At 36.4% G+C, this 144,179-nt stretch overlaps 1 protein-coding gene across 2 annotated transcripts; it reads right to left on the bottom strand.

The window, feature by feature from the left end:
- Positions 1 to 81,012: 81,012 nt before the first annotated feature.
- On the bottom strand, positions 81,013 to 129,020 carry TMEM26 (transmembrane protein 26). 2 transcript variants are annotated; one of them, XM_004765677.3, is made up of 7 exons: positions 128,886 to 129,020; positions 127,083 to 127,899; positions 110,940 to 111,018; positions 104,045 to 104,158; positions 101,911 to 102,131; positions 87,954 to 88,030; positions 81,013 to 85,065 (listed from the first exon to the last, which is right to left on the bottom strand). In XM_004765677.3, the coding sequence occupies exons 2-7, from the start codon at positions 127,271 to 127,273 to the stop codon at positions 84,641 to 84,643; spliced, it is 1,107 nt and encodes a 368-aa protein (XP_004765734.1). In that variant the 5' UTR covers positions 127,274 to 127,899; positions 128,886 to 129,020; the 3' UTR covers positions 81,013 to 84,640. The 2 variants fall into 2 exon arrangements, with proteins under 2 accessions (XP_004765734.1, XP_012918528.1); XM_013063074.2 differs by lacking the exon at positions 128,886 to 129,020 and having other exon boundaries at positions 127,083 to 127,912.
- Positions 129,021 to 144,179: the final 15,159 nt, after the last annotated feature.

Genomic DNA, 144,179 nt, shown 5'->3' with positions numbered 1-144,179 from the left:
GAGAGTCGCTTTCTGGTCTGGCTACAGCAATGTTTTTATTATGAGTTTGACATCTGACCTTACTGTCCTCCTTAACCAAAGATGTTCAGCTTTTTATTGTATTAATTTCAAATTTATATGTGCATAAAGAAGTAACCTACTTTCTCAGGAACATGTTCCATTATATATTATAAATAACACACTGAATCCGTTATTTTCAAGCATATTTTTGTTCCCTCACTTCAGTTCATTTTGAGTATCAAACCAAAGATGATCCCTTGGAACAACACAGAACTTTTTATTTTTCTTTTAATAAAACCACTCTTCTTTTTTATCACACTTTCATTAAACATTTTATGAATGTACTAAAAAATACTGAAGCCAACATTAAAATGCTCTATCCTCACAGCAGAATTATGCGGTTTTTGTTCTTTTCACTGTGCGAGGCATGGAACATTCTAGCCAGGCTGTGACATGTGGGTCCCTGGAGGTTTAAGTGTGGACTTCAGTGAGACCAAACAAGAATATGAAAATAAAAGAAAAACTGATTGAAATATTACGGCTTCTTCTGTGAAATCGTCTTTAAACTTTATTCGTTTGTTTAATTCATCTCGCTAATATTTATCAAGGGCTTGCCATATGCCAGACACTTACAGATGTGAGAGAAGAGTGAGTAAATGTCACAAATCCCTGCCCACAAAGTTTACATCATGGAGGGAAATGTAAGTGAAATACACAATTTATTTGCAGGTCATTGTTGGTATAGAAAGTATGCAGAAAAGGGATCAGAGAGTATTGGGTGGTGTTGGGGATTGCTTTTTCGAATACAAGGAGTAATAGAAATAATGACGATGGATAACATTGTCCACTCATCTCAGGTAGAAATCTTTCAGCCTGTGTTTATTTAATGCAATATTTGCAGCAAGTGTTTTAGAGATTCTCTCAACAGTTTAAGATAATGTCCTTCTCTTCACAAGGCACTAAGATTGTCTTAAGTGGGTATTGATCTTATCAGTCACTCTGCATTTGATTAATCATGATTTTTCTCTTATTCTGTGAACATAGTGAATTACATTAAGTGGTCAAGGTGAACTAACTTTATATTCGTAGAATAATTCCACCTTAGTTTTGATTTAATGGTTAATAATTTTAAGACTCACATTTAATTGTTAAGGGAAAGTGATTTTCTTTTCTTATAATGCCCTTGTCAGGTTTTTGTGTCAAAGTTATGACAACCTCATAAAATGAGTTGCTAAGTTTACATTTTCTACTGTTTTGGAAGGGTTTATGTGAGATTTGTGTTATTTCTGCTTTAAATGGTTGGAAAAATTCAACAGGGTAATCTGAATGTAGTGTTCTCTCGCAAGTTTTCTAATTACAGAACAAAATTCTTTGGCAGATAGAGAACTATTCATATTTCTTATCGCTTCCTGGTCAGATCTGGTGATTTTTTTTTTCAAGGAATATGTGCATTTTATCTAAATTTTCAAATTTATTGGAATAATGTTGTTTATAACTCTTCTTAACTTTTTAAAGCCTATAGGATTTGAAGTTATAAGCCTCCTATTATTTCTGTGCTGGTAATTTGTGACTTCTCTCTACTATTGATTCTCAGTTTAAGGAATAATTCTAAAAATTTATTTTTGTCTTTTTACATTACATTTTATTTTTATTTATTTTATTTTTATTTTTTATTTATTTTTATTTTTATTTATTTATTTATTTATTTATTTTTTAAAAATTTACATTACATTTTATGTTTGTTCTCTATTGTGTTATTTCTTCCCTGTACTATTTGCTTTTTTAAACTTATTTGGCCTTAATTTGTTCTTCTTTTTGCAAGTTCTGAGATGAATAATCAGAGACCTATCAGCTTCTTTTCTTTCCTAATATTTGTTCTTAAGACTATCATTTTTCCTCAAAGCAGCCATGGCTGCATCCCCCAAGTTCTGACACACGTAGCTTCATATCATTTGGTTCAAAATAGTTTAAATTTCATTGTGATTTGCTGTTTGATCTGTGTGTTTTTACAAGTGTATTGGTTGCTTCAAGTATTTGTGAATTTTTCAACTTGTCTTTTGGATATTAATTTTAGCTTTATTCCACTCTAGTCAGGGAATGTATTCTGTGTGACATCAATCTTTAGAAATTTGCTAAAATTTTCTTTGTGGCCCAGTGTCTTGTTAATTTTGGTAAATGTTCTGTTTTCTTTTGAAAAATGTAGTCTTTGAATACAGAGTTCTACAGAGGTCAAGCATATTAATCACATGGTTCATATCTATTATATTCTTATTGTGGGTTTTTTTGTTTGTTCGTTTTAGTCCATTTACTGTATTAGGGAAAGTTGTGTTAAAACTTTCATCTGTAATTGTTGATTTTTCTCTGACTTTATTTCTGTCAACTTTTTCTATATATATTTTGGGGATATTTTATTAGTTGCATATACTTTGCTTTATTCAATTTTCTATTAATAGAACATTTTATAATTATGAAACAAATCCCGATTTTATCTCTAGTGATACTTCCACTCTGTCTTCCAATATTGACATAGATATCCCAGCTTTGTTTTGATTCATTTTGCATTGTGTATTTCCCCATTATTTTATTTCCTTACATTTAATTCCTTATATTTAAGGAATTTCCTTATATTTAAGGAATTAAATGTAAGGAAATTACATCCCTTTAAGCAGTCTGGATTTTTTTTTTTAAATACTATTTGGTAATTTAAAATATTACAGTGTTCAGTATACTTACATTTTGTGCTATTATGATGTTTGGATTTAAATTTGTTCTTTAATTTTCCATCTACTTGTCCTTCCTTTTTCTTTCCTTTCTTGGCTTCTTTTGAAGCAGCAACTATTATTATTTTTTCTTACAGATTTTTATTTATTTATTTGACAGATAAAGATCACAAGTAGGCAGAGAGGAAGGTGGGGGGTGGGGAGGCAGGCCACCAAGCAGGGAGCCAGATCCCGCCCCCCCCCACCCAATCCCAGGACCCTGAGATCATGACCTGAGCCAAAGGCAGAGACTTTAACCCACTGAGCCACCCAGGCGTCCCACAACTATTATTTTTATTATAACTTTATTATCATTTTTTATTATTCTTTCAGTGACTACTCTGTAAATATCTTTCACTGTAAATATCTTTAACATATTAAATTTCACTTTAACTTATTTTTGCTACTACCGAAGACATGTAAGGGTCTTAGAACACTTTAATACACTTTTTTCTTCTTTCTTTTGTGTTTTTGCTGTCACGTATTTTAATCCTATGTGTGCTTGTGTATTCTAGTTCTACAAGACATCATTGATATTCTTGTGTATGGTCAATATTCATCCAGACTTTTCCTGTATGTTTATCTTTTTTCCTTGTTCTTCATTTCTTCCAGCATTTCAGTGCTTCCATCAGTGATCATTTCACTTTGGACTAAAGAAGGGCTTTCTTTTATTTCCTTCTATGTGGGGGATGAAATCTCTTTTTTGGTCTGAGAGCATCTCATTTTTCTTTTCTCTTTTAAGGATTACCATCAGACAAACAAATTGTTGGCATTTTTCCCCATTTTTTCTTTTTCCCTTGCAATTTGAAAGTATCATCCCACTATCTTCAGGCTTCATATGTTTCTGTTGAGACTTTGGCTACTATCTTACTCCTGTCTCTTTTTTTATGGAAAGCTCCGGAAATACCTTGATATGGTTGTTTCTTTGTTGGTAGTGTTTGTGGAACTTCCTCAACCTTGGACTTGGTGTATTTTCATCTGTTTGGAAGGTTCTCAGCCCTTATCTTTTTGAGTATTACTTTTACTCTATTCTCTTTTTTTCTCCTAGGGTTCCAGTTATATGTGAACTCTATCTTTTACCATGTCTTGTATGTCCTCGACACTTTTAAAAATGTGGTTTTCACCATTTCTCTCCCTGTGATCCAGCTTGAATATTTTATTCTGACATAAATTTTAGTTTAGTAATATTTTCTTTAGTTTTATCTAATCTACTCTTGAAGCTATTAAGATGTGATGTAATTTCAATTATATCTTTCAATTCTGTAGGTCCCATTTGATTCCTTTTTATAGTTTTCATTTCTCTTTTGAAATCTTATCTTTTAATTTTTTGAATTATATTAATCACATATATTTTAATATCCAAGTCTGATGATACTATTGGATCTTGTGTAGATCTGTGTCTGTTTTCTGCTTTTTATCTTGGATTTGAGACATTATTCTTATCTCTTAGATATTGGCTACTTTTTTTTTTTTACTGAATCCTATATACAGTGTATGAAATTTATAAAGTTTTAACTTCCTCCAAAAAGTATTTACTTTTTCTACTGGAAGGCAGTTAGTGTTGGGCAGATTGTCTTAATTGAATCTTGGATAGAGTCAATTAGAAGTGGGCTTTATTCTATGTGAGGGATGGTAAATTTCTGAAGTATAGTCATTTGTAGTCCCAATTGAAAGTGTAGGTTATTTACTGAGGTTATTTACCGAGGCCTCTTCTTGATAGACCCTGAACTCCAATTTCTTACCCCAAGCCCCACTAAGACTGCCAAGAAGCTTTGTACAGCCTCTTGAAAACTGACAAATACTGCACGGGCAAAGGGCCTGAATGTTAAGTTTACCTAGGAACTTCACTTTACTCTGAGATCTTATCTCTTAAGGCCTTTGCTAATTTGGTAAGCTTTTGACACCTTAAAACAAAGGTTTAAGACATTTTTTGCATTTTATAATTGTCCTTGGCAGGGGTGTTGACCTGCAATAGGCTTGCCTACCATTACTGGTAGAAATCTCTTAGCATAGCATTTTGTTTTTCTCTGATGTGCAATATTTTCTACTTCCTTCTCTGTTTAATTCTTTTTAGTCATCTTGACTTTATCTTCTTTACTTCAAATCTATTTTTTTGAGATTCTGTCTTAGGGTGTTTTTATTCCTTTAGTCTTACTCTTCTAGTGAGTTCTTTTGCACAAATAAGTCTCAAATCTGTTTCTGTAAGGTATGCTTTTTGTTTGATCACTCTACATGTTTACCTACTTTTCTCTTTAAAACAGTGTATTGATTAAGAGTAGGGACATTGGAGTCATATGAGTTGGAGTCAAATCTTGACTTCATAAATTACTATGTGTCTGTTTGGTCCAGGTATTTAGTGTCCTTAAATCTCAGCTTCTCCATAGAAATATGGAAATGATATGAATATTATGAAGATTAAAAAAAGCCATATACATATATATATTTGCTTGATGTATATAAAAATGCCTGGCATAAGCCTGACACAAGGTAAGCACTTAAAAATTTTAGCTATTATTATTCTAAATGCCCACTGAAAGGACATGCAGAGGTGGGTATTAGCTATTCAAAAATACAATACCTATCTTTAGTATAATACCTCCTATTCCTACTGGAGATATTTCCATTAGCATGTCTCAATAATTCTTAAGCTAAGTATGTCAAAACTGAAATCTGTGCTGTCTTGACACAGAATCAATCATTCCTGATTTTACCAGTGACACCTCTATATATTCAGCTCTCCAAAATACCAAACAGAAAAATTTTACACTTCCCCCAACACTCTGTTGTGTCTATCACCTTCTCTAGTCAATTATTTTTCTTTAATGTTTCTGCTTCTTCCTTTTCTTTCTTCCTCCTATACTTTTATTCTACTACTGGGCCTCTCTCACTCGGTGCCTAGATAACCTTACCTAGGTATTCTTAATCATGCGAGCTTTTTGCCCACTCACCTGTTATATCCTGTACCTGAGTATGAGAATTATGCTGTAACACAATTCTGTCACTTAATCCCCTGCTTAGCTTTACAAAATTTCTCTCCAATACCAATGATATCAAATTCCAACTCCTTAGGCTGGCATGTAAAATACTTTAGAGGTCTACCCAGTCGGTCTTTTCATTCCCATATCACCGAGATTAGTTCCCATAAATGAAAAAGAAAAGTCCAAAGATGGTAACTAAAAACCAATCCGAACAACCCAGCACCTAAATCTTGGTCTTTAATTCCCTAATCAATGTTCTACAATAGAAGGAATCACTGTTCTTCAATAGAAGGAATCATATCTTCCTGAAGAAGCATTTGATTCCAGGGCTAGGGCAAGAAATATAAAAGATGAACCTAGGATATAGCATGTTATGCCAGAAAGCAAGGAAATGGTTTAAATAAATGAACCTTGTCAAAAGAATACAAGATTCAACCTGAGGGAGCTCCCCCAGTGGTCAAATGTGGAATAATTCAAGCCACAACATTAATATAATAATACTGGATTTAACACATGGAATAAACCAGTATCTATAATCCATGCTTATATACATAAATAAATCAGTAAAGGAGAAGAGAAAGCTCTTCCTCACAATAGTATTCCAATCAACAAATGTAGAAGAAAAGAGAGAAATAGAGAACCATCATTAGGGGAACACAGTACTAATAATGTCAGACAAAATCCACCAATGGATACTAAAATTAGGGGGCAATTATTTGAGGAAAAATAAGATTTACATAGTCTCAAGGAATCTCTCCTACCCCCAAATACTTATCAACTACAAAGGAAAAGATAGTAATTTTATAGTGGCAAACCCAGCAGACACCAGTAAAAAGATACACTGATTATCTTGAACCTCGAGATACGGTGCACTGAGGACAGAAACATTGTTTTTGGGATATTCTAACCAAAAATGTATAACCTCATTCCAGTTATGGCAAAATACCAAACAAATGAAAATCGGGAGATAGTCTACAAAAATAACAGATCAGTAGTTTTCAAAAGTGTCAAAACCATGAAAAACCAGGAAAGACCAGAGAATTGTGATGGACAAGAAGACCCTAAGGAGGAAGCTGCTTTAGCTGGCAGCTAAGTGGAATATGGGATCCTAGATAGGGTCCTGGAGCAGAAAAAAAGAACACTAATGGAAAAACTGAAATTTTAAATAAGATCTAAATCCTCTTTAGTAATATTGTGCCAGTGTTAATTCCTTGTTCTTGAACATTGTTGTGTAAGATGTTAACAACAAAGGGAAGGAGGTTGAAGCATACAAAAGAACTCTTCTTACCGTTTTTGCAACTTGTCTATAAGTTTAGAATTAGTTCAAAGGTTAAGAAAAAAAAAAAAAAAGCTGATCCACAGCTGTCTTCCACATAATGCCTCCCTTCGTGCCTGTGCTGTTCCTTAGGAGTATGTTCATCTCCCTTTGTCCATCTCTCCACAGCCAACATCCACCTTTGTGCAGTTTCTTTAAACACAGTACACATAATGGTTAGTACATCAACTTTGGTGTCAGACCGACTTGGACTTAAATCCTGAACCAGTTAGCTGGGGGATGTTAGGTATATTTTCTTGGTTTTCTAGTCCTAGGTTTCCTCATCTTTGTTTTTTAAATGGGAGCAAAATCAATGCTTTGTTAAAAGGTAGTTGTGAAAATCAAATGAGATACTGCTTGGGCAGTGCTTAAGCATAAAGGCTTGCACACAGTCATATTCAAGAGCAGTTATGACTTTCAGAGCACACGTACTTTCCTTAGAGCTGATCTCTGATTAATCTGCAAATCCTCTCTTACTCTGTGTTCCCTAAGTATACACCAATTTAATTCATACCATTTAAATTTGTATTTGATATTTAATAAACTGCTCTTGCTTAGATAATCTTCTCAATTAAATTATAAAATGGTTTGATGCAGAATCTTCTACTTCTTTTTATCGTCTCAACTGTCTCATTCAGTATTCTGCACATGAAACAAGATGAATGTTCACTGACTGATGATTATAAGTTGGCAACACTGTATTCTTTTAGCCTCCTAATGAACTAGAAAACCAAGCTTTCATACTGATAATATTTAATATTTAATAAACTGAAAATACTGCAGCTTTGCATGTTGGCAAGAATATTCAAATATTGCACTAATTAGTTGAATTTTCCATGGTGTTGCAGTCACACTGTGGGGAAATGTCTAAGAAGTAAGGATAGGGGCACTTGGGTGGCTCAGTTGGTTAAGCATCTCAGATCATGATTTTGGCTCAGGTCATAATCTCAGGGTCATGGGATTGAGCCCCGTGTTGGGCTCCCTCCCTGGGGGAGAAGTCTACTTGAAATTCTCATTCTCTCTCTGCCCACTGATCTCTCTCTCTCTCTCTCTTTCACTGTATCCTTCAAATAGATGAATAAATCTTTAAAAAGGAAGAACATAAAACATCATAAGAAGGGAGGAGGTGGGGGATATGGGTGACTGGGGGGATGGGTATTAAGGAGGACACATGTTATGATAAGCACTTGGTGTTATACGCAACTGATGAATCATTGACCACTACATCAAAAACTAATGATGCACTCTATGTTGGCTAACTGAACATAATAATTTAAAAAATGTATTTGTGCAAGAATGAAAAATGTATCAACAGAACTGAACAGGAAAAAAAAAAAAAGAATATGCTATCATTTCAGTTTGGAATGCTGGTGACACAAAAGTTCTCCACAAGAATTCATTGTGATGTCTTCAGTCTTAGCAACTTCAATTCTTCTCTGTCCACTTATGAGTGAATAGTTGTGATAACAAACCAAAAAATGCATAAGTGATTTTTTTAATCAGGTACTGATGAAAAAACTTCTACTCCTAGAAGGATGTCAAATTTCATTGTTTGGTTTGTGAGAGGCAGGTCTTCTAGCTGGAGATGCACGTTGTATATGCTTGAATTTGACAATGATTGCTCTTAGAATGCTAGGGAATTCAGAAGATGGCTCAGCTGGCTAAGATCCAGACTGCTTGGCCAACAGGATGGGCTTTTGCTTTAGGCTGCATGGATTTCCATCTTCATTCCATGACTCACTAGCTAGCTTTTTAAAAACTTTGGGGTGTGTGTGGTCTTTTCTTTAACCTCTGCTTCAGTTTATCTCCAAAGAGGAAGATAATAGTAACTAGTTTATCAGGTCATTGCCAACATTAAATAAAATACTGTATATGAACTATAGAGTATCATCTGCATCATAATTCCACAGCAAATGTGAGGTTTTCCTATTGTAGATAAGTCCCTCTCTCCTTCAGGGCTTAGAACCTCAGGGGGTGAGAGGAATGTCAAAAATCAGCCTGGTTATTTTCATAGAGAAAGAAACTGAAGCATGGTTTAAAGTAGCAAAGCTATTGTTGATTGCAAATGGCTGGCTCAGGAGATGATAGGTAAAATGTTTATAAAAATGCCTCCACTGGAGTTAACAGGCAAGCACCAGTTCTTACTAAAGGGAAATCCCCCACCCCAAAAAGCAGTCCTTACTAAAATTCACTCAGCCTTTATTCCTTCCCCTTTGACTGGTTTCATGACTATGTTTGAATGGTAAAGTGTTTTAAGAAAAGCCTTAGGTGTTCATTGAATTATTACTGGTTAATATACATTTCAGGCCAGAAAGATTGTAAAATGTGGAAATAATTCAAATGCCCATTGACAGAAGAATAGATAAATAAAGTGTGGTGTATTACAATGTAAGTGTCAAAAAATTGAAGTATAACTACATACAACCAAATGGATTGATTTTAGCAATGATTTTAGACAAAAACAGTAAGTCCCAGGATATTATATTACATAAAGCTTTGTTATGGTTAAAATGACTAAAATAAGAGTATAATTTTTTAGACATGATAAAATGATATAAATGGAAAGCAAGCTTATGACGGACACAAACTCTAGGATATGGTTATTTTCGGGGGTGGGGGGACTAGAGAAGGGATGAGGTAAGACCCGTGAAGTATATGTAAGTATACCAGTGTTCTAGTTTCCATGAGGGGAAGGTTTTTTGTAGTTTAATATATTACCTACACAAAGAAAAGAAGGCCTTGTACAAATCAGTTCAGGACTGTGTCCCGAACAAAATGTTTTAAGCACAATAGTGTGCGTGTGTATCTAAGGATGCATACATATGTGTATATATAATATAAACTTATAGTATATATATAATATACATATATGCAAATGCATATACACACTTATACAGAGAGGGAAATTCATAATTCATTATGCATTGTGTCTCAGTGTATTGGGAAGTTTAGATGAACTTATCACATGTTGTGTTGTCCTCATAAGACTCTTAAAAACTTCCTTATTCACAGGAGATAACACCCAATAAAACAGCTATGTTTAAGGCAAATTTTGCTTCTATTTCTAGCAAAGAAGGAAGCCTAGTGAATGAGATCCATTGGTGTACATGATGCCGCCCACTGGCATCCAGGGATTCAGAAATCTAGGTTCTTCACTCCTGGCTATATATTGATGTTGAAGTACCTTATGGCTTGTCAGACAGCATGTCTTCCCTGGAGGAGGCCAATGCACTCATATTACCCAACCTCCCATTTTATAGATAAGCTCACTGAGGTCGAATATTCTGCCTAAGCTCATGAACTTAGGCAGAATATTGGAGCAACTCTCTCTGCTTTTTTATTCCTAAGTACGTCTTTATTTTTTCCTCTTAGTTATATCTTCTCTTTTTCTCCAAAATGGTAGATAAATGGGTAGGACATGCCTAGAATTGGTGAAGAATGTCTAGAAAGAAAAGGGGAATATATTATGGAAACAACGACACCACCACCAACGATCAGCACCTTTTGACTCCTTATCATGTGCCAGGCACAGTCTGGCTTTGTGTGCTTGGCACGTATGATGTCATTTTAATTCTCAGGACAAGGATTAAAGAGCTAATGCAAGTGATTACCTCACGGGGACAGAAATCTCATCTTGCTTCCTTCTTTGTTCACTACACTGTATACATGGCAAGTAGCAGAGTTTAGTGTTTGTGAAGAAGCCATCTAGCATGTGTGGGGGGGAGAAAGATTCCTGGGATGGAATGATAGCAAAAGTTGTTGGCTACAAGGTATTTCTGTTGATTTAATTTCTAGGTGTGAATGTTTACTTGGTCTGATTTTTGGCAGGCCTCCGAGGCCCTCGGGTTCACATTTGGTGCTCTGCTCTGGTTCTCGGTCTCCTCTAAAATGATAGAAAATTTGTCAAACATTTCACCAATCCATCTGTCCCAGCAGAAGCAGGTTTGAAGGATTATGATTCTCTTTCTCATGGTGCAGCACCTCCAAAGCTCCATTATTTGTGCTGCGGACTCAAATATTAGGAATGAATGGAAGGGGCCTTTATGGAACTTAATTGTTATTGCTTTCTAAAGCATATTACTTTCAATAACAAATGGCCATGTGACTGTCCTTGCTGGATGTATAGCCAGGCTATCCCAAGTGGAGTTTATTAGAAAGCTTATGTCATTATTCTAACCTCATTTCATAGGACATAGTATATTTGGATCTTTGTTCCTTTTGTGCTGCCAACCCTTGCCTAGAAGCATACCAAGGGATATAAGAGAGGAAACCTGTAGGCCTGAGGGCTTTTGCCTGACCCTGCAGCATATGCAGGGCTAAGTGACATGAGATGTGAACGAACATTCGAAGACCCTAGAACAAGTCACACGACATCATTCTATGCCCAACGTCCAGTCCCACTGCACACTTTTACAAATAAAGTCAGATTAAAATGTATGAAAAGTGTGAAAAGATCAAAAGGTCCAAAAGCAGAGGGTATATTCATAGAGATGGGCTGATTCTCTTGCTGGGAGGTGGTTTAATGAGTCCCACTGATCAGCTATATGACTTTGGGCAAATTAATTTCCTTGAGCCTTCACTTCCTCAGTAGGGATAATGCTGTACTTTCTTTAGGATTATTTTAAGGATTACATGAAATTTTGTGTGTAAATTACTTAGCACAGTATATGGTATATACTGCACAGTCAATAATTGTTTGACATAATTATTACTATAAAAGATAAGAATGACACATTCCTTACAAGACTTTTGTGAGGTATAAATGAGAATGTGTGTTATGGGCCTGGCATAATGCCCAGCTTATTGCAAGGCCTAAGGATAGTTAGCTTTTCTTCCTTAGTGCTTGTTATTAAAATAATATGGGGATCCTCAAAGAATGGGACCTGAGGCTCTGATTTACCATTTTTGGGATTTTATTATTTGTAAAACCATCTACAATTTACAGACTGTTTTCCAACCTCTAACTCATTGGGTTTTCCTAAGAAGCTTGTTGCTTCCTCTTTTGAAAATAGGCTTCATCATTCCCCAGTTTTGCATAAGAAGAGATTATAGCTCACATCGTTGAAGTGACATGTACAAGTTATGCAGCAGGAGAGGAAGGATCTGAATTCAGGTGTGTAGGACCCCTTGGCCAGCATTCTTTCCATATTACCTCTCTAAATATCATAGCTCATACTGAACTAACTAGATTGAATTACAAATTTCTGCCCAGCCATTACCTTAAATAATTCATTCAAGCTGTCTTCATGGTCGTATTGATGCAATGGGGTCCGTTAGCTGGATCCCTCAGCAGTGCCAGAATTGAAAAGAAACTAGGAACAAAAAATCCAGGAAAGTGAATTTTTTGGGGGGGAAGGGGGGGAAGATTGCAGTTTGTTTAAAGCAAAAGAACTTTCTAGAGATGCAGCAGCAGCAAATCTATCAGCTCCTTGCAGTGTCATCAATCACAGAAGCACAGGGAAAAAAGCAAGCTGGACCCAGTACCCATCCTTGTAAATTATTTTTCAGGAAATCCTGCAGGCTTGGTTTTTTACCAGGAAACAATTACAGTTTAATATAGAGGACCACAGAATTCACATGGAACCGATTTCTATTTCTTTTTGTTCTGCTTACACAAAGGAAATGCAATTTTTCAAAAACAGCAGAGAAATACACAAGTGCTGGACTAATATAGTGGCGCCTGTCGCTTACAACTGAGGGATTGTGTCATTTCTCATTGCCAGTCCTGACAGCGCCTCAAATAAAGAGGTGTCTTAGCAAATTATGTTCTTGATATCACTTACTGAAATGTGATGGCTCCATTTTAAATAATAAAGTGACAATGCAAAGACCCGAAGCTAGATATGAAGAAAGTTTGCCATAGCTTAACTGATGGTTCATTATATTGCTCCTGCCATTATCTTAATCTCATATTTTTATCATGTGTCTATAAATGTGCAAAATTAAAAAGCCAGAGGTAATTTTGTGTTTTATCTGACTCCAGAAGAAGAGATTGTTAAATTACCATTGCTTTGATATTAAATAGCTTGAACCTGTACAGTGACCTTTGAATACGTAAATGGAGTACTTTTTGCAAAAAAAAATTCAGTTTGCTAATTATTAAAATGATAAATGAGGAAAAAAATGGAAGAAAACTGAAATTTACTTTGAAGCAAGCCTCATTGAAGGTTTATGTGATAAGGATAAAGAAAATGTTTTATATTTATGTGCAGGTTCAGAAGAATGATTGTCTAGAGCTGTTCAAATCTGTGACTTTGCAGCTGTAATCAAAACCAGCAGGAGAGTTTCTGACTTATATCCCTGGCAGAGAACTCGTGGAATACATAATACATACCCAGAAGAGTTAAGAGAATTTCAATAGTTTCTTAGGTAACAATTTTCATTCTCTGCTCTTAAGATGTTTGAAAAATGAAAGGCTGTAACCCCAAATCAAACAATAATTAAACATTGGACTCCATTTTTAAATTAGCTTTTTCACACCAACGTGTTCATGAATCTAATGTTCCCAGAAATGAGAGATGAACACAACTCCTAAGAATGATGACATCAGTGGGCACGTTTTCCCCAACAATCAAGCACTTTAACCTTGAACTTGGCATCTCTGATGTATCATTGTCAGGACTGGCCTCAGCAGAGAGAGTGTCCCAAGTATGTTGGTCTTGGACCAGCACCCATGGGACTTGGATGTGGCATCCAAGTTTTCAGTCTTGGGGATTTGGCTTAGGTCTCCAGGCCAGCTGTGATTCTTCCATATCATAATTGTGGAGCCCATTTCCTTTGCAGATGGACAGCTATGTTCACATAATTCTCCAGAAGGCAGCTCTCTTTAGAAGTTCACAGCGAATGGAGAAGGGGGCACGTTTCCCGACTTCCCAACCCTGATCACCTGAACTTGGTGATTGATGCTGAATACCCTCCATTGCTTTAGCTTCAGTGTATCATAATGATACAAAATGTGGGCTCTAGAGCCACTTAATAGCCGGGTGCTCTTGAATAAGTTACTTCTCTCTGCCTCACTTTTCTCATCTGTAATAAAGTTTTCTTGCCACTACCTACCACGAAGTATTGTGTAGCAAGAACTCAAGTAGTAGAATCATCCTGATCATTGAGAAGGCAATTCCTGACTCTTAGGTCCTTCTCAGAAAAATGGAGGTGAATGCAGCCTATACTGTGAAAGTAAAGTTTCTTCACAATGAAATGCAGTGAGAAACAATGAAATGCAGCGAGAAAATGATAAAAATCCATAATGTTCATTCAGTACTATTAAATTCCAGACATTCTGCAAAGTGTTTAAATATCTCACAGTAATGCCAGGTGTTATATTGTTTTTAATCCCATTTTACAGATACAGAGAGTTAGTCAATGGGAGAGGTTGATTGTCTGTTACCCAATCTTAGGCTCTTAATGACTCTGCTAGAGTGCCTCCCTAGGAGGTAAGTATTGGGAGTTCCAGTGACTTGGGACCTAAACCTACTCATGCCATTAATTAGTTTTATAGCTTTGTGACTTGGGATAAATTATTTCATTTTTTGGAACTTTATTTTCTCTTTTGATAGAACTGCCTGATCTCTATGTCTTTTTTTTTTTTTTTTTTTCCAGTTCTGACAACATACGATTCCAGGAGAGAACATCTTTGGGAGGGGGATAAGGGGTGAGGGAGAAGGAGAAGAGAAAAGAGAGATAGAGAGGAAGAGATGAGAGAGTTTGGTGTGTAATTGAACACAATGTTGTCTTTGCAGTCCATAATGAAGTCAAAAGACTTTCAGATATTTCAGTACATTCATTCTTGTACAATGTGTCTATATATCATCACTGTCATTTTATAAATGAGGAAATTGCAATATAGAAAGTTTGTGACTTGCCAAGGTCACATAGCTAAGTCATAGAATCTAGTAATTTTACTGCCAATATGATACAGTGTTCTCTGGCTTAGGCTGAAAAGTCAATATATAAAACACTTCTGAAAACTTCTATTGCTTAGTAATGCAAATAGTGATGTACTTCATGTTATGCAGTCAAAGAGTTATTTGAAAGATACAAATCGAATGTCTTTAAATCAGATCCTACTTGTCACTGGCAACTCTTTAATTTCAGTTTGATCTTCAAAGGGTGGTATCTCCTTTAGATTTTTCTCCTGCTTTATTTCTCTACTTTGTTTCCAACCTTCATCCAGTTGTTCAAAGCACAATGGAAGTTCATATTTAAATGGACCCTGCGGTGAATCCACTAAAAATTCTGTGACTATACATTCATAATGAAATTCATTCATTCTGCTCTAGCTCTGTATGTCAAAGTTTCTATATTTATCAGTGGGGGACAATGGTCTTCTCCTTGTCAAGGTTTTAAATTTTTAATAAGATACCTCGTGACAAACTTTGGACAAGAGTAAGTACAGAGGAATCATCATCTCATTTGTAAATATGAATTTTTGCTCATTAAAGTTTCTTAAAGGAGACAATTTTGTAAACTCATGAATATTCTTTTAATATCATACAGGCTGGATTTTGAAAACTGGTTTTGACGATTCCAGAGATTTTGACAGCAAACAAATTCCACCCTATAGGAAAATGTAGAGCTATCCTTAGAAAAGAATGATACAATCAAATCTGTTAGCAGTAATACAATGAAAAAGACTCTGGTTTCTATTTTTATCAGAAGCCTGGATCTATTAATATTTATGCACTTTCATGTGAATGTGCATATGTAAAGTTCCTCTTTTTAAAAAATCTCAATTGTAAAATAGAATCAGAGAACTTGTTTTTTCTTCCTTCCTTTCTTTATTCCTCACTTTTAATTTTTCTATTACAAGGGAATTATCCTTTGAGGAGTTTCATGATGGCAGACAAATTTGTTTCTCAAATGGAGCATTGGTTTCTGCAGTTGTGCTGGAGGGCTGGAGGGATCAGAATGCCCATTTGCTTCACAGATTCCCATAAAATTCAACTACTCCCAGTCATACATCTCTCTGATTACTGCTTAGCTATATACATTTTGACAAAGAGAAAAACAGTCTCGAATTGTTAATACCAAAGGCTTTAAGAATTTTGTTTTGACTGCAGCATGTGGATATACTTATAAAGGCTGAACTCCTTTACATATTTTATACTCAGATTATAATTTCACTTGCTAAGTCATTAAGCATATTTTTAGAGGGGAGATTATTCTTATTAAAAAGAAAAATCCTTCATGTATATATATGGGAATATATATGTATATATTTCCTATAAATGCATATATATATATATATATATATATTCCTATATACACGTTATGTATGTATTTCTTACACACATGCATGAGCATGCATATGTATTATAAGGATCTACAATGTTACGTGAAAGATTTTTTTTTTCCAAAATGACTCTGTTAAAACAATCACTTCTCACAAATCTCAGACAGCCGCCGTGTGCTGGGTTTCTAACCTCTGGAGAGCACAGCTTTGTGGTTTACTCATGATAACCAGAGATGGTGGAAAAGTTAACTACTTGGCAGTGGATCACATTTCTGTAATAATCCAATGCACATTGTACATTGATTCATTTCAGATTTGGCACAAAATTAAGCAGCAAATATAGATGTTTCTTTAGTCTTCTGACACCAGGTTTGACCATGAACTTCATTCCGATGGTACTTTTTCCTTCTTTGCAGCTAATTTCAGTGGAGAGTCAGGAGCCCATTTGCAAAATTTTCAACCTCAAAATATACAGGTTTGGAATCTTGATTGAAATTCAGATATTTGGCATTTAAGTTCATTTGCCTTTGGCAAAAAAAAAAAAATCTTGTTTTCAAAAAGAAACAAGTCATAGGAGAACTTTATTAAAAAAGGCTCAACCAGCTGTTTAAAGGACTATTTTGATGATGTCAGTGCAAGTGAATAAAAAACACATGGATTTAAATTCCCTTAAATTATACAAGCCTTTAAAAATTAAAGGAACTATGTTGGGCAAATGTGTTTTAGGTTTATTAACTTAGAAATCATTCTTCCATGGTTTCTAAACAGTCTTGTATTGGGGGAACAGTATAATTATTTGTTAAACCTAAAGATAAGTGAGAACATGGAACACAGTTCAGTAAGAACCAAGAGGCTTATGTTTGTGAGCCCAAGTGGGAGTGGGTCCCGAATAGCCAGTGAGAAATCAACATTTCCCACCCCACCCAAATAATACAGCAGTAACAGAGGGAGAACATGCGGTACACTTTCAATTTGAAACTAAGATTCTCTGTGATGTTTTATTTTCTGCTTAAATGTTTAATTTCCTATTGTGTAGACAGAGCCCTGGCAATTGAAGAGCTGTTGGATTGATACCAATTGTTGAAAGAGATCTGCCAACCTAAAGGTTTCTTCATGTGTTCTGAAAATCATAGGCTCATTCTAAAACTGAAGGCTTTTTCAGCTTCCATAAATTGGGCAGGAAGACAGACAATAAACAACTCTACTTTTCAATTCTTAAGGCAACGTGACACGTCTTTGCAGAAAAAGATGTGGCGAAGTTTTGACAAATGAATACATTCATATGCAGACTCTGTAGTAAAAGCAGTTGGAAAGCACAGATATGCCCCCGGTCATTTCTTGTTCTTAATTTGGGGAAAAATCAGAGTTTATGTCTTCACCTGCTAGTTCCTTAGTCTGCTCTAAGCCATTTCCATCATGACATCGTGGTATGATTTGGGGACTTTGAGATGAAATAAGACAGAAATAATCAAATCACAGCTGCCCCAGTGATACCCTGACACACTTTTTGGACAACTATAAAGCACTACATTCTGCCTCCTTTGTCTTGGGAGATAGAGCAGTCTAATCTGGGCAAGACTAACTCAGAGTCTCTTTAGAAGGCTGGATATTTACAAGTCTGATGGTGGGGGAGATAGCTATTATTATTGGTATTGTTCATAAGTACTACATCTCAAGTTCACTGGTGTAGGTAAGTACTTAACATAGAAGTGTGTGGTAGATGCTTATGAAATAATAGTTATTATTTGAACATATTATTTAATTTATAATTTGCAACTCTCCTGTGTGATAACTATTTTAATCACCATATTGCAGATGAGAAACACAGATTCAGAGAAGAAACATGACTTGCTTGAGACCCTGGAAACTGCTAAAATGTGACACAGCAAGAATAAAAGTCATGATGTCTGTCTAATTCCAAAGTCCATGCTCTTCTAATTAAAAATACCCATCAGAGTGACTAAAATTAAAAAGATGGACAGGTGTGCCTGGGTGGCTTATTTACTAAGTGTCTGACTCTTTATTTCAGCTCAGATCATGATCTCAGAGCTATGAGATTAAGCCTTCCTGTCAAGCTCCGTGCTGGGCATGGAGCTTGCTTAAGATTCTCTCTCTCCCTCTCCCTCTGCTATTCCTGCCTCTCCTTCTCTAATTAAATTAAATTAAATTAAATTAAAAACTAAACTAAAATAAAGATGTACAGTACAAGATTATGTAGCAACTGGGCTTTGCACACCCTGCTGGTGGGAGTGTATAATCACATTGGAGAATTATTCAGATTTTAGTTAAAGCTGGGTATCCTTATGTCTTATGTTCTCACAATTCTACTGCTAGATATAACAACAGAAATGTGCTTATAAATTTACCAAGTGACATGTGCAAGGATGTTCATAGTAGCATTATTTAGAATTGCCAAAAACTGGAAACAACCAAAATGTCCATTAATAATAGAATGAATATAAAAATTGTTTTATATTCATCCACTGAAGTGCCTGCCACACAAGCATAAAAATGAACTATAATCAAGCACAAGGATTAATCTCATAAACAGAGAGCGGTATGTCAGAATCCAGATTTAAAGAAGTATGTTCTACAAAAGTCCATTCATAAAAAAATTCAAAAATAAGAAAAAGTCATCTATCCTATAATTGGAGGGATAATGGTTACCCTTGGGGAACAGATAATGATTGGAATGGATTGTGCTTCCAGTATAACTAGAAATGTTTTGTTTTTTGATATGAGGTTAATGATATGGGTAGGATCACTTTGTAAAATTTATTGAGCTGTGCTTATGATTTCTACACTTTGCTATACAAAGTTTACTTACAAAATTTACTTTTCAGTACAAAGTTTACTCTCACAAATTTAAAACACGACATCTTCAGGAAGAGGAAAATGAAGCCAGTCTACCATAGAGGAGAGACATCCTGCCACTGGATGCTAGGGCTCTGCTGATTTCCCTGCAGCCAGTTCCAAGCTGTGAAAGCATGAGCATGAGCTCAGTCTTGGGATCACATCTGGGCAGAGATGTCTTAGACAACTGGTGTGTCACCCAGACAAGAGTCTTCCTCCAACTGATGTGCATCACCCATGGAGGAATGCAACTCCAGTCATCTACATGTGAAAACATTTTCCAAATACTGAGTCCACAAAAGTTCTGGTCAGTTCACTAAGTTTCAGTCCATTCAGTAGACATGGATGAGTCTTATAAAACGTACCTAACCACCCAGCCTGTTTTGGTAGTCAAGGAAACATGGGCATCTAGTCGTGGCAATTTGAATTGAGTGTTTGCTTTCAAACTTCTTCAATCACCAATCTTTTCAATCACCAAGCCTAAGAAAAACTTTTCCACCAAGAAGAGGCAGCCTTCAGTGCATTTTGTTTCTAGAATTGCCTGATTTCTTTTGAGCAGTGTTGAGCATGTGGCCATAACCTAATTTGCATGGTTTATGCGCACACCCAAGTTTAATTTGGAATCACAAGACCCTAGGGTCCCTGATGCTGAATAACCTGGGACTTCCATCTGTAGCACAGCATATGTTAGTCTGATGTAGTAAAACTGGGCAAGAAATACAAATCTAATTATAAATGTACGATCAGAATGTTAGGTAAATTATACTTTCTGCGGGTAAGTTATTACCTTAGGACACCGTGGACTTTGGCATGTTTGGCCATCTTCCAATACTGCCCTCTGCCTGTAAATATCCACGGTGGGGTATTTCCAACTGGAGGTTAATTTAAGGAATTTTGGATCCCTTGACAAATATGTTGTTGCATCTGTAAAGAATATTTTATCTAGGGGTGCCTGGGTGACTCACTTGGTTAAGTGTCCAACTCTTGATTTTGGTTCAGGTCATGATGTCAGGGTCATGAGATTGAGCCCTTATCAGGATGCACACTTGGCATGGAGCCTACTTAAGATTCTCTCTCTCCCTCTCCCTCTTCTCCCCTCCCCATAAAGAATATTTATTTTACCTAAATCCTATGAAACATATACAGACAGAAGAATGAAGGCAAAGTTTAAGCACATTTAATATTCAATTATATCTTATGATTATGAAGTGCCTTAGGTCAGGGTTTTTCAAGCTCTATGTTAAAATTCAAAAAAAGTTTCTGAAATCAATTTAGGGGGTCAAGTCTAGCGCTTTCAAAAATGAAAACAGAAGAGATTAGAATATTTTAGTATGAATTGTATATGATCATTGTCAGTCTTGCTTACAGCAACATTTTTGATTGTTTCATTTTGTGTGCATGTTTGTATGCATGTATGTCAGGATGTATCATGTGTTTCTTACTGGGTGGTAGTTATTAAAAGTTTGGAAAAAACTGCTCGAAGGTGCATCATAAACAGATATAATATTATAATGACCCAAATCATATCATTGCAGTCATTTTATAGCTTCTTCATTTAGTATAACCAATTCCATGCCTGGCAAGGGCTAGGTGCTGAAATTAAAGCAGTGAATAAGGCACACCCCTTCATGGAACTTGCATTTAGAGAGGAGGCGAATTAATTAATTATGGCATTATAATGGTCACGGTGACACTAGAAAACAAACTCAGGGGTAACAAGACTGAATACCAGAAGCATCTGAGAGAGGTTTGGGGGTAGTGCCAGGAAATCATCCTGGGAAAAAAGTGATCTTTGAGCTCAGATCTAAAAGATGAGTCAGAATGAAATAAGCTCAGCCTCAGAAACTTTAAATATTTTAACATAGCCTTTGATTTTCCTAAATTCCCCATTGGTACCTTAAGGTATTTCATGCTTCACTTGGATTCCAGAAGAGCCCCCTCTTGACTCTGATAGCATTCTCTCTTATTGATATATTCTCAAAACCACCTTTTCATGATCCTTCATTCTACATCCAGATCGACGGATTCCTGCTTTCCACTGTTCTTGGGTAGACTTCAGTCTGTGAAATCATCATCTGTGGCACTTTTCAATGAGTTATCTGGAAGGGGTAGGCGTTCTGAGTCTGTGGATGTGTGTTGACCAGCTTTGCTCCCAGCTTGCTGCCTCTCTGAGAGTCCTCCTCCTTTTCAGGGAAGAGAGGGGCCATGTAATATTTGCTTTGCCTCACAGGAAACTGTCCTCTGCCCATTCATGTGGTCCTTTTTCCAATTTGGATAATTGAATGAGAAGTCCCACGTTACAGATTTATTCTTGGGTTGAATTCTGCATTTGTTTGGGGGAAATCCTATGAGGCCACAGCTCGGGAAGGTGCTGGGTAGACGGCAAGCTGTCAATCTGGCACAAGTCACAAAAATACCTTCTGAAGAAGGTGAGATCTTACTAGACAGCTAACTTTTCTTTTTCTTTTTTAAAAGATTTTATTTATTTATCTGACAGACAGAGATCACAAGTAGGCCGAGAGGCAGACAGAGAGAGAAGGGGAAGCCGACTCCCCGCCGAGCAGAGAGCCCAATGCGGGGCTCGTTCCCAAGACCCTGAGATCATGACCTGAGCCGAAGGCAGAGGCTTAACCCACTGAGCCACTCAGGCGCCCCGTCAGCTAACTTTTCTTCCTGAGGAAGACTTGTATGGAAGTATGATGGTAAGGACTGGGTCAGAACTGAAGCATTTTGCATAACAGAGAGCTGACATTCCCTGGGAGAGATCCAGAAAGCTGTGTGCTGCTGCCTGGAAGAAAGATAAGAGAGGGAAACTGTTGGTTCTTTTCTCTTAGGTTTTGGTTCTTGCGAGTTTTCTTTGCTCCTGAGCTCAGCTTTGTATGTAAAATGATGTTTGTGTCTGATTCATTATTTCCGAGTGTTGGAGCAGGTGTTTCCCCCCACCCTGTGATATCTACTTTGACCTAATGCCAGCAACAGAAGTCCTTGGTATGTTTAAATTGTGAACAACAACCACTCACTCTACTGTATATCCAAATTATATTTAGTAACAATATATTCTCCTTCCATCGTCATCCTTTGCAACAAAGGAGAGGTTGTAATTTCTAGGATAAGTGTTAGAGTTGTAAATCTCAGCAGCACAAGTCATATTGCTTCTTTTCTAGAATATGTACAAAATCTGTTATTAAGGGGACCAGGAGATATCACACTAGTGAAATTGATTAGTCATCTAAAACAGTGATCTCCCCTTTTGACCAGAGATTACAAAAAGACTCTAAACTACAGTGCTATAGTTCTCTACTCCAGAGGAATTAGGAAATGAAAATGAAGACAATTCTGCTAAGAAAATAAACTTTCTATTTTGCTTCCTCTCACATATCATGGAGATAATCAAAATTGTTAAGAAACTTTCATTCGCTAAGTTTTCAACAAATTTCAGGCAGAAAGAACTCTGGAGAAAGTTTAAAAAGGGATTTTAAAATTGTTTACTATGGCGAATGTAGCACCTCTATTCCACTGCCCTCCCCCCAAACACTTTAATGAAGGCTACATTGTTCTGATACTTCTGCATGAGTGAATTCCTCATGAGAAACTGAAAAATGTGTTGAATTTTGTGTCTCCATGGGTGCAAGGTGAAAACTGAGACATAGCAGTCAGAAGTTGAAAGAAAAGCTCTTTTGTTTACTACCAAAGCAAGAGAATGTGGTATTTTCTTTTATAGCAACTTAAGGGTTAGCTTGCCTTTTTGTTATACTGACAAGAAGTAGGGATATAAACAGTATAAGTTAGCTAGTGTGTGTCAGGGGGTTAGGAAACATTTTTTGTTAAGTGCCAAACAGTAGAATATTTTAGGCTTTGGGGGTTAAACAGCCCATGTTGAAACTACCCAACTGTCATTGTAGCACAAAAAAACCTTAAACAATGAAAATCAATGAGTGTGGTTTGTTCTAATAAAGCTTTATTTACAAAAACGCAATGTGGGCCAGATTTGGCTTTCAGGCTGTTGGTTTGCGAATCACTGATCTGTATAAAAAGGCAAAAACCTTCACAGAGAAAAGGCTGAAATCTAATCATGCCCATATCAATCTTATGCTTTCCCAATAACTATTTCTTTGCAAAGCAATTAATGTAATTTTCTTCCAGTGGTTTGTAAATACTTTGGGGCAGTATATATTTTCTTTAATCTCTTCAGCAAATAAAAACTTCAGAGTGATTTTCAAAACCATTGTGCTTTTTTCCCCTGACAGTTGTGCTGATGTTACTGTTTTAAAAATAATCAATATTTTTCCCCAGAAGAAAAACTGTACATCTGATTGCCATGTGTTATTAAAAAGGAAATAAAATGCCTTATAACTAGAAACTAAGACTCTGAAACAAATCTTATCAGGACATGGCCTGTGATTTAGAAGGTTAAGGTGGCATTCGCTAAACCCTAGCCCAGAGAATCCAAACATATGCCAAAGACTTCTATGTTTGTAGAATATTTAAAAATTCATACTCATTTTCCAGTTAGTATAGTCCTCACTTTATAGCTACAAAGGACAATTTTTTTAAAAAGCCAGTTCAAAGACTTATGGAGCTGAAGGAGGCCTTGGAGACCATTGGTTAACTCAGGAGCCAATGCTTTCATTACACATCCCACCGTGCCCACACCTGCTTGCACACTTCTGCTAATGGGAGTCTCTGCCCCAGAGTAGCACTTTTTTCCCCCCCTCTGGTTGGCCCTTGTCAGTCAAGATGTTATTGTTAAATATAGGCAACGTTTATCTCACTCTAGATTATTCTTTTCTGCCCATTGACTCTAATTATTTCCCCCCAGGAATAATCCTTCATATATTTGAAGATAGCTACTTGTCTTTCATGATTATTTATTTTCCAAGGCCACATGCCACCAATTCTTTCCAACTCCCCATCTAGGGTAGTTGAGGAGTCTCAAACTTAGATATTGACAGGGGTTGGACATCAAATGTAAACAAGTTGAGAGCATGTTGGATGGGACTGTGGTGAACCAGAGAGGGAAAACCCCAGGGAAGAGGCAGAGGCTACCTGGCATCCACCAGTTGTGTGAAATTCTGGGCCAGGGTTATCGGGGAGATTTTAAAAGAATCCAAGGTTCAAGATTTCTATTTGAAATCTCCCAATTTTTAAATGTTGGCAACTAATGTTTTAAAAAATGTTTAAACACTCTGTAAGCCAAACAAAACACATCTGTGCTTTGTGAAATGCTAGTTTAAAACCTTAAGTTTAGAGTCATTTTACCATCCTGGTTGCCACATTTTGTACACATTTTTATTTAGTTAGTTGTAACTTGAGGAATGTTAACCATTGAAAAAAGGGAGAGGATTCCTTAATTGAAAGGTAAACAGAGAAACAGTAACTTCAACACAGATGAGCATCAGAGATGAACTTTACTGCATAATCAAAACTTAGGTCATATGTAACATAAGGTTAGGTTTTAACTTTTAACCATTGTGAACTCTAAAAGTAGAGACATGTGTTAACAGTTGATGTGATAGGTCGACAAGAAAACATATTGCTCTTGTCTAGAAGAGGTCTCCTAAAAATGGGAATAAAACACTGAAGGAATATAATATAAAACCATTACCAGACCATATGTTTGTGATATAAAATGAGGCATTTTCTTGCCAGGATATCACATAACCATGGCACTCTGCCATCAGCCTCATTCTCCCCACCATGAAAGAGAGAGAGAGAGAGAAGAGAGATTCTAAAGACATTGTTGGAATAAATTGGGCTATAGTCCTATTATAAGTATTGAATTTATAAAATATTTTCCTGGAGTTCAGTGCCACTAACCAAAGTAAATAATTATATCATTGGGCTGAAAGGATATTGTTTTGTCATTGATAAGTCTGCCCTTTTCATGACATGTTGGCTTGCTGATTTTAGAAAGACTTATCTGGAATGTATTTCTGTTCCTGTGCTTTTTGCCCTCTGTTGTATGTTCTGATTTTCAAGCCAGTTTGCCCTTTCCCCCTTATTTCCTCAAGAATCTGTTAAGAACTTAATTGAAAGGATGGAATGAACACTAAGCTCCAGCTGGACAGCCCCTGGTGTTAAGGTCAATCTACCATCACCTTATCTAATTGGTGACCTCTTCCTCACGGAAAGGGTGGTCTTAGATGATTCTGCAAGTCAGTTGCCGTCATAAAAGTTTCTTTGTCCAAAGCTGGCAGCTCAGAGAGAGGGAGAAAAAGCAGAGCAGCTTTGTGGACTATTGTATATGCTATGAATCCATTAATTTTAAAATTGCCTCTCTTTCACTGTTCAAACAAACATAAAAAACAAGTTACTGGCAACAGAGTTCTGAATACTTTAGGACACATTATTAAGTTAAAAGTTTAGACATTTCTTCTAGATGCATATTAAGAACATAACTCAAATAGAATACTGAAGTTATATTGTAAAGACAAACTGATTTTAGAAGTTTGAGTATTTTGTTATTCCTGGAACTAGTATTTGTGACTATTAAAAAAAAAATGCTAAGGAAAACTTTCCCCTCAACTAATAGAGATTAAGAGATTACACCTTCATAGACTTAAATTACTTACTTCTCTAGCCAGACAGTAATTAAAGCAATGCCATATATAGTTACAATATACAGTTCACTGATTGGTTGAAACCTAGAAATAATAACACTGACTCTAATACTTAAAAGGAAAAATACTCATCCTGTTTATGTTAACAGTCCTGCAGAAATTAAATCAGTCAAGAAAAATAAATAACATCTAGACAACTTAAAAGCCAGACAGTTCTCTCTATTTTCACTTCACTACTATAATAACTCTAGTTTCCCCACAGAATTTGTCTTTTCAAAGGTATTTCTCAAATGCACATTATAGGATACAGTCCTTGAATATTTAGTTTTTGCTTTCCAGTGTACGTATTTAAATTAATCAACTATGAGCTGTAACAAGCTATTTCCTACAAAATTTAATACCTAAAATAATTGTATTAATTGCACTGTATAACTTCTATCTCCCTGAATGCCACCTTCTAATTTTGTTAATCTCAGACTCTGAATATTCCTCTTTTGCTGCTTGTGAAACAGTTACTCTCCTGAATGAAAGTGTTCTGAAAATCTTGTGAAGTATAGGCCATTTTAATGTACAGTTTACATCGATTAATAGAAACTTGCCCACATGCTCTTTGTATTTTGGGTGCATATTATTCTAAAGTGCCTGAGATAAAATAAGCTATGTCATTTGCTGTTTCGTGTGCTATTGCCAAGACATGACTTGTAAGCACTAGCAGAATTTCTGATCCAAATGACAATATCATTGAGAAAGACTTCCAAGTCCATGTCTCTAAAGCTTTATAGATTAAAAATCACATATATAAATACATATACAAAGGTATATGCATATATAAGTATATATAACATGCAATTAATGAAAAACTTTTGCTCTGTGAAGGACCTTGTTAGGAGAATGAAAAGACAAGATACAGACTGGGCAAAAATATATGTAAATCACGTGTCTGATAAAGGACCTGTGTCTTGAATGGATAAAGAGCTCTCGAACACAGCAGTAAAAGAAAACAAACAGACCCCTCTCAAACAATCCAATGACAAAATGGGTAAAAGATATGAAAAGATATTTTACCAAACAAGATAGACAGATGGCATAGCCACTAAGCATATGAAAAGATGTTCAGCATCACTACATATTAGGGAAATGCAAGTAAATCCATAGTGAATATCATTGTTTATCTATTATAACAGCTAAAATGAAGAATTGTGAGAATACCAAATGCTGCTGAAGAGGCTGAGAAACTGGATTTCTCATACATTGTTGATGGGAATGTAAGGTCCTATAACCACTTCGGGGAATACTTGGGCATATTCTTGAAAAACAACAACAACAACAACAACTAAATACACGCTTACCACACAAGCCAGCCGTTGCTCTTTGGGCATTTATACCCACATAAAATTTTATTTGTAACTGCTCAAAACAGGAAACAAAATGTTCTTCAATAGGCGGATGGTTAAACAGACTGTGGTATATCCACAACCTGGAATATGACTCAGCAATAAGAAGGAAAGAATTGTTGGGACACGCAAGAACGGGGACGGATCTCAGGACACTATGCTTCCTGAACAAAGCCAGTTCCCCAAATGTCTTATACCACATGATTCTGTTTATACAACAACTTTCAGAATCACACAATCATAGAGATGGATAGCAGATTAGAGGCTGCTGTGGATTAGGGATGAAAGGAGAATGGGTGGTGAGTATGACTATAAAGGGATAGCATGAGGGAACTTTGCAGGGATGGAATCGCTCTGTGTCTTGATTGTTACGATGATTACATGAATGTACAGATGTGATAAGATGATATAGAATTTACACACATTTGTGTCAGTTAACACCTGGTTTTGATATTTTCTGTAAATATAGTTATGTAAAATTTATCCACTGGAGGAAATAGGGTAAAGCATACCTGGGATCTTTCAGTACCTTTGTAACTTCGTGTAAACCTAAAATTATTTTGATGTAAAAATTATCTTTAAAAGCCTCCAAAGGTTATGAAGAATCCATAGACTATGTATTAATTTTTCTTAACAAGGTGAAAAACATTGTTTCAATGAGTTTGCACCCTGAGTTACATGTTAGGAGTCTGGGTTTTGGTGTCAAATGGGCTTCAATCTCACTCAGCCTTTTCATTTACTACCCATAGGTCATGGAAAATTACTTATTGTCTCAAATTCTCAACTTCCTTTCCTGTTAAAAGATAATCAAGGGAATTATAATATGTATCATAGCATTTTTGAAATGATTAGAATGAGATAACATATGTATTGTTCTTAGCACAGTGTCTTACATCTAAATATACACCAATAGATGAGAGTTGAAATTGTTTTCTTTCTTTCAGTCCTTCATAGAGCTCTGCACTAATTCTTAATTTTAAATTGACATATATTTATGACTCGACTCTACAGCTCTATGGGAAACTTCATGAGCTCAAAGGACTTAGTTATACTTTCGATGCCATTACCACCTAGTAAATTACGGTGTAAAGTTAAGCTATTAATACATACTGATCAGGGAGGGGGTTTGGGAGAAGGGGGGTGGGATTATGGACATTGGGGAGGGTATGTGCTTTGGTGAGTGCTGTGAAGTGTGTAAACCTGGTGATTCACAGACCTGTACCCCTGGGGATAAAAAATATATGTTTATAAAAAATAAAAAATAAAAAAAAAATACATACTGATCAAATGTATAATCTGCATTGTACTATCCAGTGGGTACTTTTCAATTTTTCCTGAACTAATTTCTCAGCAGCATTTGATACAGTTGACCACTTCCCCATATTGAATCCTGCTGTGAACTGCACTGTGTCCCCACCCCCACCCCACCCCGCCCTGTTTCTATGTTGAAGCCCTAACTCCAGTGTGGTGGTATTTGGAAATGGGACCTTTGTAAGGTAATTAGCTTTAGATGAGGTCATGAAGATTGGGCCCTCATGATGGGTTTAGTGCCTTTATAGGAAGAGGTATCAGAGAGCTCTCTCTTCTTCTCTCTGTATCATGAGAGGATAATGGGAGGAGGCAGCTATCTGCAAGCCAGGAAGAGAGTTCTCTGCATGAGAAACTGGTCATGCTGCACCTTGATCTTGCACTTCCCAGTATCCAGAAATGTGAAAAGTAAATTTTTGTCATTTAAGCCACCTAGTCTATGGTTTTTGTAAAGGCCGTCAAGCAGACTAACACAAATCTCTTTTGTTGTCTCTTAGGACCTTGTTTTATCTTTGGTTTCTCTTTTATTTCACTGGCTAATTCTACTTAGTCTCCTTCATTTCTCCACCAGCCATTAAGTATTAGAACTCCTCTGTCCTCTCTTCTAAGATATTTTTCTTTTAACTCTGAGCTTCTTTCTTAAATGATCTGATCAGTTGCCAAAGTTCCAGTTATTATCTCTAGCATAGTAATGTGCACATTCATATTTCCAATTCACACTTTCTTTCTGAGCTCCAGACTCATCTGTCTAAATTTCCACTGGGACATCTTACCGTCATCAATATGTCTACAACTGAACTTTTCTGGCAGGAAAGAGAAGTTTTAATAAAGGATCTCTTTGGAAAATTGTGGACAATGTTTAGAAAGAGCAACAAAGGTTGATACATTATTGTAGGCCTAGTAACAGCAGGAAACTATTAGCACTCCCAGATCCATAGGACAAGGGGAGGAAGTGGTTACAAGAACCCAGAAGGTGTGTGAGTGTGTGTGTGTGTGTGTGTGTGTGTGTGTGAGAGAGAGAGAGAGAGAGAGAGAGAGAGAGAGACGGGGTGGGGGAGATATGGAGGGAGAGAGAACACACAAGAACTGCATGGAGAAAGGTGTCTGAGAGACAGTAGGACAAAGCCAACCCAAGAAAACCCCACAGGAAGAGATTTTTTTCTTGGCATGATTCCCTGCATGATTTGCCTGTGCCCCCTCTTAAACCTCATTACAGATGCTCTCCTCCTCAGTTGGCATAACCCAGTTATGCCAGTACAGTTTTCTATCATGCCATGCCCCTTTTTGCAATAGGGTTCTTATACTCCCAGCTCCTGGCTGGAACACTGCACCCAACACCCTCTTTCAATGGGTGTATTAGTTTTTTATTACTGTGTAACAAATTACAACAAAGTCAGCATCAAATAACACACATTTATTATCTCACAGTTCCAGTGGGTCAAGACTCCAGGCATGGTAAAGTTAGAGCCTCTCCTCAGGTCTTACCTCTCCTCAAGGTATCAGATGAGCTACACTGTCTCTCATAGAATAGGGAAGAATCGCACAGAGGCACAGTTTAGTTCCTGACAGAATCTGTTCTTTGCTGATTTCAGCTTCTGGTGGGTGTCAGCACTGCTTGACTGGTATCTCGACACTCTAGTCTCTACCTCCATGGTCACATGTTGCCTCTTCCTCTTTTCTGTGTCTTCTCCTCTTCTTTTGCATATCGGTCTCAAATCTGCATTTTTCTCATAAGGACATTTGTTCTTGAATTTAGGGTTTACATAATAATCCAGAATAATCTTATCTCCAGATTCATATGGAAAGATCTTTTTTCTAAATGAGGGAGGCAACATTCACAGGTTCTGGGGACTAGCAGGACATATCTTTTGGGACCCACCATCCAACCTACTACGGGTCAACTGCTTGGATGCAGGACGCCATGGGTCCTCCATTTCATGCTCCACAGCATCTTGCCCTTTAGCAGAATCACACTGTGGTGACCTGTTCAAGGTCTATTATTGGTCCATTAGAGCACACCTTCCCACAGGTAGGAAACCTGTTTTGTTCATAGCTATGTTCCTGGCACCCAATATGGATTAAACACATGAAAAGTAGTTTGTTTGTTTGTTTTTTCTCAAACTAACTGGATCATTGCTTTTTCTCCCACTTTGCTGGGTAGAAATAGCCTAAGTCATTGGTAATGAAAGTTCTTCCCACTAATTGTGAACTTGTCATCTCTCAAGCTGTCTCATTAAAAGAGCATTCATATTCTGAATTTAAATGAAGATATTTCTCTTCTAGTGCATTGCTTTACTTAGGAACCTCCGACTAATCTCATTGTGTAAGAGAAAGTTTGACATACAGGTGGTGCAACTCAACTTCTTTACTATATAGTCCATGGCATATAAATGTGGCCCAAGACACCATATCTACTGTAACAGCTCAGTTCTGCTAGGCAGATAAGATTCCTTTTTACAGTAAGAATATTTAATCCTTTCAAGTCTGAACTCTGGCTTCCTACATGCTGTGCCTTCTACACTGCTGAATGCCGAAGTGGTACTCAGTGAAAACAAATAACAGCCACAATGATGATTGTAATGCATACCGTAATATTGTTACTAGAAATATAATTATGTGAACAGACAATTTACAGAAGAGAAGGGACCTCAGAGCCCTTGTGTTGTCAATCTGGCCTCTCTCTTAATCAGGGATAATAATAATAAAAATATACCCCCCCCATCTGCAGTCAGCTTGTCAACATAGCAATATTTATAGGATGCTGTATATAACAATGGCATCTCCACGCAGATGGATTAAGATCGAGGAGCAGCTGCAGATGGCTGTTCATTAACTGAAAGAAGAAAATGAATCTGAACAAAGGCACTTATGGAACCCCTAATTTATTAGTGCTGTAATAGGGAAGAGGAGCTCTCTGGAATGGTAACTGAGTAAGACTGGTTACAAAGATAATTGTGAAAACAAGATACAGATTCAGTACAACATACGGGGACATTTTATTGCCTGTAAGTTCTGTAGAATTACAAGGTCAACACATATCAGATTCAACATCTAATCCTTCATATTTATTAATTACATTCAACAAAGCACTTGCCATCAATCTACAGACTGAAGCTCGATTAATATTCTGTCACAAAAACCTGCTCAATTTGTCCAGAGAGAAGGTAAGGTTTCTTTTATTTCTCTGTTGTACTTAATATAGCATGTGCGTGCACCCCTCACCCATGCATGAACACACACACACACACACACACACACACACACACAGAAACAGGCAAACACATTCCCCAGAATAATCTGACTGTGGTCCTCAGATTGACTTCCAAACATTCCAAGATTAAATTAGGTAAGGTATGTTAAATGTCCAACAAAATGTCAGACACAAAGAAAGTGATCCCCAGATGTTTTCTTTCCTTTGATGTCACAGCTGCTACATGACCAAACGAATTGTTGTCTATATGACATCTCTGGTTTATACTTTTCCAAAGAAGTCCATAAGTATCTAAGAATTTCACATTAGCCAGGATTCATGTCAATGATTTCCAAAGTGGAAGATGCTCCATAAAAACAAAACAAACAAAAATATTTATTAGTGGATAAGTGAATAAACACATTATGCTGTTTCCATACAATGCAATAAAAGGAACAGAGTACTGATTTAAGGAACAGTCTACTGGTATAACATGCAGTAACACCAAAGAATCTTAAAATCAGGCCGAGTGAAGGAAGACAGACAAAAAGAGAACATACTGTGATTCTGCATATGAAATTGTAGAAAGGACAAGTCTTGTCTATTTTGAAAACAGAGCAGTAGTTGTCTCAGGCTGGAGGTGGGGAACTTCTCTGGGGAGAGAGTGATGGAATGCTTGCTTCTCTACCTTGACTATGGTGGTGGCTGTATGTGTCAAAACCCATTGAACAGTTCATTTAAATTGAGTGTACTTACAGCATATAAATTGTAACTCAGTATATTGGTTTTAAAACCTTCTTTGGAGGGGGCAAACCAAGATGGCTGTGTTGAAAAATCCTTAACTCGCCTTTTCCTACAGACAAACAGAATCTATAGATAGGAAAATTTCCTCTGAGAACTACCTAAACAGCACCTCCATTAGGAAAAAAGGACCACATAAAGATGGGTAGGAGAGGAAGAGATAAGGTCTTGCCAAAAGCCCCTCCCCCCATGCAGTGACCCACAGTTGAGAGGGATCTCACAAATCTGGAGCTTCCCCCTTGGGAGTGAGGGATTCAAGCTCTATAGCAAGCATCCCAATACTCGGGAGCTGTACCAGAAGGACAAGCTGCCAAAATGTCTGGCTTTGAAAAATAGTGAAACTTAGGTCTAGAAAACCTAAAAGACTGTAGGGAAGTGAAATACTATTCTTATAAGGCTCACATGCAAACTCTCTAGGTCCCAATAGCATTTTGGAAAGTGCCTAGACTATTTGTGAAGGAGATCCAACTGTTAAATTTTAAAGCCCAAGGTGGAAAGTGTCTTCTAGGACTCTCTCCCAGAGCGAGACTCTGGTGGGAGCCATTTTTGTACTCTTGTTCTACCTCACTAGCATAGGCAGGTGTACACACTCTTCAGTGGCCCTGCCAAAGCCAACAGGCATACCTTGCCACTGTGTTCTTCATCTGCCTCACTAAAGCCAGCGGGCATGCATAATTCCTATACTCTCTGGCTACCTTGTTAAGGCTTGTGGGCACACACAGGGGGCTGTCTTTCAGCACCTGGCTCTGGTGGCCATGGGGACTCACATTCCTGAGTCCCACAGGAGTCAGTTCTTGGCATTCTGACACCCCCAGGGGCAATGTTCCTGCAGTCTTCCTGTGAAAAGGACTTATTTAGTTGTCTTGGAGCTTCGGCCTGAGGGACAGACTTCAAGTTTACCACTCATCTATGGTAATGCTTTCGGAATACATAGGCCAGGAGACACCATCCTTACACTCTTTCCTGGTCTTGCTTTTGCCAGTACCTTCTAGAAAGGAGCTTATGCACTCATCTGGAGCTTCAAGTTTTGCAGTTATTTTCCAGGGGGACACCTCCAGATCACCTGGTTTGGAGGGCATCAAGGTTTACAACTACAGTCCCACAGAACCATATATATTTGCAGATTTTAAAACCTGCTGCCTGAGGCTTATCACCCTGAAACTAGGGGCTGACTGAAATCCCTCCCTTTGGAACATTGTTAAATCTTGGCACACCCTTAACAACTGGGACTTATCAAGAATAAATCAGGCTGTTCAGATAATCACAAAGGTTCAAGACAACTAAATGCTAGGAAAGGGTTGAATGACAGGGGGTCTGGGAGGTACAGAAAATGGATGAAACTTGAAATTACAAAATAAATAAGCCCTATGGATGTAATAAATGACACATTAATAATTATAGGCAGTAAAATTCTGGTATATGCTTGAAAGCTGCCAAGGGAGTAAATCTTAAAATTCTTATCACAGGAAAAAAAAAGTGTTTTCTATGGTGATGGATGGTAACTAGACTTATTGTAGTGATCATTTTGTAATATATAAAATACTGAAGTGCTATACTGTACACCTGAAACTAATATAATGTCACATATCAATTATACCTCGATAAATAAATAAATAAATACTCCTTTGCTCAAATATATTTGAGAAATAATTCATCCTATCTTCTCCTCTCAGAAATTCATCATTAATCAATTCAAGATTCTTAATCCATGAGAGGCAATTGAATCATTACAAACTCAGAGAAGAAATCCTATCATGTAGAACACTGATTAATTAACTGTTGATTTCCACATTCCCTGAAACTATGTTACTTCTAATCCCTCACAGCTTAAAAATTAAATCCTATCAACATCCTTGGATTATCACTTGAGTAGCTGTGTGATCATGGGTGAGTCACTTAAATTCTCTGTACTGAAACTTCCTCACCTGAAAAATGGGACATCAGTCCCTATCTCATAGGTGTAGTGAGGTTGATGAGCTAAGGTCTGTCATACACATAATAATAGTGCCTGGGGCAATGTGTTCGTTACTCTTGGAACTCATTTTGGAAAATGAAGAGCCTTCTTCCAATCATTCACTTAAGCAGAGAAATTCAAAGTGAATATTATTGTCTTTACATCCCTGGAAAAAGAGACGGTAGTGAGTGACTCTTAATGAAGAAGCTGCTCAAATGATCTGTACACGAAGCAATGCACAATGAGGCTCTAGAGAGGAAATTAAACTTCTATTGATGCCCCAGCCCTGAGGTTTACTGACTCTGCAACCTGGGAAGTCATTTGATGTCTTTAGACCTCAGCTTACCTTCATCTTAATAGAAAGTGGCTGATAGAGGCGAAAGCAGAGTAATGATTGCTGGGGCTGACAGGGTGGGGAGTGCAACTGTTCAGTGGGTACCTGGCCTGTTTGGGGGAGGTGATGATAGTGATCAGTATCAGATAGTGATATTGGTTGTACAACAATGTGAATGTACTAAATCCTGAATTCTACAATTTAAAATAAAATAGTAAATTTTGTTTTATCAGCTTTTTATCTCAATAAAAAAATGTATGGTTGTATTAGATGATATTCAAGATCCCTCATAGTTTGTTCATTCATTCATTTAGTCAATAAATTTCTATTAAGCCTTCACTATATAAGAGGTGATGTGTTCTATTCTGATGACACAATAATGAACAAAAAGACATGGTCTCTAACCTTACGAAAACTGTATCTTTAGAGGTTTTCTTCCTAATCATGACCCCAGTTTTGGATATTATGTTTTGTTCTTTTTATGTCAGTGGACAGTTTGAGAAGCTAGAAAGCTTGCTAAGGGTTTGATGCCATGACATGAGTTATTTGATATTATAGACAGAAAGACAAAAGAGAAGGGACTCCCATATTACTCAATGCCAAACGCTAACCACTGTGGACTTGGCTGGGCTTATCTCATTTAGTCTTTACAAGATTCATGTAAAGTAGGTGTTATCATGCATGTTGTACAGATAAACTAAGCCTTAAAGGGGTTAAGTGAATCTTGCTTGGATTGTAGATTTTATAAGTAGTATAGCAAGGGGTTGAAATGCATAACCCCATGGATTTCATATAATACTACATTTGCTTTCATAATATAATTTTTTTTAAAGATTTTATTTATTAATTTGACAGAGAGAGATCACAAGTAGACGGAGAGGCAGCCAGAGAGAGAGAGAGGGAAGCAGGCTCTCCGCTGAGCAGAGAGCCCGATGCGGGACTCGATCCCAGGACTCTGAGATCATGACCTGAGCCGAAGGCAGCGGCTTAACCCACTGAGCCACCCAGGCGCCCCTCATAATATAATTTTATAAACCTAGTATTATTTATATAAAATGTAAAGTACACGTGTCATTAAGATGTACAATGTTTCCTGTGAAGTTTGGTCTCACTTGACAAATGCCAGCAAACAGAGTTAATAAGGTGAAGAAAACTAGTTAGAGGCTAAAGAGCCAGTGATGCCTAGAGAAAGAGCCTTTGCGCTATTTACATGTTCACGATGATTGCTAATACAATCATCTTGATTGTTAAACAATGATTCAGGATCATTGTTCAGGGTGGGTTTTGTTTTTATTTGCTTCTAAGGAAGAGCAGTTGTTGTGCTACTCTTAAAAGGCTCTACTGATATAAAAGTCTCATGCTCATTGTACTCTTTAAACAGATACTGGGCATATTATAAGAAAAAAATGACCCTAAGAAGGCAATTCCCTGCAATCATTTACAGTTTGCATGCACACATCAAGTAACTACTGAATGCAACTGGCAAGAAAATTGAACACAGATTGGATTGTAAAAGATATTGAAGAAAAACAAACACAGACCATTTACTTCGGTTAGTAATTCATTGACAAAAAAACTATTGCCACATTTAAGTTGTATTATCAGCGGGGGTGTTGGGTGTGTTGAAATAGTTGCTTTAATTAGCATCTCAATTGATAGAAAAACTGGACTAATCCTTCCCAATACAATCAGCTGTTTAGTAGCCGCAAAGGAAATTTTGCAGGCAAAGCATCGACTGTTACTATTTTTACAATTCTTACTTCTTTCTTTTATTTTATTTTGAATTGTTTTGCTTCAGTTGCCATTATAATGTAAAAGAATAGTGGGAATAAAAAGCACATTGTTTCTGACTTTAAGAAGTGCTTCTTATGTTTTAGTGCCACATAAGATATTTCTTTAGGTTTATTGAAAGAAACCCAAGTTTGCTAAGGAATTTTCTTGAATGAGTGTTAACTTTTATCTAATAACTTTATCTAATACTGAGATTTCTATTTTATGGTTAAAAATTGTGTGTTATATTAATATACTTTTGGAGATCAAACTATCCTCACATTCCTGTTGTAGTCCTGGCCCTCACTTATCTCTCAGTCTCACTTCTTGCCAATTGCCCTCATGATCACAACCAATAGCTTGTTCTATTTGAACCTCCTTCCGTTCTTTGAATGAGTTTACTTTCACGCATCTACATATTTCTTCTCTCTTGGTTAAATTATTGTCTACTACTTTTAGCTTAAACAGCACTTTTTGGAGAAAGTCTATCTTGATACTTTCTGCTCTACCACTCCCTACCATAGCATTACTTGTTTTTTGATAACACTTTATTAAGTTGTAGTGATCTGTTTAATTTTCTGTCTTCCTAAATATATGGGACACTGCATGGAAGAAGATACTAGGCAATTTTTTCATAAAACTACCTCTATGCCCCACAGAGGACCTGGAACAATATAAGAAATTAATAAATACTGAAAAAAGAGAGAGATAGTGATGGTTGAGGAGAGTGAGAAAATATCTTCAATTTTAAATATCTGAGGTGACTCAATGAATGAAAAAGCTTTTTTTCCCTCTTTTCATTAGCCTCAAAGTTTTCTGTACATTCATTCAAATCATGCTGTCTGTATAGCAAAGCATGAAAAGAAATTGTGTTTCTTGAGGCTATGGGCCACCATGAAGAAGCAACATTGATGGAGAATGGAGAAAAAGCAGGTCTGTGTAGAATATATATATTTTAATGTTCTCTCATGTAAAGAATTGCAAGACATTGATTCATGTTTAGGCTTTAAAAAGTATCATTAATAAACCCTACCAGCTATGATATACAAACACTTCAACTTGGGTATTCAGATGTTGAAATGCCCGTGGCTCTGTGATTGTCATAGAAGGTCCTAAGCAATAATAGGTCAAGGGGACAAAGTGATAGAAGAGAAAGGAACAGAACAACCAGTTCTAGGACAACCTTTGAGAGAATAAAAACCAAGATGTTAAAAGTAAGTAAAGGATCAAATGTAGATGAGCCTGATTCTTTGTCTTTTCTAGATTAATTGAATTCTATTTCAGTGCTGATATCATGTTCTCATTTAGATTTCCTTTTCCTTTCCATTGCATTCTCACTTCTCACTTCTTGGTTTATACTTTCATCAGTTTATATCTCTATCCTTGCCATCAATCTCTTGCTGTTCCCACCTATTCATATTTCTAGGAATACTGCTGTATCCATTTATTTCCCTGATTCATTCAGATACATTTGTTTGTCATGCCTGTAATGCCATCAGGCTTGAGGGTCTGTCCATGACATAGCAGGAAGGATATCAAATATTCTTGGTTGAGCCATTGCATTGCTTCAACTTCAGACTTCTTTCTTGCCAAGAAGAGGTGGGAGTAAGAATTTCCACATTCTTGTAGTCCAGTCTTCTTTCTGATCACATTGGGTCCACCTCCTTTCTTGAGTTTCTAAGTACCAGGCTAATCTCCATGGATTTTCTGGTTCATCTCTATTCCTCCCACTCTTGCCATCTACCTGGTTATCAATGTCCTGACCAGATGTCAAATTTCCCTACCTGTTCATCACCTTGAACATGGAACTTAAATTACCCCAGTCTTTTCATTCATCCCAGAAATTGTCTTGACCTCATTTGTTTTGCAAACACCTTAATTTCTTTCAGCAACCAGGAAGGTCTTCAGAAATCAGAAAGGTCACATACAGATAAATAAATAAACAAAAGTCAATAAGGAGACAGAATGGGACAGACTCTGTTACTATTGCATTCATGTTGATTCAGAGTTAAACTACTTGCTGCTGACTTACTTTCCTGACTGATTCTGCTTCAGACCTTGACCCACATTTGACCTCCTGGCCACCTTTTCTTTTCTCTAGCTACCACCCACAGTCTGCAGCATCCATACCCATTTGCTGTCGAAAAGACCTGCTTTTATCATTTTCTCTCCTCTCCACATAAAAATCATCCACCAAACTCATTGCTTACTGCAATGGCTCTCAAATACTGCTTCTCCCTCACTAGTGCCCAGGTATTCAACAGCAGACTACAAAGAATGGGAATCTTTGTAGCAAAAAATTAAATGAATGGATTGAATTTTCCCATTTTAATGTCTTCTATTAGTCATAGTACACAGCAAAAGCCTAAACACTCAATAGGCCAGTTAATTTGACTTTACCAAGGTTTGTAGTTTGGAATTTATATGAAATTAAAAGCAGGTTCCTAAGGACCAAAGGGTTTTTGGAGTTTTTATGGTTATACTGTGGTCTCTTGACAATTTAGGAATATGATGAAATTATGACATAACATGTCAAACAGGTATCTACTATCCATATCTGTACTACATATCTACTATATTACATACATTATATTTGATTACTCTAAGTATATTGGTACTTATGGTTATGTATATATATGTGTGTGTGTGTATATACACACACACACACACAAAGTAAAAATAAATATGTCCACACATATGCACATGCACACACTCACACACACACACACACACACACACACACATCACTAATGGTGACTCCTGCTTGTGAACATCCAAAATGTTTTCCTTTATAATGAAAGTGATAATATTCTGCATGTTTCCTTAATCCCTTCCCTTTACCTCTTCTTGCTTTTTAGTTTTTTGAAATATAAAGACTGTATGTTTCTGATTAAAATAAAAATTCTCTTTCTGTTAATAATCAGAATTAATTTCAGACAAAGCTAAGACTAGAGTTCCTTTGGAAATATGCCTAGGAGACCTCACGAGTGTCTGGTAACACTTAAACCTTCACCAAGTATCCTATTATATATTTATCATATAACATATCTGTTTATATCAAGCTTTACAATAACTCAGTCTCATGCATTAGGCAGACATATGGATTATTTAATGACATTGGCATGTCTTCTGTCTCCAGAGCAGTTTCCTGCCATGGCATCCACACACTATAAGGAAATTATAGATGCATTTTTTTGAGCAAGAAATGAATTTTGGAATGACAGCCTGGCTCTGCTCCATGATCTAAAAAGAATGAGTGATAAAGCTTTTTCAAAAACTGTGGTAAAAAAATAATTCGAAAATACTGATTTACAAAGATCCCCGAATCTGCTTTAGGTACTGGAAATTTAGTGACACTGGTAACTTATTCTGGTAATCTAGATGACACTCACTATTCTATTTGCTGCTTTTTTAAACCAGTAATCTGGGGAGACATTTATAATAACTGTTTTCCTTAATCCCCAGCTGAACTGATAAAGGTGATTTTCTGAAATTTCTGAAGGAAAAAGACATTCCAAGTAACCACTGATGGACAGACTACAGATATCTAAAAATAGAAGGACACTGGTTCCCCTACTCTCACAAAAAGAATCTGATGTCAGCAGTGTCAGGAAATGCAACCTAACCAGAGTGAAAACACCCCATGGGGTTATATAACTCACTGGAGTCATTTTCAGGTTCTGCATGTAAATTGTATAAAACTTCCAACAATATAATCCTCAGGATATGGGGATGATTGGCAGGCTGCAAAGCTTTTTCTTTAGACTCAAACAGTTCTTTGATACAAACAATATTTTTCATTTCAAAGGTAATTGTTGGTAGCCAATAGGCACTGATAGTCCCATGTGGGTAGCACAATAAGTACATTGCCTTTCAAAAAACAGTATTGCTTTTCATGTGATAGAGACCATTTGTGCAATTGAAAACCCATTCAGAAAGCACACTGATAGACAGACCCTTTAAAATTCCAAGATGTAAATGTATTGAAGTACACTATCAGACAGGCTCTCACACAAAAGCTCCTTGAAAATAATTTAATATATATATTCAACCATCACTGTATTTACTTTTTTGGCAATAATTCCTTTCCCCTTATTTTCCACTACATTTAGCAGAAAACCTCAGCTGTGTCTCAGCTGAAACAAAGACAAGCCACAGCTCCAAATTTCAGTTTTTATCATTGTCTCAATTACTGTTTCCCACTGTCCCATTTTTGTTTCTTACGAGAAATTTATAAAACCTACAGGACTCAGAGATAATAAATGATTTCATAGCCTATCCATGCCCAAAAATGTCCAGGAAAGTAGATTTTTTCAAGTTAATCTTGTAAATTGTCTCTTTTTATCTCCTAGGGTGTGTTTATCTTATACCAAATAGCAAATCGTCTTTATCTTTTCATTTTATTTGAACTAATACTTTTCAGTCAGAGAACAGGCCAGTGAAAGAGATCTTCAGGCGGTTTGATATTTGTACTTATTGACAGAGCCGGAGAAAACATGTCATAAGAGAGTGTAACAAAGTGAACTATTCGACATAAAGCCAAGAACAAAAGATTCTGCATTACTATTCATCAAGAGATTAACCATAATCCTATTAAGAAATCAAAGTACAGTTCTGAAAGATTTCCACATTCAAAATTCTGAGTGATCAGTTGTCTGAAAGAAAATCGATTCTTACATCACATCAAGAACAATCTTTTATGAATCTCTACATAACTATTGATAGCATACAATTAAGATAATAAAAGTTCAGTGACAATCTTGAGTCATTATTTAATCAATTCCTAGGAAATGAAAAATGGAAAGCTTATTTAGCTGGGTCTTGCTACCTGAGAAGAATTAGGTCACAATATAAAATTGGTATGGGAATCAAGAGACACTGTTCATCTTTTCTCTGCTTTGAGTCACTGTGGAACCTTCAACCAGTTGCTTAATCCCTCTGTTTCATTTTCATCTTGTGTGAAAATGAGAGTTTTTAAATCACAAAATCAACAGAGATGCCAGAAAGACTGAAGACATTGTTTTCCTTAAAGTACCCATAGCCATTGCGAAACACAGGTCCATGCACTAAAATTAAAAACCTATATTTCAAAATCAATGTTTTTACTTAACCATACACTAGGAAGGCTGGATACTCTCTACCACAAATGTAGAGATTTCAAATGCTATTTTTTAATGAATGTCTTTAGGATTTTTCAGTTTTTCTAGTACGGCTTGTAGCTAATCTAGGGTCTCCTGGGCTGTATTTGCTGTACCAAAATCATCATCATCAAATATCAAGATTCTTTGGCAAAACTCCAGAATGCTTGTTAATGACAACGCTGATATATGTATACCGATTTGCACTTTACAGTCTAATTTACATAATGCTCTCTTGGTTAGTAAACAATTTTGTTTTAAGGGTGATGGTACACTTACTAGGACTTGGGTTCTTTTGAAGTAGGGAGTTGGTGGTTTTTCAACCGGAGATGGGATATTTCTGGAATTTCGCCACTTAAGCCAAACTATATGATTCACCAGTGTGATCTTCGTCACTGGATATGATAACACACATTTGGCTCTAGCAGGTAGTGAACACCAGTGTCCACAGGTCAAGATATGTAAAATGAGTCAAGGGATGCTGGTGGTGTTGAGACAGCAGGGAGGGCTAAAGACCCTGTCCAGCTGGAGATTCAATTCTGATTGCTGCCATGTGTCAACTCAAGCTCTGCAAAATGAAAGAAAACATGAAATCTGTAGAAAAACATAAAATCTGTAGACATCTATGTAAAATATCCCAATTCTTAAAAATAGTAATCAAAGTGTTTTTGAGAACTCTGAGAAACACCTCTGTACTATGACATCATAATTGTGCCCTTGGAAGACTCACATTATCAAAAATGTCATTATAAAAACAGTTGTTTCAACAGGAAAGTGGAGATTAAATGTGTAAGACTTTCAGACTCTCTGTAACACGTCTTTATGATGTAGGAATTTCACAATAATGGTGATTTTTATCATTAGGTACATGTAGAGCTATAGTACCTAAACATCATGGAGTGTTGACTTCCTACATACTTTTGCTCAAGAGCAGACTCTTCTGTCACCACATTCTCACTGATACAGCACTTCTTACATTTCTGTCACTATCCTCTTCACTGTTAAGATAAACACACCGTGAAATCACTTAAACAAAGATATGGGTTATAAACACATCTGCATTGGTTGCTTCTGATTTCTGTGTTATTAAAACGCAAAATATATGTACTATACTGTTCACCAAAAAAGTGGTCTTTTTGTGGTTATCTCACTTTGAGATACCCATTCCTGCTGGAAAAAAGTACTTCTAAGCTTGCCAGTTACAGTATCTCAGGCCCTTTCAGTTTAAAATCATTTCTTTTGGTTTGGATAGTCTTGTTTCAGAAATTATTAAGGCATCTCAAAATCAATTCCAGTCTAATTTTCTTCTTTCTTCCCATTCCTCAAGTCAGCTTCTGGTTTCAAGGCTTACTTCTCTATCCTGACAGTGGAGTAGTTGGAGTCCAGGGTCCTCATACTCTTCTCTGGCTTTCTATTGACCACTTGTGGTGGTCTGATGCCCAGTAACGAAGAGCTCACTCACTGAAATTCATAGTCTGTTCCTTTGACATGTATAAAGCTTATTGAGTGTTCCACTGGGGTGTTAGCCATCACTCCCCCCGACAAGGCCCTACATTTACGCCTATTATATTACTATCATCATCATCATCATCATCATCAAACTTGTGGTAAAATGCACATATCATAAAATTTACCATTTTAACCAAAGTGTACAATCAGGTGGCTTTAAGTATATGTATAATGTTGTGCAACCATCCCCACTCTCTAGTTTGGGAAGTTTTTCATCACCCCAAATGGAAACCACAGACTCGATAACCATTGCCTCTCCCCCCAGCTTCTCACAACAACCAATGTATTTCTGGTCTCTATGAAGAAAGAATAGACCAAATTTGTCTGTTCTGAATATTTCAGATAATGGAATCATAAAGCATGTGGTCTTTAGTGTCTGGATTGTTTCACTCAGCATAATGTTCTCAAAATTCATCTATACAGTTGCATGTGCTAATACTTTATTCCTTTTTAATGGCTGAATAATATTCCGTTTTAAGGGATATATCACTTTTTGTTCATCCATTTCTCTCTTAATGGAAATTTGGGTTATTTTTACCTTTTGGTCATTGTGAATAGAGCTTCTATAAATGATTGTGCACAGATTTCTATTTGAAGACTTGCTTTTAATTCTTTTTGATCTACAGCAGAGTATGGAGTTGCTAGGTTATGTGGCAATTGTGTTTATCTTCTTCCACTCTCACTGGCCAACAGGTCCTTCATTCTCAGCCATGTCTTCACCTCATTCTTAGTTTCTACTCAGGGGACACTTTGCCTATTATTACAGAAACTCCTGGCAGGTCTGAAAGCTTGCAGCTGAGCCTCCTGGATGGGGAAAAACACTCAGAATTCTGAATCCTTCATGTGTAACATAAATGAAACTCTGAGGCTCATCCCTCACATATTCTCTTCTATGCCACTGTGCCACTCATGGGCCTTGTTGGAAGTGCTGGAAAAATGAAACATCTACTTGAAAACTTCTTCCCCCATCTCTTTTAGAATTTTAATAGGTAACTTTTTTGTCTTATTACTCTCCTCCATAAGCTGTACAACACACACACACACACACACACACACACACACACGCAAATAAACTGCCTGGGTGTTTCTATTCTTCCCGCCTGGTAGGTTGTTTCAGTTCTGAAGAGGACAGGGCATTCCCTTCTACTTGTTATCCTTTCTTTTTAATCTCCTTCTCTCCTCCTGTAACTGGAAACGCTTCTGCTTCTTGACTGGTGGGGACTTTCAGTGCATCACATCTTACTCTTTCTTGGAACTCTAATGGCAGAAGAGCTGCAGGGCAATATAATTAAGGAGGACATGAAAACATATCAATTTAGTATTGTTAATATTAAATTATCCTGTTCATGTCTAAAGCAGTATATGTAATGAAACTCACATTCCTCAATTTATTTTTTTATATTCACTTTACTTTGAGAATTCATATACTATATGAAAAAATTGTATGCCTATTTAGACATTTCTGGAAAAAAAGATCTTTGGGAAAATTTTCTCTGGGTCCACATGCCCCATACTCACGAACTCCATGTTAATTATTCTTCCCCTGGCTTCATTCTTAATGACTCCTTGATGAGCTCTCAGGACCTTTTACTACCATCCATTTGACATCTGTGAAATACTCATCCCCCAACGCTGTATTGAGCTCTGGTTTTATCCAAGTTTTGCAGCCACAAGCTTGTTCAGCAGTAACTCTCTAACTTGGCTTGGATCCGAAAATCCATGTATTACTTTGTTTGGAAGGTTGATAAAATGCCACCAAGAAAAGAGGGTGTGTGTCAAGGGTGGAGGAAGTTTTAAGAGGAAGAAACTATTAGTAACATTAAAAGCTGAAGAGAGTTCAGGTAAGACGAGGTAAGAAATGTGTCTTAGTGACTTAATGAGGAAAATTTCATCAGAGCAGCAGGTGAACAGCTGATACTTCCAAAATGTTTCTTTACCCTCCACTTCTTTGTAGCACTCATTCCAGATGTGATTCATTTTGTAAAGAGGAGTTTGGTGTCAGTTTTCCTCCATGATGATAAGCTCCACGAGTAAAGAGACACATTGAACATAATTCTGGGCCCAGAGAAAATGCTGAATACATAACTGTAGAATTAATCCAAATTCAGGACAAATGTAAAGACACAAAAATTTTTAGGTATTGAGGGTGTCAGTGAAAATTCCAGGAAGTGTGGGTTCTCGTTCCAGCCCTGTCATCAGTAAGCTTATCATTTAATTTCCCTCATTCTCAGTTCCCTCTTCTAATAAAGGGATTAGGTTTGCTGAGAATCTTTTCATGATTGGTGCCTTTTTACTAAATTAAGCCTTATTTTTCATTTGTGAAATGAAAAGTTTTAACTTTATCTTCTTTATAGCCATAGAATGTATTCATAGCTCCAGGCGACTTATTGCCTGGAAGTTAGCTTGATAGAGTGAAGATATTGAGGAGCTATCATATTTGCTTTAACTTTTTGTCTCATTATCCAGTTTAAAGGATTCTAACTTGCTTCATTTTGCTCTCAATTTTAGGTCCCCTTCAGTCTTATTTATTTCTTCTTCTGGTTTCTGTTCACTTTCCCCCCCCTTCATGGTAAGAAAAGAAACAAAAAGTGAAAACAGAGGAGGCCAAATGCTTTAGTCAGCAGTGTGATTCTTTCATGATGATCTTTTTCCAATTAGGAAAGATTTTTCCTCTAAGAACCACACTATCACTTTTTTATTTTCAAACAGCATTCATATATGTATCTTATTAAGAACTCATTTGCACTAACTGGCTCTTTGTTGAACCTCTGTATGGATTTGCCTGTGTGTGTGTTTGTGTGTGTGTGTGTGTACCTGGGTTTATGCCACAACTTCCACTTCCATAAAGGATGAACTCATTTTTTTCACTTTGACTCTACAAAAACATCAAAATTAAACACAAGCAATAACATTTAAAAAAAACAGAATCATGATCCAGATATACAATATAATTTCAGAGATAAATGGTTTCTAATATTTAAGTGTGGAGATTGATTTTATTTGATCATATCAGAGCATTGTGTACCATTATCCCCATGGTTTCTTAGCCACTAGAGGAACCCAATATCCAATAGGAACCAGATTCAAGAAGCTTAAAAGCAGGGTAAGCTTAATATGCAATCCAGTTTTCTAGTCTTCAATACAGGATATACATTAAATCAGGCTCTGAGAGGATTCAAATGGAAGATTCCAATTCCTATTAGAAAATCAGGCAATTAGGAAAAAAGTACGTTTAAGGAAAAAAGAAACCTTGAGCTATTGTTAAATTAATTATGCGAATTGAATCAAAGAAGTTTGAGTTAAAATGATTTTTACAGCTTCAGTCTTCTTTCTTTGGATGGAAGCATTAGAAGGTTGTACGTGGGAAATCTGTAGTAGAAGATAGGGAGAGATTTGCGAGGGAAGACATGCTCATTTTCTCCTTGTAGTTCCATAACTCTCAATTCTTTTAAGTTTTCCTGCAGGGGAGCATTATTTTCCATTGTAAAAGTGCCCTAAGTTCTTGCCAATAAAAAGCCCCTATATTTTATAGTCTATTGAATCAAGACTGATATATGGTAAGTAATTTACAGAGAGATGCATTGAGGCTAATCCCCAAAAGGCATGCTATCATTTCATGCAAAAGTGACTCAAGAGTAAAATGAACTCTTAGAAATGTTATCCTTTCACTGGTCAACTCCTGTCATCCTATAGCTGGGACCTAAAGTTGATGGGCTCAAAGGTGGGAGGTTACTATGGGATCTGTGTTTCTAAGTATAGGGAGTTACTTTTCTTATAAATACTAAGAGGGCATTCCAACATTTAAGCTTTTTCTTTGGGATTTTTGTCTGCATCAAAGAATTAAAGATACAACTTGTATTGAAATGAAACTGCTACCAGAGGGAATTCTTCCCCCTCAGATTTTATTCATGAAATATTAAGAATTCCTCTATTTTCCTAAAATACAGTGATGGATGCATTTTGGCAAAGTGAAAATTGAATGTAAAATGTTATGATGAATTATAAATACAGATATATTTCATTCTCTCATCTCAATACTTTGCATTAAATATGAGTGTTGTATTTCTTTCAAGTGACTGAGTTAATTTTATCTGAGAAAATAATAAAATGATCATTCATTTCAGAAAGGCCTTTTGGAAAAGTTTACACTCATTTCCTTTCTGTTTTTACATACATATATAACCTACTCTTGAAGAGCCAAGTAAATGCTTTACACATCTCATGAACTCCATCAAGTGGAAAAGAACTTAAAGCAAATATTGACATAGAGTAGTGACTTACCATATTACCTGGTGAGGAGATATTTAAATTAGCTTCTTGAAGGATGGATCAACAAAACCCAATGGTAAGTGAAGTCTGCATTGATCTTTGAGAAAGCTTGCACTCTAAAGTAGACCCTGGAAATTTTAATGAAACTGAAATGGAAAATGAGGTGGGAAGTATTTAACAAATCATTCATGGTTATGTGAAAGTTTTGTGTGTGTGTGTGTGTGTGTGTGTACGATAAAAGGTATATAGGGGAAACTGCAGAAATCAGAGTGTCTATCACTTATAACTTAATTTCAATAAATCCATGTGGTAAAGTAAAATAGTAATGAAATAAAATAATCAACAAAATAAAAGATGACACAAATGCAAACATGACACACTGCAAACATGATATCTTCATGTTTCATGTTTCAACACAAGATATTCAGAAGAGTCAGAAAGTTAGTTTCACCTTTCATAGCCACTATATGTAAATGTATAAATTTTTTCCATGTGTGTTTGAGGATTCTATAAAGAATTCATAAAGGTGCTATCCCAGTAAAAGTCACAGTTCCCTACAGAGAACAGAATAGCTTATTGTTTTTTACTCTTCAAACTGTTCTGTCATGCAAATCTCTTCATATTTACAATCACAGAAGATAAATGATTGAAAGAACATTTTCTTTAAAAAAAATCACTGGGTCAAATCATCATGTGTTCAAAAAATTTTCAACCAATCAACATTAAAAAAAATTCAAGAAGTAAATTCAACATTAAAAAAAAATTCAAGAGTAAATGGGGGCAAAAAATAACTAACACTAAAGTAAAATTAAGCTAAGATGTAGATTAGTACTAACAACCCATACTATAGGGAAAGGACCACAGATTTGGCTCTGAATTTCTTTTCTTTTCTTTTTTTAAAAGGAAGAAAGTGAGAGTGAGAGTGAGAAGATGGAGGAGGGGCAGAGGGAGAGAGAGAGATCTTAAGTAGGCTTTACCCCAGAGTGGAGCCTGACCTGTGTCTCGACCTCATGACCCTGAAATCATGCATGACCTGAGCCAAAGTCAAGAGCTGGACACTTAACTGACTGGGCCACCTAGGTTCCCCTGGTTCCGAAATTTCTAATCAATAGTATGAAAGAAAAAATAGGACAAATTAGATGATAATTCAAAAATGTCTACTATTTCCGTTAGGGAAGGGGAAGGTCAAATCTTCCCAGTACTCAGACCAAGGGAGAAGTTTCTCCCAAGACTTAAGGAGATGCAGTCTATGACATGTTGTGAATACAGTCTTCAACAGCATCTTGAGATGCTCCAATTTTAGTCTTAGAAAGCCATATGGAGATCATAATGGCATGGTTCTGGAAGTGTCTCTTGCATTGATAAACATACTATTTAGGATAACTTCACTGATTGAATTTTGTTTATATGGGACGGAATTTAAATTTATAGAAATGTATACAGTTTAATGGTACTATAACAAACACCTATGTTACAAGCCCTCAGTTTAATTGTAGCTTAATATTTTTGTTATGGATGCATTATATTCTTTTAAAATGAAATAACACATAGACTTGAACTCTCCCCCTATCCCCACCAACTCCTCCAAAACCCATTAGCACTCTCTTTCTCCAGAAGTAACCAAAACTAGGATTTTGATATTCATTATGCTCATGGATTAAGCAAATTTAATTGTTTAAATACATTGCGTAGAAGTGTATAAATGTCAAGTGTACAGCTCAGTTAATTTTTACAAAGTGAGAGGCTCACGTGGACACTTCTCCGTTTAGGACGTAGAATATTAGCTCCCCAGTTGTCTACTCCCTGCTCAGATTTGTACCTCTTAACAACCACTGTCCCTTACCCTTCTTTTCAAAACCTAACCAGTATTCTGTCTTCTACCACCATAAGTCAGTTCTGCCTGTTTTTGAGCTTAATATGTTATCAAACTGTATGACACCTTGTGTTTGGTTTCTTTTGCTCAAAATGATGTTTGTGATATTCATCCTGTTGCAAGTCACTTTAATTGCTCGTTTTTGTTGCTTTGAAGTTTTTGTATCAATATATTATATCAATGTATCAACATATTAGAATTGATTCAATCACTCCATTGCTGATACCATTTGGATTGTGTCCAGTCTCCAAATATTAATAATGCTGCTATGCACATTCTTCTCCATAGAATTCTGTTTGGTATATATCCAAAAGAGGATATTGTAGAATTAATAGATAACGTAGTTTCCAAAGTGATTTAATAAACTCTCCTAGCAACAGTGTATGAGCTTGCCATTGTTCTGCATCCTTGTCAGTATTTGGAATTATCAGTTTTTTTCATTTAGCCATTTGATGAAGATAAACTGTTATTGTGATTTTATTTGCATTTCCCTGATAACTAATAAGGTTCGACACTTTTCTGAAGTATAAGAAAAGTGGTCCATTTTTTTATTCAGTGTTTTGTCCAATATTTGATTAGGTTGTCTGTTTTTTCTTTTATTGTTTTGTAGAAATTATTCATTATGTACATGAACCTTTTGGCAAATTATGTATGTTAGAAATATATTCCTTAACTTGCCTCTTTCATTCATATAATTTTCTATTTGACAAATAGAACTTCTTAATTTTAATGTGTATAATTTATATTTTCCTTTATGGATATGGCTTCTTTATATTACTTTAAAAATATTCCCCTCCTCAAAGTCATGAAGATATTCTCTCATTTTTTTTCCAAACTCTCTATTGCTTTTCCTTTGACATTGAAATCTTCAAACTACTTAGAATTGATTTTTGTGTATGATGTGTGGTAGGGATATAACTTCATTTCCCCCCATATGGTCATCTGGTTTTTGATCAGTAACACTGATCAAAAAGGCCATATTTACCTAGTGCTTTTTAGGTGTTTATCAAAAATAATAGATGAGAAGATTTGCTTTCTTTATTCTGAACCATTTGTCTATCTTTCTGTTCATGTCACATTGTTTAATTAGCTACTGTAGCCTTATACCTTGCAATCTTGTAGCCTTGGTACCTGTGAAAGAAATTTCTTCATCTTTTTTTCTTGAACAAGAGAAAAAGATGGTGTACCTTACTCTTCATGAGTGTTTTGGTTATTCTTGGCACTTGGAATTTCTGTATACATTTTAGACTATCCCTATCAATTTCCATACCTGCACCTTCCCCTCTGCCTCCACCCCCCCCCCAAATCTGTTAAAATTTTATTTGGAACAAATTGGTGTACTGAGGACAATTTTAAGTTTTTATGACATTGCGCATTCTAATTAATGATTATGGTACACTTTTATCCATTTAGGTCTTTAATTTTTCTAAAGTTTTCTGAATTTTCTGTGCACAGATATCTTACATATTTCATTAAGTTAGTACAGATGACTTCCATTTACTCCTCACCCAGATTTACCAATTGTTAGTACTTTTCAGACACACACACAGACATATGTATTTATGTGTAGTCTGTTATCTCTCTAATCTTTCCTTCCCAGTGCATTACATCTGAAGGCACATGTTTAAGTTTTTTCCATTTTTGTAACATTTACTTTGATCATTTGATCATCATTTATTTCTATTTATCATTGATTTACATTTTTAGTTATATAAACTAAAGAGAGAGACTCTGAAATTAAGTAAATTTCCTATTCCTTTTTAAACATTCTTCCAGTGGTTAAAATACTCATTCATGAGCCCTGTGTAAATTAATGTATAGTCATTATACTATAAAAAAGAGCTTTCAATCTTCCTTTATGTAGTTTTTTACCTACTTTCAGCATGGGCTCATGGATTATTATTTTATTCAGTGGTAACACTATCATTGTTCATTTTGAGGCTGAATCTGCTTCTAGTATGGCCAGCCTCGTTGAGTTGGCTCTGTATCATTTTGACATGTCCTTTTCATTTTTGGAACTCTTCTTTATTTTTTGACATAACAAGATGTTTCAGGCTCATCTTTTATTTTTACTGCAATGACTTTGGAGTTAGCCAAATTTTTAAGAAGATCTGTTTTCTTTTAATTTGTTAAATTCACTTTTTTTCTGACATTATTATAGATTCTTTTGGATTTTAATAAACATTAATGATGAAACCTGCTAATAAATAACAGTGCTTTTATATATTTTTTACAATCCCTTTATCATTTTTTTCTCTTATGACATTGGGTAGGACTTCCCAATGCTAAATAAAAAAGTGATATTGGTCATCTTTGTCTTTTGTCTGATTTCAGAGAGAAAGCTTTCAACACCCCACTTTAAGGATGATGTTTATACTATACTCTTTGTAGATACCCTCTTAAGTTAATTCCTTTCTTCTCCTAATGGCTAAGCTTTAAAAAAAAATCCTGAATGATAATATATTAGTTTCATATTGCTGCTGTAACAAATTGTCACAGAATAGTGGCTTAACAAAAGTACAGATTGATTTCTTGCAGATCTAGATGTTAGAAGCCCCAGATGGGTCAGCAAAGTTGTATTCCTTTTCAGGGCTCTATGGGAGATTGTGTTTCCTTATGTCTTCCAGTTTCCATAGGCTTTCTTCATTCCTTGGTTCTTGGCCATTCCAAACTCTGGTTTTTGTTTTGTTTTGTTTTGGTTTTTTTTTTTTTTGGTTACATCTTCTCTGACATTGACTTTCTGCCTCCTTCTTATATAGACTCTTGTGATATCTTGGCCCAATCAGAGTAATCCAGGATAGTATGCTCATATCAGGATCCTTAGAGTAATCACATGTACAAAGTCCCTCTTACCATGTAAGGCATCATATTCATGGGTTCTAGCGATTAAGGCACATACATTTTTGGGGGGCATTTTTTCAGCCTACCACATATAATAAATGTTACCAAATAAATTTTTTGCATTGATCATAGTATGCTCTCCTTTATGCTGTACCAAATAAATTTTTTGCATTGATCATAGTATGCTCTCCTTTATGCTGTACATACAGTGACTTCATATCCAATGTTCCATGTTAAACAACCTTGCATTCCTGGCATAAGTCACATTCTTTGTGATATACTTTATGTGTTGCTAGATTTCATTTGCATTCTAGCTTAAGTAATACTGACCTGTATTTTTTCTCTTTTGACATCTTAGTTGTTGTTTTGGTGGTGGTTTTTTGTTTTTCGGGTTTTTTTTTTTTCATTTTATTTATTTATTTTAGAGAGAAAGTGGGCATGGGGGGAGGGACGGAGAGAGAGGGGAAAAATACAGGCTCCTTGCTGAGTGTAGAGTCTGATGTGGGGCTCAATCCCATGACTGAGATCATGAATTGAGCTGAAATGAAGAGTCAGATGCTTCACTGAGCACCCCCCTGAATCCCAGTTTTAGTTTGTTTGTTTTTGTTTTTGTTTTTTAGTTGCTGTGATTTGGACCTCAAATAATGAGTTGAAAAGTGCTTTTCTTTTTTCTGGTTTCATTAGAATTTCTGCTTTTGTCAATACTATTTCCTTTCTTGTGTTTTCCATAAATTTAGTTATTCTAACTTCTTTATATGGGTGTTTAGCTTATAGATGTTCACCTTTCTTTCTTTTCTGATATACATATTTAATGCTAAAAATGTCCCTCTGACATGACTTTAGTTGCAGCAAACAGGTTTTGATATACAGTCTTTTTACTGTCATTAATTCAAAATACAGAAATACATTCTACTTTTCTTTTTGATTTTTTTCTTTGACCCACAATATCTCACCTGCCACTTGTAAAAAATATATATAAATACATACATATTTTTTCCTGTGGGTGTATTTATCCAAATTGTTAGTTTGCCATTATCAACAGTGGTATTCTCTCTATCTTTGACTATTTCTATGTATGCATGGATCCATAAACAGTGCATGCTATTTCTCTGTTTGCATTAAATTTGTATTTGTATATGTAAATTTATATATATATATATATATAAATGCCATATAAACATTAACAAAAAGAAAACTCATAGGGAATTATTAATATCTGTTAAAACAGAGCTTAAGGCAAGAAGGACTGAATGGAGACAGAAAATAATTAAAGAAATAGTTAAGAAATATTTAAGAACAATGAAGTGTTTGTGAAATATTTAAGAACAAGAAATATTTAAGAACAGTGAAGTGTTTGTGAAACTAAAAATATAGTTTTAGCTGTATAAAACAAGAATGACAGAATTTAAAGTTAAATTTCACAAGCTAACAATCATATGGTATATTTTACCAAGTGGCCAACAGTAAAGTAGTAAGGATGTAGACAACTTAAAAACAAATTATGTATTTGAGAGAGTAGGAGGGAGGAACAGAGGGAGAAGGAGAGAGAGAATCCCAAGCAGACTCCCTGCTGAGTATGGAACCTATCACGGGGCTCCGTCTAAGATCTTACCTGCAGGCAAAATCAGAAGTGGATCCCTAACCCACTGAGCCACCCAGGCTCCCCAGAATATAGACATTTTGAATGAAACACTTAGAAATACAAAGTGGGGGAATGAGGAAGGGAGAAAAGAAGGGGAAAAGAGAGAGAGGGAAAGAGAATTTTACACCAAAGAAATAGAAGATACACCTTCATTTCAAATATTCAAAAAACATTTATTAAAATTGAGCTCAAAGAGACTCTTAATCTCACAAAACAAGCTGAGGGTAGGGAGAGGGTGGTTGGATGGTGGACACTGGGGAAGGTATGTACTATGGTGAGTGCTGTGAAGTGTGTAAACCTGGTGATTCACAGGACTGTACCCCTGGGGCTTATAATATATTATATGTTAATAAAAAAATTCCACACTCTATCTAATGAAAATAAAATTAAATTAATAATTTAATAATAGGGATGCCTGGGTGCCTGAGTGGTTAAATGTCTTCAGCTCAGGTCATTATCCTGGTCCTGGGACAGAGTCTCACACTGGACTCCTTGATTAGTGGGGAGCCTGCTTCTTCCTCTGCCCTTAGCTCCCCCTGTTTGTGCATTCTTATGCTCAATCTCTTTCTGAGAGATAAACAGAATCTTTTAAAAGAAATTTCAACAATAAATTGATGACTTAAGTTATAAAATTATATAATTATATATATAATATATATAAAATATACTTTAAATTATAAAATTATATATATTTATATATAAAATTACAAAAACTAGAAATTTATGAAGACATTTCTAAATTTCTAATAGAAATTTAAAAATATTTAGAATTGAAAAATAAGAGTATTAAATAATAAAAATATATAGTATCTAAGAATCTCACTAAAATAAATTTATAGTTTTAAGTTCCTTTATTAAAAACAAACAAGAATATTTGGGAATGAGTGTCACTTTCAATTCATGAAGCTAAGAAAGTCCCAAAGAACAGACTTTTAATTAGAGAGAAGAAAATTTCAAAAATAAGGTAAAAAATTAATGTAAAATGAATCAAAGAAACAAAACAGATTAACAAAACATAAGTTCTTTAATGAACCAATAAACTAGTCACATTTCAAACAGGAGTAATCAAAAAAACAAAAAACTTAAGATATTTGAAGTAAAGCAACACAATCATAGAAATTGTATTGATTTTTAAAACCATAAGAGAATATTATAACAAAATATTTGAAAACATTGATTAAATATAAATATTTCTAGAAAAATGTCATACAATCTTTTAAAAAACAACAGAAAAGTGTAGCTTTTAAATAAATTTAACTTATAGTCAAAATTATTGTCTTCATTCTTATTATCCTTTCTTCTAAGAAAACACAAAACACAAAAAAAACCCCACAAAAAACTGACAATTTTGGGGGTGCCTGGGTGGCTCAGTGGTTTAAGCCTCTGCCTTCAGCTCAGGTCATGATCTCAGGGTCCTGGGATCGAGCCCCACATCGGGCTCTCTGCTCAGCGGGGAGCCTGCTTCCCCCTCTCTCTCTGCCTGCCTTTCTGCCTACTTGTGATCTCTATCAAATAAATAAATAAAAATCTTAAAAAAAAAAAACTGGACAATTTTCAAGGTGAATTTTTCTAACCTTAAAAAACTAACAAATACAAAATGAGAAAAGAGGAAAAGTCAGTCACAACACATTTTATAAAGACAACTAATAATCTGAAAATCAAAACCAGACAAGGGAAGAAAAAGAAAGTGAAATTATAAACATAAATACAAAGTTTCTAAATAAAATACAAGAAAAAGAAATTAAATGATTTAATATACATGTCACAGTCAATTAATATCTGTCCAATAAATCATGAACAATTCAGCTTTAAAAGAATTCCTTAGAAAATGGGGAAATAATCTGAAGAGGTAATGCACTAGAGAAAACCTAAAACACAGTAATAGATATTAAACTTCAAGCACCAAGACAAAAATGAGGGACATTATTGTTATAGGCATTGAGCTGGTAAAATTTAAGAAGTCTGATGATATTAATATTGACAAAAACAGAAAAAAGCTTGGAAAGTTTAGAATTTCCATCTTGAGTGGGGGTATAAATTGCTACAACTACAAATCTTTTGTTTAGCAATTGGGTTATATCCAATACATTGACAAAGTGTATAGCTAACGATGCCTCAATTCTTCTTTAGACATATTATCTGGAAAACAGTCTTGCAGAAATGTACAAAATGGCAGATGCAATGTATAAATTGTAGCATTGTTTCAAAGAGCCCTAAAATTGGAAATAACCTAAAAGCTTTCTAAAAGAGAATGGATAAATTAATAGTTATTGCAGTTATTGTTAATATCAAACAATAATGTATAAGTAGTAAGCATGGAAATTTTTTTTCAAATTTTTAATTAATTTTTTATTTTTTATAAACATATATTTTTATCCCCAGGGGTACAGGTCTGTGAATCACCAGGTTTACACACTTCACAGCACTCACCAAAGCACATACCCTCCCCAATGTCCATAATCCCACCCCCTTCTCCCAAACCCTCTCCCCCCAGCAAGCCTCAGTTTGTTTTGTGAGATTAAGAGTCACTTATGGTTTGTCTCCCTCCCAATCCCATCTTGTTTCATTGATTCTTCTCCTACCCACTTAAGCCCCCATGTTGCATCACCACTTCCTCATATCAGGGAGATCATATGATAGTTGTCTTTCTCTGCTTGACTTATTTCGCTGAGCATGATACTCTCTAGTTCCATCCATGTTGTCGCAAATGGCAAGATTTCATTTCTTTTGATGGCTGCATAGTATTCCATTGTGTATATATACCACTTCTTCTTGATCCATTCATCTGTTGATGGACATCTAGGTTCTTTCCATAGTTTGGCTATTGTGGACATTGCTGCTATAAACATTCGGGTGCACGTGCCCCTTTGGATCACTACGTTTGTATCTTTAGGGTAAACACCCAATAGTGCAATTGCTGGGTCATAGGGCAGTTCTATTTTCAACATTTTGAGGAACCTCCATGCTGTTTTCCAGAGTGGCTGCACCAGCTTGCATTCCCACCAACAGTGTAGGAGGGTTCCCCTTTCTCCGCATCCTCGCCAGCATCTGTCATTTACTGTCTTGTTAATTTTAGCCATTCTGACTGGTGTGAGGTTATCTCTCATTGTGGTTTTGATTTGTATTTCCCTGATGACGAGTGATATGGAGCACTTTTTCATGTGTCTGTTGGCCATCTGGATGTCTTCTTTGCAGAAATATCTGTTCATGTCCTCTGCCCATTTCTTGATTGGATTATTTGTTCTTTGGGTGTTGAGTTTGCTAAGTTCTTTATAGATTCTGGACACTAGTCCTTTATCTGATATGTCGTTTGCAAATATCTTCTCCCATTCTGTCAGTTGTCTTTTGATTTTGTTAACTGTTTCCTTTGCTGTGCAAAAGCTTTTGATCTTGTTGAAATCCCAATAGTTCATTTTTTCCCTTGCTTCCCTTGCCTTTGGCGTTGTTCCTAGGAAGATGTTGCTGCGGCAGAGGTCGAAGAGGTTGCTGCCTGTGTTCTTCTCAAGGATTTTGATGGATTCCTTTCGCACATTGAGGTCCTTCATCCATTTTGAGTCTATTTTTGTGTGTGGTGTAAGGAAATGGTCCAATTTCATTTTTCTGTATGTGTCTGTCCAATTGTCCCAGCACCATTTATTGAAGAGGCTGTCTTTTTTCCATTGGACATTCTTTCCTGCTTTGTCGAAGATTAGTTGACCATAGAGTTGAGGGTCTATTTCTGGGCTCTCTATTCTGTTCCATTGATCTATGTGTCTGTTTTTGTGCCAGTACCATGCTGTCTTGATGATGACAGCTTTGTAATAGAGCCTGAAGTCCGGAATTGTGATGCCACCAACGTTGGCTTTCTTTTTCAATATCCCTTTGGCTATTCGAGGTCTTTTCTGGTTCCATATAAATTTTAGCATTATTTGTTCTATTTCTTTGAAAAAGATGGATGGTACTTTGATAGGAATTGCATTAAATGTGTAGATTTCTTTAGGTAGCATAGACATTTTCACAATATTTATTCTTCCAATCCAGGAGCATGGAACATTTTTCCATTTCTTTGTGTCTTCCTCAATTTCTTTCATGAGTACTTTATAGTTTTCTGAGTATAGATTCTGTGTCTCTTTGGTTAGGTTTATTCCTAGGTATCTTACGGTTTTGGATGCAATTGTAAATGGGATTGACTCCTTAATTTCTCTTTCTTCTGTCTTGCTGTTGGTGTAGAGAAATGCAACTGATTTCTGTGCATTGATTTTATATCCTGACACTTTTCTGAATTCCTGTATAAGTTCTAGCAGTTTTGGAGTGAAGTCTTTTGGGCTTTCCACATATAGTATCATATCATCTGCAAAGAGTGATAATTTGACTTCTTCTTTGCCAATTTGGATGCCTTTAATTTCCTTTTGTTGTCTGATTGCTGAGGCTAGGACCTCTAGTACTATGTTGAATAGCAGTGGTGATAATGGACATCCCTGCCATGTTCCTGACCTTAGCGGAAAAGCTTTCAGTTTTTCTCCATTGAGAATGATATTTGTGGTGGGTTTTTCATAGATGGCTTTGATGATATTAAGGTATGTGCCCTCTATCCCTACACTTTGAAGAGTTTTGATCAGGAAGTGATGCTGTACTTTGTCAAATGCTTTTTCAGCATCTATTGAGAGTATCATATGGTTCTTGTTCTTTCTTTTATTGATGTGTTGTATCACATTGACTGATTTGTGGATGTTGAACCAACCTTGCAGCCCTGGAATAAATCCCACAGGGTTGTGGTGACTAATTTTTTTAATGTACTGTTGAATCCTATTGGCTAGTATTTTGTTGAGTATTTTCGCATCTGTGTTCATCAAGGATATTGGTCTATAGCTCTCTTTTTGGTGGGATCCTTGTCTGGTTTTGGGATCAAGGTGATGCTGGCCTCATAAAATGAGTTTGGAAGTTTTCCTTCCATCTCTATTTTTTGGAACAGTTTTAGGAGAATAGGAATTAGTTCTTCTTTAAATGTTTGGTAGAATTCTCCCGGGAAGCCGTCTGGCCCTGGGCTTTTGTTTGTTTGGAGATTTTTAATGACTGTTTCAATCTCCGTAATGGTTATGGGTCTGTTCAGGCTTTCTATTTCTTCCTGGTTCAGTTGTGGTCGTTTATATGTTTCTAGGAATGCATCCATTTCTTCCAGATTGTCAAATTTATTGCCGTAGAGTTGCTCATAGTATGTTCTTATAATAGTTTGTATTTCTTTGGTGTTAGTTGTGATCTCTCCTCTTTCATTCATGATTTTATTTATTTGGGTCCTTTCTCTTTTCTTTTTGATAAGTCGGGCCAGGGGTTTATCAATTTTATTAATTCTTTCAAAGAACCAGCTCCTACTTTCGTTGATTTGTTCTATTGTTTTTTTGGTTTCTATTTCATTGATTTCTGCTCTGATCTTTATGATTTCTCTTCTCCTGCTGGGCTTAGGGTTTCTTTCTTGTTCTTTCTCCAGCTCCTTTAGGTGTAGGGTTAGGTTGTGTACCTGAGACCTTTCTTGTTTCTTGAGAAAGGCTTGTACTGCTATATATTTTCCTCTCAGGACTGCCTTTGTTGTGTCCCACAGATTTTGAACCGTTGTATTTTCATTATCATTTGTTTCCATGATTTTTTTCAATTCTTCTTTAATTTCCCGGTTGACCCATTCATTCTTTAGAAGGATGCTGTTTAGTCTCCATGTATTTGGGTTCTTTCCAAACTTCCTTTTGTGGTTGGGTTCTAGCTTTAGAGCATTGTGGTCTGAAAATATGTAGGGAATGATCCAAGTCTTTTGATGTAAGCATGGAAATTTAAATGAATGAACTAGAGCTATATATGTCAAGATTAATAAATCCCTTTCACTGAAAAAATAAAGTTAAAAAAAGGTTAATAAGTCCCTAAAACATAAGGCTATTTGAAAAAATTATAGAATGACACAATATTTTATATATATGATTTATAATTTATGAGTTACCTATCTTCTTATTTTTAATTTCTCAAGGTAGTTTTGTCTTAGATGGATTTTGTTTTCTAACCATAATTTAGTAAATCACAATCTTTCAGTAATTGTTAGCTTTGTTAAATGTTAAATCTCTTACATTTACTATATTTACTGTTCAATTTAGTCTTACTTCTATTATTTTATTTTGTGTTTACTGTTTACATCTTTTTCTTTTGTTCCTTTTTCTCCTGTTTTCTTTTCAAATAACAAAATTTTTAATAGTTTTATTTTCCTATACAGTCTTAGAAGCTCTAATTGTATTATTATTTTACTAGGTGTTCTGGAATTTTATATTTATTTTTATTTTATTTTATTTTATTTTTATTTATTTCTTTTCAGTGTAACAGAATTCATTGTTTATGCTGGAATTTAAAAAAAAATAACAACTTTTATTTTTAAACAAATGCTACAACTATATGATATTTTCTCCCTTCTCTCATGCATAACACAGAATGAATCATACTACAACTATGCATTACTCATTTTAATCTACCATCTCATTTTTTAGTAGAGTTATATTTTACATTTCGAAAAATATATAAAGCTGTTAGTGGATTTTGCAGTCAGTAAATGACTAAATATTGATAAATATTATCAATTTCTGAGTTTGCTTCTCCACTTGACAGTTTTTATTTTTTTCAAACAGATTATCTATAGGAGTTAACAGTCTTCATGTTTATAGGCTTGAAAATGTTTTCATTTTGCTTTTACTCTTATAGTTTAACTGGGTATAAAATTCTAGCTCACAGTTATTATCTTCAGCACCGTAAACATATAACTCCACTGTCTTCTGGGGTTTCTTATTGCTAAAGAAAAATCTCACTGTTTAAATGCCATTTTATGCAGATAATATTTTGCCTCCAGATTTTAGGATTATTATTTAAGATTAGGATCCTTAAATATTTCAGTTCTAGCTTTATGCTTATCTTGTACACTTCTCAGAACTTAACAGTTTGCTATGAACATGTTTTTCTTACGTTCTGGAAAATTAACAGTTATATCTGTTCAGATATTGTTTTTTCCCCCACTCCTTCTATTCTAATATTCTGGAGCCTCTCAAATCAGCCATCCATATTTCTCACCTGCTTTCTGCTATTCTTTAGAAGTTTGTTTTGTTCTTTGTGATACATTCTTTGTGAATTCTTGGTATAACTATCAAATTCATTAACTCTCTATTTTTCTACAGTGTTCCTTCATCGTTAGCATTGTTTCATCTCATTGGTGTTGTTTTAGTCTTTAATTTTAATGGTTATATTTTTCATTTCCAGTCTGTGGTGCAGCCTGTCTCATCTCCCCTTGGGCTTATATCATTTATGTATATTTATGTTTTATAGATTCTTGCTCTTGATATATAGGAATTATTCTTTCATTTGAGAGTGTGTCCTTGTCTTGTCTTTCCTCATTCCTATATGCTATAGTTCCAGGTATAAGTCAACATTATACCTGCTCCCCAGTTCCAATTATTGCCTGCTCCCCAGTTCCAATCCCAATGAACAGCCTTATTTTTTATGAGCAAGATCTCATGCTCTACCCTAGCCTCTATTTTCCGGTAATGATTCTCATTTTGGTACTAATATCTAGAATTCAAATATTAACTTTCTATTAGTAACTGCTACGTACAACCTCAATCTGGACTCATGGATTTAGTTTTGCTTACCAATTTGCTTCTCTATTCTTTTTCTCATCTCTATGAGGATTTATCTTGGCAAACCTCAGTATGACATTTGTAATGCCTACTATTGTATTTTATCTCTTATTACTATGATTTTGGAACTCTTCATGTGGTAAAAATGTAAGGATGCTTCCTTTTGTGTGTATTTGGACATTTGTTATTAGATTGAGTCATAACTATATACCTATTCCAAATCTGGTAGACAGTAAATTGTGTCTCCAGATAAAGTAGTGGAGAATATCTCTGAGCAACTAACCAAGAATTTTTGGTAACAATGGGGTCATTTAGAATGGAAATAAGGAAACCTTATTGCCTCTGAGATTTCTGCAAGTGGAGTAAGCCAGTCTTGAAATGATACCTGTGACCCTCAAGTTATCTGTCAAATGGGATTTGTTGTAGATATATAAAATGAAAAAATTTCAAACACCGTGGACTCAAAAATTCTGATTTAATATCCCTTATTTCTAAAATTATAGAATTCTATGGAGAAAGAATATGTTTTATAAAAATAAAACAAACTTTCCTTGATCAGATAAGCTTGGTTTTTCTGGTTAAATAAGGGGAAGCAAGTTTGTTTACTGCTAGAATTCTCAGAACTTTTTTTTTTTAAAGATTTATTTATTTATTTATTTGACAGATGGATAGAGAGAAAGCACAGGTAGGCAGAGTGGCAGGCAGAGGGAGAGGGAGATGCAGGCTCCCCACCGAGCAGGGAGCCATGTGGGACTCGAGCCCAGGGCCCCAGGATCATGACCCGATATGAAGGCAGCGGCTCAACTGACTGAGCCACCTAGGTGCCCCTTCTCAGAGCTTTTAATGTGCTAATAGTTAGGAGTCTTCTTGAGTGAGCCATCCATGCAACCTTTCAAATGTTGACCTTGACATGTAAAGTCAACAGGCAACATGCAAGTGTTAATCTAGAACCTTTCCCTCCTTTGTTTTTCAAGGATTCCTTTTTTGAGAATTGGTGCTCTATGAGACAAATGTTTAAAATTCAGTGTCTGAATTTCTCTTTTTAAGTTAGAATGTGCTTTTAAGAAGAGAACTTATAAACTACAACTGACCATCATCTTAATTTTGATGAAACTAATTGGGTCAAAACATGAACTCATAGAACAACAACACTAGTGAAAAAAATCTTCCCAGAACTTCAGCCCATTATTTAACCTCATTAGCAACCTACTCTAACCACTTACAGAATTAAAGGTAAAAGGAAACTTGAATGGGACCTACCACATATTCAGGGTCAGGATCCTTAGGCTTGGAAAGAGAAAAATCAGCCAGCTAAGGAGAACAGCTTCATGGGGCGATGCTAATGGGCCCTGAAGTGCTAGCTCCTGTTTTTATGGATGGCTACTCTAACCAGTTAATTAGGTTCGATGAAGCCAGAAACTCTATTTCTTAAAAGGGAACAGATGTCATTTGCCTATTTTTATCCAACATGATGATAAGTAACCTGGACTACAAAGAGTTTTCAAATAGCACTAGTCAGCAATCTCTATAATTATAGGATTTGGGGAATGATTTTTTAAATGGAAATGTACCACATCAAAAATTTGTGTATTAGTGAATATATATTTAGTCATAGAACCAGACACATCGTACAAAGCACTAATGAAGCGTAGTTAGTATATTTGCATATATATCTATCCTTGTAAACTGAGAGTAAGCATGGTAGTATTACTTAAATTAATATTTTTATGTCACTTGCATTTTTCTTATAAGTTTTTGTCAGGCTGATCTCCTGAGTTCTATAATGCACTTTCCTGAAATTTGAAATCATTTCTGAGAAGCCCACTGTTTGCTATGAAGTGAGCTCTAAGAACAAAGAGATGTTGCAACACAAGCTGAGACTTGAGTTCTTAATTCCTCCTTTAGAGATACTTCCCCTCTGGCAATTCCTCAGACAAGAGGAAAAAAAAAAGCAAGGTCATAATATTGGAATTTTGCAACTGTTAGAAGAGACCCCAGAGGTCATTGACTTAATATTTATGCTTTCTGATTGTAATCCCTTAAAATTATTTCAAAGATGCTTATAGCATGTATCATTATTTCTCATGACTTCTAAATACAACAAGCAGTATCCTAATTAATTAATTTTCATAATATTTATATTCCTAGATTTTGCATCATTTCTCTCCAAGCATCAGGAAATGGTGTTTAAAAATAAAACACAACCTCACAGTTGTATAAAGTCATTTATTTAGTTCTCAGTTGTTTGACATGCTCTGCCTACTCCCGCCTTCTTCAAAAAAAGAGGAATTTAAGTTGACTTAGGGAAGAATGGCTACCTAACAAGAGCCAAATTAAGTTCACACATCAAGCCCCCATGATTGGGCTCTAGTCTACTCTTCCAACTTCAACTCTTATGATTCGTGGTCTCAAAATTTATATTCATACTATCAACACTTAATCTCATGGGACAGGCTCATTGTTGTTTCTTATTGCTCCATCTAACAGGAACGATCGTCCTTCCTGCCCATGGCCTTGTCCTCCTGGTGAACTCTTATTTTTCCTCTAAGACTCCCTAAGGAAGACTTCACCAACCCTCTTGGATTGCTCCATGTCTTTTCTCTGGCTTTCATAATATCTCATGCAAAAATTCACCTTTGCAATTTCTATAATGCATTATGTGTATATGGTTCTCCATGCTTTGAGGGAATGGCTGCAGGTTGTTCTTTGTTTTACCAGTGTGTAGCACAGTTGGTGTCCAATTAGTGTTCACTGGGCTCCCGAGTGCCATGTGTGATGTTTATACGTTAAAATATTTTGAAGTTGGGTAGGTAAATCCCACAAAAATAAGGATTAAAAAACAAAGCTGCATAAAGTAATGAAGAAGGTTTGAAGGATTGACGATAGAAATTTCTGAGACTTTGGTGTGGGATAATTGCTCTCTTGCATTAATGAGGTATTGAAGTGTTCTATATAAATGAATTTATCATATATGACACAATGGATAACTTACATGCTAAGCAGGATTAGGTAGTTGGCTCTATTTTTGTGCTATTTACACCAATCTGCATGCTTTCATGATTTTCAGCTGTATTCGTCATCTCAAATATAGTTTCTTTTTGCTTGCATATATTTTCAGGGTATGCCCTGCTATGTAAATTCTCTGGCTTACACATTGGTTTGAAAAGTGGATGTACTATAAGGACAAATTAAATTCTGAATATGGTGATAGAAAAGGACCAACGACAGATTTTGCAAACTTACCATTTGCTCTGAGTTGACCTTAGAAATATGCCAGATTTCAGGCTCTCTGCTCTAAGCTCCTTCATGGAAGGGACTGAGTTTTATTAGTCTTAGCCCTATTAGGCTGTTCTCAGCATAAATGTTCAATGACTAATATGCTCATCCAACAATTCATACATCAAAGAATAATTTCTTAAATATTATTACAATGACCTCTATATTTTCTGACTCAGAAGTTCCAAGTGTTTCTAATAAACATATTTATAGATATAAAATTTTTGCTGCTGATAATATTTTGTTCAAAGATAAAAGTTATATTCACCCAAATTAATTACAGAAAACCAAGAGAGTCAATTGGGGCTTTAAAAATTCTCTCACTTCCCTTCCAAACACTTTGGTATTAAAGTATAATGCCATCTATAATCATAATTTTTAATCCACCAACTGAAAATATCAGTCTTTTAGTAGGCTCATGTGGGAAGCACCTCTGGAGGTGAAAGGGGATTGGGGGATATAAGAAGGCAGGAATATAATCCAGATCTCCAGTCTAGAAGTCTCTCTAAACTCTCACGTCCAAGTCCTTACTTCTTACTTCACCTTTCTACTTAGATGTCTAATTGTTGTTAACATTTTACCATATCCAAAATGAAACTCATCTTTTCCCCCACTTCAATGGCTTCTGATCCTGTAATCTTCCCTCAGCTCATCAGCAACAGCTCCATTGGTCTATTGGGCCAAAATCTTTACTCTTCCTTTACCCCCATCTTCTCTCAAACCCATTTCAAACCATCAGCAAGCTCTGAAGCTTCTGCCTTCAAATCCAATGAAAATCTGGCCCTTTCTTATTCCTCTATAGCCATCGTTCTTAGCTGAGCCACCCAAACCCATCTGCTGGACCACCGCAGTGGCTCCAGGAAAGTTTCCTTGCTTCACCTTTCCTTTGACTGTCTGTTCTTCATGCAGGATCTCAAGAATCCTTTCAAAATGGAAGTCAAATCATGCCAAGTCTCTCCTCAAAACACCCATTAGTTTTCCACCTCACTCAGAGTAAAGTTAGAAGTCCTTACCATAGTGTAACAGCCACTCCTGGATCCCATCTTCTACCATGTCACTCGGGTCTTCTTTCTGTTCCCCAACTGCAATACGTCCACACCTTCCCCTGGGCTTTTGCATTACTTTTCCCTCTTCTGGAATGCTGTTCTCCAGATGGCTCCCTATCTCACTCCCTAATTTGTTTCATGTCTCAGATGTTAATAAATTATTGAGGCTTTCTCTAACTAATCTACCTAAAATAACAACCCTTCACCTCCATCATTCCCTGCCACCTTTACACTACTTTTTAAAATTTCCTTTTATCACCTGTCATACAATATATTTACTTGCTTTTTAACTTTTCACTTTATATTTCCCTCCTCCAGAATATAAATTCCACGTGGCAATGCTTTATTTTATTATTTATTTATTTACTCAGTGCTCTATTCTTATGTCTAAGGTAGTGTCAGAAACAGTGGATGCCCAGTAAACATTTTTTGGTCAAAGAAATGAGCTTGTAAGTCGTTAACAACAAAGAATATTGTCATGAACTAACTTTCTGCTTCCACAAATCCATGATGATAGTGGGTCAGGAATTTTAGTTCCATGGTAGAAAAAGTCAAGACTTCAAGGAGTATTTTAGGACTCTTGTGGTCAAAGGTAACAAAACCCCACAAAAATCTTAAAAAAAAAAAAATAAATAAATAAAACTCTAGCACTAAGACATAGGGGGTCTCATAGAACCACAGGGTAGGTGTGCTGGCAAATCTTAGGTATGATCTAAATGGAGACTGTGAGATAGGAATGCTGCCAAGATGACATTCCCTCCTTCCCTATGTTAGGTTAAGAAGCATTAGGATTCAGTTTTCCTTTCCTTATTTGTTCTTCTCTTCCTTTCTACCATATTATTTTCTTCCTGCGATAGCTTTTCCTGCTTTGTTCATATGGCGGAAAGGAGCTTTTCACAGCTTACCTTTTATCAGCTCTGCTGGGGGAGAAAATCTGATGAATAAAATCCAATTAGCTATAGATAAGGAGTATGCAGACAAGACAGGCATGGCTTCCCAGAGAAGTGGGAACCATTTAAAGCTAGTCAGATACCCTTAAAACTATCTAGTAAAAAGTAGAAAAGATATTTTCCCAAAGTAAGACATCAAAGAAGGGGCAGAGGTTGGGCTTCACTGGGGTCTTTTGTTCTGTATCTTGGGCTTCTCAAATTTCCCCATATGTATGCTCTAGTCAGTTAGCGTGAAGCTTTTGATGACTGTAAGCAAGAGTAGTTACATTTAGGAAAAGGATAAAATAAAATTAAAGGGGTTATAGGAAGAAATAAATCAGCATATGAAGAGGGGGAATTTGATGTACTGAGAACCCAACCCCAACCGCCATGCAGCTAGAAAGACGGCTGCTGTAGCCAGACAGTCTGCTCATTCTGTTGACTTATATATGTGGTACTGGAGAGTTTGGGGCTAGGGAAGTATTTGCTTCATATGTGGTTCTGGAGATTGTGGTTCTGGAGATTCAGCGGAGCATCAGGGGCATTGATCTGGCATAATTCCACCACTGGTGAGCACAGGCCTGCTCTGTAAAATATTTATTTTGTCAAATTTATTTCAACTTCATTCCTTTCTGAAAAAGAAAGGGCGGTAGCTCAGTGCTGCTATTGGCTTATAAAAAATGTAATTTACTTTACTTTCTGCCCACAGTTAATTTAGCCCCATTGTGTCCTTGCCCCAAGTTCATGGAAATGTGACTTCACTAAGGAAGAATCCATGTAAAGATTGTACATTATACTTTAATGTCGGAAAGGTGGATGAGTTGACATCATATAATGGAGAGTGTATCACCCTTTTACCAAGAGATGTAATAGCAGAAACAGTCTTGACTGTGGAACTGCCATAATAACTGCTATGCTCATTTTTTATTGATGATGGATAAAAATTCTCATAATACTGAAGCACAGTAACTTGCTGGAATATAGCTTCAGGCTGCCCCTGGGGCAGACTTTATTTATGCATTCCTACTTTCACTATTTGTAATGATAATAATAATAATATTAATATTACTAATAATAAATATTAGTACTTTCTGAATTACAACAGGAAATAGAAGTTTCAGCTATTTTCCCCTCGACCTACCCTGCTGAATCTTCTTTTAAAGATGTAATGCACAAAAAACCATTATAACCCTCACCATTGTTCTAGTTGTTAATAGACCTATGCTAGCAATTTGGAACAGAAAGTGAAATCTGCCCACTGTGGGTTTTGCTGGTTTTGCAACTATTATTGTAGGCTTTTTAAAAATTATTAATTTATAAAGTGCCCTGAGCCTTACAGAATATAAGCTACTGGCTTGGCAAATAAAGTTACACAAATCGCTATTAAGTTAGTAGCACAAACCACAGTGACCCTACGATGGCTCAATATAGTAGCTTTGGGAGAAGAGGCACAATCAGAATTTTCAAAACTTATAAAAGAAAGTTCATTTCAAAATAAGTGTTTTTGTCTGAATATTTATAATAGAGGTGTCAAATGGAAATTAATAAAGATTCCAAAGAATCTGGAAAAAAAATACAATCAAGTCAGGATTGTGTATAAAATTCTTGTATACTTTGATATTTTGATGACTCTAGATTTCTTCATGAAAGAATCAAAATCTAGTCAGCAAAAAAAGCACAACGCATAATTGACAGCATGCTTTCCTGAGCTGGGCTTACCCAGACGGGAAATTCATCCCTGGATTTCTTGTTTGAATGCTGATGAGGAAAGCTGTTCAAAATACTGTGCACCAAGTAACTTTGACAGGCACAATGGGAGAAATTCCTGTCTGATCTTAACACCAGAAACAGTGTACTTCCTCTGAGTAATGGGTTTGTTTTTCTCTAATGGGCCATCAGAGCTGTGTAACTGACCAGGCTTCCTTTGACGGAGAGCCAATTTCTCTTGTGTAGCCTTCTTATAGCAATGCATAGGTCCTTCTAGGATGTGTTTTGTTATCATTTCTGAATCCATCTTATGTTCCCATAAGGTTTTATCATATATTAGATAACTATAATATATTATAGTTAGTTAGCTTTATACATCCAGTTACCTGCCTTACCTAAATCCTTGCTGGGAAAAAATGTGAGGGGTTAGTGAGGAAAGAGAAAGAGGAAAAAATTGAATTGTTAGAACTTAGACATAAATACAATCTTCTAATGACAAATTACAAAATCTAATTTTTCTATATTTGCAAAAGAGGTAACTAAATTCCTCTTAAGAGATCCATATCCCTAATGCTAAGTAGCTCTGACAGTAAATAGTTTTAATTTGTATCATGTTTATGCATGTAACCATATTAATCCATAATGAATATTACCTCAGAGTTTAATACTATGAGATCCCTGTTAGCTTTCTTAATCTCGCTTTCAATTTATTCATCTATAACATGGTGGTAACTGCACATGCCTTGAACAAATCTTAAACTTCTTGCACCTCAGTTTTCTCATCTGTCAAATGGCTATAAAATAATACCTATATTACAAGTAGGTTGTGAAGATTAAATAAGCAGGTATATCTAACACATTAGGAAAATTCTCTGCACAGTATATATGTAATTATATTCTTATTATTCCTCATATGTTTATTTTACAAAGGTTTTATGATTATCCAATATTAATTTCCCAAACTTAAGGGCTGGAAATATAGGTTTACTGAAACCAGTACTATATTGGGCCGAAAATTACCATTAAAAAAATTCATGGTTCTGCCATTGCCTCCATGGGGTTCTTTGTTCATATTGATCCTAAATACCACAAAAATTAGCTGCTATAGAGCAGTAGTTCTCAACTAGGTCATTTTGCACCCCCTCACCCCTAGAGACATTTGGTGATGCCTAGAGTTATTTTTGGTTGTCACAGCTGGGAAGGAGTATGCTAATGTCTTCTAGTGAATAGAGGCCAGAGAGGCTACTAAACATCCTATAATGCACAGGACAGGCTCTACAACTAAGAATGATATAGTCCCATTTGTACCCTGGTTGAAAAATCCTGGTATAGAGTTTCATAACCAAAAGGGGGTTAACAGAAGGAATTGTCATAGAACTTGTGGAAATAAAAATCTTTTTTACTCAGTTACTGCTGTTTTCTGTATATTTTTAAATTTTAGTCTTCACTTTTGTCAGAAGCTTAATAAAATATGGTAAAAAAAAAAAATGTGACATCATATAGTTCAAAGAGACCCAGAGACTGTCATTACCCACCTACCTTTAAATTCACAAATAATTCTATATTTTCAAAAAGTCACTTAGACCCAAACTAAGAATATCAAAGAAATCCATTAGAGTCTTCATCTAACATACATCCTAGAGAAACTTTTATGCAAATGAGTCTACAACATCATTGGTAATGGTGAAAATTAAGATACAATCTAAATACCCATGGGAAAAAAGTGGGTGGAAAAATTTAAAAGTAAATAAACTTTATTTATGTATCAATTGGATAAAGAGTGACATAATTTGAGTGAAAAAAAAGGTTGTTAAGGTAATATCATTTCTATAAAAATCTTAAAGACAAAATAATACATTAGCAGTTAAGATTGTGTTTGGCTGCATTTAAAGAAGTGTAATGACAGTGGCTTAACTAAAATGGCAGTTTATAATTTTGTCCTCTAAGAGTTCAGCTGAAGGTGATCCAGATGAAGTGGCTCCAAGGTGCCATCAGTCAAGTCCCACAAAGTGAGAGATGGGACACTTGTACAATTAACTAGGTCCGGTTCAAAAGGAGAACAGGATATGTACATGTCTAAATATGTTTAATTAGTCCATCTTTGCCAGAGGACTCAAAAAAATATTTTCAGAGGGGCTCAAACCTGAAGCCAGTGTCTTTTTTTCAAGGCTTGTTGCTCATTCTATCTCTTCTCTTCCATTCCCAAGATGACGAGATGATAGCTTCCATGTCACACATTGCATCCATGCCTCAGAGCTGAATCTGAATGTATCCTCTTAACCAAGAAAGCAATGGTTTTTCTAGAAACCTCACATTCTGACCTTCTGCGTAAAGCTTCTTGACCCAAACTAGGTCACATTCTTTCCTACCTATCCCTTCACTCCTTAGCTATACCACAGACGTGTGTGTGTGTGCCTTCCTGACCCACTTCTTCCTAGATAGGACCAGGCTTCTGATAGAATGGTAGAAGGCAATGTGACAGTGATTAAGTGGACAGTTAGAGGTATCTGCTTCAAATATTATATCATATTTAAAGACACATAGTAAAGATATAAAAATGTGGACTGGGAGATTATATCCCAAATTTATGAAAACATGTGCCTCTAGAGAGAGAGAAAGAAGAATGCAACTAAGTAGGAGTACAAAGACGATTTCTATTTGATCGTTACTTTATTTATATATTTAACATGAGAAAATTGAAAGCAAATGTGGCAAAATATTAAAATTATTTTGGGTTGGATGTTAGATGCACACATCTTATCCTCAGTTTTATGCAATTTTTCTAAATTAAGGAAAAATCTTAAAAAACTTTTGTTAACCTTCAATATACTGTGGTTAGTGGTCGATATTCTTTTGCCTTGGGAGAAGAGAGAAATGAAAGTATCTGGCCAAATAATGAGACAGGAGAGTTCTGAGATGAAATTTCCAGGGAACTACATTCCCACTGGCCACTAAGCTGGACAATTTTTGGAGGCTCCAATGCACAAACCCATATTGTATACAGCATCTCCCAGGTGCATATTCTGAAACAATTAAATGAGGATTCAAGCCGAACCATGGGGAAAGAATTTTAAGTATTCATGATTCATCTTGTTCTCACTGAAAGTCAGCATAAAAGCTTGCACGTACAGTGTTTCCAAATAGCTGACTGTCCTAACATTTTCTTTCATAAGAGATAGGTCATGCAGGATACTCATGCAAGAGGTGCTTTTATGAAGGGTACTTTATCCACCCCACCACCAAAAAAAAAAGTATAATGAATTATTTTCTAAAGCTGATGATTTTGGAGCATTCATTTTTATGAAAGTCAAAGTCACCCCCACTCAGTAATGAATTCCTTTTGGATGCAATTCAGACTTTCCAAGGTTACCAATACAAATTTTACAGAAAAAAAAAAAAATCCTACCAGTCTGACAAGAGATATCCATGAGAGGTTGAGGGACAAAAAGTTAAGGAAGCCAAAAACAGGATGAGATGACTGGGCATTTAATGAGTACTTGAAGAACTTACTTTTATGCCAAAGGAAAGAAGGGTTTTAATTTATGCAAATGAAGAAGTCAGAGGAAGAAAAGAAAGAAAGACTTACTGGTTTCCTTTTACTTTTACCTGCTGTAGAGTCCTGTCCTTGTGACCTAAAGTACTCTTGTGAAAGGGAAGATTCTGGAAGGGGAGGGAAGGGAGAAGTCTGTCAAGGAAACTACAAAGGTCTGTAAATGAACCCTATATCTTCCCTGTCACTATGCCTTTCCTTTATTATCTTACTTGTTTTAGAAAATATGGAAAGGGTTTCTGTGTGGGGAAAAGGAAACTTGAGTTTTATTTTTCCCAGCTCCATTATATATAGAAAAGGAGGCAATCAAAAGAAAACACTCAGATATAATTAATCCCAGTACCACAGAAACAACAGCAACAGTTGTCTTTGAACGAATATGCACAATACCGGTCTCTCTTTGCGAAGAGGCAGTCCTATTACTTGAATGCTCCTGAGGATGGAAGCTGCTGGGAGCAAACCAGTTTAGGGACCAAAGAAATAGAGTCATAATTTAATCCTGTTCTGATTAGGCTGACAGATGGTGTCATCTATGGATGCATGGCTTTGGACCCACTCCCTGGGACATTAGAACAATATTGCTGGTCAAAGCTAGGTTTGGAAAATTTCAGACCAACTGGAAAAGCAAATCTATTAGATTTTTAAGTTGATTTATGGGCAGGGCTGCTTACTGTTGGAATAGAATCATTTCACAAAACTTACTGGCCTGGGGATCAAAACCTTTGGCTACGAGCCCCTGTGCAGACCCCAAATCCTGACCTTTGCAAGTGTTCTAGCCATTCTGAGTGCTCATTTCCTCATTTGTTTAAGGCATTAAAAAAAAAAAAAAGAGTTTCTAGAGCAGTTGTGAGGATCGAAACAACTTATGTGAAAACATTGTATAAACTCTAAAATGATGGGTAGGTAAGATTATATTTAGGTTATTATAGATACTCAGTGTTATTAGATAACTAAACATAATTAATTTTTTGTTTTGTTGTATATTTTTGTTTGTATTTTGCTTTTTTGGTACAGGTCATTTTGTTCTAAAATTTCCCATTTGCTAGGGTATATCTAGGATGACCCTGCTCTTCTTCCAGCTTTTATTTCTTCACTTTTTTTTTTTTTATTTCTTCACTTTCAAAGAAGTAAGGAGATCTAACATCGGTTCAAGCTCAAACACTCCAAAGGTATGTGACTCAAAGCACAAATATAGAGCAGAATCTGTCTTGAGTAAAATCCTATGTGGACAACATCTGAAAGGAAGTCAACAGGATGACACTAAGTGAGGCACTTGAAACTAAAATATAGAACTTTTAATAGTTGATGTTTGCTTTGGCTTCTCCAAGAAAAGTTGGAGAAATGAGGTCTGTATTCTTTGGAAGATTCTGATTGAAAACAGGATTTTTATTAAGTTTTAGAAAAGCCATAAGGCGAGGATGAATTCTCTGATAGCCGTTCAAATATTTCCTGAACATTATCCCTTTCGAGGGATTGGAGCTTTGATGAATGTGGCTGTCACCCCCAGAGATGACATGTACTGTATAATAAATGGATCTGCGCCTGGGTGTTTAGTCTTCTATGGAAGAACACAGAATACAAAGATTTGAGGGTAAGCTTATTTTGCTTGGTGCTGATTTTACATCTGTGCAGGTAGGTGTGCAATTTTAAAACACAAATTACCAGGATGCTATAGATCTCTAGCAGTCGGGCCGTGAAGAGACACATGTGTGCAGCAGAACCAGAGATGTCTGTGAGTTCAGTCAGGTCTGACTCAATAGTCTCTAAAGTAGAAGCTATAACAGATCCAGAAATACCAGCCATTGCCCACTCATGGCTGCTGACTCTCAAGCCAAAATAAACTGGGCTGACTGAACTTTTTTGTCACATCTGATTCAGCAGCATGCAGCTTAATGGACTGCTTCCCCCAAAGAGAAAAGTGGTGGACATCTGCTCTTAAAAATGACTGACATGTTCTCCAAGCTAGCGTTTTCTCTAAGGCTTTCATGCCATGTATTGCTTCAGTAAAATTTAAAACTTTTTGAAAAGTATTTTTCAAAAACTTAAGGAGACATTATGCTTTTCGAGTGTAGGGCAGGCATGTCTTCCTTCCAAGACTCTTTTGCTGTAATTGAGATCACTAGGATGTGATCTTCCCAAGTGTTCTTCCTTTCAGGCCAGTGGATTTGTAAAAATAAATCTCTCTGCTCCCTTACATGTAACAAATGAGCATCTTCTGCCTTGGACATCTGCTAGGAATGCACTTTAGATTATCCTGAAGGTCCACATGATGCTTTTAAGTCTCCCATGGTGCTTTCACATGAATGGTGTCCCACCACTTTGAGCCTAGAAATATGGCTGGGTTCAGACAGAAGCCTCTGCAGAATGGCTGCATCCTGTGAAAAGAAGGCAGCAGATTACAGCCAAAATCATTATATGACCACGATGAGCTCTTGCAATGTTTGAGGGATCCCACGGTGGCCATCCTACAGTGATCAAGGGCCATGAAACTACAAAATATGTTTTCAGAAAACAAACAATGTTCATTCCTTTTAAACCTGTTCTCTCAGATCTGCTCTCTTTTTTGCATCCACTCTCACATATCAAAGTGCATGTTGGGAGCAAGGCCAAGGACTACAGGTTCTACACAAAACCCACAGAGAACCAAAAGGAGCCCTTCACAGGCATGAAGATAGGTGGGAGGTAGTGAAGTTTATGGAGGTTATAGTGGCATTTTTGGGGAAAGATTATGGATATAAATTTTCTCAATAGCAAGGGAAATGTCTTATTCATGTGTGTATCTCACACATAGCTGGCAGTGGCTTGTGTACAGTAGGTATTAAAAGATATTTGTTGATGCCATTGATCATTCACAGAGCAAAAAATTGCTCCACATGTGCCATTTGAGTCGCCATGGGGCCTGAAAAGATGAATAAAATAAGGTCCCAATTCCAGAGTTTACCACAGGGGCACCATTTGGTCCAGGCTTCAAATTCACAAAAGGCCTAAAATGTGGACATTTTTCATTTTTGAACATAAGATTATATATGCCTTCCTAGAGGTAAAACTGACAAGACTGAGGACTGAAATTGTTCATCATACAGATTTAAATGAAGCCACAATTTTTTGCAACTCCTTCTATGGTTTTTATTTTAAAGAGTTAATTAGCCTTTTATCTTATTTATGTAAACTTGTTTATGTATCCAAATATTGTCTATCATTTTCCTATCTGAAATAAAAGATTAACAAAAAGTTGGCTTTTATTAATGATGGCATTATTCATGGTAAACATTGTAGTTAGGAGGTTGCTGTTCCTTGTGATTTTTACCTTCTTTTTTGTTTTCTAAACATTTGAAGCATTACATGGAACACATATGACTTATATAATCAGAGAAAAGAAATAAAATTATATTCATTATGCAAAACAAAAAATATTCAGCAAATGTGTGAATGAGGAAAGTCAATCATAGATGACAACTTAGTTTGAACTAAAATGGCTGGAAGGATCATAAATAGAAAGTTCAAGAAAAGGAACTGATTTGGAAGAGGGCATGTTCCAATCGTGGAATGTTGATCTGGAAGTGGCAGAAGAGCATCTACATGGAAATGTGGAAGAGAGGCTTGGGGAAAAGCTGGCAATAGAGACTTAAGGGATCATTGATGAGAGCAAAATTGCAAAGGTAGGGTTGAGCCCAGATGGACAAGATAGAGCTTATACATTTATAGAGCACAAGAGTCAACAGACCCATGGAAGAGAAGGATCAAACAATGAGAGAATATGAGACTCAGAGGTGGGGATCGCACATCACCACAGGAGTGGAGGAAGCCACAAAGAAGAGGCATTTCACAGCACCAAAGGCAAAATGTCAAGGAGGAGGGTGGTTGGGAAAGCCTATGGTGCTTTTGTTGTTTTTTTCCTTTCTTTCTTTTTTGTCTTTCTGTTTTTTTAAAAGATTTTATTCATTTATTTGAGAGAGGGAGAGAGCGCATGGATGGGGGATGGAGAGGGGCAGAGGGAGAGGGAGAAGCAGACTCCTGGCTGAGCAAGGAGCCCAATGTGGGGCTCCATCCCAGGATCTTGGCATCATGACCTGAGCCGAAGGCAGATACTTGACTGATTGAGCCACGCAGGTGCCCTGGTTTTTTCTACATTCACCCAGAGGAGTAGGTAAATACTATGCTCTCAAAGAATAATTAACTTTAGGAAAATCTCAAGAAATTATAATAAATGAACAAAGTAGAATATATACATAAATAGTATGGTTTCGGTTTTGTAAAAGAATTAAAGATATAAATAAGCACAGAAAAAATAACGCACTCAACAGTAGTTTCTGAGCAGCTAGTTACCATGTGCTAGTCTCTGGGACACAGAGGTGAATAAGACAGATACACTTGACCTTTATATTTTCATTATAAGAAGGATAGACAGTAAATAAATTTATAAAGTAAAGATAATTTCACCTAGTGTAGGAAAAAAATAAAGATTGATGTCATGGGGATGACTGAGGAAGGCAAAAGTGATGGTCTCTTTGAGGACCTTGCATTTAAGCTGGAATCCAAATAAAAAGAAAGAGTCAGGAAAAAAAAAAGAAAGAAAGAAAGAGTCAGGGAAGGGTTGCTGGAAGCACAGCAAGAACAAAGTCCCAAAGACAGAAAAAAACTTGTTTTCTGGGAACAGATAAAATTTCAGTATGTCTGGAGCTGTGTGGTTTTATGATAGATTATAAGAGATGGCCTATGCCCCCAAACAGCTCATAGGCACAGGAGAGACAGACACATAAAGAAATCATTACATATATTATGATAAACACTGAGACAGAGGCAAGTACAAAGTGCTATGAATACACAGGAAGGAAGGAGAGTCACTCAGTTCTGGAAGCTGTGAAGTTGTGAGAAGTAAAGGAGGAAACTTCTGAGAGTCATTGGCCTGCTGCCTCTCCTATAGCCTCTAGTCTGGGACCATGATAATTGATGAATCCCCCAGTTCTACACAGAGTTGTTTCTTGGAAGGAAACCCTAGAAATCAGAGACCTGAGACTAGAGCATTCTCTACTCTCCAATAATACTTGTGTTCACTCTCCTAGAATTCCTACAGCATGAAGAACAATCTTGGCCAATGGGATTGTGTCTCCTCCCCTTATCTATCAACTCTGGATGGTGAAATGGGCCACCCAAGAGAGATGAGGGCTGAGTAGACAAAGAATCACTAATAGACTAGTAGTAATGAAGTGCATCACTGAAAAGAAAAATAGCAAAGTGTGCCAACTTTACATTGTTATGTGAAATATAATGACATATTTAGGGGAGCATGAGTACTATTTACAGCAGAAGGGGTGTGTGTGTGTGTATGTGTGTGTGTGTGTGCATGTGTGTGTGTGTGTGTGTGCACACACATGTACATGGTGATGGTAAACGAAGTTGAAAAGTCAAGTTAGGGTCAGCTTATGAAAGGTCTTCAGTGATTTTCCTGGGACTTTATACTTGATCTTGTTGGCAATGAGGCACCATCATTTTAAATAGAAGAGATACACGATCCATTGCGCATTTTGGAACAGCTCTAAATGCAGTTTGAAATATTTATGGGGGATTAACCAGGAGGTTGGAGGGTCAGTTGGGAAATGACAACAGTCACCGATGCAAGAAATGATGAGACGCTAAAAGAGGACAGTAGCTGTTGAAAAAGAGAGGACAGGTTAAAGATTTAACGAAATTATGAGCAGCATAACTGAAAGAATGAGGTGATTACTTGGGTAGGAAGGATAAGAAAGAAGAGCATAAGGTCAGGGATATCTCCAGATTTAGTGTGGGTGCCTGTGTGGCTAGTGATGCTGCTAGACATTAGATGGAACACAGGGAAGAGAGTCTATTGGTAGTGGAGTGTGTCAAATATATATTCTATATAGACTGAGTGTGAGATGCTTACAGAGCAGCTGAGGGAGATGCAAATCCAGGCATGGAGTTCAGGAAAGAGGTTGAAGTTAAATACCAAAATCCCCACAAGCTACAGAAGTTAGTTGAAACCAAGAGAGCTGATGATATAATTATAGCTTTTGACCCAGCTGTTAGCTGTCATTCAGGTCATATGGGAACCTTTGAATAATAGGGAAGAACATTCTTTGCCAGAAGGTAGAAACAATGCCCAAGATCCCAGAACCACAACCATCTGAATTCTCCAGCTATGCACTTGGCAGACACTAAACAACAGCATCCACAGAGAAAACATATTTTGTCTTGTAGATTCAAATTTCCTTGCCCAAAATTCTTAGTTTGGATACAAAGACTATACGATATCTGACATATGGTTGGTTTAGGAATTTTTGTTTTCCTCAATAATGTGATCTGATTTACATATGATCCATTTGACCACTTACACAATCAATTTTAAGTTTAGTAAATATTTGACAAAGATATGAAAAGCTTATATACACAAGTTAGATGGACTATGAATATGGACTTGGGAACAGATGCACAGATTCCTTCTGACTTCTCTTTCAGGGCTCTTTCAGCTCTCCGTCTCTCCTGGGAAAATCAGTTTGACTCTGTAATTCAATTGGGAAATTCCTCTGTGGTTTGTTTTGGTGGCTTCAAAAATGTAAGGAGGTGTGAAAGTATCAGACTGGCCATTGCAAAGTAGTCTTCGTGGTACCCATCGAGAACCAGTGAATCGTTTTGGTCAGTTTGACTTTTCTGTGGTCTTGTAAGTCTATTCATTACTTAATTACCTAAGGTTTGACGCTTCATAAGGCAAGCAGAATTTGACATGGTTTTAACGGTTGATTCACCTAAAGAGTCCAAAGATTGTTCTTAGTTATAATGACAAAGTCTATATTTTCTTTAGTGAAAATGATTGATGTGCTTTTGCTCTATTTGCAAAATGATATCAGAGTGTCTCTACATGGCAAAAGGCTCTGTAAGTTGGTGAGGTTTCTTTTTTATTAATAATTATTTTTAAAATCACTAAAGTAATGAATACTTAAGACTTTCAAACTATGAAAAGTATAAAAGCTAAAAAAAGAAACCTCAGGAAAGGTGAGAATGTCTATGATCATCAGAAACGTGGGGATCATTTTCTAGGTTTACCAGGCACTTATAAAGGTATGAATAACATTCATAAAAATAGCGACATACTAACCGCATGGTTTGATCCCTTGGTGTTACCTAACAAAATTTTAAAGTGGTTTTTCCTTATCAGCACTTACGGATCTACTTTATTCCCTTAAAAAGCTACACACTATTATGTAGTATGGATATTTCATAATTTAATAATGACCCTACGGATGGACACTGTGCTGTTGCTACAGAAAATACTGCTTTGATCAGTCTTATACACACATTCTTGTGCACATTGTCTGTAGAATACTTCCTTAGAAGTTGAGTTGCTGGGTCAGATGACAAATGTATTTTTAATTCAGACTGTTACTGCCAAATCATTTTCCAAGTTATATCCTCACTAGCATTAAGAATTCCTACTTCCCTTGAGCCCCTCTAATGCAGCATCCTAAAACATTTTTGAATCTTTGCCAAGCTGATAATTGAAAAATGGTATCTTGTGGTTTCATCTGCATTTGAAAAATGGTATTTCATTGTGGTTTGATTTGCATTTCCTTGACTATTCCTTTCACATTGAATCATGTATCTTTGGCTGATTTTTCCAAAGGATTTTTTTTTTCTTATTTGTAAGAGCTCTTTGCTCATTAAGAAAACTAATGCTTTGTTACATTTGTTGAAAGAGTAGTTACCCAGTTCATTGTTCAATTTTTGAATTCACTTATGGTATATTCGTGATTCTAAAACTTTCTAATTTTACAAGTTGAAATTTATTCATTGCCTATGGTTTCTGGTTTTGTATCTTGCTTAGAAAACATTCTCATCATCGCAGGGTTTTGTTTTTTTTTTTAATTTGAGTGTTTAATTCTTTGGTCCATCTGGAAATATTTTGGACATATAGGTTGAGATAGGTATTTAATTTGATATTTTAAAGACCTTAAGGCACTTACAATACTTTATCCCTCCCCACTCATGATTTATCATATATCAAAATCCTTATGTACTTCAGTTTATTTCTTGACCTTATTCTGTTCCATTTTCTGCCTGACAGAATTGAATTTTCTTGGTTATTGTAGATCTATAATATATTTAAATATCCTTAAAGCTCATTCTCATTTTTCTCTTTACTTTTAATGTTTCCCAGGTATTCTTTCATGCTTTAGTCATAAAATCTTTAGAATTAACATGGTTCATCTTTAAAAATAAAAATCTTGTTGCTGTCATTGTGGAGATTGTGCTAAATTTGTAGATCAATTTAGGAGAAATTAATACTTTTTAAAATACCAAGGTATCTAACCATTCCCTAATAGAAATATAACCTTCAGTTTGTTAAATTATCCACTGATGCTTTTCAAAATCATTTTGAAGTTTTCTTCACATGGATCTTGCACATTTACTAAGTCTATTCTTATATATTTTATGGTTCTAATTTATATTACAATGGAACTCTCTCCTTCAAATACCTTATGTAATCTTTGTTTATGTATAGAAAAGCATTGATTTTGGCATAATTTTAGATTATTATTTTTAATAGTTTCTTATGTTTTTATGTGCTTTTCTTGGAGTTCAAGTTTCAATCTTCTACAATTAAGTGATAAATTTGACTCCTTTCTAACTTCTATAACTCTCATTTCTCTTGTATAACTGCACTGACACCATTCCCCAGAAAGGAGAGTAATAGATATATTTATGACACCTTCAGCCATATAGAAATTTTAAACCTTTATGTAGAAAAATCTGTCCATCTTTTCTCTCAGAGCTTCTGGGTTTCACGTCTTGCTTTGGAAGATCTTTTCCATTCCCTGAATGCTAAAGACACATCCTGTATTTTCTTCTAATATTTTATAGTTTTCACTTTTATATTTAGTTCTTTAATCCATCTGGAATTTATTTCTATATATTGCGTGAGATAAAAATCTAACTTTATTTTTTCCAGATGGTTCACAAATTCCCCAACATCATTTATAAAGTTGGTCAGCCTTTCCTCACTAGTTTGAAATGCCACTTTAGTCACATTCTAAATAGATCTGTTTTTTAAAATCAAAGCTTAAAAATGAAATGAAATGAATGACAGTAGAGAACAAAGACAAGAAATGCAGACAAAAAACAGACATCAAGATAATGTTGTATACAAACTCTTTAATGTATATAATAAAATACAAAGGTCATTCGTAGTAAAATAGTATTGATATAAATAATTTGGAGAAAATACTCTCACAAAATATTCTAGAAAGGATTTAGAGGATGGACATGCGTAAAATATAAGGCTGCAGCCGTAGATTATTTGAACACTGTTTAAAGTTCCTCCCATCATATGGAATGTTATTTGAAGCCTCAGGGCTATAAATGTCCTCCAGCTGCCGAGTTTTACCCCCAAATAGGATATTTGCAAGAGTGGATCAGAATGGCCCAAAGTACAAAGAAATCAGCAAAACCAAACCAAAACAAAAAACCCAAACAAAACAAAAAATGTAACAGTCTCTTCTTATAATTCAAGATTTTTTGTGTGTGTACGTCATTAAGTCTCTGCAATATATTTCAGCATTTCACTTTCCTAGCGCCAAAGCAGAGTGAAGGTGGACAGACACTTGGTCTTCTACAATTCTTTCTCTCTCTTAACCAGAGAATAGATTAAGAATTGAAACTAAGTGCCAAAGGGAATAGATGTCAGTGCTGAAATCTGATACCTTGGAGGAAACTTAAACCATGTGCACCTATAATGCATACTTTTCCAGAGCTTTGGAAGCTTTCTATTAAATCATAAATCCACAATTAATATTACAGTAGAGAATCCCAATGCTTCTTGGTTGTGTCTTTCTGTTTTACAGGGCCTGAAGTGCTGCAACATGTTAGTGGAAGCACTACAGGTCCGACCAGTAAATTTGTGTAAGAGTCTTCATTTTGGAAGATTAGCTAGAATGTTATTGGCCAATACAAATATTTAATTTCCTATGTTAGCAGTTCCAGCTGAAATAAAAATTCACAGAATAATGAAAGATAAAGACAGTTTAAGGATCTTGCAATGGGAAGTCATCTTTGGGACTCATCTGGTCAGGGTCAAAAGAAAACCCATGCCATGGTTACGTTTCCATGCAACATCATTAAAATATGTACCCTGTGTTTCCTCATGAGTAGAATGATATGTTTTTAGGAAAGACATTTGATTGAATTTCCATCAAGGAATTAGGTAAAAACAACCACAACAATAACGACACTACCACAAACGAGCCACTCTCCTCACTGGCTGGGGATTGGTATGTTGTGGGTCTGTGAGGGATCGTAGAGAGGTATGGCTTGCGACACATCGTACAGATGATCTGAATAGTTATCTGCTTACACATACCATGGAAGCAGGTCCCGGGTTGTCAATATACGCATGGCAACTGCTGTTCTAATCACTTTATAGGAAATGCTGGACTGTTTTCAAACACTACGTTTAGCAATCTAGAATAAAAACGACAATTACTGAATACAAGGTTAACTCTTTTCATCAGGGGTCTTAGATTTAGGTTAGACTTAGGTTTTGTTTTTAAATGAACTAAATGACTATAAAAATAGTCCATGAGAGTAGAGGTACCCACGGTTAGGTTAACGAATGTTGCCCTTCACAGATTTTCCTGGAAAACCTGTGGGAGCGTGTGTCTATTCTGCCACCATTTATTGCTGAGATGGTCCTCCATGCCCTTTGCCTTCCTGGAACGCTAAGTAAAGCCAGACTCTGGACTTCCCATTTCCAAGGCCTTTGGAGGAGTGCTAATTACAAAATACTTTACTGAAACACTAGGAACTCATTCACGAAGCCAAGCCAAGTCTCAGATTTGAAAATGTTTAAAAATATCCTTGCAACAGCCGTACTACTTTATAGTTTATCTATTTTTAGATGCTCAATGTTTGTTTTGCTGGAAGAAAAAAATTAAAACATGAAAAGTATGCCATGAGCAAATCTGCAATAATAAGCAGCACATACATGTTGTAGAAGAAAACATTCAACATAAAATAGTCAACAGAAAAACAGATTCTGCCGAGGCGTTTTTATAAATAGTAGCACTTATTATTTTGCTTCCAATTGCTAAGCATTTTAAATAACATGCCCTTATTCTTTTCTTTATATAATTTCCTGATCTTAACGTTCATAAAATTATTATGAAAATTATAAATGTATTCCACTCGTCTCATGTGTAATATTATAATCATCATACTGTTAAAATTAGAAACACAAGGAAAAAAAGGATGAAATAAAAACATGCTATCAGGCACTGAAAAAGCCAAGGAGTGGAAAATATTAATTTCTCTGTATAAAAATAGAATTTGCCTTTGAAACGTTTGAATCAGATATTTTGAACAGATATCCTGTCACACAGATTTATAGATAAAATTGTCCCCAGTGGTTGTCAAACAGTCACACCCAATTTAAGGTCATACTCCGGTCTTATCTTTCATGTCCCTTTGAATTCCTCAGCATAATAACAAGGAGGAATTCTGCTTTGAACCCTAAAAGAGCAGTTTCGTAACTGCTTGCCTCGAATGTAATCATTGCTATACAGTCAGGTAAATTTTCACACTGTATCTTTAAAAGCAAAAATCATTTAAAAATGTTCTGAATGACCTCCATCTGGAAAGTACAGAGGTGTGTAAGGGGAAAGAATGTCTATTTCAACACTGGGGAGGTGAAGTCTTAATGCAGGGAAGAAAAGCGAATTTCCTGATTTCCACAATGCCGTGGCGTGGCGTACTCTGCACCCGGTCACCAGTCAAGGGCTGCTGGCTGCGTGTCCGGCTGATGCAAGCCTCTATCCCTGACACCTTACCACAGACCAAAGGCCGACTCAGGCTCCCATAGCCGCAGTTGGGAGGGGTTCCATCTACCTCTGGCTGACTCCAGAAACTATGGTAACACTTAAAGGGCCTGAAACACCTTTACTCCCTGTTTCAGTGTTTCCTTGCATCAACCCACATAATTCGACTTGGCAATACAGAAAATGGCAAAGTAGAGTTAAGAAAAATACTGATGAATACCGCAAATCATGTTTCAGAGTGGAAATTGTGACTTTGCTAGCATTACCAGTATTTCCTGCCTCACAACCGAAATGGCTTGCTGTGAATTTTGCAGTGCCCAAGCCAAAAGCAATAAAATTTCTGTAAGAGCATATGCACCATGACAGAATACCACATCAGCCCAGAAAAATGATTTTCCTGGGAAGGTCTGTGCAGCGATGGAGAGGGCTCTCAATGCTATGGAAGCTGGGCAGAGATTTTCACTGCTTCCAGCTCACAGTGAGGTAATTTTAAAAGCACTTTTCCCTTCATTTGTTCTGCATTCACTGAATGTACATTTTTTGATGTCAGGGACATTGCAGGAAAGATCAGATGAGATAGTCTGACAATGGAGCCAAAGTTCAAAGCTTCTCTATTTTCAGGTAACAGCCGTGACAGTTTGTCTGCACTAAATCTTTTGAGGGCATGTCACTGTAACCCTGTCCATAGCTTTTCAAACAGTTCAAGACAAACAAATCACTTAGTCGTTGAACAACTGTAACATCTGATACCATCGCACAGAAGTTGTAGCGATAGCCACTAATCAAAGTTCTTTCCATTCAGTTAAAAAAAGAAAATTCCTCAGCTTTGGTTTAAGATCACTTTTTATGTTGTTCTTTTGAAAATTATTATATGCCAAAGTTAAAAAAGAGGGAGAGAGTGGAGATTCTGTCCATAAGAAGGAACGTTCTAGTGGCTGCTTTCTGTCAGTAAGGAGCTATGGGGTGGACTGCGAGTCTTCAGGGGTGACTGGTAAAGTCTGCAAGGGGACCCCCAAGTCACCCTTAGAGCCGCTCTCCGGGTCTCCAGATGAGATCTCACTTGCAGTGGGTTCACACGGGCAGTGATGTTTTGCTTTCAGGCTGCCGGGCTGATGTAGCAAGGAAGTGCGGACATCCATCGCCAGCACCACCAGGCGGTAGAGCTGTAACACCACCACAAGGAAATTCTTGGCGGCAAAGAACACCAGCATCTGGTTTATGACTTTGAAGTAGGTCATCAATATGAGACGCACGATGAGGAAGGGGCCGTCTTGTATGAAGATGCTGATCCCAATGTTCCAAAGATCGGCGCTGTATTGGCAAAAGAAGAAGCTGGGGAACCCCCTCATTGCCATGGACAAGGGGCAGACCACATGCTGTACTGAGAGCACAAGACAGACCAATTAGTGCACCTCTGAAATGTGTAAGACAGAATGAAATGGGGACAAGTCATCAACGATGGGGGCTGTAGTACTTAACAGTTAGGACTGATTCTATAGTTTAATTCTGGGGGGAAAGAGTGAGCTCATCCTTAACATTGAACACCACGTTTAGCCACCCCTTAACCACTTAACATCTGTGGTCATTTTATGTTTAAAATCAATTGTCTGTTTTAATTTCAATCAAACACACAAAAGAAAGCCAGTCCTCAGCTTTCCATCCATGTCACAAATTTTAGATCACCTTCTAGTCCCCATCCTGGGGACACCACCTTTTCTGTCCCTAGGGTCTGCAGTGTCAAGAGAGAGCACAGCAGGGCATTTTAGGCCTCAAGCCAGATAGGCTGGCTGCCTCGTTTTTTTCTTAGTAAGATGGGGGCCAAGTTACTTAACCTTCCTGGGCCCCAGTTTTTTCCTTAGAAAACCAAGGTAACAATGATGTCTGTGAGGAGGGGGCCCCTATTCCTTGGCTCTTTTTATTTCCATGAGAGTAACATCCTTGGCTCCTCTCTGATTTCTCACTTCTCTCTTTCCCTTGGGATAATGAATGACTTTGCTGATGCTGAGTTTGGGATCCTTCTGTATCCTCCATTTGGGATTTACCTGTTTCCTGGTTGACTCACTTAGCCACACGTATAAATTATGTTGTGGAAATGCAAGTGTTTATAATTCAAATTCAAACCTAATTCATGTTAAACATATTTTTCTAATGGTGGGTGGACAAAAGCCCAAAATAAATGCCATTGTTATTTTATTTTGTCTAATGCCGTATGGTTTCATTTCACGGTTTACAAGAAACACTGGATATAATTACTGATTTTCCAGTTGAACAAAAGGAGGCCCAATCAACAGATGAACCTTTTTGTTTTAATTTCTAAAATGCTAATTTAATTCAAGGTCAAGGGCATAAAATAATCCTTTATAATAATGAAGCCTTCCATTTGGAATTTTCAAACAAAGAATGCCTTCGTCTACTGGAGCCTGCAAATATTATGAAGCTGCTTTGATATGGGTGAACATAATGTACTGTTTGTTGGAAAATACAATAGTGATTTAGTCAGAAGTAACATTTGGTCTTTGTTTTTCAAACAGCTGCATAACATTATCACCCCTGAAAGTTTATACAATTTCTTTCCCAAATAAAAATTTTCTTAGCAAGGCTATAAACCACAAGATATAGGAGGGTGAGGAGGAACAGTGTGAATAAAAAAAGAAAACCTAACATAAGATCAATAGTGGCCTCTCTCTCTTTTTAAAAAAAATTTATTTATCTTTTTTAGAGGGTGAGGAGAGAGGAGGAGAGAGATAGGGAGAGAGAATCTCAAGCAGAATCCCTGCTGAGGGCAAAACCTACACAGGGCTTGATCCCACAACACTGGGATCATGACCTGAGCTGAAAACAAGAGTCAGATGCTTAACTGACTGAGCCACCCAGGTGCCCCAATAGTGGCTTCTCTTAAGAAGTCAGGGTCAGGAAATGATTCCAAGGGACCTCCTAAGAGTGTTCTTCAACATCTAAAGTGATGGTACCAAATATTCTGTCAGGAAACACCACCTGATCAAGAGGTATAGATTGGGCACATTACAACAAAATGTGTGTGTGTGTGTGTGTGTGTGTGTTATTAGCATACATTTGTTTGTAATTATTAACCGGTAATTAGATTTTGGGTATTTCTAAAACTCCACCCCCATTCTTTCCATCTATTTTGATGACAGTTTTGTTTCAGAGAGTGTTTGCTAAATTCTAAAATGGCCTCCGAAAACTCTGGGCCTCTTAAAGTAAGCCAAAAGAAGATGCAGGAAGATTAAATATCTCTGTTTTAGATTAATTTTAATCCTGAGGCCATCGAGTAGGGTGCCATAAAAAAAGAAGTCAGGCTTAAGGAAAATGTAATTATTAAATCCCAGAATTTCTTCAGGGTAAAGTAGCATCCTAGAGAATTCTCAAGTCAGAATTCCAGATATCTTTCCTGGAAGTTAGGAAATGGTTCCAATTGACCTTCCTGAGATGGTAAAAAATGTTCTGCCTAATGCACTGCCTACTACAGCAGCCATATGCAATAGATGAGCACTTAAATTGTGGCTAGTGTGACCGAGGAACTGAACTTTTAATTTTATCTCATTTTAATTAATTTAAATTTAAACAGCCACATGTGGCTAGTGGATGCTATATTGGACAAGCAGCTCTAGATCATCACTAGTATGATATGCTTGGTAAACAGTTTCTTCTTACGAAGTCTTAGGAGTTGATGTATTTATTAATATGACCAATGGAATTCGAAGGGCCACTACTGAGGAAAATTTTAATTTTCCTTGTGGCCCCCAAACTGCTCTTACTCCCTGTGATATTCTAAGATATGGGTCTGACAAAAGAATGAAAATGAGGTCTTAAAATATCAAGAAGTAACATTTGTATCCCAGCAACTATGCTAAGTACTTCACAAACTCTATCTTATTTAGTTATCACAAGAAACTTCAACTCTAGTTTCTATGATTAACAGTCCCATTTCATTGGTGAAAATTGAGGCACAAAGGTCTTACATAATTTGTGGGAGATTTTACAATGCATAGGTGATGGAACCACTCTTTGAAGTGAGTGTAAACCTGTGCTTCAGTACACGCAACTCTCTCAGGATCACCAGGTCCCAGAATGGATCCACTAGCAGTTTTCTTAAGTTTCAGTCAACTTTTCTTCTAAACTGAACCAGAACTAACACTGGAATATTAAAATGATTAAAAATGATAATCTTCTCAAATGCCTACAAAGATTATAGCTTGTAATCAGGAGTTATAATTTTCTGTTTCTTTGAGCAAATATTGAGACATTTACCTGCCAGGTCGAGTGGAAACTGTAGCATGCTCCAGGTCCATATGACAAGGATGGCATAGACCAGGGCAGGACTATTCCTAGAACACAGACAAAATTTTAAATTAGTAATAAAAAATATGATCATTTTTAAAGAAATATTTTCTCTTTTTTATCATATTTGAGCATACCTTAATAAACCTCTCAAGTGTTGTCAAAATATCTTGGTGATATAAGAAACCCATGAAAAAAATCCATTCATGATAATAATGGATTAATGAAAAAGTAAAAAAAAACTCTGAGACTTAAAATCCAACTTCCACCTGTGCCAACATCTGTGTAAATTATGGCAAAGCCTCTTTGTCCCATATTTTCATCTTTAGTTTTACAAAATCATGGAAACATTATTGGAGATAGATGCTAGGGTGAATGTTAGACTTTGACTCAGAAATTCAGAGGGCTGACGTCAAGAATTTTCAAGGAGAAAATTAAAATTTTTTTTTTCTAAGATCATGATACGCGAACCTAAAGATACATCTCAAAAGGACTACATGATGCCCCCAAATTAAAAGTTCAACACATAAAAGAAAACTACCTTCAGCCGGGAAAAGAAAGTGGGAAGATAAATCCAATAATAAAAAATTTACACCAATTTCTAGGATGTAAGTCAGGGAATGTGACAGTTTCATTCACTATTGTATCCCCAGTGCCTGGAACAGCAAATAAGAGAACCTCAACAAATATTTATGGAAGAAATTATTGAATGTACGAAAGAAGGGCCGTACTTGGCAAATATACAAATACACAAACGTCATTGACCTATGAGAATGGTCTTGAAGACTGAAGTCAGAAAGAATATGTGTTATAAAAATACAAAGGATATTAAAGAAATATCAAAATTAATTTTTTTTTAGCAAAAATACAAAGGAAGGTAGCAATTTGAGGTTAGTGGTATAATAGCAGATTTTATTGCCAACTTCTCTGTCAAGAGAGATTTTCAGATTGGAGGGGGATAGAAAGGCATCAAGTTGAAACCAAATATAAATGAGGTGGTTGCAAGAGATATCTTTAAATGCTTCAAGTATTGAGGCCTGGAAAAATTGGATCTCAAAAACTATGAGAGAAATTGTAAATGACATTTCTAAGCCTCGTTATCTTGGTAGTTAGTGGCAGAGACAAGGGTGATGACAAAAAAAATAAATAAATAAAGTCTTAATTTTCAAAATGAAGCAGAAGTGTATCTTAAAGTACAAAATGCACATTTACAATTAATCCCTAGTTAGGTTATATAAGTAGTTATTTAGAAGATTTCTGAAAGCCCTTATAGAAGACAATAATTACTAGGCATTAGCACGGGTTACTTGGAACAATTACACTCAGCACTAAGATTTTCTCTCTCTGTCTCTCTCTCTCCAATAGAGTTAGGATTACCAAGCAAGTAATGATATATAAATTAATATAAGACATTTGGATTTAAATAAGACTTGTGAAAAGGCCTCCCACAGTGTTCTTATTAACAAGATTAAGAAATGTTCTGGGTATAAGCACAGTTAGGTGGATTCCTAACTGTGTAAATGACTCCCCAAAGAGAACTCTCTAAGGGTTGCTGCAGGCTCTGCCTTTGATTCGATTCCACTTCACATTTCACCAATGACTGGGTTGCCACATTGATGGAAGTCTTCTCATATGCACATATGACATCAAGGCTGGATAGAAAACAATTACCCCAGAAGACACAATCAGGATCTCAAAAGATCCTGACAAGATATAACCGGATGACCTAGAACAGGGTAGAAGAGGTAGCATTTCACAGCAGCTGCCATAAAAAAGGCTCAAGGAGTTTCCCTTACTATGATCTAATTATAAGTTCACAGTATGACACGGATTTATGACTTTCCAAAATTAAATGTGATCATAGGTCATTTCGTAAGAAGTATAAAGTCTAGAATTTTAAGTGGAGTTACCTAGGGAATGCAGTCTATAACTTTATTCCATCTTTGTAATGTCAATGTCTATACATAATAGACCTTCAATAAGTAGCTGAATTATTCAATAATTTTACCTACAGTTTCTGAACTCATACTGTTTCAGGAAGTTTCTAATGATTTAACTATGATCACACTTAATCCTCATACCAATTTCACAAAATAATTGTACTTGTCCCTATTTGACCAGTGAGGGAGGCATAGAGATGTAGAAACTCTAGTTGTCCAAAGTAATGTGGTTATTTTAAGTGTTGGAAGCAGAAGTCAGAATTGGATCGCTTGTTTCAGCATCCACACTTTTAACCATGGTACTATACTATTTCCATAAAGGAAACTAAATTTTAGCCCTGCTGTATCTATAATGTTCAGAATATATCAGAAATATTACATATTGTGCCTAATGTTTTAGGAAGTAAATTTATAAAGTTTTTGGGCTAAGGGAGAGAGGCTAGGATGGTGAGAGATCTCAGAGTCATGTCATTGGGGGATAGCTCAAGAAATTTTATATATTTAAAAGGCTATCATATGGGGGCGCCTGGGTGGCTCAGTGGGTTAAAGCCTCTGCCTTCCGCTCAGGTCATGATCTCAGGGTCCTGGGATCCAGTCGGGGCAGGCTCTCTGCTCAGCGGGGAACCTGCTTCCCTCTCTCTCTCTCTGCCTGCCTCTCATCTCTCAACCCTGTCAAATAAATGAATAAAATCTTAAAAAAAAAAAAGGCTATCATATGGAAAAGAAATTAAACTTATTTCTTCTGACTTCAGAAGACCAATTCAGATTCAAAGAACTTTAGTGGTGCCTATAAGAATGCAAATTTTATCACAATAGAGAAAAGTACTCTCTAATAATACCAACTCAAAATGGAATGAGTTGCCCTGAGGTTTAGTGAAAATTTTCAAAGAAAGTCTGGACAAAAATTTGTTGAGAAAATTCTGGAGAGGATTTTGCAACAGATGTAAAATAGATTGTTCAATAGATGGCTACTTTTGAAGTTTCTTCTAATCCCAAACTTCAATAATTCTACCAAAAACTCACATGCAATTTGTCTGCAAGGCAGCAGGAAGCAATGGTAAAGAACAAGGTCTGGTGGTAGGTTGCTGGAGTTCAAATACCAGCTCCAACCCTCACCAGAGAGGTAGGATGTGGGCCTTCAGTCCCAGATCCATATTTACTGATACATGAACATGAACAAGTAATTTCACATCTATATGCTTTAGTTTATCCATATTCCATGTGAGGATAATGATAATAATTTAATAGCTACTAGATTTTCTATGACAATTACATTAAATATATTATAAAAATGTATTAAACATATAAAGCTCTTAGAACAACACTCAAAACAGGCTAGTTATGAAGGTTAGGTTTTATTTTTTATTACCATATAACCTTGAGACCTTCTCAACTTCTCTTGCCTGCCACAGTTCAACTTATGAAATGGTGATGACAGTATCTACCTCATAGTTTATTGTAAAGACTAAATAACTTATCATAACTAAAACCCTAGAAGAGTACTTGGAGCACAGAAAGGTATACCTAGCAGTAGTAGCAAGCGGCAGCAGCAGAAGCAGCAGCAATGTTAGCAGTAGTATTTTTATTATGTGAATATATCTCTTAAATCTTTTGTTTTAATTCTATCATTTTACAAAATAAGGATAAATAATGAACACTAGCCCTTAGTAAGCCAAATTCTAACCCTACAATATAAACATATATCTTTTGCATATGCAATATCTGAGCACACACAAAATATAGGAAACTCTGAGTGTTGAGAAACATATTACTAAATTTATCAAAAATAACTTTGGAAAAAATGGCCAGAAAAATTTTAAAGCAGACAAATTTGTACTAAGTCAGATAGTATACGTTACTCAGGAAGGTTAAAAGGAAAGTAAATAAATCACTGAGCTTAAATGACGATCACGCAAAATGTGAAGGAATTTTGGAGTAAATTTATTTAACATTATTTCTATTGTGTAATTGTCTCCCCTAATTGTCTGACCCCATTTTCTCATGTGTAATGTCTTCATAAATGTCAACTGAGAAGCATGTAAGCAGACAATGGTCTCTACTTATAAAGAGACAAAAGATCTTGACAAATATAATTATATATGTGAGTATCACTTCTCTACTTGGAAAATTAGGAGGATAAAAGACTGGAATTTGGTAGATCAGTGCACCAGATTTTATGGGTGTAAAGTAAAAATAAAGTCATACATTGCTAATTTACTGTTTCTTTTTGGACTTGTAAATGTTCCTATAAAAAAGAGATAACCAGTGGATAGAATTCACCTCATTTTTACTTTAAAAAAATGTTTATTTATTTTAGAGAGAGTGTGTGTGAGTATGGGGAGAGGGGCAGAGGGAGAGAGAAATGAGTGCAGAGCCCCAACATAGGACTCAATCTCAAAGCCCTGAAATAACAACCTGAATTGAAACCAAGAGTTGGAATTTTAATTGATTGTACCACTCAGACTCTTCTAATTCACCTAGTTTTTAGGAAATCATCAACCTCTTCAGAAAAGGGAAAAAAATAAAGGGAAAAAGTAAATGAGAAAATGAAGTATTAACTGACCTTAGAAGAAAAGCAAAAAGAATTAAATGAAAAGAAAATACAGTGTAAACATAGAAAAATTCTCCTTTGTGGGGTCAAACACAGTGAGATAACAGTAATGTTATGAGAATGGACTTTTTCCTCTTTAAAAAATGATCTGTGCTCAAAAAAAGACTGCACATTAAAAATTATCTCTAGAAGTGTAAATAACCAGTTAGCTCTTCCTGGCAATGGTATTGACATTCAGAATTGTTAAAAGTGTTGGAAGATAGATGGCTGTAGCAGAATGAAAAGTTCAAAAACCTCTCTGCAACAAACATACTTGACAAATTGTCAAAAATAACCACTTTAGATCTCTAAAAAATCAACCAAAGGCAAAAAACAAATTGAATGACATTTATTTATGAGAAACTGGTAGAACTTCAGTTAAGAAGAGTGGGAGTTTGAGGCATTCTTTTCCATGGGATATTTTCACACCTCTCCAGCATGGCTATGTTAAAGAAAAATTGCATCAGATTCTGTCTGATGTTTAATTCTTTAAACAGGCAAGGAAGACTTTATTGTAGATTATTGCAAAGGAGAGAAATATTGAGTTCATCCCTACTAAAACAAAAGGCAAGAGAGGCTTTAAGCACTGGAGTGAGCTAGTGCAAAGCTACTAAAGGACATTAGAGGGGGAGATTGGTCAACAGGATTTGACCATTTTTTGTGTGTGTGTGTTTGCTAAATGGCATTGAGGTAAGTTACGGTTCTAATATCACAAAGAGACAGAGAGATAGGAGTGCTATCTTTCTTGATGATCACATTTTGAAGGATTACTCTTTCATCCATTAGAAAGATTTCTGGGGGGGCACCTGGGTGGCTCAGTGGGTTAAGCCGATGCCTTCGGCTCAGGTCATGATCTCAGGGTCCTGGGATCGAGTCCCGCATCGGGCTCTCTGCTCAGCAGGGAGCCTGTTTCCCTCTCTCTCTCTCTCTCTCTCTGCCTGTCTCTCTGCCTACTGTGATCTCTCTCTGTCAAATAAATAAATAAAAAATTAAAAAAAAAAAGAAAGATTTCTGGGTAGTAAAATAAGAAAAAGGTTGGAAGAAGACTTAATCTTGAAGGGACAGAGAAATAACTTATAATTGCAAGTTTTCTAAAGTAAATGCTATAAGGAAAGGGAAGTCAAAGGTCTATACTCAGCAATAGATCTTTTTTTTGATTTTTAAAATTGTATACCATCATTCTCATTTAATTTAAAAACTTTTAAAAATACTTCATTTTTTATTTTTTCATAAAACGTTTCTTTTTTTTTTATGTTCAGTTAGCCAACATATAGTACATCATTAGTTTTTGATGTTTTGTTCCAATGATTCTTTAGTTGCAACAGATCTTTGAAAGCTTAGTCAAACTGAGAGGAATGTTAAGGCTTTCTTGGTAGAATAGTAGTTTTACGAGGGAGGGTTTGACAGTGAAAACCAGAGGCCTCTCATGGCCATAGTGTGCGGATTTGGCTTGGAGTGGATTGTGAAATCTTATGCTTAGAGGTGTGGTCAGCAAGAGTAATAAACTTTGTTGGAAATGAATGGGAGAGACCACAGCCTTGCTACTTTATGGTTGCAATCCCATTTGGGGTGAATGGTAGACTAACTTGAATTTTAATGGAGAGATTTTGAAAATAAGAGCCTTAGATGGGCTATATAATGTCTCCACATATGCCAGACATGTGTCAAGAAGATCAATGGAAACCCAGTGGAAATTGAAAACTGAGTATATATGAAAACTTTCTGAATTTAAATGTGCTATCCAACTCATACACAGATCCATTGGCGGAGAGTATAGGTGATAAGGGCTTGAAGTGTTTGATCACAAATCCTGTCCAAATCATTGGCTAATCACAAGCTCTGTAGTCATAGCTACAATCCTAATAGGCCATGCTAAAAACAAATAAGCAAAAGAAGGATTAGGGGGGAAAAAAAAAGGCAGAGACATCAGTGGCTACAATCTAAGAGATGAGAGATTCCTTAGATTAAGTTCAGAAAATTTACTGAGACAACAAAAACAACAACACTCAGAAACCTAAAGTACAGGGGAAGTTTGAGGCTAATACATTGCTACAAAATATAATCTAAAATGTCCAGTTTCCACCAAAAATATAAAACATCAAAAAAAAAAATAGTGGCTGACCTATACACAGGGAAAAAAAAATCAATAGAAACTGACTAATGGGGTTCAGATGTTGGGCTTAATAGATGAAGGCATCAAAGCAACTATTATAAGTGTGTTCAAATGATAAAATAAAACTATGTTCCACAAACTAAAGAAGAATATGATGACAATGACTCAACAAACAGATAATCTAAATAAAGATATATGAACTGTAAAAATAAATAGAAATTCTGTAGTTGAAAATACAAGACCCAAAATGAAAAATTCATAAGTCTACTCTACAATTTGAGTCTGGACATAGATTTAAGATGGTAGAAGAAAGAATCAGTGATCTGGAAGGTAAATCAATGAAAATTATCCAAATTGAAGAAAAGAGAGTAAAACGGATGGGAGACAAAACAGAGTGTCAGAAACCTATGGAACACATTTAAGCATATTATCTGTAATAGGAGACTCATAAGGAAGGTGAGAGAATAGATCAGAAAATATGTTTGAATAGGTGATGACTGAAAATTCCTAAATTTGAGGAAAAACACAATTTACAGATTCAAGATCAATAATCAACAAACTTATAGTAAGGTTAAGGAGACAAGGAGAAATACACTGACATACATCAGTGTCAAATATCCCATGCCAACAGTATCATAAGAGAATAGAGTACCTAAATTCATATGAGACAAAGTAGACTTTCAGACATATTACTAGAGAAAGAGTGACATTTCATAATGGAAAAATAGTTACTTCCTCAGGAGGATGTTTTAAAAATTAACGTATGCACACCTAAAAACAGAGCCTCGAAATACTTGAAGCAAAAACTGACAGTATTGAAAAAGGAAATAGATAATTCAACAACTAGAGTTGAAGATTTCAATGTCCCACTCTCAAAAGTTGATAGAATAACTGCACAAAAAATCAGTAAGGATACAGAAGAATTAAATAGCCTAATAACCAACATGACACAACTGACATTTACAGAACACTTAACCAAACAACAGATAAATACACATTTTTTTCAAGTATATGTAGAACATTCTCCAGGATAAGCCATACACTAGGTCATAAGATAAGTCTCAATAGGTTTTAAAAGATTAAAATAATTTAAAGACTACAGCAGAGCTAAAATAGAAAACAACAGGAAGGAATTTGGGAAATCTCCATATGGAAATTAAATAGCTTACTTCTAAATAACCCATGTGCCAAAAGATAAATCACAATGGAAAATATTTTGAACCATATTAAACAAAAAGATAACATATCAAAGCTTATGGGACACAGATAAAGCAACAGTTAGAGGAAAATCTGTAGCTTTGAATGTCATGTTAGAAAAGCAGAAAGAGGGCACCTGGGTGGCCTAGTGGGTTAAGCCGCTGCCTTCGGCTCAGGTCATGATCTCAGGGTCCTGGGATCGAGTCCCGCATCGGGGCTCTCTGCTCAGCAGGGAGCCTGCTTCCTTCTCTCTCTCTCTCTGCCTGCCTCTCTGCCTACTTGTGATCTCTCTCTGTCAAATAAATAAATAAATAAATCTTTAAAAAAAAAAAAGAAAAGCAGAAAGATCTCAAATCAATAATCTAAGCTTCCATCTCAAGACACTTGGGGGGAAAAGAGCAAATTACATCCAAAGCAAGCAGAAGAAAGGAAAATTGAACATCAGAGCACAAATCAATGAAATAGAGAACAGAATAACAATAGAGAAAAATCAATTAAGTCAAAAGTTGGTTATTTTAGAACATCAACAATATTGATAAATCTAAAAAAAAAAGAAAAGAAACAAGAAACAAAAAGCAGAGAAGACACAAATGACCAACTGAGAATATAAAATAGGGCATAATAAGTGACCCTATAGAAACGGACACAAGTTTAAGGGAATAATATAAAAAACCCTTAATATTAAAAACTTTATATGTAAAACTAGATAATTTATTTGAAATGGAAAAATTCTTAGGAATAAAAAAAGAAAAATGTAATCAAAATTTACTCAGGAAGAAATAGAATAACTGAGTAGGCTTATAATGAAATAATTATGCCAAATTTGTAATAAAATATCTTCCCAAAAGTAAAATCTGGGCCCAGATGGCTTCATAGGTAAATTCTACAAAATATTCAAAGAAAAAACAGTACTAATCCTTTACAAAGCTTTTGGAAAATAAAGAAAGAAGGGATGCTTCCTGAGGCATTCACTGAGTCTAATATTATCCTAATACTAAAACCAGAAAAACATGCCATTAGAAAATATTACTATAGATCAATATGCTCATGAGCATAGACATAAAAATTATTAATAAAGTGTAATTTTACCCATATAAGTGATACACTGAAACCATTATGCACCATAATCAAATTTGATTTATCCCAGGAAGTCAAAGTTGGTTTAGCATCTGAAAGTTATAATATACCATATTTATAGAATGAATACACCCATGACATAATAATCTTGATAAAAATAGAAAAAGAATTTAACAAAATTCAATGTCCAAAAGAGAGAGAAAGGAAGGAAGGAAGGAAGGATGAAAAGAAGGAAAAAAGAAGGAAGGAAGGAAGAGACCCTCAGTAATCTAGAAATAAATAGGAATTCCCTCCAACTGATCAAGGGCATCTACAAAGGGTATCTGTGCAAAACCTATACCTATCACATCATCCTTAATAGTGAAAGACAGAATGTTTATCCTTTGAGATCGAAATGCCCACTCTTACACTTCTATTTAATATTTTACTAGAAATCCTAGCTAGTGTAATAGAGTAAGAAAAATCAATTAAAATCATACAGACTAGAAAGAATGAAAGCTACTTTTACTTACAAATGGCATTATCCTGTAAGTAAAAAATACTAAGAATATACAAAACTAATAAAGAAGCTGACATTATTGCTGGGTACAAGATCATCATATAAAAATCAATTATATTTCTATGTAGTACCAATAAGAACACGAAAATGATATTACAAAATTAAGAAAATAATTCTATAGAAAAAGAATAAAATACTTAAGAATAAGTTTAGGAAAAGTAGGACAAGACCTATATTTTGAAAATGATAAAACATTACTGAGAGAAATTAATGGATATTTGAATAAATGATGAGATCATTCATGTTCACACATTAAAAGACTTAATATTAAGATGTCATTTCTTCATAGTTTTCTGCTTAAATTTAATACAATCTTATCAAGACTCCAGCAAGCTTTGACAAGCTGATAATAACTTAAACAGAAATACAGAGGACCTAGGATATCCCCCTCACTCCCCCAAATTAAAAGAACAATGTTAGAAGATTTACAGCATCTACTTTCAAACTTACATAAAATTCCAGTAATCACAATAGTGTAGTGCTGGCATAAGGATAAATATATAGAACAATGAAATACAATAGAAAGTCTATAAAAACTCTAACATGTGTTGCCAATTGATTTTTGACAAATATATCAAGGAAATTTAATAGGGAAAGGGTAGTCTTTTCAGCAAATATTGTAGAGACAATTGGTCTCAGGTAGGACAAAAAAATCTTCTGGGACAGTGTAAAAAATGAGACAAAATAAGACAAAACACAAATTTAGATCCTTACTACACACACACAAAAGTCAAGTCAGAATATTATAGAGGGAAATATTTCTGATTTGGGGTGAGGAAAATATCTCTTAGGTATGACTCCCAAAACACTACTTAAAATTAAAAAAAAAAAGATACATAGGACTTTATCAAAAAATTTTCAAAAATACTCTTCTTTTTTTAACTGAGACAGATGCAAACCTTAAGAGACTCTTAACTACAGGAAACAAACTGAGGATTGCTGGAGGGTATGTGGGTTGAGGGCATGGAGTTGTGAACACTGGTTGTTGTATGCAACTGATAAATCACTAAATTCTCTGAAACTAATAATATAGTATATGTTCATTAAATTGAATTTAAATAAAGAAATTTAAAAGGACTTTTTAAATGACAAAAATGAAAAGCAATCTGTACACTGGGGAAAAAATGTACATTTATGTATCTAATGAAGGACTTTTGTCCAGAATATAAAGAATATAAAGATCTCTTAGAATCTCTCACAATTCAACAACAAAAAAATCAATCCAACTCCCCAAAATGGACAAAAATTTGAACAGGCACTTCACTGAAGGAAGATATAGGATTAGCTAATTAGCACATGGAAAGATGTTCATTTAGTAATTAGAGAAACAGAAATGAAAACTACAGTATGATACCACAAAAACCCAATAGAATGGTCAGAATCAAAATATTGAAAAAAATGGTAAGGATGTGAAGGAATGGAATATAAAAAGGTACAGCCACTTTGGAAAAGAATTTGGGAGTTTCTTAAAAAGTTAAACATGTACTTAAAATAAACTCATTCATTCTAATCCTAGGTATAGACCCAAGAAAAATGAAAACTCATCTATTCAAAGGATTTTAGTGTATGTTTATAAGCAATATCATTCTTAATAGCAAGAAGGTAGTAGTACGCATGTATATCAATGAACGAATGAATCAATTTGAATGAACAAATAAAATGTGGTGTATGCATGTGGTATATGCATCTATTCAGCAATTAAAAAGGAGCTCACTACTAATACATGCTATAGTGTGAATGAATCCTAAAAGCATGCTAAGTGAAAAAGCCACACACAAAATGCTACATATTTTATGATCCCATTTGTGCAAAATTTCTGGAAAAGGAGACTCGGTACAGAAAGAAAGCATATCAGGAGTTGCTTAGGGTTGGTCATGGGAGGAATGAGAATTGACTCCAACCAGCTACAAGGAATCTAGATTCTCACGATGGTTGCACATCAATAAATTTACTAAATATCATTGGACCACAGAATAGTTGAATTTTATGGTGGGTAAAATCAAGCTCTTAAGAAAAATTTGTAGCATCTCACAAGTCCATGTAAATTCATAAGAATTAGTCAAATGAACTTAAAGTGGGCATATGGAAAGAAATTGACATGTTAAAAAAAAAACTGGATTTGAGGTATTTAGCAAGGATACAAGAAAGAGAAGTAGACATCATTTCAGTGTACGCATTATTGAAGGTTTTCTCCTAAATCTTTCAGCCCAAATTATGGAATTAAATAAAATAGAAAATAAAATGTTATAAAATAGGTAAATGTTAAGCGGGTTATAATTAAGAAGCCAAACAAGTGAACATCTTTTATGGTACCTTAAATTTATTTTTCATGATGGTCTTTTTGAATCTAAAGGGGAAAGCTCTGCCTCGGTGTGAGTTTGTCTGTCCTTTGAAGAGACAGATACTTGTTGTGTCAATTCTTACAGTATAGATGAGACCAGTGCCAAAATCACGAGTCAGAAAGTGAGTTTTAAGAGGGAGAGAAAATTCTAGGTTCTTTCTGGGCCTCAACTTTGGAGTGATGGAGACATGTGGGAGAAGAGACTACATATACACTGACACAATGCAGTTATATTAAAAATAAAATGACTTTAGTCTGAGACCACAAAGCCTGAGAAGAAATTTTAAAACAATAACCATGGCGTACTTTATTTGATCCCTTCTCAGAATATAATGCAAGTTTGAAATAAGAAAAAAAGAATTTTGAAACATATGATTAATTTGTATGTGGCAGAAGAAATTGCTGAATTGAAATCACCTATGTTGGGAGAGGACAGTGTGTCCAGAATTTCTCTCACCACTTACCATTTGCTCCCAGTCTCCACCTAGCACATTGCCTGGTACCTACTAGATAATCAATCTGCAGTTGATGAATTAATGAATGCCTCATTATTTTTGAAGATTTTTTTTCTGGGAAATTAAGATTTTATTGATTACCTTATTGAATATTTAACATCTATTGGCAAATACTGATCTATAAAATGCATGCTGGTGTTATTTGTGGATGGGCCTAATAAACAGATCAATTAAGTAGCCAAGTTTGACATTTCTCACATTTATATTACCAGCTCCACAAAACATATCCCTCCTGAATACTCCATTTCCTATCCCATATCCTTCTCATCTCCCTAGATATTAAGCATGTATGTGTTTATTTCTATATAGGTATAGCTAGTCATATTTCTTGTTTTATGTCCTTGTCACTGTGCCTGTAGTTATTTATTGTTTTTACGTTCTTGGTTATGATTTCTTCATGTTTTTCTTGTAACTCCATTGTATTACACCTGTTTTAAAGTATCTGAGAATTTGTTATACAATGTACAGCACTGACTAAATATAAGATATTAAAGATACAAAATTGACATCAATATTTTGAGGACAGCAAATCAACTTAATTTGTATTCTTTTTAAAATTCTATGTCTACTTAATAAAGTGTAAGAAATTAGTATAACTGAAACAGGAAATGATCATGTAAAGGTAACCCCTGGTTACAGATATACTTTGTGCTATAATTGGGATATTAAGTTTACTCAGTAAGTTAGTGTATTTTGCTCAGCTTTATGTTTCATTATTTGAGAAACACAGCATAAAGTAAACTGTAGCATTAAAAGCCAGCTTCATTGCAATTTATTTTTATAGCATAGTGCAAAACAACCCAAGCTGAAAGTACATTCAGGCAGTGAGACTTAAATCCCTAAAGGTAAGAAAGTGGTTCCATAAACAGATGTGATCATGGATTCTGAGTTTATTTGCTTGTGGCAAAAATAAAAGTACCAACTCAATAAGTTTTAATTTATAGGCATCTACACCAGAAGGCCTTTAGGCACTTTGAACAAAACTGACTAAAAATAAAATTTAGTAAAATAAACCCAATCTGCCCCATTCTCCATTCACACCAGGGAATATAAATTCCCAGCAAGGTAAAGAGGAGAGATTTCTCCATGTCTTTTCTAGGTGCTTTCCTGGAATTGTAGCTATGCTATGCTCTAGAAGAGAATTTTGCGATTGGCTGCATTTCAGGACACTTGAGAACATGAGAGAGGAACTGCGGATGATCATTCCACCTCCTGAAGGTTTTCTAACAACCATGGCCCCACCTGCACATGGTCATGCAGAAGCATAGAGCTTTTCTGTTCTCACCCAAAGGAAATATTACTTGCCCTTTTTCTTGAGCAGGAAGTTCAAATATATATATATACATATATATATGTATATATATACATACATACATACATACTGGCTGGTACCTAATATGTATCTGACCTTTAGGAAATTCTATGATTCTATCATTGGACATATAATAAACTGAAAATCATTTGTGTAGAATATAAATACATATATTTATATTCATATAATAAACTGAAATAGACATATAATAGACTGAAAATCCTTATTTGTGTAGAATATAAATAGACAAGTATGGGGGTCCTGACCTTGTAGACCTCCTTACCTCACATTTTGTTCTTCCAGGGTCTCACTTGTGAATTCCAGTATGTCAGCAGCTGTCCCCACAAACATAAGGAGAAGTTGAGAGAGTTGGTCCCGAGTGATCCCTCCTCCAATGGGTAGAAGCCATCTTCCAATTATGAGCATTAACAAGAATGTCTGATGGAGTCCCAAAGTCCAAACTTTCTCACATACTGTAGATAAGTTATTTACAAAAACTTGGGCCTGTGTAACAAAAATGTCATACAGGGAGAAGACTGTGAGCTACCACCTTGGAGAGATATGCCTTCTTCACCATGGCTTTCAATCAAGAGTTAGCTTTTGTGGAAGGTCATTTTCAGAAAAATGATTCCCCATTTACTAAAGAAAATAAAATTCCTTTCAACTGGACATTCTGGGGGGAATAAAAGGCTAAGATGGTCGTAAAAAGGGGCAGCCTTATAACAGGAAATAATTTAAACCTCACACTTGCTAGTAGGATTGTAACATTTGGTACTTAAAGAGCCAATTTGGTGATGTTTTAAAGATCATTTCTCGTTTTACTCTTCTCCATAACAAAGTATTGCACACAGCAAAACTGTTTAAATACCATATTAAAATCACACACACAAAAATCCTATATTTTTCTTTCATGGATTTCAAGTCTGAATTTACTAATCTGGGACTATTTTAACATAGTACAGATATCTTGTTTTTTATTGGTTTAGAGCACTACTACATCAAATAAGAAAATGCACATTAATACTTATTCATTACCTAAATGCAAAGAAAGAGATTAACTGTAGTTATTATTTTTATTCTGAATATTTAACATACTATTGAAAAAGTACATAAACTAGCAACCAAATTTTATTCTGGCCTTAATCTTGAACTCAGAGAAAAATTTACATCCTTTTCATGGATTCTGAATGATATCTCTTGCCCATTTAATTTCCAAATAAGTTTTAAAATATATAAATTATTGGCCGTAAAGTCTATAGTCTTTTTTAAAAAGATTTTATTTATTTATTTATTTGACAGAGAGAGATCACAAGTAGGCAGGGAGGCAGGCAGAGAGAGAGGGGGAAGCAGGCTCCCTGCCAAGCAGAGAGCTCGATGTGGAACTGGATCCCAGGACCCTTGAGATCATGACCTGAGCCGAAGGCAGAGGCTTAACCCACTGAGCCACCCAGGTGCCCCTAAAGTCTATAATCTTTTAAGGGACTATGGGATTGTGGGTCTCCAGTGGCTTGGATAGTTGATTCCAACTAATTTATACAAGTAACTTAGCTATGTCTATGCAAAGCCTATTTATTACCCTATTGATGACTTACAGATGTTGAGTGTAGAGGTAGAGGGAGGATAAAGGACAAGGCAGGATGCTAACGTGATTGAAGCCATGCGTGAAGATCAATGATTTTTCATTTACACAGTGTTTCATACTTTTTCTATTGGACTTCACATACATCCTACTTGATTCTCACAGGAAGATTACTAGGCAGGGTGAATATTAATATTTTCAATTAGATGAAAAACTGAGATATAGAGTGATTAAGTGACTTGTTCCAAGTGATATCAGTCAATTGTGATTGGAGCTTGAATTAGAATCCAATGCTAATTCAATTAAACCTCTTAGAATCAATAATCTATCATATTGTTGAAAATGTGACTTATTGGTAGGGAGGGGTCTGGGCCTTGGGTCTCTCCCATATACCATTTTAGAATAGGCCATGGTTAGTTTGACAAATATCAGGCAAGTAAAGAACAAAAACTGATTCATTTTGACTAGAAATCTTCCCTATTTTGTTAATACACACTCTTAAAAATATATAGGCCAGGTCTCAAACTTTTAAATATATCATTCATTCACAAATAATATGTATCTCACCTTGTGCATGTAATATCTGACCTGTTAAAGGCTACTTAATGCTGCAAGTTAAATATATCTATTAACATATATAAGATATATGTGACTATTATGTATATTAAATGTGTTTAATAAATAAAAATACAATTATTTCATAAATTCCTGAGCCAAACAATTAAACAACTGGCAAATTTCCTTAGGGAAGAGTGAGCTGAAAGGTGTAGAGCATGTTATTCCCTGAATGAAAGGTGATTTCCTAGATCCTTTAAAATACAATGGAAAAATCTCTCACCGTCCTAATGAGATCATCTGCTCCATTGTCTTGGTCACTTGATATCAGAGTTTGATTGAAGTTTTCTTTGCTACTGGAATTTTGTGATGTTTCTTCAGGTTGGCTATTGCAATACTAAGAATTTGGTAGAAAGTCAATATGTTAAAAAAAAATTGTTTTGCCCAAGATTTTTCAATGTATGAGCCTATGAACATTTGTAGGTTGTGAATAATAAGTTTAACAAGTAAATAAAAGGCAGGACCATTAAAAAAAAAAAAAAACCACAGTATGTAGAATTTAAAATGGCTTCAATTATCTAAGAGATTATGAGTAGATATGTGTATTTACACAATATGCACAAATATTTCAAGTTACAGTCTTAAAATAGAAAACCACTTTTTAATTAATATGAGATGAAAATCAACTATACATGTTTTATTTTCCCACAAGTCTATAAGGATGTAGTCTCCAAGTTCATTGTACAGAGCTGTAGAATTTTTTAAGTTCTTATTTGAATTTCAGTTAGTACACATAGAGTATTAATATTAGTTCCAGGTTACAATATAGCGACTCAACAATTGCATACATCACTTGGTGGTCATCATAACAAGTCACTGCTTAATCTCTGTCACCAGTTTCCCCCACTCCCCCATCCACCTCCATTCTGGTGAATATCAGTTTGTTCTCTATAGTTTGTTTCTTCATTTGTCTTTCATTTTTCCCCTTTGATCACTTGTTTTCTTTCTTAAACTCCATGAGTGAAATCAATGGTATTTGTCTTTCTCTGAATAATTTATGTAACTTAACATTATACTCTCTAGTTCCATCCATGTCCTTGAAAATGGCAAATGGCAAGACTTCATTCTTTTTTGTGGCTGAACACACACACACACACACACACACACATATATGCATGCCACATCTTTATCCATTCTTCTGTCAGTGGATGCTTTGGGCTGCTTCCGTATCTTGGCTATTGTAAATAATGCTGCTATAATTATAGGGGTGTATGTATCCCTTTGAATTAGTGTTTTTTTAATTCTTTGGGTAAATACCCAGTAGTGCAATTGCTGGATCATAAGGTAGATCTATTTCTAACTTTTTGAGGAGGCTCCATACTGCTCTTTACATTGGCTGTACCAGTTTGCGTTCCCATCAACAGCGCACAGCGGTTCCTTTCTCTTCATATCTTCACCAACACCTGTTGTTTCTTGTGTTGTTGATTTTAGCCCTTCTGATAGGTGTGAGGTGCTATCTCATTGTAGTTTTGATCTGTAATCAAAGTGATGATGAACATCTTTTCATAGATCTATTGGCTATCTGGATGTCTTCTTTGGAGAAATGTCTATTTATGTCTTATACCCATTTCTTTTTCCATATTCACATAACTTTTATTATAGTACATTATTTAAGTGTTCTATTTTATTATTAGCTATTGTTAATACCTTGCTGTGCTTAATTTATAAATTAAACTTTATCATAAGTATATACATATAGGAAAAAACAGTGTATATTGACTTTGATACTACACACATTTTTAGGCATCCACTGGGGAAACTTAGAACTTATCCCTCATGGATAAGTGGGGGGCAATGTATTTCTTCAGCTGAGAATTAAGAACTATGGGTATATCATTCACTTTCTTTATGCTATCCAATGTATTTTTATTTATTTCTCTATCTATCTATTCATTTATCTATCTATAGTCTTAGATAGCCTATGTGAGCAGAGTGGGGAAGGGGTACTGGGAAAGGAGGAGAGAATCCTAAGCAGGTTCCAGGAGAATTAGCATGGAGCCTGACGTGGGGCTTGATCTCAAGACCCTGAGATCATGCACTGAGCCAAAATCAAAAGTCAATCTCTTAACTGACTGAGCCACCTAGGCACCCCGATCCAATGCATTTTAAAGCAGTTATCTAAATGTGCAGTCACTGAATTCCTCTTAACTTTCATAGTTAGTACTTAATGACTGCATTTGGACTGTACCCTGAGGCTTTGTTTCCAATGATTGACCACAGATTATAATGAATAAGACATTTAGGTCTGGTGCTAAAATACATGCCATTTAGGATTCCTTCTTAAAATGCAAATGAAATTGTACTATCATTTTGCTATCCATTTTTTAAAATTGGAATATTTGTTTTTTGAATTTTCTAAGTTCTTCATATATTTTGGATACTAACCCTTTAACAGATATGTCATTTGCAAATATCTCTTCCCATTCTATACATTAGCTTTATTGATTGTATCCTTCACTGTGCAGATCTTTTTATTTTGATGTAATCCCAATAGTTTATTTTTGTTTCTGTTTCCCTTGCCTTAGGAGACATAACTAGAAAAAGTTGCTATGGCTGATGTTAAGGAATTTAGTGTCTGTTGTAGGATTTAATAGTTTCAGGTCTCATATTTAGGTCTTTACTCGATTTTGAATTTGTTTTTGTGTATGATGTGAGAAAGTGGTCCAGTTTCCTCCTTCTGTGAGTTACTGTTCAGTTTTCCCAACACCAGGTGTTGAAGAGACTGGTTTTTCCCATTGGATATTCTTTACTGTTTTGTTGAAGATTAACTGATGATATAATTATGGGTTTACTTCTTGGTTTTCTATTCTGTTCTATTGATCTATGTATCCTGTTTTGTTCCAGTAGCATACTGTTCTGATTACTACAGTTTTGTAATATAATATGAAGTCTGGAATTGTAATGCCTCCAGCTTTACCTTCCTTTTTCAAGATTGCTTAGCCTATTCAGAGTCTTTGATTCCATGCAAATTTTAGGATTGTTTGTTTTGGTTCTGTGAAAAATGCTGTTGGTATTTGAGAGCTGTACAATTCACAGAGTAATAACTGGGGTTCCTTTTTTGAAACCTGGACCAGTTGTAGAACAAACAAATCAACAATGACAACATGAAAACATGTATGATCTGGTCAGAACATCTATTCTAAGAGTTTATTTCTTGTCCAGAAGGATATTTATCTAAAATAACATTTGCTTAAGCAGGTAATCCAATTATTTTCAATCTTGCCTGTTAAACACCGAGACAACCAAAAAAATTAACATGTTCCTCTATTAAAATATGTATTTTAGTGTCATTTTGGAGGTCCACTTGGGTTTATGGAAACTTTGACAAAGACCCAAACTTGATGTTTTACCCTTTTTGTTCCTTCATTTTGCACGTAAATTTCTACAAGTTAACTGTGCATGATTTTTATCCAGATGCTAGGAATCTGAGTAGAGAAAAAATATGTAAGAGAAAAAAAGAGTGGTACTTGAAAATACAAGTGTAACTAATGATTATTTCACAAATTAAATAAAAAAAGTTTTAAAAAAAAGTTGATTTTTTTCAAACACCTGCAAGGCTAATGTACTTTTGAAACACACACATACATATACACACATCACTACCACCATCATCACCACCACATAACCACACTCACATATTTGGACTTAGAGAAAGTATTTTTTTTTAATGCTAATACTATAAGAAGTGTATTTTTCTTAATTAGTCTAGATACCACATCAATCAATCTATAAGCTACTTGAAAAAATAAAAGAAAGTCTGTCAAGAAGCTATTTTTTTCTACTCCCCATCAAAACAACTAGTGTTATGGGTGAAATGACAGGCGTACTTAGGAAAGATGGCCATGTGCCATATCTCTAGGAGCAAAAAATCCAGCTGTTTGCACACTTTTTTTTTTTCTGTGCAGCTAAGACTCCATGGAAAGATAATGAAGATAAAAAGTTAAATCTTTGAACCAAGCAATAAATCCTCATTGCAGAGTAGCTTTGTGAGAATCAAAAGGGCACGAGGAAATAATTTTGACCACTTTATTCCATAGGCATGAAATCTATTTATTAGCACATATATTAAAAGTGGTGACCTTGATATGTTTTTTTTAATCCTTAGCACCAAAAATTTATAGACATCTCATTACTACAAAAAAAAAAAAAAACCCAAAACAAAAACCAAAACCAAAACAAACAAACAAAAAAACCCCAAAACTTCATCTGCCCTGCAGTGGCCAATAGCTTGTAGTCCACATTATGATAATGCAACCTGAGTTCCATTCCATTCTTGTAATTCTACTTGTTACAAATTGATGAAATTTTTCCTTTAAGTGACAGCTGCTTGGGACTGCAAAGATCAACTGGTTTGATTCCTACAACCTAACCTGGCTTGTATTGTTTTTATGGTAATATTATTTCCACTTAGCATTGTATAGGTGAGTTCATTTAGATGATCTGGATACAAACAAGCCACTTTTTCATGGGTCTTAAAAACTCTTATTGCTTCAAGAATATTCCTTTGGGTCAAACCAGACCCTAACCCCACCAAGACCAGAAAGTTTCCATTGTTTAAATTCTGCCACTTCACAGATAGATCTAAGAATTATGGTCATAACTCTTGTCATAATCATGCTGTTTCTAGTCATGTGGACCTAGGCAGATGCAGAAATGAAGGTACAGAACTGATCACCTCGTAGGAATGTCTTCATGAGATAGGTCAGGATGCTTTCCTAATGCCAAGACATAGGTTAGAACATTTAGGATGTAGAATACGTGGAAACTGTGAAAAGAAATTAAATCACTAACTTGTCATGAAAAAAAATCAGGTAATTTTGATAACGCCTCTAAAATATAGAACACATAACAGAGAAAGGCAGTGTGGTTTAACAGAGTAGGGGTTAAGACCTAGGTGCTAAGCCCCAGGACTGTTATTGATTAGCTGTGTGACCTTGAGAAAATTACTTAATGTTTCTGTTTCAGTGTCCTCCTCTGTAAAGTAGAAATATATATAACATGCCTAACTCATGGAGTTGATGAGTTCATAAAGGAGAAAATACATTTGAAAAATACTTTGAAAGAAAGGATTACATAAAGAAAAGTGGTTATTATCACAACCAAATTTTTTTAAATGAATGGACTAAGAGAATTGCTGTACCTTCCTTTATTCTGCCATTTCTCATTTCTTTAAATGCAATTCCAATACTGTTTTGTCTCCTTTACGCTTACTTTTTTCTACTTCCATCGCTGCCCACCCTGCCCAATTCAATCTTTGGGCATTCATTTTAATTCTTAGTGTCAAAATGAGTCAAATCCATTACTACTAAAGGTCCAATTTCTTTTGTAGTATGAAAATTAGAGAGGTACTGCCTGGGGCTCAAAAATCTTTTTTTATTAAAAAGAGAGCTTTTGGTTGCATGCTATTTGTTGTAATGGGATTTGACCTGTATATCAATTAACTGTGCAACGCATTTATATTATAAAAGCATTTGGGGAAATGAATTGTTATTGTGGATGATAGTCATGTTATAGAATTGTATGTGAAAGAAAGAAATGATTCAAATCACCAGAGCTTATTTCCATCCCCCTGAAAGTAGTAAGTAGTAAGGAAATTGAAACAGTCCCCTAACTCTTATGGTATGGTTTTTAAAAACCATGATAACTTGAACCAGCCAATCTAGTGCTACAAAAATATTTTGCTACAGTCATAGAGATAGCCTATGACTTTAATATTTTTAAACAGGGTTAAAGCAGATAAATGTTTTCCTCAGGCCTATTTTATTGGTATGTGCTTGTGGAATTCTTCAGAAATAGTCCACAGAGCTAAATTCCCCTGTGTGTGCCTAAAATTTGGAGCAAGCATTTTCCAGACAAGGTTTGGATATCTGAAACATATATCAGAGGCTTAACTTTACTATAAAATGACCAACTGCAGCAAAGAAATCTGTATAGGGGCAAATTCTTATCTTGAATAATGCATTGTATCAGTGAAAATACTATAATAATATTATATCATAACTATAGCTTATCTATAACATAGCCCTATGTTATGACCCAGAAGATATGAAGTCCAGGCTGGCATCTGCTAGAGTCTGCCTTTCACAGTGTGGTACAGGAGCATTAATAGTAATAGATTGTGAATCTAATCCAGATCCTGATACCTGGGGCTGCCCATCTAAGCAGCAACTCACTTAAAAATCTTTCTCTCTCTATAGATTAGAGACTCTCATTGGAAGCCATTGTTTATTTTTTAAGTCAGTCCTTATACACGTAGCCCACCTCTCCCAATGGTAGATCTCATACTCCTCTTTTTAATTCTTCATATCTGGCTCCAGAGTAGAATACCCATTTCACTAAAACAGCTCATGGGACCCTCAAAAAGGAATCTTTTGTAATCTGTAAGGCCTGTATTTTAAGACAGACTTTTTTTAGTAGCCCCACCAAGTTTGATTGCATTTGCATAACAGAGTCTAGACAATGGGGTTTATTTTTAATTTCTGCTACTTTTATTTTATAGGATGCTAGATTATTGAGCCCTGCCCATTTTCAGTACAATATAGGAATTCATTGAATATGCGAAGTTTAAAGCCAAATTTTTACACACAACCTTCCCGTACCTCACGTAAAAAACTCTAGCATATTTGAGGTCAGGAGTGCTTAAGAACAAGATCTTTTTTTTTCTTTTTTTTTTTTTTTTTTTAAATTTTTTTTTAATTTAAATTTTTAAAAATTTATTTATTTGAGAGAGAGACAGTGAGAGAGCATGAGCGAGGAGAAGGTCAGAGGGAGAAGCAGGCTCCCCATGGAGCTGGGAGCCAGATGCGGGACTCGATCCTGGGACTCCGAGACCATGACCTGAGCCGAAGGCAGCCGTCCAACCAACTGAGCCACCCAGGCGTCCCAAGAACAAGATCTTTAACATAAGTTATTAATTAATTATAAATCTTAATGCTTAACTATAACATTTTTATTGGCTTTGATAGATCATGAATTCACTTTCTTTTGTTAATGGCCTCTTACTTTTTCAATTCTTGATAACTACCATTCCTTTGAGAAGTGCATTTCTGAAATAAATTATAGTATGAAAATAGTTTACTGATAAATATTCCACTTTCTTACTTTCCAAAGGGACATACCTGGGTCTCATCGTGCATTTCAAGAAGCCATAATGATGGAACAATGCTAATCAGATATAAAAATATGGCTGGTGAAAACCTGTAAAAGAGAGAAAAAAAGTTCAGTTTTTACAAAAAAAAAAAAACCCTCTTTTTTAATTAAAGAAAAACAAATACACATATCCTGATCACATTGAGTTAAACCTTTTTATCTCAAGTGTTTATTTCAATGGGGATAAAAGCATTATGTGATTTCTGCCATATGGATTGTAGAGAAACAAAGTAACTGCAAAAGGCACTAGCAGCTGTCATTCTCACTGAATTTCTAATCCAATTAATAGAAGTTAATTTTAATATGGCTTAATGGGACACTGCCAACTAGTTTCAGGCACAAAACTGGATATTTTGTATTTAATATGTTTTACAACAAGCAAATACAGCAATAGTAAATCTTCTTGGATTTTTTCAACATTGCAATTTCAAGAAGATTAGCTACATTTTTAAATATTAACCTGGAATTCTGAAAGCCCAAATAGTAACATCCTACTAGAAGACAAAAATCAGATGATAATGAATAGGAATGAACAAAATCAACTGACTTTGTGATATCTGAGAAACCTAGTAAAAATTAAAATGCAAAGAAACAACAACAGATGAAGTGCTTGGTATTGTTTTAAAAGGCTATCTATATTCATTATTTGCTGGCTTAAAATTCAGAGGGTAGTCCAAAAAGTGGGCTTTTATAGTCAAACATATTTAGGTTCAGATACCAGTGGCTCTGTCTGCTTCTTAGTCCACAAAATGGAGACAGTCACTTAATAGCATACCAATATACCACAGACTGGGTAGCTTAAACATCAGATAGTTATTTTCTCATGGTTCTGGAGGTTGGAAGCATGGTGAGGTCTCCCTTCCTGGTTTATAGATAGCCACCCTCTTGCTGTATCCTGGCCTCACATGGCCCTTCCTTGGGGCATGCACATCACAAGCAGAGAGAGACAGAGATCACTCTCTTCTCCTCTTAAAAGTTGACCAATCTTAATGGATTAAGATCCTACCCTTATGACATCTTTTACCTGTAATAAATTCCTAAAAGCTATATCTCAAAATAGAGTCACACTGGGGTTTAGGGCTTCAGCATACAAATTTTTGGGAAACACAGTTTAGTCCAGAGTGGTCCCATTTATCTCATAGAGGTCTTTATTACACTTTCTTTAAAGCAGTGCATGGCAGAGGTGGGTATTCCATAATAGATAACTATTATTAGTATTTTATAGGACATTATATAATAAAAATATGCCTTTAGAAATTCAAAACAAGAAAAAAGTAACATACTTTCCAAATTTATTTCTTAAAATTGCACCTCTATCGTTTTAGATAGGACTATTGCTGTATAGGCCATCTCAAAGAAAAAAATTGTGAGTTAATATAATTTTATTAAAATACTTTAAGTATATGCATGTGATGGTTTAAAATGGTTTGAAAAACAGAAATGTTAATTGCTCAACAAATAGAATTACTTTAGATGAAATGGTATTAAAACCATATTATCATAATCCAGGAGAGAAAAGTGAGCAAACCTAACTGGAAGACAGCATCTAGAATGGGCTTTTTCAAGACTGTTAACAATTTCACTAATACTACATTTCAGCTTTTGGAAAGAAGGGAGAAAGAACAAAAGAAAGTGAGGTCCTTTAAAAAAAATCAATATTTCATATAGATACTCTTCCACCTTTGATTTCCTGCAAAGAACCAATTTTGAAACAAAAGGTTATGGCTCATAATATTATTGAAATCTGACTTGGAAGATGGCTGGGCGACAGAGAGATAGCAAAAGCCCCCATGTTGAACATACTCTTAAAAGAATAGGGAGAACTTGGTGTGCCTGGGTGGTTCAGTCGTTAAGCCTTCTGCTCAGGTCATGATTCCAAGGTCCTGGGATTGAGCCCTGCATCAGGCTCCCTCCTCAGCGGGAAGCCTGCTTCTCCCTCACCCACTCCCACTTGTGATCCCTCTCTCGTCCTGTGTCTATGTCAAATAAGTAAATAAAATTTAAAAAAAAAATAAGGAAAATTTTTATAAAAAATAAAAAATTTTTTTAAAAAATAAGGAAAATTTATTCCTTGGCCTTACATATCAAGGGAAACATCAGGAGAGAGTATTTCCTTTGTGAGATTGAGAAAGGAAATGAATTCCAATTGCAAGGACATTTGGAATATGTAAATGTTTATTTGGCTATGTCAAATGTTGACTGGATTGCAATTTTGTTGACTCTCTAGGAATTAATTTTGGGATTGACTCCCCTAAAAATATCATAACAATAATATCCAGGGAAACCATGGACTGACCCTATAATAACTCTTGAAAGAGGTTCAACATGAAACAAACAACATTTAACATCTTGTATGCATAAGAATGATTTCTATAATTGGAAAAAAAAAATACTACCCTATTTCAAGGTATTGCCTCTAATTAGGAATCTAGATATTTAAAAACAAAAACAAACCTAAAAAACAAAAACAACAACAAACTTTAAGACCTGAGATTGTCTATATTACCTGCCACAGAACGTCTAAATTCCATAATCGGACATTCAAAGCCTCCGTATTCTAGTTTTTCCACTTCCCGTTTCTCTTCTTGCACTACATCCTCAGAACAAAATGTTTTCTACAAAGTTCCCCTCACTTTAATCTGTCTTCATAATCTTTTTCGACATAGGTGAGAAGGGGGTAGAAAGAAGGTATCAGGCTGAGAGTCTAGGAATTTACCATATTCAACTTAGTCCGTAGCGTTTCTCCCCATATGTTCCACCCTCCTAACCCTATACTGGAGAGGATTTGCTGGAATTTCAGGAGGCTTCCAGAAGAGTTACTGGGGATGTGGATAGCATGCCTAAGTGATCAAGAACAAATCACCATCCAGAACTTCCTCCTGTCCTTCCTCTCTAACTCCCCTGTAGTCAGCAACAGTAGTTGTACAGCTGAAATTAAAACAACAAAACTTATGGAGAAAATATAAGTCCCTCTTATCTAGGGAAGTATTAAAACATGTCTAAATATATTTTATTTTTTCGATATGAGGAATACATTTCAGCCACATATAGCATATGTTTTGTTGGACCGTTCGTCCCTGTTAAGAACAAAGTGTTCCATGCTCCGTCAGCTTGATTAATCTGAAGAGAGGTCCTGAAATGACTTTAGAGGAAACGTCCCTCCAAATTATGACTGTCTGTTTTGGAACGCTCTCCTCTTGCCTCTCCAGCCATCAACATCCTACCTGTATTTCAGAGGCATAGTAGGAATTAATCTTAGCTTATATTTCCCTTGTGACCTAACAACACATTCTCCACTATTTCATGATTATGTGTGTATTAGCCCTAGCTTTCCTAATACAGGCTCTTTGAAGGCAGATTCTGTCTTATTTACATTTATCTCCCTCTCTTCTTTCTTCTCGTTCATCTTTTCTTCTTCTCAGTGATGTCAGATGTCTTACTAAGTCTTTAATAAACGCTTATTAAGAAAATACTTAAGCGGTTCCTGGGTGGCTCAATGAGTTAAGCCTCTGGCTTCGGCTCAGGTCACGATCCCCGGCGTCCTGGGGTCAAGCCCTGCATCGGGTGCTCTGCTCAGCAGGGAGCCTGCTTCCTCCTCTCTCTCTCTGCCTGTCTCTCTGCCTACTGTGATCTCTCTCTGTCAAATAAATAAATTAAAAAATGCTTCAGTGCCTGAATTTATGAATAAAATGGAGGGCATGGAGGGTACTGGCATCTACAAAGATCTTTTTTATTCCCATTTCAGGAGATCCAGTAGCAAGTACACCCCTGGAGTTGTGGCCTGAGAAGAATTACTACACAAACCTAGGAGACCCAGATTTGAATCACCTGTTCCAAGGCACATCTTCCAAGGTAGTGGAAATTTGCTACCTTCCCTATGAGTCAATGTCCTCATCTATAGAACGGAGATAAAATATCCAGGTCATAGGATGGTTGTGAGGATGAGAAGAGAGAGTGTGTGCCATGGGCCTGATAGTGTATGGCTCAACACATGCGCATTGCTGCCTTACCTAGGCTCAGCTCTGCAAGTAAACTCATAGCTACATATTCAAGACCTACACCTAAAGAGGACCAGAGGATGCCAGGTTAGAAGGCTGTTTCTTCAAATAAATAACTCACAATCAATCCTATTGTCAATTCTCCAAATGAAAATTCCCCAAATGAAACCTGTTTAAGACCTCTTGAATCAGAGGAAATTGTTTGCACTGCTAAAGACATCATTATCCTTAACTCCACATTTGATGCTAAGGCCAATCCTGTCATCCAGTCATGGTTTGCACGGGTCATTTGCCCACAATGGCCTACAGAATGCTGCACAGTCAGGGCCCTGCCTACCTCTTGGGCTTTGCCGCTTGCCATTTTTCCTCACTGTGCTCCCATAACATTGTTTTTCATTCGGTTCTGGAGAAAACCTACGTACCTTCCCAACTCAGGACTTCACACATGTGTTTCTCTCTTGAAACATCTCTTTACCCCCACTCTTCACCTGATTATTTCCTTCTCGTAGTTCATGTCAGGTGTATGAGACCCTGTGGAAGAACTTTCCCGATCCTCCAGTCTAAATTAGATCTCCTTGTTATACTTGTCCTATAGCATTCTTCATTATTACCCTGTAGATCTTCGAAATTTAAAATTATATATGTGCACATGTGTGAGTGTTCCCTGGCACTTAACTGTCTCCCAGCAAATGTAAGTAGTATAAGCACCAAAGTTGTGTGTTCATCCTTATATCCTCAGTGCCTCCCACAGTACTTGGCTGTGTGTTCTCCACAAATATTTGTTGACATGGTAAGGTCCTGGTTGATTTAAAATTTCTATTTTTTTTGACACTCTGTTGCTTGTTTAACTAGAAACCTCTTCCTGATATATCACATTAGTTGATTCTTATCAAAAGTTTTTTGAGGGAAACTAATTATTCTGTTCTTACATGAATTTAATATTGTTTTGCTACTATGAAAGATTTAATATTCCAAGGTAACATTCCAGCCATTACTTTTTAGTTGATTCTTGATCATGTGTTGTCTATGTAATTCAGTTTCAGAATCTGAAACTGAGACTCTGAGTCTCATTCAGATTCAGGAGAATCTGAGCTCTAAAAATTAAAAACTATGCCTGATCCTACCTTTTTCTGTGTAATTAATCAGATTGCATGCCTTTTTATTAACAGCTACAAAATAATTTTACTCCAGACTTTATGTCAACAGCATCAGAAGTAAGCCAATGCCAAGCATTTTGTATAAAGTCTAAAACCATAGAGGTTTTAGCCAATCCAGAAATAAATTAGGTTTCTGGATACTTGTTTATGAAAATAAGATATACTATTTATTAATAAGCTAACAAAAACTGATAAACATGATAAATTCACAAGACACGTTCAAGTAGGAAATTTTTAGAAAGTGTGTAACACCTTACTACTATACTAATCAGCTATTTGGCCTTAGAGGCTCAAATATACTATGATACAAATTACCACTATCCTGTCAGAAGACAAAAGGTTCCCAACATTAATAGTTTAATGATAAATTTTGTTGCTTAGTTTTTTTTTTTCTTCAAATTAAAACCTTTCAAAAGATACTCTTTCTTTCCAAGAAGTTTGGTGTTTTTGTTTTGTTATTCATTTATTTATAAAGTTTTTTAAAGACTGTATTTATTTATTTGATAGAGAGAGTGCACACACACAAAGAGCTATAGACAGAGAGAGGGAGAAGCAGTCTCCCCACTGAGCAGAGAGCCTGATGAAGGACTTGATGCCAGGACCCTGAGATCATAACCTGAGCCAAAGGCAGGTGCTTAAACAACTGAGCCACCCAGGCACCCCTTGTTTTGGTTTTTAAACCACAGCCCTTATCCAACCCACCAGTTTTCTCTGAAGTACATGGCAGGAGCAACCTCTTAAAGCATTTTTTTATCCATTTGTTTATGTACTCATTTGTTTACTAATCAAATGTGTTAAAGGTCTTGCTACCTGCTAGACACTGCCCTGAGCTCTTAAAGAACTATCCTCATTTTTGTTTGTTTGTTTCATCCAAAAATAAAATATTAATCATACAAAGTTGTCATTTCAACAAATTACAGTGTTCTTCACAAAATGATTATGTCATGACATTTAGAAGTTTAGCCCTACAAGACATCTTATTTACTTTATCTCATCATTAGTCTACAGTTAGGGTTCCATTTTCTTTTTTCAAAAAATGACAGTTACCATTTTCTTATTGGGAAGTAACCTTTGTTCCTTTTTCGAAATGTATTATAATATATATCAGCAAATAGAAAAATTAACCATATTATCCCCACTACCCTGTACGGCTTTTCTCTCTGCGAACAGTGAGGATTCTTGTCTTCTAACCATACGCATAGATCTGAAAATAGATAATATTTAAGAGAAACAAAACTACGGTTCCAAGATGACTTCGGTGTGGATCACGGTCTTATTTGCACATTCCTCAGTATTTCCTAAGGTAGAAAGGCAGACTGGAGTTGTAAGGATACTACACCTAAGTTTCACAGTCTCATATTAAACTGCTTTGAGTGTCCTCAATAACATTTCCAGAGCACTTTATAATAATAGGCCTATTTTCATGGAATCAAGAAACTAGGTCAAGATACCCTTTCATGAGCCCCCAAACGGTGTCTAACTGTTTAAGGATTGTCTGTTCTCCTTTCACACAGACTACTTTGTCTAAGTGGGCCTTAACATCCGCGATTTCCCTCTGGGCTGTTCAGCAGCAGCTTGGTGTCCGTCCACGCTGGGAATAGCAGCCGGCATGACAGCCTCCACACACAGCTGAAGATAGGCTTGCAGAACACAGAACCCTGCACACATGGAAGACACGGATCCAACCCTAGATATCCCCCCGTCTGTCTTCTTAAGCAGCTCACCCTCCCACAGCCTGTGCCTGTGTTTTCCCGTTAGGCAGGGGAGAGGGCCACAACAACGGGCCATAAGCTCATGAGAGCTCCCTCCGAAAGGAAAACTGAGTAAGGGTTGAGCATGATTTAATTGGTACCCAAATCAGATGACTGGTTTGTGTTCTCCGTGATCTTCTGGGAGAACAGGTGAAGTACAAGATCACAGGAGACTGGAGAAATTTCATGTGGGCTGGGAAGGCCCCTTCTTTATGCTGTGAAAGCCCTTCACAAAAGCCTACATTTGGGTTTGCCAAGAGAATACTTCTGGAGGTGAATAGTAGGGCTCTTCATTGTAATTTTCATAGTTATTGCCAGTTGTTTTTCTAATAAAGTCATATTCCCAAATTATATAAACTGGTGGCAAAATTAGTAATACATTCTTCACTTAAAAATTTCCCAAAGTAGGGGCACCTGGGTGGCCCAGTGGGTTAAAGCCTCTGCCTTCGGCTCAGGTCATGATCCCGGGGTCCTGGGATAGAGCCCCGCATCGGGCTCTCTACTCAGCAAGGAGCCTGCTTCCCTCTCTCTCTCTGCCTGCTTCTCTGCCTACGTGTGATCTGTCTGTCAAATAAATAAATAAATAAATAAATATATATTTTTTAAGATTTCCCAAAGTATATTTAAAGCAAGAATAAGTTTTATTAAATTTGAAGCTGTTCACATTCAAAACGCAGCAGTATGCTTCAGTATGACTAAACAATTTAAAGGAACAAAATATGCATCAATTTTAAGATCTATGTACTATTTCTCTCGTAAAATTTCTGAGGCAAAGAAAATCACAACATCTTCTTAAATGAATTGGTTCCAACTAAAACCCTAAGTGCTGCCATCATGATATTCCCCCAACCTGAAAAACCTTTCTCTTTCCTGCACTCTTGTAAAACCCCCAGCTATTACAAAGGCCAGTACATAAATCACTTACCTGAGAAGTTTCCCTTGTCTAACAAGCCTACTGTAACGATTGTATCTTTATTCTGCAAACATTCTTCAGTCTTGGACTTAATTTGTGGAAAATTATTTGGTTCTTCAGGGTGTGGTTTTTTTCCTGTTCTCATATAACTGCATGTATTTTATATTCCTTCAAGAACATCATTATAGCACTTAGTACAATAACTGATTGTTTAATGATTAAGTGAACCTAAGTGCTAATGACTACAGGAATTTTAATGGTCTCTGAGAGGATAAAATGCATGATGGATGTTATTTATGTAATGCTGTAACTCATTTCATTCTATAAAAGACAGTGGTATTTATTTCTGTTCTGTAGAAGAGCTTATTTCTTCACCTTAGGAACAAAAATACAGGCGCTTGAGGATTTTCCCCCTCTTCTGTTTTGTTTTACATCCTGTGTTGGCTTTCCAAGCATGTCTACTTGTGCAAGAGTGTCTCTGAGCCATGTCTATGTGTAGCCTGACTCCTCTACATTCCGTTCTAAGCAAAATCATCCCACTGCTCATTGTCAAGTCACCCCAATTTTGAAAAAGACAAAATACTTTGACCCTTTGCCCGCTATCGGGAATCCTTGATCCTAAAAATCTATGTAGTTGTATTTTCCACAGATAAAACCCAGTCTGCTTATTGAATGCAGAGCACAAGAAATCAGCTGATGGTGTTCAGAGCTGGGATGAAGATGCCTCTGAGCCTTTGCTTCCTTCTGCGCATGTGGAAGCAAGAATAGTGCCTCCAGGGCTCTAGCGAGGACCGAATGAGGTAATGTGGGCCATGTACGCTCCCGGCTCAATAAATTTGAGTGCTCTCTCCCTTCTCTTTTATAACGCACTTTCTGAAATGGAAATAAAATATGAAAACAGAAAAAAAAATAAATAAATGGGAGCACTAACCAGATGCTGGGAATTGTTCTGTGATTTAGTATAATTAGTTGTGACCTTAGACAAGAGATGGAGCCTTGCTAAGCAGCAGCATCCTCCTCATCTAATGGTAATAAAGAGTAAAGCTCTCGTCTAGGGTCCTCGTGAGGATCACTGACATAACGGATGGGAAGCAGGCTTGGAGCATTGTCAGTACTCAGTAGCTGATAACAGTTTCCACCCCCATTGTCACCATCACCATCACCTTCATCATCATGCTCATCACTACTATGAACGGACTGTCAGAAAATGGCACAGCCAATTTATTAGGAGGCTGTTCGAGGCAGATTAAAACAGGTTTGTGAGACAGGAAGCTCAATCAGGGACCTACAAAAGCAAAGGAATACTGGAAGGACCCGACCAGGACTGGCAGCAAGGCTGATAGTAGAGAGGACTCCTCCCCCTAAAGAATACTAATTTTATTCTAATAAGCATACAACATTAAGTCAGTTATATATCCACGGTCTTTTAAAAATCAGTTGGACAAACTGAAGATAAAATACAAGACTCTTCTCTAAACAATTACTGTAGGTTTGTATTCAGAGAAAAGAAACCAAATCAACCCCACCCTGGCATTTTATACTAATAATCTGTGTGTCCTTAATATCATTTCAATGTGACTTTCAAAGAAAGTTCAATTTTCAATACCTGCATATAAAAACCCCTGTTTTGTTTAAAAACAAAACACTGTTTTTTGCACCACACCCAGTGCTCCATGCAATACGTGCCCTCCTTAATACCCACCACCTGGTGCAAAAACAATGAATACTGTTACGCTGAAAAGAAAAAAAAAATGATAAAAAAGTTTAATTGTATATATATTTTTTAATTGTATACCTTAGTTAAGGTATAGGGTATACTGTGTGATATGTGACTTGTATCTCAATAAAAAAAGAAAAAAAATACACTTTTTTTTTTAAAAACCGAAACTTATATCCCCTAAGTCTCACCCTTCTGATACCTGTACTCCAGAGAAATTTCTGGAGTAATGAGGGTCATGCACATGAGGAGAAGTGAAGTGACCTTGAGTAAAAGGTGAATTTTCCATTGTTGGAAAAGAAGTTAAACTATTCAGATTTGTCCTGATGCCGTATGCAAATAATGGCACTGCATGAGAAGGAGAAATGCATGAAATTGAGCATGAGCTCACGGGAGCTGCCCACATCAATTTGCACTTTGTTTTTCTCTCTGTCAAGTATAAGAAGTTACAAAATACTAGAACCTTAATTTTTAGTTCTAAATGTCTATGTTGAACATACTCTTGAAAAAAGCATGGACATCACCTTAATGGTTCGGTTTCCTGGGGTTCCCATTCTAAATGCAGACATAATTATTGCTTTGATCCCAAGACCATTGCAAAATAAAATAAGAAAATATGACAGTTTCTTAGGAGGGAAGCATTTTACTAATTCAAGTTAAGGTAAGACTCTTCTTCCTAAACCGTGAGTCAGATCACTAAAAACAAAATCATTTGCTGATGACATTCAATGTGTGCTTCCAAAACAGATGCAAACCTGTCATCCTTGTGCATTGAACTCAAGGCTCAGGATATAAAAACACATACATGCAACCTGCGAAGACAATGAATATTATAAAACTCTGGATACATGCTTCAGACAGGGCTGATAAATCCAAAGCACAGTGGAAAGTGTTCCTAGAATAACTTAAAAGCTAAAGAGAGATTTCAAGAAATCTGGACAGCAAGTGCGAACAATAAGAGAAATAGTCTATCTGCTGGGAGAATTTCCATTGTCCAAGATGGCCATATGGAAATCACAGGGTCTCCTTCTAAATCTCTCCCTTTCATCCTCCCTGATATCTGAAAAGATCAGCAAGAGAAGAGTGCTTTTATTTCCCAACTTTCTCACTGGTTAAACAATTTTGATGAAGGAAGATACACATTGTCAAATACTACAGAATGACAAAGATTCTCCTACACTACCCAAGACTTGTTCAAGGTTAGGCTTTGTATGGTTTCTGTCAAGTCTGTGTTTCCACTTCTGCTGTTGAGCCTCCTAAATACAATTGAGTATTCAGAACAGACTACACTGAGGTGTTTTGTTTGTTTGTTTGTTTTGTTACAAAATTGGTTTGAATTTGAAATCCTTTTAGGATAGAATCTCTTCTGACTCCCCTTTTGTCTTTCCTATTTGTAGTTGGGGCCACCCATACACTGTCTAACACATGGTGTCTCAAATGAGATATGGTAACATAAAATTTAAAAGGAATTTTTCACGACCTGGGGAAGAGTAGAGACCTGAAAGAAGAGAAAAGAAATGCAGTTTTATCTGTCTTCTGGGGATTATGTCAGAAATGTCCCAGGGCACACTTGGCCTTTCTCTCTCCCTCTTTTCATCGCCCTGGCTATTCCCACATTGACTCCTTCTCCTCTCTAAACAGACAAACCTCAGATGTCTCCTCTCAGCCAGGCTTCTCTAACCACCCAGTGGGAACCCCCCCCCCCCGGCTCCTTTATCCCTCTGTGACTGCTACCACTTAGGCCTCCAGAGTTGAGATCCCTCTTTGTTACTTATTAGCTCCCTTGTTTCTTATTGACTTCTTTATTTTCTGAGTCCCTGGACTAAAACGTGAGTTCCTTCAGGGAAGAATTTTACCTGTTTTTTTTTCACCCTCCATACTCTTGACACTCAGTGTCTAATACCCATTAGCTAGTCCATATACGTTTGTTGAATGAAGACTGATAAGGCTTTCCAGAAAAATCTGCTCAAGGTTTCCTACACTCCCCTCCCTCAGGACATCTTTAACTACACAGCCTTTGCACTCCTGTCTCTTACCCATTATCTCCTGTTCCAGCTCAAATGCCATGACGGCCCTTCTCCCTACTCACCCCACCCCATACACGTCATCACATTCCTTCTCCCCTAAACAGTTGGACTCTTGATAACCCGCTCCTTCAATTGCCAGCTAAGGAGTTGTGAATAAAATGACTTCATAACTCTGTGCCTCAGTTTCCTCATCTAAAAATGGGGAAAAACAGAGAAACAGAAAATCAGTGCGGCTGCTGTCAGGATCACATGGAATAGTCTGTGTAGGATGAAAGAGCCTGATCATCAACAAATGCTAAATTATTCATAATTATTCCTACACATTTGAGCACTTAATCAGAATGCTACCCTTAAATTTAAAACCTCAAATATTTTGGTTTTCTGTTCTTTCTGCCTGTTCACACAGAGTCTAGCATAGTATCATATGTACTTATTGTACCCAATAAGTTCAATAATTGTACCCAATTCAACAAATAGACATTTGGTTAAGCTCAATAAAGGAAATAGTAAAGAGATATAATGAAGAAAGTTGACCAGGTAGGTAAGGTCTTTTATTAACTCAATTATATTTACCTTATATTCTTAAATTCTGATGAGGAAATCTAAAGGCTTAATGAATATTTTTTGCCAATAAATCCAACTTAGATTTCTATTTATTTGAGGATACTGCCTCCTTTCAAGTAAACAGGCTTCAAACTTTTCACAATCTTGGTCCTTTTTCTTACTCCTGAGAAATATTTTATTGGTATTGGCAAATAAGCAACAGAAACATTGTCTTGTGTTTGACTTTACCTAAATGGCAATTCATAGATCTATTAGACTGTTACCTGGATAATAGAAAATAAAATCAAGAAAACAAAAAAGCAAGCAATACTAATCTCCATCGTATAGGAATGTAAGTGAATGTTCATGTGAAATTAATAAATGCCAGGTGAAAGTGAGCAAATTACACCAGCACACATTTATTGGGCTTGACAAGGGATGTATCATTGGCTTACCCTCTCTATCCTATAGGATTCCAACAAATTAAACTTCTCCAACTGAAAGTTATGAGTGTTGACGTAATGTTGCTGTCCCTGGACGGCTGAGCTCAGCAGCACTAGTTCCATGTTTCCTTTCCAAAGGATAGCTAAAGAAACATTCTTTTGACAAGTGTAATATGTTTGCTATGTTTCAGGAATTTTTTTTCACATTTTCCTCTATAGCTCAATGTATCGTTCCATGATTTCTGTGGGTTTGATTTATGTGGGGTCAGGTGCAAAAGTTAGTAAAAAGCACAATGTTCAGAATAGACCAAAGTAATCTAAATGAGGGTCATAGATTTGATGCTCTGGAAAAGAAATGTTCACCTCCTGTATGTATGGAGCTTCATCTACCATCCAGGCATTATTTGACTGGTTGATTGATTTTAAGTATGGAAAGGTTTCACCTTATTCTTCTTCTTAACTTGTAAATGGATAATGTATCCAACTGATACAAAGGATAATTCTTTTACAAGTCCTTTAAAAAAATTAACCCATAGTATACATAATTCTGTAACTTTATTCTCCTGACAATATGTCATAGGTATCTTTCTAGGTCAATAGCTAAACTCCAGCTCATCACTTTTAATACCAACAAAATATACACAGTATGGGTATATTAACAATTTTCAACCAGTCTTTTGATGGCTAATCAGGTTGTTTTTAGGTTTATTTTTTACTTACTACAAGATGGAAATTAATATTTTCATATGTATGTCTTTACATATGACCACCTTGGGTTCTATAGGGTAGATTCCAGATTATAAGACCAATGGATCAAAAGGTATACAATATGTAGATCTGTACATACATCTATATATTTACATTTTTTCTATAGAAAGATCTAGATACTGTCATATTTACTTGGGTTTTTTTGTTTTGTTTTGTTTTTGTTTTTACTTCATCAGTCTTGATTTCCTGATGGAAATTGTTTTTTTAATCACACAAAAATAACAAGAAGTCATGCCTTGCCTTACTCAGAGAACTTCGACCCAGCAATGAAATATGTCTCAAATCAAATATTTTTTAATTGTTACCATGTTATACATGGATAATTGTCTATATTTTTTCAGCATCCTATCTTCTGATTTTTTTCCCCCTCAAACTTACTGACAATAGTGTATGAGCTTTGTCCACCACAAAAATGACCACATTTTCAGGCTCAGCAGAACAAAGCATTTAGTAATATCAATAGAACAAAGCATTATTAATCACATTTTTATTTAGATCATTTACAAAGACTCGGTTCTTGAGATTTTATAAGTCAAATCTACTATTTTCTTTGCTTATTTTCAAATATTAGTTTAGATATTAAGCCAGCACAATTTTTTCAATAAATGCTAAAATATACAGTACACATCATGGCCTGCTCTGAAATAAAGGTGAGAAATTTTTTCTACTTTTTGATTCTGAGCCAATGGTTTATTGGCCAGTCCCTCAAGTAAAGTTGTTGGACTTGTACAGACAGAAAATGTGTCCAATTGACTCATAATATTTTTTAATAAGAAGAAGAAAAGAGAGAAATCCTAGTATTTAAAAAAATAATTCCTTTTTTATTCATCAACCATAAAATATATTATTTCATTTAATTTATAATGACCTATAAGTATTTATAGATGAGGAAACCGAGGGTCAGAGAGTTTCAGTAACATGCCCAATGCCTCAGAGCAAATAAGTATTGCTCCATTGCTCCATTTTCCTTTTGATTTTGAGACCACACTACACACGAAAAGGTCCCTAGTTTCCTATTTAATTCTATACATTGATCACCTATTTTTGCCCCAATCATTTTTCCTCTCATAGTTGTAATCAGCTGCCAGTGATGGTATAGACATGAAGGTAAAGTTTCAATGGGCTATAGTATTTCTACATAACTGGTTGGGAATTCTGACTTAACATGAGTGAAGACCTCTGGTCTACTCTTAGAGCACAAGGGAGAATATTTCACGAACCATTGGGTTGGTTCCTCTTTTAAGGCTGACCTTTCTTCCAGAAGCTGTGCTGGTTGGTGACAGAACTACGTTCCATGGAACACTTTTTAGCCTCAGATTGCAGGCTCCTGCTATGAAGATATTTTCTACCTTAGCATTGCAAAGCTGCTCAGTAAAAATGAAATAAATCTCATATGGCCTGCAGGGTGAACATTCTTCTCCCCTTCTGTTTTTTTAACTTATTGGCTTATTGGGGAAGCTAATGACCATTTTTTTGAGGTTTTTAAAGGACACATTGGAAAGTACTTCAGATCTCTCCTCCTTAATAAGCTGATCAAAGGGTGGGGGGAGGGGTTGTAACATTTCCATCCTTATTGTATTACATTAGGATTCTACCTGAATAATTTTTTCACTGATAATTCTGGTAATTTTTAAAAGTGGAAAATTTAAGCAAGATTCACATAATCTTAAGAGACACAACAACACATTCTCACCCTTGGACTGTCACAAAATACAAAGCTTTTTGCAGTTTAATATGCAAAATTGTAGATAGGAGGTTTTATCCCCCCCTTAATATGGTTGGTGGCTGACCATAATGTCCTTGTGTATGTAATTCTTTGATTTAACTAATAATATTTTCTTCCAGCATTAAATATTTTTAAAACTACTGACATATGTGAAAATACTGCCTTACTGTTTTTTTTAAAAACTAATGTATAGTATAATTTTACTGAATTTTTATGTGACTGTAGTCTTACTCTTTTTAAAAATTAATGCAGGAAGAAGCCTAGCTTGGAGAAGTTTGGATGAAAATCTACTGGGAATGGAGGGATGGAGGTGGAAACTCTTTGTAAATGGCAAGAGACTCTCTTTCTCAACTCTTCTATTGCCAGTCAAGTCTTCCGGGAGGGAATAAAACATCACACAGAGCCTGTCGTTCCTGCAGGTTGAGGTTAAGTTTGAACCTATCTTGCTCGTCCACCAGTGTGGCAACCCTTCTCTGACCAGGTGAACTAGCATTAACCAAGCTCCCACGGAACCAACCTGCGGCACCTGAAGCTTATGCAGAGCGGCACAGAAGTGCTTCGAGGAGCTTCTTGCCCTAGGCGACTGTTTTATGCACACAAGCTCTTTCAAAAGTCGCTTGTGCTCAGCGAAAAGCATCCCCCCACCTGCAGGCAGAGATTAACGAGTGCACACCCACACACCCCAAGTTCGGGAAGCTGGGCTCAGGAACATCTCCCCTGCCCCACGACTCCCCCGCTCTGGAGCACCTTCCGCAGAGAAGGCAAGCTTTTCCCTTCTTTTTTTCACATCTTCCAAGTTGCCAAACCTGGGACTGGGTGACACGGGGCAGAGACTGAGCCTTTCCTGTGTTGCCCTGGAACAGGAAGGACCCTGAGGTACTGCGGCGTGTCCCAGAGATGCGCAAGCATCTCGCGCTCCTAGGAGGCTCCCGGCGAGGACAAAGAGGGTCAGAATCCGAGTAAGAAATGGGCGGGCTGCGGGGAGACTGGCTCTTGGGCTGCTGGCGAATGCCATAGGGAACAGTGCCCAGGGACTCCGCGCGCCCTCCCTTTCCCGGGGTGCGCTCACCATTTGTAGCCTCTGCCGCGCTTGAACTTGAGGGTGAGCCCGGTCTCCAGAAAGAGCAAGAGGTTGAGCAGCGCGAGCAGCCAGTACCGCGGCTCCTTCTTCACCTCGGTCACTCGCCAGACCCCAACCAGAGAGTGCAGCACGAACAGCAGCCGGGTGGCCAGATTGTTGAGCAGGACCAGTCCCTCCATGCCGGCCCGCGCGCTCTGCCCGCGGCCCCCAGACCCCCGCCTGCGCCCCCGCGGGCCCCTTCGGGAGCCCCGGAGCCCGCCAGTGGGCGGGAACCTGACAGCTCGAGACCCGCCGCTGCTGCCGTCCCTCCTCAGCCTCCGGAGCAGGGAGAACAGGAGACAGCGGTTCGCCCCTCCCCCAAACTTCCTGACAACTCTCAAAGAGGGGAGAATCTAAACCCAGCCTGTCTAGACTGCTGGGGAGTTCTGGGGCTGCGCCTCCGGGATCTCCGGGGCGTTATTACCCGGCGCTGCCCATCTCCTTCTCAATCCCGGGAGCCAGGCTCCAACCCTGCAATCTACCCCATCCCACCCCCGCAGGGTGTCCTCCAAAACTTCCCGACTCCCAGAGATAGGGTGGAGTGAGGGTCGAGGTGCTACATAGCCTGAGAGGGGGGAGGAGGACGCATCCGTGCCATCTCCTCCCTGGCTTTTCCAGCGAAGTAGTTTGATTCACTCACACTTCTTATGGGAACAAGCTGTCATAGTAACTCTAAGCTGGAACGGAGGAGGGTCAAAGAATCCGCTGTCCAAGCAGTTTTGGAAACGCTGTTCCTGCGCGGTTTGAAGAATGAAACTTCACAGGACTAGAGGAAATCAGATGGGGGTTTTCTGAGAGCGGTCCCTGCACCTCGTTTAAGGAGTGGGTAGCCCGGGTTACTGCCACTCTTTGGTCAATGTGTTATCAAAGCAAAGAGATGTTCTTTATTATGTCGTCCCTACTCTCACTCCCCCCCCCCACCCCCCACCTCTAGGAATTTCTTCTGAAAGTTGGAGGTTAGCAAGGCAGGAAGGCAGAGGGGAGACAGAGGAAGGAAGGAGAGGATAAAGCCAGGGGTTGGACTTGTGGGAGCAACTCATGCAGCTGGGAAGGCACCCTTGAGATCAATGACCAATGAATTCAACTCTGGTCTTTCTAGCATCCAAGGTGAAGAGGAAACTGAAGTCAGGGTTTCCTAAAACACCCTTCATGATTTCTGTTCCCTTGTTTCCCTACTGCCTGTACCACTATTTATTTGACACTTTTCTTTAAATGAACTCAAATTTTTACTGAAATAATTTTTAAATGAAACTTTATATCACTTACAAATGGAAAAACCAGTAGAGTAGGCCAGAGGTAGAAGGTATTACAAAAACAAATAAAATAAAATGAAACCAAGTTATTGAAATCTCAGTAGATATTAATTATTGCCTTCTAAGACTCTGTACCTCAGCCTCCTTCTTTCTGGGGAGATAAAGCAATGCCAGGGGCACCTGGGTGGTTCAGTGGGTTAAGCCTCTGCCTTCCCCTCAGGTTATAATCCCAGGGTTCTGGTATCAAGCCCCACATTGGGCTCTCTGCTCAGCAGGGAGCCTCCTTCTCTCTCTCTCTGTCTGCTTTTCTGCCTACTTGTAATTTCTGTCTGTCAAATAAATAAAAATAAATAAATCTTAAAAAAAAAAAAAGAAATTCCAGTCATATTACTACCAAACAGGGATGTTTACATTAGTAATGTTTACATTAGTAAAACTGAGAGAAAAACACAAAAGAAGTATCTTGGTTAGGTTTATTCAACTTATGATCATCCCTTACCTTTCTTAAAATTAGGTTGAAAACTCTGAATTATATGATTAGTGTTTTCATGAAGTAAAAAAAATCCAGTTGCTTAGAAGCTCAGTTACTTCTGATACTATTGTCAGGAAGATTTTCTTTTCCCTGTGGGTGTGTATTCTTCCCTATCTTTCAGGAAACCCAGCAGTGATTTCCTGGGACTTCTTATCATAGTGCTTTTCATTGTGGGGTGATGGCATAGTGACCAGTGACCTCACGCTATTCAGTGACACACAAGAGCACAGTGTACCAGTGCAGTGGGAGGCAGGGTGGTGTGGACATTGGAGCCTAGAGCCAGGCCAGCTGGCTGCCTTGGAGTCCCGGCTCAGCCACTTAGTAGTGTATAACCATTGTACCTCAATTTCCTTATTAAGCCTATTAACTTATAGGGCCATTGAGAGGATCAAATGAGTTAATCTATACAGAGCACCTGGCAGGTAAAAAGTACTCAGTAACACTGGTGATTATTGCTGGACCAAAAAAAGTTAGTCTGGACAAGTAACACTAAGAGTGAAGCAGACAAACATAAGACCCGTCAAAGCCTCAGGCTGAACACCATCAGGAATACGTCTGTTGCTGAACAAGTTGGCTGAACAAGTTGGGTTTACTGGTCTTTTAGGGAGAAAGAGCACACTCCAGGGAGAACTGTGGGCATCTCAGGAAGAAGATATTAGAAGGATTAGAGAGAACTTACTAGAAAGGATATGGGCTTGTGTTAGGTGCTTTAAAGAGGACTAAGAAAGTAGGGCTTGACTTTAATTGGATGCTCTCCGGAAGTGGGGTTAATTCTGTAATGGGTTGTCTTAATAAAGCTTACTTAGATAGGGGACTGTTTGGGCAGTTAGGACAATGTTCATGTTTTGTTTGAGTTCAGACACAATGACAGAGTGATCCTGTCTTTATCTTGATCAATCAGGCTCACAAAATGGCTTTGCTTGATATTCATACTCTGTGAAGGTTTTGTGTTCAACAGGAGAGTGGCAAGGCCTGGCTGCTGGGCAGACCAGTTTCCTGCTGTCAGGGTTTGTTTCTCTCTTTCTCAGGCTTCCTAGGAAGGGCTGCAGGAGAAGGGTTTAACAAGAAAGGAAGAAAGTCAGTCTAACAGCTTCCAAACATCTTTGCTGCTCTCTGTTTTGAAGGTTTAGGTCAGTATAGGCTCCATTTCCTCTGGGTCTGAAAAAGAAAACTGTCATTAAATGGAACTTTGAAGTTATTTTAAAAAAAAAAAAAAAATTCTCCTAAGCTCATTTTAGAAGACTGGAGGCGGGGGTACCTGTGTGGCTCAATCATCATTTGGGTGTCTGACTCTTGGTTTTGGCTCAAGTCATGATCTCAGAGTCAGGATCTCTGGGTCATAACATTGAGCCCTGCCTCAAGGCTGTACGCTCAGCACAGAGTGTGCTTAAGATCTTCTCTCTCCCTCTCATGTATGTGGTCTCTCTCTCTAGTATAAATAAATAAATTTATCTATCTATCTATCTAAAAGAAGACTGAAAGCTTTGAGAACTATCTTGAGATCTCCAATCCAAACTACTCTTCTCAAAAAATTGTTTCACCTCATGCAGCCAGTTCTTGTGGTATAGGATTGGGGTGCACAAAGTGGAGCTCACCTTATTATCCCAGGGGACAGTAGTCACCAGGCCTCTCTTGCCTTCTGAAAGCAAATTGAAACCCTTGTCAATCATTTCTTTCATTTAGAGTGATTTTGGTTGCATGCAAGAGTCTGTCTCAAGCTAATTCAAGTAAAAGGAGTAGTTATTAGAAGAGTACATATGGCCTTATAGGAGATGGAACCCCTTGGAAATCAAGCACAGGCATTAGAGTAGAGCTTTGGGCTAGAAATGTAAGACAGCTGTGGACTTGAGTGACTCTGGGATCTCATGGTTACAGTTTGTAGACCTTTTCTAGCAGCTCTCTGACCCTGTCCACCTCCAGGCAAGTCTTTCCACATTCTGAGTTCAAATTCCTAAGAAAAGGAATTCACCGAACTCTTTCAACTCTAGTTACCAGGTCACATTATGGACAATGAGTAAGCTACTGAATGACTGTAATCTGGTTACTGATCATCCCTAAGGGAAAGACCAACATTGATGCTACTTTATCATCTTTCAACATGGGATTCTGGGTAGGGCAGTATGAGCAATGGAGGAAGGGTCATAGCAGGCACATTGACTAACATCTAGGACCATTCACAGCTCAGCTGATATGCACACATCCTATGCCTACAGTCCTAGAGATGTCCCTCTCTGAAACTACTTAAACACTGTACATGAAGTTATGGGCTCACCTATGACCTCCCAACAACAATGCAATCCAAAATCATCTTCATCCTGAGGTCATCAAAGCTGCAGTGGATCTCAAAAGCTACAGCTTCCTAGTAATTTTCATGCCTCCCTTTGCTCCATTTTGATACTATTCAGACATCATTCTTTTAAAATTATTTATTTATTGTTACTTATTTATTTATTTGAGAGAGTGAGAATGTGTGTGTGTGTGTGCACAAGTTGGGGAAGGGTGAGTGCAGAGTCCAACATGGGGCTCCATCTCATGACCCTGAGATCATGACATGAGCTGAAACCAAGAGTTAGAAGCTCAACTGACTGAGCCACCCTGGCACCCCCATACATCATTCTTATACATATATACACATATGTATATATGTGTCTGTATACATAATATGATGTATGGTAAAAATCATACAGTATAGGAAAGTACACTTCTACTCCTCAGAGAAATTATTCATAATTAATACCTTCCTTTTGTATTTATTCTGGTAGTTACAATTATATTTTTAAAAATATACCTTATGGTTCTCCATTTTTTAGTTTTTCAGCTTACCAAATTGTTGACTTCTCAGTTTAAAAGCTGGGGAATCCAATACTTTCACAGTATTTTCTTTCTTCTGCACTCCACCTCTACTACCCAAATTTTGTTAATGATGATGCTGTCTATCGCAACAACACTTTGTTCTCCCCATATAATTAAGTATACTGTGCTGATACTAAAAATTGAGAATCAACAAAAAATATTTAAAATATGTAATTATTATTCAATGCATTTTTAATATGCAATGTATGTTTCCCCTGAACTTTGAAGACATCCATTATCTTCTGGAATCCAGTACTACTGACAGGAAATCTCATGTACATCTCATTGTCTTCTCTTTGTAGATAAGAACTTTTTAAATCTCTGGACTTTAGAATTTTTTTCAAACCTTGGAAGGCTTATCATTTGAATGTGCATAGATATTGGACTTTTTCCATACACTCTACCCCACATAGCAGTCATGTGTCTTTACACAGGGAAGTTAAAACCTCTGTTCTTTATTTGATAACTTCATTTCTATTGTTTCTGTTTTCTCCTTCTGGAATGCCTTATGTTTTTCTTCTTTTTCTTTTTGATCTATGTCCTAGTAGACTTTCCTAACCTTATCTTCTTGATGTCTAACTTAATCTTCAGATAATTTTATTTTATTGTTTAACTTTATCAATGATTCTTTGGGCCAATTTATTTTGTAACAAGATTTTCTTATTAATTGATTAGTTAATTGGTATCTCAATTTTTTCACAACAGCTTGTTATTATTTGATGGATGCAATAGCTTTAAAAATTCCTCTAAGAATATTACTTCTAACTTCAAATTTTCTCTTTCTTGAATTATTTCTACTTTCACCTTATTGATTGCTCAGTTTATTCCATTCTTTCTTTCACTTTCAGGGTTTTATAATCTGGTAATCCTCAAATAATCAAACGATCCCTTGCTGTCTATTTATATTTGCAAATAATGAACTAGGCTGGCCAGAAGAACATATTTGGTATCGGTGTTCTGAGTTGCTATCTAATAAATGGGAGAGTTGGTTATGGTCCTAAGGACTAGGGCAGGATACCCTTATTAGTTCAGCTTTCCTGTCGGATTCAATTAGGAGAAGCAAGCTGTGCCAAGGTAAGGAAGGTTCCTCTCACAGATGGTGCTAAGTGCACTTCATTCTGTCCTTGGTAGAGCTTCCTTGATTTATCTTCTCTACTTCATCCCCCATCCCTGGCTGTTGTGCATATCCACACTCCTCAAGGATGCTCTGATTCTTTTTATACTTTTACTAGGAGTCTTATCCCATTCCTATCTGTGTCCAAAGAACAGCTCCCAGATTTAGCTGGAAATCATTGATGACTTTGAGTAAGGAAGCAGACAAGATCTTCAACCATTTCTGCTGTCCTGAATGCAGTGATTTCACAGACCCCTTAAGCACGACTTCTCTTTGCTCTCGCTGGTGGACTTCAGCTTTGTGGGGGCTCTCACAGAAGAACCGTGCTCACCTCTGCTAGCTTTGGCTGTTTTCCTTTGCTCTCGTTGCACCATGAACTCCAACCCTATCTGTCCAATGTTATATTCCTGGAAGTCCTCAACATTCTGGGTCCACCCCTTCCTTCTTCTGAGTACTGGTTTTATTGCCTACTCTTTGGTTTCAAAAATTATTTCTAATATTTCAAAGATGAAGTCTTAGTTTCTAGACCAAAATTTGAATCAGAAGACTCACAGATTTCTTTGTTCTTGTGAAATATGTGGATTAGATAGAAATATGTGGATTAGGTAGCAACTGCATCTCTTATACGTTATGTATGACAGTGGAGGAAAGCAGAGCTTTATTAAGTTAGAATTAACAGTAATGATTACTCTTCTTTTAAAAAAGAAACTAAAGGTCAGTGGAATGATAAAGTTTCAGAGCTAGCAAGGAAGTTCCAAAGCTAGCAAGGAAGGGAAGTCTAAAGTGCCAGTGAAGGAACAGGAGTGAGGTTTCCTTCTTCAAATTGCCTTCTTGGGCCCTGGCCTCACTTCCTGAATGATGCAACTATAGGTCACAGATTCCTTAATCTCCTTGAGCCTTGGTTTCTTATCCATAAGGTAAAAATGATAGCATCTTCGTGTCTACTATAAGGGTTAAATTGGTTGATGTTTCAAAAGTGCTTATAAAAATTCCTGAAATATAGCAGGCACTCAGTAAATATTTGTTGAATAAGAAGATATGAGCGAGGGTTGAATAAACAACATCTGAAAACAGAAATGTGTTATTCTCCAGCTGGTACCATCACTGAGTCTTCTTCTAAGGCCAGCTGCTTGTACATGATAGGGGAAGTAATAAAGCCAGTAAATGTCATTGGTCGGAGCTCAAGGCTTCATTCCTGGAGGAGATCCCGAAGAGATCACAGATAAGTAGAGACCACTGCATGTTTGCTGGTGATGATAAGCACGTCTAACAATGCTGGTGGTTTTACTACCCTGAGTAGTGTGAGACTCATCTCCCAGGAGAGCTGAGCTGTTATGAATAGTTAGGATTTTGACTTTGGAGTCATACAGCTTGGGTTTGAATCACAGCTCCTATATGGACTGACTTATGTTCCCCCAGACCCACATGTTAAATCCTAACTTTCAGTGCCTCAGAATGTAACCGGATTTTAAGATAAGGTCTTTAAATAAGTAATTAAATAAAAATGCAGCCATTAGGGTAGGTCCTAATCCAGTTTGACTAGTGTCTTTCTAAAAAGAAGAAATTTGGGCACACAGAGAGATATTGGGGATACACCAGCACAGAAGAAAGACCATGTGAAGACACAGCAGGAAGGCTGCCATCTGCAAGACAAGGAGGGAAGCTTCAGAAGAAATCAAACCTGCCAACACCTTGATCTTGGACTGGACTTTCTGTGATCCAGGTTGAGAGGAAGTAAATACCTATGGTTTCAGCTACCCCATCTGTGCTGATTTGTTACAGTAGTCAGAGCAAACTAAAGCTTCAAGCCTATGATCTCAGTAAATGTGGGTAGGTTTCACTCTCTCTCAGAGCCTCAGTTAACTCATTGGCAGAATGTGGATATTAGCAGGACTCAATCTATAGATTTTTGAGGATGAAATGAGGTTGACATTTAACACAAAGTCTGCCTCACAGTAAGAGCCTAACATGTTAGCTATCATTATTATTATTATTGCTATAAACAGTGTTAGTTATTATTGTTGTTATTAATGTCTTCAGAGGGTACAGTTATCAGGCACCTTCCCTATGTGGTTTGAAAGTGAGCAGTACGGTTACACACCCAAAACAGTGCATCTTTTTTTTGTAATCAAAATCCTATTTTACAGATGTGAAAATAACCCCTTTTTAAATGATTTTTGGGGTCTGGTAAAATGGCCTGAATATTTAACAGAATAAAGTATGACTATAAAACACAAAATAATCAGTTTGAAAAAGAAAGTTTATCTGAAACAGGGATTTAAATCATGATGCTTAGTTCATGTAGTTTGTGTGCACCGTTAAGTAAATGGACATTTTGATCCATTTTGAATTTGTTCAAATTAGCCAAGAGTGATAGCTATCGTTTGAAGATAGCTTTGAAAAGCTATCGTTTGAAAATTCTCTTATTCTAAGTTTTTTTTTTTATGTGTAGTTGACATACAATATTATATTAGTCTTAGGTGTGCAGCATAGTGGTTCAATAGTTATGTACATTATTTGATGTTCACCATGATCAGCATAGTTACCATCTGTCACCATACAGTTATTACAATATTATGATAATATTCCCTATGCTGTACTTTCCATTGCAATGACTTATTTATTTTATAACTGGAATTTTGTTCCTCTTTTTCCACTTTACCTATTTCACCCATCCCCCTATACCCCTCCCTCTGGAAGTCACTAGTTTTTTCTCTTTAATGGTGAGTCTATTTCTACTTTTTTGTGTTGGTTCATTTGTTTTGTTTCGTAGATTCTACACGTAAGTGAAATCATGTGGTATTTTTTTTCCTGTCTGATTTATTTCACTTAACATAATATCTTGTAAATCCATCTGTGTTGTTGTGAATGGCAAGATTTCATTTCCTTTTTATGGCGGAGTAATATTCCATTGTGTTTATATACCACATCATTTTATCCATTTATCCATCGGTGAACAGTTAGATTGCTTGCATATTTTGGCTATTGTAAATAATGTTGCTATAAACATAGAGGAGCATATATCTTCTTGATTTACAGTTTTTGTTTTCATTAGTAAATACCCAGAAGTGGAATTACTGGTTCATATTAATCGTGAAAATTATTAACCACAGGAGCAGTAAAATGAATTTACACTGGAAACCATAATAAGATGTTGCTTCCTATAAATGCTTCTTTTAGGTTTGATTTAGAAGAAGTGGTCAGGGTGCAAAGAAGAGATTAATGGGGTAACAGTCATAATGCCTTAGTTCTAGCTCTGTTTCAGGATCTTCCTTTGTAAAATGGTGCTGAAAGGGCCAGTATTGTACACATCATGAACCTTTAAAGAGTCACATGAGGTAATGATTATGAAAATGCTCTGTGAAAATACATCAAGGTCAAGGTTAACATACTAGTGCTGGGTCGTGTCCATAGAATGTAACCTTGATATGATGTGGTGAGAATGGCACTTGATCTCTGTGGTTTTACTCCTCCAAACCCATAACCCTAATCTAACCATGAGACAAACTTAAATCGGTGACATTCTACAGGATACCCTACCAGCACTTCTCTAAACTGTCATGGTTATGAAAAACAAGCAACAGACTAAGAAACTCTCACAGACTGGAGGAAATTAAGTAGACATGATGACTAAGTGTATTGTGGTATCTTGGATGGGGTCCTGGAAGACAAAAAGGATATTAGCTGGAAAACAAGTGAAATCCAGATAAGATCTACAGTCGTTGGTAGTAATATACCAATGCTGGATCTATAGTGGTGACTAATTTAATTAATGTGATGATATGAGAAGAAGGAAACTGGGTGGGGGGTTATGGGAACTCTTTGAATTATCTTTGCAAATTTTATGAAAAAACTATGATAGAATTAAAAAGTTTATTTTAAAATGCATATATATTTTATTTGGTTATTTAATTTGATTTGAAAATGGCTTAAAAATTCAAACACTCACTTTAAAAATGTTAGAGAAAAGAATTATGTGATATTGTGAGAATATTTTCAGAATAGAAGAGTCAATTATTCTTTTCCTGTTTCCCATGAATAGAGTTTCTCCTTTATTATCATTGTCATCTACAAGATTATCTCAGTGCTGAAGAGACCAGAGAGTTCATCATCCTCCTTACCTTGCATACTGAGCCCCAGAATGGGCAGGTGACTTGTCCAAAGTCACAATTCATTTCACTTTTGGCAGTACTAAGAATGTGAAAGAAAAGACTTTTTTAATTGCACATAAAGTATTAAAAATATGGATCTATATGTGTGTATTTGTGTAGAAGTATGTACACACACAAAACACATATCATATATTGCATTATGTATATAATATTCCTTTTTAATAGAAATGAAAGCACAAGATAGTCTTATTAGTGGGTCTATTAGTCTGCTGGATTTTGTTTTGTTTTGGTTTTGGTCTAGATTATTAAGGAAACACATCCAGCTCAGTTAAGGAAGGAAGTTTGAGAACAAAACCAAATAAAACTCTGTCCTTGTGACAGGCCTGTATGAAACATCAAGGATTTAAAGGGGTGCAGATCTGGTCTCTAATCTTGAGGACCTCACAGACTGGTCTACAAAGCAAACACCAAAGCAGCTTTCCATTAGAACCTCGAAAGCCCAGGGGCAGCCATACGTATGTGCTGAGAAAGCACTGAGGAGAGACACCTGACCCAACTACAGGATTAGCTTTAAAGACCCATTCATTGAAGAGTGACCACTGGAGATGTCTTAAAAGATGATTGAAGAGTTAGCCAAATGAGGAGAGAGGAGGAAGGGCTTCCAAGCAGAAGGGACTTGTCCTTTACGATTGCAAGCAAGGAAGGAAGGGTGTGGGTTTAGATAAGACCGGGGATGAAGGGTGAGCGGAATTCAACTGAGATCAGGCTTGAGGACGTCACTCATCACAGTGAAGTAGGATATGAAGCCGTGTGCTGATAGTGAGGGGTGGGCACTGGGTGGACAACTTGGAGAGAGAGGTAAAGATTTGGCCCTGTGTCTGAGGGAAAAGAGAGTAAAATGTAAGCAAAGGTAAATGAAGGGCTAATGAACAATTCTGAGCTGGCGTTAGTACAAACATATGGGAACGTGAAATTTCCTCTGGCAGCGTTCAGCTGTCCAAGTGTAGAGAAATTACAGAGGAAGTGGACTGTAGCATTCATTTTGGGTTCACTATTCCCAAGCAGGGCTGGCAGAGTATAGGGATCTAAGGGAACCAAGAATGGCTGATGTCATCTGTTACAGACATCAGTTATGAAGCCCAGGATGGTCAGGGCAAAAAGGAAACTTGAGGAAGTCAAGAGACTAGAAGAAAATCAAGGTAGTAGGACATATGATGTCTCTATAGGGATAAGGGAAAGTAAAACTCTCTTAAAACTAAATTTGGTAGAAGGCTAATCCATGTGTGGAGGTCCTGAGTAAATGAAATGAGATGCCCAGAGGGCGGAGAGACGGGAAATGGGCATTCAATCCAGGCGACTTCAACAGAGGATGGTGCTTACCTGAGGGTAGAAACTGGGTGTGGTGCCAGGAGAATGCATCCCAGGTGTCAGGGTTTTCAGGGGTGCAGACTGGCAAAGCAGTAAGGGAGATGCAGCAAGGAAAGGACATGGTTAGAGATGCCTTCTTTTTAGGGACCAAGGATCACAGAAATGGGAGGAAAAGCTAGAATAGATTGCTTCAAATATAGCCAGGAGGGAAACAGTTCATGTTGAAGGAATGGGCCTTGGGATCAGGCCAACCTACCTGTGTAACTACAGGCAGGTCCATTAACTCCCTAAGCCTCCCTTTTTTCACATGTAAGACCTCTGCTCTAGGAGGCTGTCATGGCCCCAAAGAAGGTCATGTGCCCCCTACCTCAGTATGTGGGAGATACACAGTAAATGAGAGCCAGTGGGTTTTTTCTCCTTTTGACTGGGGCTTGGAGTCCCAGGGGGTCTGGCTTGTCTGAGCAAGACCTGCACACAGTGGATAGAGAGCACTAGCTGCTACCCTGGTCCCAGGCAGGCAGAGTAACCGTGACAGGTCTGACAGAACTGAGGGCTCTGCCTTAAAAACCAGTAGCAAGAGATTTCAATATTAAAGTCTATTTTGAGATACAAAAGATGGGAAAAGCCAACATCCCAAATCACTTCTGCAGATACATGTTCCAAAAACAACTCCCACTGGGGCCCCCTTTGTTCTCCAAAGGGCTAGTCTTTTGTTCCCAGGTAAGGAGGAGGCATAGACACAGCAGAAAATAAGGAGCAGGGAAAGAGGAATCAGGAAGGGGCAGGAACAAAGGGAAGAGAAAAACCTGTAGAGAGGCAACACTGTGAAGTGAACTCAGTCGAATTCCATGGCTCTGGGCTCAGGTTGTATTTATAAGGAAAGGGACATTCACGAGATCTATGGGGTCTTTAATTCTCATTATATATAACATGTTGGTTATATTTATAAAATAGAATAATAACTACATCTGGAAACTTTACACAGAAATTAAGGTTGACGTATGTGCCAGATTGATTTATATTCCCTGATAAGATGGTAAAGTAAAGATTTATTTTACTTTGCACTCTTACAGCTTGGATTATTATTCATACTTTATTTCGCAAATTGGTGGTAACCCAACTGCAGCCAAATCAAGAGTTCACATGCCAAGTTTTGGTCTGAAAAAGTCTTTGCATCCAATATATATTTGGCCACAAAAATAAGGAGATCAAATAATAGAAGAGAGAAGAAAGTGCTTTATGTACTCTGGAGCTCAAAAACAGATGTGAATAAAGTTCTCATGGAGTGTGGCTAGCTAACATCTGGTAATCCCTAATGCATTTCACTGTCTATTTGTAAGTTTCCCCCAATGTTTAATATCAATAGCTATACAGGAACATAGTGACTTACACAAAGAAAAAAATTTATAGATATCAAGGACAAAGCCAGAAAATTACTCTGTTCTTGGCATCCATCCTTCCTGGGCAAGGACTTCGTATTTTCTTTCTGTTGATGCTATGTTTAATAAAGCTATGTGATTGGTTAGATTTCGATTGAGCTGAACATGTTTTGTTTTGTTTCTTTTCTATGACTCAGTGACAAAAGAAACATAAAACCTTCTGCTTACTTTAATCACAGACTTCAGGTTTCTTCTATGTAATCTGAAGAAGAACTGAGAAAATATCCCCGGAAGAACTAGTTGTACCTATAGAGGAGGAGGAGGGTGAGAAAGGGATAGGGAGGAAGGTGAATATTTCAGCTTCTTTTCTTCTTTTGGCATGCAATCTGTTTGATTTCTTGCTCCCTTTCAAATAACACTCTTCTGCAAATACAACTCCCATTTGTAAGGAAATTTGCAGATGAGAGCAGACACCTCTGTGTCTCTGACCACAAAGGTTAAAAAGGTTGAGTGATGTGGGGCAAAGATGAAAAAGAAATTGTGATTCTCATGGTTAAATGCAGTCAGTAGCTGAGATTAGATATATGTTCTCCACCTCATCCACAGATCCATATTGCCTTACATAAATTAACAGTAATCTACACATTCCTTTGACAGAACAGGCTGGCCCACAGAATTGATGGATTAGTAACAAACTCAGAGATGACAACAAGGTATCAACTTGTGTGCCTACTTAGGTCCACTGGTAGACCTGCCAGGAATAGGAAGCATTAGAAGAATCCAAAAGCTCTTTATAAACTCAGTGGGAAAGTGCCTAGCTAGTAGGTTTTGGATATTTGTCAGGGGAGGGGGCAGAGAGAGTAGCAGCACATGAGCTACTCAGTTACTGTCCCTGCTTTAAGGGACATTAAGGGGACATTAAGGGACAATAAGGCTAGGAATTTTTATTTTAAGGTCAACCCATAGTAACAAATGCATATGTGTATTATGCAGTAATAGTAATAAATCCAATCATATGATGATGCTTTCTGTCTTCAGAAGAACTTTCACATGTATCATCTCATGAGATCCTAAGTGATTTCATGAGATAGAAAGGGGATGTATTTGTATACCCATTTCCAAATAAGGAACTGAATTTCAGAAAAGATAAGTAATTCATGCTCGGTCATGTAGCTGGTAAGTTAGAGAATTTAGGAAATAATATGTAGTCATTTGAATATTTTGCAATCATTGCAGGAACTATGTCTAGGATTTTCTGATTCCTAAATTGTGCAACAACAAACTGTAAAGTTGACTACATGGGAGACATTTACAGTAAGTGTGTGCATACATGATTATGTGAAAAGTCAGAGATAGCCAACCTTTGAAAGGAATGGATGATTGTATTAGTCAACTCCAGAAAAAATACATAAATAGATTTATCATAAACGATTTGTCTATATGATTATGGAGGCTGGGAAGATGAAAATCTGCAGATTTCATGTCCCAGTTGAAATCTGAAGAATGGCAGGCTGCTATAGAACCAGGAATAACAGATGTCTCAGTTTGAAGACCATGAGGCAGGAGAATTCACTCTTCCTTGGGAAAGAGCCTGGCTTTTGTTCTAGGCAAGCCTTCAACTGATTGGATAAGGCTCACCCACATTAGGGAGAGCAATCTGCTTTACTCCCTCTATCAATTTAAATGTTACTCTCATTCAACAACACCCTTACAGAAAAACCCAGAGTAATGTTTGACTGAATATCTGGGTCCATTCAAGTGGACACATAAAATTAATCATCACTAGTCTATTCCTTGCCAATTTGTCACCCATACACTTCTCCTTAAACTGTACTTAATCTCAAAATAAAGCAAATAGCAAGATCACCTAATATGATACAACTATCCTGTATTCAACCAAAATACACTAACCCTTTTCCCAGAAAAGGAAACAAAGTCCTTGAGTGATACTTACTCTTCTATTTGATATCTCATAACTTAAGTACTCTGAGAGTGAGATGTTATGGACTGGATTGTGTCCCCTGTCAAAATTCCTATACTGAAACCTTAATCGCCAATGTGACTGTACTCAGAGATAAGGCTTTTAAGAAGATAATTAGTGTTAAATGAGGTCCTAATGGTAGGACTCTAATCCAATAGGATTGGTGTCTTGTAAGAAGAGACACCAGATGTCTCTCTCTCTCTCTCTCTCAATCTGCATGTGCACACAGGAAAGGCAATGTAAGCACAAAGCAAGAAGGTGGCCATTTGCAAAGCAGGAAGAGAGGTCTCATCAAAAATCAACCCTGTGGGCTCCTTGTTCTTGGACTTTCAGCCTCCAGAACTTGAGAAAATAAATCTTTGTTATGTAAGCCACCCAGTGTGTGTATCTTGTCATGGCAGCCTGAACTAACCAATACAATGACCAAAGCCCCACCTGAGATATTTGTTACTATCACAGAAGAGGGAAGTTATTTGAAGTATGTCAGTCCAACAATTATCTGCATGTGTTGAACCATTCCATTAAACTTCCAGGCTGGGCATAAACCCTAAATGAAGCTTTTTAATAAAGCATCTCTGAAGACATACTTTCCTGGTATTTTGAGGGCTGGATTATAACATAAACTGCAAGTCTTTTCACATTTTCTCAAAAGCAGCATGGTGAAATTTCCAGCTGTAGGAGGAATGACTGGGAAAGAGAGGAGGCAGTTTTACTGAGTGTTTACCATACACTGAGCCTCGTAGATACAATGAGATACAAAAGATACACATTGTCCCTACCCTCAGGTACTCTTATAGTGCTGCCCTAGGTTCCAGGCTGGGATAGAGTATTTGTTCCTCTGAATCTGTAAGGTTGTCATGAAAACAAAATTGATTTTAAAAAGTTTATTTGGAGAGTCTAGCAGGAAGCCCACCTATGCATAGAGGCTTAACTGGATGTTATTCCTCCCTAACTGGGGGAAGTGTTTGCTTTTTCACTTACCATCGTGGGCTATCAGTGGGAGTAGCACTTGCTCTAGCCTGGTCACCTTGACACCTTGACATTGTGCTACCAGAGGGGTTGTAAAAAACTTGATTTCAGTCTGAAGAGTTTGTAGGTTTGCAGAACGGTGTGTATGTGTATCTTGTGTTTTTAACTATACTTACGGAGCCAAATTCTAATTTATTGCAAGGCCCATGTTTGTATGGAGGTGGTTTTCATTCTTTGGGATATTTTTTGACAAAGTTGAAGAGAGCTCTTGAAATATTTTCAATGTTAATATAACACCTTTATGCAGTACATTTTAAAGAAAAGCCAAATAAAGTATGGTCTGTAACAACACTAGGTGTATCAAATTTTCACTCTGCTGCATTCATAGATTTTGGAGATGGCTTATGAAACTGTAAATAAAAGCAATACAATTTTTCTGCAAAACAATTTCTAAACTCTCCAATAGATACAATGTGAGATTCATTTAATAGATTGGTACAGACTTTCCTTGGAGAAACTAAAAGGTTGTTTTTTTTTTTTTCCTCTTCTTTCTGTAACAAAAGTTGATAATGTAGAAATATTGCACAAATGCCATGACTACAGCATCTTTTCTTTTTTATTGAACAGCAGTTGTAACTTGAAGAGTAACAGCCTTCAGAAAATTGTGGAGACTTCGTAGCAACAGCTAAAGCTATTTGGACTTGCCAAATTACCTAATGGAATAGGTAAGCTTTATGTCTTTAAAATGAGCCACTTTTTTTCTTTGAAGCCTCTGGTACAGAAGTTTTCAGCCAATAATATTCTGAATTGAGTATGAAATTGACTGAAATTCTTAGTTTTTCATCCTTTCAAAACCGCCAATACAGGAAAAAAAGTTGTAATTTTTTAACAACCTGAGATCTAAGAATTACACACATGCTACCTTTGTTTCCCACAGAGCTTTAAGAAAAGTCATATATCAACATGGCTACTTCTCAGTTTCTAACTTCTATCAACCTCTACAACAACTATGACAACAACTTCCCAAAGTTGTGGTGGTAAAATGAGTGATAAATGTCGAATGCAAACAGTAGGGAACAGATTAATGGACAGTGGTACTTTTTACAAGAAATCTAAGAATCTTCAAAAATAGTCTCTCATGAACCAACCCAGTCCAATTTAGAGTCAAAGGCATTTATGACAATTGTTATCATTTTCTAAAACAAAGAGTTGAACATTTAGACAGATAAAGATATCCTCAGTGGAATTAGCTAAACATGGATTATAATACAAGAAAATTTCCATATGGCTGACCACATAAACCTCTCAAGGAATTTAGAGGTCAGAGTTGAGGCTTGATCATGTTAGCATTAAAGGAAGATGACAGGTCCCTTGGCCCCACACTTCAGACTCCCTTTCTACCCTTTTAGATTTTTTTATTTATTTATCAGAGAGAGAGGGGGAGAGAGCAAGCACAGGCAGACAGAATGGCAGGCAGAGGCAGAA

The sequence above is a fragment of the Mustela putorius genome, unplaced genomic scaffold, assembly GCF_011764305.1.
Source record: "Mustela putorius furo isolate JIRA1106 unplaced genomic scaffold, ASM1176430v1.1 tig00003949_pilon_pilon_pilon, whole genome shotgun sequence".
Classification (NCBI taxonomy): domain Eukaryota; kingdom Metazoa; phylum Chordata; class Mammalia; order Carnivora; family Mustelidae; genus Mustela; species Mustela putorius.
The sequence above is the reverse complement of the archived record's forward strand: the minus strand, read 5'-3'. Positions and strand labels throughout refer to the sequence as shown.

Excerpts from the sequence above, each read along its gene's own strand:
- TMEM26 (XM_004765677.3), bottom strand. The coding sequence starts at position 127,273 with ATGGAGGGACTGGTCCTGCTCAACAATCTGGCCACCCGGCTGCTGTTC. Across the intron at positions 111,019-127,082 it reads CGCGGCAGAGGCTACAAATG|GTTTTCACCAGCCATATTTT; the intron begins GTGAGCGCACCC and ends TCTCTTTTACAG. Across the intron at positions 102,132-104,044 it reads CAGATGATCTCATTAGGACG|GCCCAAGTTTTTGTAAATAA; the intron begins GTGAGAGATTTT and ends TTTGTTACACAG.